General features: G+C 42.2%; 1 protein-coding gene and 1 pseudogene across 3 annotated transcripts; one reads left to right on the top strand and one right to left on the bottom strand.

Annotated features, from left to right (window-relative positions):
- Positions 1 to 2,717: 2,717 nt before the first annotated feature.
- Positions 2,718 to 11,870, bottom strand: LOC149464721 (aminopeptidase RNPEPL1-like; annotated as a pseudogene). The gene is made up of 6 exons (XR_016312303.1): positions 11,717 to 11,870; positions 11,139 to 11,251; positions 7,787 to 7,895; positions 7,479 to 7,707; positions 5,844 to 5,986; positions 2,718 to 3,603 (listed from the first exon to the last, which is right to left on the bottom strand). The product of XR_016312303.1 is annotated as an aminopeptidase RNPEPL1-like (transcript).
- Positions 11,871 to 35,205: 23,335 nt separating this feature from the next.
- Positions 35,206 to 95,982, top strand: GXYLT1 (glucoside xylosyltransferase 1). Of its 2 annotated transcripts, XM_089673994.1 has the most exons (8): positions 35,206 to 35,463; positions 53,173 to 53,265; positions 59,822 to 59,996; positions 65,725 to 65,850; positions 68,026 to 68,277; positions 77,844 to 77,967; positions 79,787 to 79,956; positions 90,839 to 95,982. In XM_089673994.1, the coding sequence occupies exons 1-8, from the start codon at positions 35,306 to 35,308 to the stop codon at positions 90,998 to 91,000; spliced, it is 1,260 nt and encodes a 419-aa protein (XP_089530120.1). In that variant the 5' UTR covers positions 35,206 to 35,305; the 3' UTR covers positions 91,001 to 95,982. The 2 variants fall into 2 exon arrangements, with proteins under 2 accessions (XP_089530120.1, XP_089530121.1); XM_089673995.1 differs by lacking the exon at positions 53,173 to 53,265 and having other exon boundaries at positions 35,207 to 35,463.
- The last annotated feature ends 48,197 nt before the right edge of the window (positions 95,983 to 144,179 follow it).

The following is a 144,179-nucleotide window of genomic DNA, read 5'->3' as shown; positions in this document are numbered from 1 at the left end:
CTCTTCTTCCCTTGCCCTTTCTATCCCAATATGTAGTACCTGTTATTTCTTTGACCTCATGCTTTGCAAAGAACTGGACATTCTACTGGCTGTCTGGTGCATATATGTAGATGGAACCATAGTAATCTGCATCAACAACATGTATGTAGATTGTAGTATTTTGAAGACAGACTATAACTTTACAGTCAATTGACCTCTCTATTATACCTTTTCTTTGTTTATATGTATGTATTAATATTTTGTTAATGTGTGCATTAACATGCATTATTATTGTCCTATCCTTTTGTCAAAATTAAATAAAGGACTATTTAAAAAAAGGAAAAAAGATGCTGCGACCGCTAATGACTTGAAATTCAGGCTGCCCAAGCTTTAGTTCACATGCTTGGAAGAAATTTTTTTATAAATTATAGATACACTTTAAACACTAGGTAAACAACAAATAAAACAGCTTCTTTTTGGACTAAGGCTCCATTCACACTTGTGCAACTTCAAAATCGTGTGATTTTCATAGCGATTTTACAGTGCGACTTGGGCTTTGACCAAGGATGATTGTTTGTGCTTTACAAAGTCGCACACAATGTATAACATTCAGGTACGACTTTCATGCGACTTTGGAGGGTTTACATTGAAGTCTATGACTCAAGTCGCATGAAAGACTGTTCAATTGGTTATAATGAAGACAGACGTTCCATTTAGCAGTCAGTCTGAGAAAGGGCATAGTAAGACCTACATTAACTATCTTCAAAACCAAGCAAAAAAATGTTTAATGTGCATGGAAGGATCGCCGCTCTCCCGATCGGCCCAAGTAAACAGAAGATGAAAGAGGGCCTCAGCCTGCGTCTCTCCCAAAACCACAAACAAGAGATACCTGTCCCAAAACCACGTCCCATGGCAAATTTCACTCCACCCATGGGCTTAGTCATAGGGCCTATGACTAACCCCTTATTGGCCAGGGTGCAGTATGTCAGAGAGCGTGATTTTGGTGGAGACACACAGGCCGAGGCCACCTTTCATCTTGTGTTTACACAAGCTAATAGGGAGAGCAGTGATCCTTCCATTCACATTAATAAGCCCTCTGGAGCGGTACATGGACACCCCAGCATCCCATTTCTAAGTGGATCCAGGGAAGCGGTCCTCTTTGCTTGAGCAGCACCACAATGTTTATCAGATATAAGAAAGCACACCATGATGTTTCCCCATCAAGGGTTGAGTCCATGTCATCCTACACTCACTAGATGTCATCATTCAACTTTGAAGGCTGAGGAAAAACTGGCGAAAAAGAATTACAGCTGGGGAGAGCACCACAGAGGAGGTGAGTATTGCAGCCAACCAAGTAAGACTACAGAATTGTCCACTGCTTTGTAGGACCAGTGAGAAACAGAAAAAATATGGAGAGCACAAAGAACAGTATACAGAACTGTTAATATGCAATACTTATTTAATGCACACAAAAACATACCAACGAAAAAAAAACAGATAAAAGCATGGTACGCTATTCTGCCTTAAATCACTCTTTAGTCTCCATTTTATTTTGCAAAACAAAAAAGATGAAGCAAAAATGGCCTTACGTAGACAGGTTTAGAGATATGTGGGAGTGCCACCTTTTAGTACTGGCTGGGAGACGAGCCTGTATGGTGAAATACTGTACAAAAGGAAACAAATATGTGCACTGGAATTACACACTGCCCTTAGTTGTTTCCAGTTTCCTGGCTGCCATGTTCATTTTCCTGCTTTACCACTTACTGGATCACTGACCTGGAATAAGCATGTAGGCTGGGAGTCCTGACTACACCAGTTTCATACTAGCTTTGTGAAAGTGGATAGCTGTAGGATAGTTGGATCTCAGCAGGCAGAACTAACTATAGGTAACTAGTAGGTTGGGAGTACCAGTGCACTTTTCCCTCATGAAAGGCTGTCTTTTAATGTTACCTCTTAAAAATGTAGACAAGCATACAAATTATGGAAATGTAAGCATTGTTTAATTTTCGCAGTTTGAATGTGATCTACAAATAACAATTAAAAGAAAAACGTTTTCTTTGTCTCTCCTTGACAAACAATGCTTACAGCAATACAAAAGAGTATTAAAATGGATAATTAGTATATCAAAGGGCAATTATTTGCTGGTATATGACAGTAAAAAGAGCCATAGGGGTGGGGGAATAAATTATAAATGGAATATTGCCTCTGACCAATCGTCTTAACATCACAGGAAAAAAAAAAAAAAAAAAAAAAAAAAGGAGCGGAGAGTCAACTGGCCAAATATGAAGAAATAAACATGCATTGCTGGTAAGCCTTTTTGTCAGGGACCAAAACAGAACCAAATGCCTTGTTGATAACAACAGTATGGGCTGCTACTAATAGAGATGAAATGAGCGGGTAAATTAAAGTGCAGCTAGAAAAAGAATCTGCCCTAGTCAATTTAAGGTAAGGGTTTAACTTGCCATCACACTAAAACAATTTAAAATGGTTAATCTGCACCACTAGCAATCAAAATGAAATTGGGTAAAATAAAGACAGTACTCCAAATGTTTAAGCAGAGTTTTAAAATCCAAAAGTGCTGGAGAGTTAGAGCAAGCTTAGAAATAACATTTTTGATTAAGCAGAAATAATTATCCCTCTGCCCATTTAACAATCATAATCAAGATAAACCAAAATATGTGCCTTGCCACGACAAGCAGCAAAATATTAAATCCATAATGAAAACATTAATGAAAAAATTAATGGGGAACATACTTTTTTTTGCAGTGCCCTTCATGCTTTTTTTTTTTCCTTCACTTAGTCTCAAACTCATCCTGGACCTACCAGCCTCTACCTTAACTTCTACTAAGTGTCAAGCCCACATACGTTGTAAACATTTGAGACATAGCCCAAAATGTGTGTTTTGAAGCGGCTTGGTCCATGTCTTTCAGTAAAATTAACATGGGCATACCACTCCAATTATCCGTTAACACTCAAGAGCTCATTTAAACAATTTTAAATAATAAAAAAAAAAATCTTTTTCTTCAGGGAGATTTTAGAGTAACAAATATCTTCACTAAGAAGGTGTCTATACATACTGCAAATGAGATATAAAATGCATAGATGTGTTTAAATCAACTTTAGCAGACCCACAGCAGGCTCTTTACTCCACACAAAATGTATGCACCATTGGCACCTAACTGCCATCTGAAGGCTAGTTATAAAAAAGTTCAGTCCTTGGGGCTTCATTGCTCTCCACAAAATATAAGTGGGTTGGATAGCATAATCCATCCCAGTGCAAATTTCCACAACACTCCTAACTCTTCTGCTGGGTCTGGGCAAGGCACAGCCAGCTGGAATTAGGAGTTACTTAGCAGATGCATCATTGCTGGGTAAGCTCCGTTAGGCTGTCACATTCACATCCCTGAGAGAGGAAGAGCCTTGTGTATAGAGTTCAGTAGACAGCACAGGCAAGGCAGAGTCCGGCTGCACCACAGAACCTCCCTGAGCCAGGATCTGCTGGATGGTTTTACGTAGATTTGGATGTAATCGTCCATGAGTCTGACAGAAGATTTCCAGGGCACATGATTTCAGTGGTCCAGCGCTAAGATCTTCATAAAGTGGGATAGTGTACATCCTAGGTGTCTAAAATAAAACAGAAGATAAAAAGGGGCATATATTAGAAGTATAACAACTCGTACTGTTATAAATAGCATGTACTATTAACCACTTCCCGTCCAGCCGCTGTTTATAAACAGTAGGATGGTGGCAGTCCAGGGGCGGGTTGCCGTTCATAAACGGCACCCGCATTTTCAAGCTGTGTGCGCTCCCTGGGAGCGTGCAGCACCGCGATCCGGTGCCCGCTGTGTCCTCCGGACACAATGAAACACCGATCGTCGGACGGGACCTCTGTGCGAGGTCCCGATCATGTGATCACTGATTGGCTATTCAGTGATCACATGCAGAGTAGTAAGCAAGATGTCACTTCTGACATCATTGCTTACTATGTGTGAAATCTGTGAATGATCACAGAGGTCACAAGGTACAAGGCTATTCACAACAGTCTTGTACCATGTGACAAGCTGTGACCAATCACAGCTCACACAGCATTTCTCAATGGCTGCAAGAATGCAACCAGAGAGAAGGGGAAATGATTGGTTTTACATCCTTTATGGGTATAAAAGCAATCAGCGTAAAAAAAAAAATCATCACCCCCCACAAGTAGTACTGCAAGGGTGACAGCATGAAAAAAAAAAAAAAACATAAATAATAATATAAAAAAATTAAATAAAAATGTAAAAAATGTTTTTTTAAATTATAATTTTTGGTTATAAACTAATTTGGGTTATTTTTTTTTACTAAAAAGATAACTTTAAATTTTGGCCAAGATTTATGATGAAATATTATTTATTTGCAAAATTTTATAAGAAAAACACTTTTTTCAAAATTTTTGGACCTTTTCATTTATATAAAAAAAAATAAAAATCCCAGTGGTGAATAAATACCACCAAAATAAAGCTTTATCTGTATCAAAAAAATGCTAAAAAATTCATATGGGTACAGTGTTGCATGACTGCGCAATTGTCAAAGTGTGATACCACTGAAAGCTGAAAATTGGCCTGGACAGGAAGGGGGTGAAAGTGTCCGGATTGGAAGTAGTTAACAAAAACAAAAATAAATAACTGCATATAAAAGAATAAACAAAAAGAAAACAAAACAAAACACATTCTTAAGCGACTATGCACCATGCCAGTTTAATATATGGAACCTACTATGCCATAGACTGGCCAACCACTAGTAGATCAGTTATAAAACAGCCCAGTCTCTAGTATAAGCTTTTAACAAACCCTGGTATATATTTCTATTTATTCAGTTATACTACTTTATAAAAAAACACTTGGAGGTATAAAAATGCAGGAACCTAAAGAATCAGATATGTTTTAAAAGTGCACTTAATCTTTAAAAGAGAAGTGCGGGAATCAATAAAAAGCCTGGACTGGCTAAGTGACATCAGCCGTTAGCAGACTAGCCTACTGTTGGCTGAATATGGGTCACAGAACTGCACAACTAAGTGCGCTCCGGTGACCCACAAGAGAAGTAGGGCCGAAAGAGCTTTGGTCCTACCTCTCCTTTAAAAGCAAAGCCCACTCAAAACTGTTGAGAACTAGCTAAACTTCATAGACCTAAAGTTCATAGAGTACATTTGATTTTTTTTTACTTTGGGACCACTGTTGAATTCTTAGAAGATTATGAGCTTCGGCAAAGTAAAAACCACTGAAAACTGAATTAGGATTTTAAGACCAACACATAAAGCTGAACTCTGGGTTCCTGTAAACGTTTACTTGGCAGTGGGCACCTGTCCCACACTACAATGATTAAATTCTTGTTTTGTCAGAAGGCTTACCTCATTCATCGCACTTCTGGCAGCCAGCACTCTTCAGCCCTATGATGTGAGCAGGATATGGGTGGGCTTCGGCATCATGTACAATGCAGGACCACTTGGTTCCTGCGTTGTATGTGATGACTTGGAGAGGCTGTAACCACAGAAGTGGCAAAGGGAAGTGCGTCTGGTACCTGTCATACTGGGGGATAGCGAGAGGAAGTGGGGAAAAATGTATGTGCTGTATATCTACTTTTTCCAATCCCCCTAAACTAAAGGAGAATTTCACCATTGCATTGTGGAAGGGGGGGCGCTGGTTCCAATGCAAGCTTCCATTTTTATAGTAACTTGGAATTCAGTTTTAATTCTTAGCTCAAAAAGGTATGAACTTCTTTAAAATGATCCCTTGTAGCTTTTGAGTGTTCTTTGTTGATATAAGCTAAGTGCACGCAGAAGACAAACAGGTTTCAAGTCGCAATAAATACTTTATAAATATTTCAATTACTTGGCAGAGTAGGAAATGGCGCACTCGGGGCAAGTCTGACTGGAAGTTGTTTCGCACCACAATCTGTAACCAGCGGATTCGGATTTCTGTGTTCATAGTAGCCAGATCAGAAGAATAGCACAGGGACAGCTGAAGCATCACCTCTAAGTAAAAGAAAAAAAAAAGAAGGCTCAGATACAACATGCCTGGTCTACCAGTGTCTTTACTCAAATCTAGCTGCCTGCATTATTTCTACAAGAAAGCCAACTGTCTACTGAGGAAATGTAAACAAACGTGTGGATTCTATTGCTGCCTCGAGTTTGTCAACCACTTGCCCTCCAGATAATTTACCCCCCTTCCTGATCAGGCCATTTTTTGCGTTGCGACGCTGTGTTACTTTGACTGACAATTGCGCGGTCATGCAACACTGCACCCATATTAAATTTACATCCGTTTTTTCCCAAGAATTGATCTTTCTTTCTGTGGTATTTGATCACCTGTGTGGTTTTTATTTTTTTGCGCTATAAAAAAAAAAAAAACCGACAATTTTGAGAAAAAAAACAATATTTTTGACTTTTTGCTATTAAATATGTCCAGTAAAAAAAACATCTAATTTCGTCATAAATTCAGGCCAAAATGTATTCTGCTACATGACTTTGCTAAAAAAAAAATCTCAATACGTGTAAATGAATTGGTTTACATGAAAGTTATAGCGTTTTCAAATGGCGGTATATATAATGTAATTTTTTTTTTTTTTACCAGTAATGGCAGCAATCAGCGACCTAGAGCGGGACTGCGGCAGGCATTGACACTGGGGGGAACTGACTTGGTGTCACTGACATCCCCAGTGACACCAATACAGTAATCAGTACTAAAAGAAAAGCACCGACACTGTACTAATGGCACTGGGCAGGAAGGGGTTAACATGAGGGGCGATCAAAGGGCTAACTGTGTACTGTTTCACTATGTGCTGTGTCCGTGCGCTTCACTGTAAGCACACTACTTTAGATGGTTGTGCTGTGCACAGCCATCCAAAGCAGTGTGCTGGAGCTGACAGGGAGGAGAACTGTTTTGTTTACAAACAGTTCTCCTGTCGGAGATGCTCAGCAATCACCGACAAGTAATCACCGGCCAGGACCTGGTGATTGACAGCCGTGGCCACGAAATGGCACGCGCTCTCTATCCGGAAATGCAAAATCATGTATATATACACACATGTGATTTTGCACACCCGTGCCACCTTGTAGCAGTATTTCTGCTATAGGGTGGTCGGGAAGTGGTTATTACCATGTTTTTGTTGAGCTGAAGTAATAGTAACAGAGTTGGCAGTAAAAAGTTCTTATTTTCGACCAGAAACTGACTGGTTGCTATGGACAACTGCTCTGTATATATTATTGGCAAGCCTACAATTTTACAAACAGAGGTTAATTATCAAGACAGATGTTATTTTTAACTCACCATTCTCTACTATTGTTCATAATTTTTTTTTATTTTTTAAGACAATGTTAACTTCAGGTAAACTGCAATTTTTAAACATGGTGATACTAGGATTCTTGTACTGATAACCATTAAGAAAGACAACCATGTGAGAATAGCAGCATATGTATAGCTACAATAAACTTCAAAGCTACTAATAGTAATATAGCTTGCAGTCACCTGGTCGCAGTGGAGATTGATCTAACAGCTTGTCCAAAAAGAGTACAGTCTGGAAAGTTTGCCAATCTGCGATATTGACAAAGGTGGCAGCAGCTTCAATATCCAAAAGGTTCAGCCATCCACAGCGGATTCAATGCTTCCACTGAAGAAGTGAACACAGATCCCTGAGAAAGATCTGGCTGGGTCAGGGGAGGTCCTGGAGCATTAAGCCAGCGATCAAAATCTAGACCTGACATTGGTGAAAACATAATGAGGACACATTTTATATACGAGAAGAAGTATATGTTTTACCTATTACCTTATCTTACCTTCACTATATGATGGACTCTCACCCCTTAAATGAGGGAAAAAGCTGAGATAGGACTCCAGCAGATCATTCGCTACAACACTGTGGAACTTAAACCTCTCAATATAATCCTGAAAGGCAAAGAGTGGAAATTATTTCCTAGGAAACACAAAAATTAAAGTCAATTATAAAAACACAAATATATTTTAGAGTGCAACTAGCAAAAGTTTGTTAAAAGGGCATAATGAAAATAACTAAAATAATGTAAAAACAAAGGATTTCAGTAGATATTATATGGCAATGGGAAAACATGGACTTTGGAAATGGACCCCAGCAACATGTAAAGTTTGTCTCTAAGGGTTGTTATTAGTTATACTAAACCTCAATCTTAGAAAAAACTGCAACCTTTTAAACTGTACATAGAAGTCTGTTGGAATTAGTACAGTATCTTCATGATATTCACCTCCAATTATGATGCATGCACAATGTTTGCATGTAAGTTAATTATCCAAAGTTGTAAAGGGAATCTATGCCTAGAATATGCACACTAAAATACTTATGTATTCCAAACAAGCTGTAAAAGCACTTTAAAAAAAGCACTTATTCACCTCTGTGGGCACGGAGGATAAAATCATCTTTAACCAATTGCCCTCCTAAGGATTTTCCCCCTTTCCTGACCAGGCCTTTTTATGCTATTCGGCAGTGCACTATTTCAACTGGTAATTGCACAGTCATGCAATGCTTTACCCACACAAAATTTACGTCCTTTTTTTCCCCACACAAATAGAGCTTTTTTCAGTGGTATTTGATCATCTGTGTGCTTTTTATTTTTTGCGCAATTAACAAAAAAAGACCGAAAATTTTGAAAAAAAATATTTCTTACTTTCGACTATAAAAAAAAAAATATATAGTAAACTCATAAATAGTCATAAATTTAGGCCAAAATGTATTCTGCTACATGTTTTTGGTAAAAAAAATCCCAATAAGTGGATATTGATTGCTTTGTGTGAAAGTTATAGTGTCTACAAACTATGGTATACATACTGCAATTTACACCATTTTTTGCAACACAGCGCTGCACTAGTTCAACTGACAACTGCGCGGTCATGCAATGCTGTACATAAATAAAATTTATGTCCATTATTTCACACAAATAGAGCTTTCTTTTGGTGGTATTTGATCACTTGTGTGCTTTTTATTTTTTGCGCTATAAAACGGAAAAAAAATTTTTTTGAAAAATAATATTTCCTCATTTGTCATGAAAAAAATATCTAAAAAACGCAAATTTCATCATAAATTTAGGACAAAATGTATTCTGCTACATGTTTTTGGTAAAAAAAAAATCCCAATAAGTGTATATTGATTTCTTTGTGTGAAAGTTATAGCGTCTACAAAACTATGGTATAGATACTGGAATTTACACAGCTTTTACTTTCTGACTGCCACATTTCTTGAGGTGCTAAAATACCAGGACAGTACAAACACCCCCAAATGACCCCTTTTCGGAAATTAGACACCCTAAGCTATCTGCTGAGAGGCATATTGAGTTCATGGAAGATTTATTGTTTTTCCACACGTTTTTGGAAAATGACAAAAAATTTTATTTTTTTTTTACACACAAAGTTGTCACTTAAATGATATATTGTTCACACAAGCCATGGGTATATGTGGAATTACACGACAAAATAAATTCTGCTACTTCTACCGAGTATGGGGATACCACATGTGCGAGACTTTTTGGGAGCCTAGCCACATACAGGAGCCTGAAATCCAATGACCACTTTGCAAGCCTGAAGGCGCATAACTTCCGTATTTCACTTCCTCACTACCTATCACCATTTCGAAGGCCCTGAAATGCCAGGATAGCACCTAACCCCCCCAAATGACCCCTTTTTGGAAAGTAGACACCCAAAGGAATTTAAAAAGAGGCATGGTGAATATTTTGCAGATCTATTTTTTTCTCACAAGGTTTTGAAATTTAGAAAAAGAAAAAATGTTTTTGTTTTCTTTCTTCCTTTTCCAAAAGCTTGTGGCAACAAACGAGATCTGCAAAATACTCACCATGCTTCTTATCAAATTCCTTGGGGCGTCTACTTTCCAGAAAGGGGTCATTTGGGGGGGTGATGGTGCTATTCTGGCATTTCAGGGACTCCGAAACTGTGATAGGTAGTCAGGAAGTGTAATAAGGAAAGAAGGCCCTTTAAAAGCCTGAAGGTGCTTATTGGATTTTGGGGTCCTGTACTTGGCTAGACTGCCAAAAAGTCTCTCACATGTGGTGTCCCCATACTTGGGAGAAGTAGCAGAATGTATTTTGGGGAGTAATTCCACATATACCCATGGCATGTGTGAGCAATAAATCATGTGAGTCACAATTTTGTGCAAGAAAAAAATAATTTTTTGGGGGATCATTTTCCAAAAACTTGTGGTAAAAAAATAAATTCTTCTATTGACTCAACATGCCTCTCAGCAAAATGTTTGGGGTGGGGGCATTTTATGCCCAGCATTAGAAGTTTATGCCTCACATCACTCACTCTAACCCCATGATGACCAAGCCTTTTCTGACACTTTTTGTTCACATGAAAAAAATTAGTATTTTTTGCTAGGAAATTACTTTGAACCCCCAAACATTTACTCTAGTGAATAAAATGGTGGGTACTGCAATGTTTTATAAACAAATTTAAATGATAGTGCCGTGCTCCTAATTACCAATAAAACATTATATAACAAATTTCATATCTCCCAAGAAAAATATATAAAACAATACAAATATAAATAATCTCTATACGTGTAATTAATAGTGATAAACGTCCATTGTGATAATGTGATACACAACCCATAAAAAAGTGATAATAAAAAAGTCTCTCTAGTGATGAAAGTAACAAATCCAAAGTGAGAAATCACAATTCCCGGTGACTTCTTATTGTATTCTCAATATGCGCTCACCTCATTTAAAGCCTACTGAAAGGCTCAACCAGCTTTTGTTCACCAAATGGAACTATAAATCATATATTGCACCATAGCAGTAGTGGTGAGTATCTACCAATTGCTGTTCCAACGTGGCTCTCCTCTCCACGTTGAAACACATTCACAAATAAAACTTCAAATTTCTTGCCACTTCTGGGTTCTGACATCACACAGTGGGAGGAACAAGATCCTCCCCTACAGCCACCTGTAATGGCTTTTATAGCTGCTATGATTACATTTACAAGGAAGGGAAATCGCTGGCTGAAGAAAATGATAACTCGATAATTGCTGCAGCTGCAGTAATAACCAAAGACTTCACCATTCCAATCCAAGTAGTTAATATGGCGCAGGCCACACCTGACAATTAAAATGGCACAGGGAGCTTTGTTGATTTCCCAGTTTATCCTTACCCTGAGGAAGGCATCAAAATTGTCCTGGTCCCCGCATAACTGGGACAAATAGTGCACAAAGCAAAAGCCCTTCTCATAGGTGAATAAGTTCATGAGGTTACTAGGGTTTACACCTAAAGACAACAAAAAAGAAATGGGACAGGATATTATTTTTAGCTATTTGTAAATATGAAAATAAAATTGTTAATGTCAACCTGAAAAAAGTTAACTTTAATTCTCAGGCCCCAATAAGAGGCTATACTTGCATTCCCTTCCATTGCTTCCTTATTTTTCCAGGAAAGTAAACTGACATACCTGGTATTTCCGGGCGTATGACTCACTCTTTTTCCCAAATGACAGTGCTGATCAGGCACTTAGAATGTCATATGGGGGTGGAGATCCCTAAGCCCTGTGCTCATCGCTCCTGATGTGAGGTGAACTTAGTGACAGGGGAGCAGAGTAGGTTAATATAAGCAGCTGTGGGGGCTGGCATTCGTTACCCAGTTGTAAACACGTTCACCTCAATTCTGCATTAAAGCGTATATCAAAAAACACTTTAGTTGGCTAAAAATTTACAAAAGTTCTTACAGACTTTTTACCTGGATCCAGTTTGGCCTGCAATCGGCTGAATGGTGTATCCTGACCAAGGATTCGGATCTGTCTGTGCAAAGCTTCAAGTCGAAAAGTTGTCTCTAGACACGTGAAAGCAGCACCTGTCAAAACACAGAACATGGAGTTACATAGGAAAGAAGAAAAAAAAAAAAAAAAAAAAAAAAAACACACCACATACACATTAGGATGAAACATGCAGCTTGATTAAAATTGTCCTGTCAGACCTATCAATATACATTAACGCAGAATCCATGAAATACATGGATTTTCAGAGATTACTAAAAATCTTACGTTTTTAATTTCTAAACTCTAATGAAGGGAGACTGTAGAGGACAAATGAAAGTAATTATTTATGTTCAAAATAGTGATTCTGTAAGATAACCAATTTTTAAAGTGTTCTGTTTAAATTTAAAAGTGACTGTTCTAGTTCCAGAGTGGCTGCTACATGCAAGAGTTTAGATGGTACATTTGCTGCTATTAAGGCCACAAAGAGCTGTAAGGTAAGCTTTCAAACAGGTATTTGAAAAAGGGTCAAGATATGTGATTTTAGCACTTACTATTTCTTGGAGTTCATTAGCCTCCTTAGAGGTCTGATTATGTCAGTATTTCTGTGCTCAAAGCTGTACATTTTTTTGCATGGAAATATGTATTTTTTTTTTTTATTGTAGGCCAGTAATTTTTTAGGAATAACTCACTGAAATCTCTCCGTACAAGATTCTAGTAAACATCCCGGGTATGATAAAATTTGAAACACGAAATCATAATTTAATAAATAATCATAAAAAATAATATAATAATACATTTAATTCAATAATATAATCAAACCAAAAACACTGAAATTTGAAATATAGCACCAAGTTCCCTCATTACTGAGTAAAGTCGCAAAATCGATTTCAGTGTCTGATGAATTTCCCCATGAATCATTATCACTCAATTCTGCAAGTGGTTCTAATTTACTATCGCTATTTTCTAGCTGGTCTAAAACCGCTTTTGACCTAAAAGGGATGCTTTTTGGACGCCATGGACATTTCTCAGTTTCAAGGCAGAAAGAACGGTAAAAATGCAGGCAGGGCACAGGACAAAGCAGTAGGGACAAAATGTATGTGAAATGCTTTGATACAGTGATTTTAGTGTATTTGGTGAATGTCACTTTTTCACATTTTTAAATTGCCCGCCAGTTCCGTCCCCGTCGCAGGGAACGGAACTCAGAAGACGGATCGGCATCGGCCGGAGGACATTGCCAAGGACACTGCAGGAGAGACATCGTGGGAGCGAAGGACAAGGTAAGTGAAGAAGAGATCACGGAGCAGCGCTGCAGGGTATTCCCGAGTGTAGCTCGGGGTTACCACTTGTGGTGCTGAAACTTTACCCCGAGCTACACTCAGGAATACCTCCAGGGAGGTTATAGGACACAGGCATTCAGAGACCGACGGGGTTATACTGCTGCCTACCGGAGAATTTGGACGCTGTCAAACAAAAATTGTGGCCAGCCCAATATACCCCCTCCTACTCCCACATGCCTCATTTTTGTGGAAAAACAGTATCTAAAAGCATGAACATAGAAACAGGGGATGAACCTGTGTCCTGAATGGACCTCCAAAAAAAAATCAATTTTTACGGTAAGCCTAAAAATCCCCAAATTACTTCTAGTTCATTGAGGAACACAAGAATTCAGAAACTGTCAAAGTCACACTGCTGCCTACTGGAAAATTTGGACACTGGCAAACAAAACTTGTGGCCAACCCAGTAGAACCCTCCTACCCCCAACATGCCTCAATTTTATGGAAAAGCAGTACTAAGAGCATGAATACAGCCAAAGAGAATGGACCTGTGACCTGCAATGAACTTTAAGAAATTGGTTTTACATTAAAGTGGTTGTAAACCTCAGTCATGAAGTCTGAACAAGGCACATATATATTATGTAGTGTTTACTTGTCATTCTCCAAAGCTCTATGTGAAGTTTCTCTCTGATGCTTCTTCCTGTTATCAGCATGTCTACTCAGAACACAGCTCTGCAAGTTTCTTTGCAGGTAAACAAGTAAAATGCCTTAGATTGTACGCCCCTTGAGGGTTAAGGACTGATGTGAATGTATAATATATATATGTAAAGCACTGCGTAAATTGACGGCGCTATATAAGTACCTGAAATAAATAAATAACATTTTGCAGTAGAATTGGTTTCATCTCTGTGTCTCATCTGAGGCTACTCACTTCACTGTGTATATGTAAGAGTTTACAACCACTTTTAGAAAATAAATAAATCACAAAAAAAACACAGGAATTTATAGACTGCTGGCAAGTTTAAAAACAAAAAAAACAAAAGAAATGGGGACAGCTCACAGCTCAAAGAGCTGCCTGAAGAACCTCACATCTGAAGCTGGCATCAGATTACCGCAGCTCTGACATCCACCGATAAAACCTTGTAAATGTATGAACCAAAGACATTGTAGTGGCCTTACAAACTTGAGCAACTGACGCCTGGTGGCGGATAGCCCAAGATGCCCCCACACTCCTGGTAGAGTGTACTTGAGCAACTGACGCCTGGTGGCGGATAGCCCAAGATGCCCCCACACTCCTGGTAGAGTGTACTCTCACCCTCATAGGCTTGAAAGAGTAACTGGCAGATCCAATGAGAAATAGCTGGTCTGGATACTGCCTGCCCTTCCTGGGCCCTTCTGGCAGTGCAAACCAGGATTCCAGAGTATGCAACAATCTTTTCCCTGCCACCAGTGGACTAGGAAAAAAATAAAGGCAAGACACTGTCCTCATTCAAGTGAAAACTAGAAACCACTCTAGGCAAGAAAGATGAATGAGGATGCAAGATCACCTTATCGTGATGCAAGACCAAGAACGGCTCCTTACATGAAAGAGCCTCCAGGCTTTGACACTCTCTTGCAAGAGTGCTAGTAACCAAAGAAGCCACCTTCCGAGTCAAAGGACTAAAAGTCTCTGGAACTGGTTCAAAAGGTGGCTTCTGCAAGGACAGCCAAGACCATGTTCAAGCGGGACCGTCCACGTTACATTCTACACGAAGTATGAATCAAGGAGTGAGAAACAATTTTCTCTGGGAAAAAATGGATAGAGCCGAAATCTGACATTTAAAAAAAGGTACTGAGGACCAATTTCATTTCTCCTCTGGATTGGAAAAAAGGAACAAAAACCTTTAAATCAAACATTTCCACGGGTGCGGCATATAAGATTTCCAGGTCCTGTAATGGAAGCTACAACAAAAACCACCAAAAAGGATATAGCAGCTGTCAATGGCAGTATTTATTCTGGATGTAAAAAGTATATGTTGGAACCATACAAAACAATGCATATGCCCAACCCAGACCACCCCCTCCACCCTTCCCCCCCTCACCTCCAACTGATCCCCCCTACCCAACACCCATCACCCCCAGCTAGATACCCACCCGACTCTAGGGCACCCAGAGCCACCACCACCCACTCCTCCTTGTCTTCCCCTGGTCCCCCTATCCTAGAAATGCTTTCTAGTAGCAGTGCCAAAACTGAAGGATGGTAAGAGTCTATGTTAGTATGAATACTCGGCTCAAGTCCGCAATAGAACAACATAGTCCCAATACAAGTAATGCCGGGTGTAACACCACTTGGGGGAGGAAAGAGCGGAGGGACAACTACAATTCCCCACTTGAGGTGGACTAATTAGCTCATGGTGTGCCCAGCCACTCAATGCCGCTACTCCCTCCAGACTGCAGTAGTTACTCAGACACCATCTGGGCTACCCCAGGGTCGACAGGTCAAGCCCACCAGAGTTGCACAGTATAAAGGTAGCTGAATGACCCATACACAGCCTGTATGACGCAGGTGGGTTCTTCTAATTACAACACAATAGTATATATGGAACAGGCTCTCAGGGAGACCTCTCAGGATAGGAGGATGTGATCCCTCCCGCCTACGTGTTTTGCCCCTCCGACTGGCCAGGGCTTCTTCAGGGCGTAGGCCTCCATGTCCAGTCTGGATAGTATGTGCTGTTTCCACACATCCATGCATGGACACTGTGAACTGCGGCCACAGAGCTAAGGATGATATCCCATAATAATGGAATCTTCTACTCCAACAGCCAGTCCATCCTCCACAGTTACTTCCTTTTGTACCACTAGCCCCTCCCTCCTAGATTGTAAGCTCCAAGGAGCAGGGCCCTCCTTTCCCTTTTGTATTGAACTGTATTGTCTCCCGTTATATTGTAAAGCACTGAGCAAACTGTTGGCGCTATATAAATCCTGTGTAATAATAATAATATGTTGGCTTACGCGTGGTGAGACCGGTCCACATATACTGTTATGCACTGCTACAGAGGGACTCTTTGTGGGACACTGCCCAGCATTTCTAGGATAGGGGGGCAAGGGGAATACAGGGGGGAGTGGGTGGGGGTGGCTCTGGGTGCCCTAAAGTGGGATGGAGGTCTAGCCGGGAGAATGGGGGAGAGGTTGTTTGGGTTGGGCATATGCATGGATATGATTGTTTTGTATGGTTCCACCATATACTTTTTACGTCCAGAATAAATACGGACGTTGATAGCCAATGGGGTGCTATATCCTTTTTGGTGGTTTTTTTGTTGTAGTGCATTGTTCTTGGATGCATCTCCACGATGCAGGGTAAGGCACTGGCAGATATACCATTTCCAGGACAAGGCTTTGCCGTGGGTTTTTATATATACAGTAATGGAAGCTCCCTGAAGCCAGCTTCCTGGCACCTTTTGCTCTGGTGCAGAGAAAACAAGACCCAAGACCCCCCCGATCCTTCCATGCCTGGGATCAATAGCCAAGCCTTCAATCCTAGCGACCATTAAGCAGGATACATTATTGGACCCAAAACAATAGGTCTGGGTGGACAGGAAGTGTCAAAGGAGCATCCCCTGCGAGATACACTTATGTTGGTGTACCAAGCTCTCCCAGTATTAGCCGCTAATGACTGCGGGGAAAAAAAAAAAAAAGAATTTTCTATACCTGCAACATGTACTGCCGATAAAGACAGCACATGCTATTCTGCCCCAGAAAGAATGTGGTTCACCTTTTCCTGAGCTGCACGACTCCTGGTGCTGCCCTGGTGGTTAATATACACCACTGTTTATTAAAATTTTACAAACAGTAATAAAAACATATTTACAGAAAAAAAAAAAAAAAAAAAAAAAATAAATATATATATATATATATATATATATATATATATATATATACACACACACACACACACACACACACACACACACACACACACACACACACACACACACACACACACACACACACACACACACACACACAATAGTGTGTTGAAAAAAGTGACTAAAGCTCAAAATCCTTCTAATAGCTTTTATTTCCATACACACAAATGCATTGGGAACACTACACATTCTATTCCAAATCAAAACATGAAGAAAAATAGATCAAATTTGTGTTGTTCTTCTAAAACAATTGAAGAAAAGTGTATATTGGACTGTTCAAAAAAATAGCAGTGTTTGTATTCATCTTTACAAACTCAAACATTCACTATATAAACTGAAAAATTTTGAAGATTTTGCTTTCCTCTGAATCACTTAATATTTAGTTGTATAAGCACTGTTTCTGAGAACTGCTGTACATCTGTGTTGCATGGAGTCAACCAACTTCTGGCACCTGTGAACAGGTATTCCAGCCCAGGATGATTGGACTACATTCCACAGTTCTTCTCTATTTCTTGGTTTTGCCTCAGAAACTGCATTTTTGATGTCACCCCACAAGTTTTCTATTGGATTAAGATCCGGGGATTGGGCTGGCCACTCCATAACGTCAATCTTGTTGGTCTGCAACCAAGATGTTGCACGTTTACTGGTGTGTTTGGGGTCGTTGTCTTGTTGGAACACCCATTTCAAGGACATTTCCTCTTCAGCATAAGGCAGCATGACCTCTTCAGCATAAGGCAGCATGACCTCTTCAAGTATTCTGATGTATTCACACTAACCCATGATCCCTGGTATGCGATAAATAGGCCCAACACCGTAGTACGAGAAACATCCCCATATCATGATGCTTGCGCAACCATGCCTCACTGTCTTCACAGTGTACTGTGGCTTGAATTCAGTGTTTGGGGGTCATCTGACAAACTGTCTCCGGCCACTAGACCCAAAAAGAACAATCTTACTTTCATCAGTCCACAAAATGTTGCGCCATTTCTCTTTAGGCCAGTCAATGTGCTCTTTGGCAAATTGTAACCTCTTCAGCACATGTCTTTTTTTCAACAATGGGACTTTGCGGGGGCTTTTTGCAGATAGCTTGGCTTCACATAGGCGTCTTCTAATTGTAACAGTACTCACAGGTAACTTTAGACCTTCTTTGATCTTCCTGGAGCTGATTGTTGGCTGAGTCCTTGCCATTTTGGCTATTCTTCTATCCATTCGAATGGTAGTTTTTCGCTTTCTTCCACATCTTTCAGGTTTTGGTTGCCATTTTAAAGCATTTGCGATCATTTTAGCTGAGCAGCCTATCATTTTCTGCACTTCTTTATATGTTTTCCCCTCTCCAATCAACTTTTTAATCAAGGTACGCTGTTCTTCCGAACAATGTCTGGAACGACCCATTTTCCTCAGAATTTCAGAGAGAATCGCACTGTAAACAGCATGTACAACATTTGCTGCCTTCCTTCAATAAGGGCAATAATTGCCACCTGTTTTTCAAAGAATGAATGACCTCACTAATAGAACTCCACACTGCTATGATTTTGAACATGCCCCTTTCAATTAGTGATTCAATTACAAAGAATCAGCAGCATGCATGTCATGACTGTTGGGTCTGTTGGATTTCTATTACTCTACTACACCTGCTAGTAAATTATTTGCCATGTAGAAATATTTCTACCAAAAACAGTGATTGATCAGGTTAGCAATGTCTGACTGCTATTATTTTGAACACAACTGTATGTATTTTGTAGTGCACTGTATTCAATTCTTGTGCAATTCTAAAGCCTGCTACCACACACTGGCAGTAACGAATGGGCAACTCAATGCAATAAAGCGCGAGTAAATCCATTTAATCTCATTAAAGTGGTAGTGAACTTTTTTTTTTTTTTAACTTTTACCTACAGGTAAGCTTATAAGCCTTACCTGTAGATAAAATGATATGTCCTAAACGTGCACTGTTTAGAAGATATCCTTTTTTAAAGCCGACGCATGCGCTCTGAACGGCATACCTATACCAATCCTTCGGAGTACTGTGCCGTAGCCCAGGACTCCCACGCGCATGAGTGACATCATCATGGCCCGGCCTATCAGACAGAACCTGAAAAGGAAGACCAGGTGAAGACAGAAGCCTCTGCAGCAGTGACAGTGCCCCACCGGAGGGCTTAGTTTTAAGATAATCTTTACATAATGTGATAGTATGCAGTGCATACTAGCATATTATGACATTAACCTGCAGGGATCACTTTTCTCCTGCGGTTTACTAACACTTTAAAATGTGCAAATTCTTTTGCAGGCAGTCAAAGACAGCATGGATCTACTTACCCTTACTAGCACCATCTTTTGAAGTTGGAAGACGGATATCTTTGGCATTTTAAAAAATCTCTTGCAATTCCTCTGAAGTTGTGCTATAGGGGATGTTCTTAACAAACAGAGTTCGTGCATCTCTCTCCGAGATTAAAAGCGAGTCTTATGAAGTTACACACATTTCATTTAAGTATTAAAAATATTTTCATTAAAATTAAAAATTTTCTTCAGATAACCCATCTGGAAAAATATGCAGCTCCAGGACCACCACCTTGGAGTTCTGCTAGATTCAGTTTAGACCAGCCCCACTTTGACAATTCATCGATTTTCACTGCAGACTAGAATGCAGGTATAGCTCTAGAAAACTACTGAAATGCAACGTTTATTTAAACTCACAGAACAAACCTTTTGTGAAGGGCTAACTGAACACATCAGGCCTACATTTCTACGACTTTGGAACATGCACCACGATGAAGCTACTATTATCTTCCTCTAGTACTGCAAACTTTACCTATGAGGAAACTGAAGCTATTGTTGAAACAAGGATGCAAATATGGGCTTGACTGAACCCCAACCTTCCTTATCTGCTCACTTTATTAAAACTGGTGAGTAAGTATTAAAAACAGTGTGTCAGCATAACAACCAGGCTGCCAACATCTTTTTGGTCCCCCCAATAACAGCATCACTATAAAGGGAACAAAAAGAGTGAGCAGTAATTGACTTTAATTTACAGAGAGTTTCACAATCCATGCCTTAAAGTCAATTAGAATCCAAAAGATACACAGGACCTATTCTTGCTTGCTATTAGGCTAGATGTGTACATTTAATATATAATCATATTATGAAAATGTAAAAACTAGCCAACGGATCAATTTAAAAACAAAAGTACTATATGGGAGGACAAACAGATCCTACCTTGTATGTTCTCTGCATTTTTTGTTTTCTCTGCAGGAGTGTTGGCTTTCTCTACTTTCATCGCAAAACAAAGAACCTTCTTTCCATTTAATTTCAGGGCTTTTTCCACTTCCTCCGCAGTAGCAAACTCCACATAGCCAAACCTCCTGCAGTAGAGATGGAAAAGTGAAGGAGCTGCAGCACAGCAAACAAACAAGAGATCCCTGTGTTCAAATCCCAACAGCTAGTGCATGCATTTATCTATCAGGTGCTAAAGGGGTATAACCACATATTAACACTAGAAATTCTGAGGATCCTCTGCACACTGGTATATATCCTTTCAAGCAGACTAAGCAATAAATAGGGATATTTAGTTCACACATATTGCAATACATGCTTAAACTGGCCAACTGTGTCAAAGTAATCCCTCTATGGCCAGTCCTACTCTGCTCTGCCTACGCAAATGCTACTGTGGACACAATGCTAGCATAGGGGAAAAGACACAATGGGGAGAGCTATAAGGTTCAGGTCTGGCTACAGACCCACAATACAACAAGCAAGATATACCTGTGCTGAAATCCCAATAGCTAGTACATGCATTTATCCATCAGGTGCTAAAGGTGTGTAATTAATATTAATATGTGGTTACACATCCCTTTTAGCACCTGATGGATAAATGCATGTACTAGCTATTGGGATTTAAGCACAGGTATATATATTTTTGGAAAGGGCCAGGGACTTTTTTTTAACACAAAGTTGAGTTTTCGGTTCCATAGTCTTCAATGGAGACAATGCAGAAAAGCATGTAGTGCATTTTGTTTAATGCATTTTTTTGTTTTAATCTGCCTAGCAACTAGAAAAAAACCGTATGTACAAAAACACACCGCAAAAAGCACTGCAGAAATGCAAACTGCATAGGTGTGAACCTAGCCCTAGACCCAGCAGAAGCATGCAGTTGCAGAGCAAGTGAAGGAGCTGCAGCACAGGGTGCCTATTCAGCACGTTATCTTAAGAAATACTTACTTGGTGGCTCCAATCTGAACATCCTGCACTGGCAAGTTCTTCTTAGAAAAAAAAACTCCCTCAGAGCATTTTTAAGTTCATCAATCTTTTGCAGAATTCAGATTTGCAACAAATACTGACAAATCTAACAAAAGGAGTAAAAAAAAGAAAAAAACCACAGTTATTTACCTGTTAACTGTATTTCCAGGAATCTTCTAGGACAGCTCACTTGAGAGATAGGCTCCTCCCAGGAAACACCCGCTCCACCTTTTTCCTCTATAAGTAGCCTCTCTCCCAGGGGACTCTCAATATAGGAATATGACCGAAGGCCTAGGAGAAGCAAAAAAAATGGTAGTAGGGCAATATCACGAGTTCATACATGACGGAACCCTAGTACATAATCACACAGTAATCGGGAGGACGTTACGCTGTCCTAGAAGATTCCTGGAAATACAGTTAACAGGTAAATAACTGCGTTTTCCCGAGTCATCTTCTAGGACAGCTCACTTGAGAGGAGTTGAATAGAAATACGTGCTCTAGGGTGGGCCCTTCATTTGTAGGACCTTCCTGCCGAACGCCTGGTCCTTGCTGCCAATTATGTCTAATCTGTAGTGCCTAGCGAAGGTGGCGAAGCTGGACTATGTTGCGGCTTCGCAGATCTGTCCAGGGGAGGCCCCCGCCTTTTCCGCCCAGGAGGCTGCGGTGGCCCTGGTCGAATGCGCCTTTAGGCCGGCCGGTGGTGACAAACGCAGTTCTATAACCTTCAGAAATGGCCTCTCTTATCCATCTTGCGATGGTGCCTTTGGAGGCACTGTCCCCCATCTTTGGACCATCAATTCTGCTGTAGTCTCCCTCCTCCGTGCCTCCTGAGTTGCCCTCCAGGGATGGTATTATTTCCTGTGACCTATGAAAATGTGACGCAACCTTAGGTAGAAACGCCGGATCTGTGCGGAGGATGATTCTATCCAGCAGGATAGTGCAGTATGGTTCTATTACCGACAGAGCTTGCAAATTCGCTGACTCTGCGGGCGGACATTATTGCTACAAAGGAGGATGGTTTTAAGAGTCAAAAAGTCTTAAGGAGTATACCTCCAAAGGCTCGAAAGGTTCTTGCTGAAAACTCTTCAGGACAGTGCCATGTAGGGTGCTTCGGCGTGGACAGGACTCGGCGCCTAGAGATAGCTCTCAGGAACCTGATTACTAATGGGTCTGCCACCAATCTCAATTCCAGAAAGTTTGACATGGCCGCTACCTGCACCTTAAGGGTATTTGCAGCCAGGTCCTTATCCATCCTGGCTTGGAGGAATTCCAGTACTATATGTAAGATGGGAGCCCCTGGCAACCCATTCCTATTCTTCCAGGAGGAGAACTTCTTCCAAATTTTATCATATAAGGTGTTTGTCGATTTTTCCCCTCCGTCTAAGATGGTGGCGACCACCTTTTCTGACAGGCCTTTCCTGGGTAGCCTGTCCCACTCAGAAGCCACGCTGCTAGGGAGAGTTTTTCTGGGTGAGGGTGTAGCACCTCCCCTTGTCTCAGTAAATCGTGTGAGGGCGGTATCATCCATGGGTCTGTTAAGCTTAGTTCCTTCAGCCGGGAAAACCATGAGCTTTTGGGCCAAAATGGTACAATCAGGATGACTTTGGCTTGGGATGACTGAATCTTCTGTATCACTTTTGGCAACAGTCTGAACGGAGGAAAACCATAGAAGAGGTCTCCTTCCCAATGCTGGGCTAATGCATCTGTCCCTGCACTCCTGGGGTCCTTCTGCAGGCAGAAGTACCTCTCCAGTTTCCTATCTTGGCTGTTGGCGAAGAGATCCATGGAGGGAGTGCCCCATCTGGCGCAGATTTGATTGAATGCTGTACGGCTGAGGCACCACTCTGTTAGGGTGACCTCTCTCCGGCTCAGTTGGTCCGCCAACTGATTGAGATCTCCTTTCAGATACACTACTGTGATGGACTCTAGGTTTGTCTCTGCCCAGCTCAGGAGGGTTTCTGCCAGATCCATCAGTCTTGGGGACCTTGTGCCCCCTTGCCTGTTTTAAGTACGCAACAGCCGTTGTGTTGTCGGATAAGATCTGAACTTCCTTTCCCTCTATCTTTCCCTGGAAAGCCACAAAAGCTTTGAAGATTGCCAACAATTCCTTGTAGTTTGATGATCTGCCCGTGATTTCCGCGTCCCACTTGCCCTGGGCCAGGCGGTCTTCCATGTGGGCACCCCACCCTGACATACTCGCAGCTGTGGTGATTCTCACCGGGCTGACTTGCTGCCATTTTCTCCCAGCCTCTAAGGTGTGGATGTTCCCCCACCACCTTAGCGAATCCCTCACCTTGCGTGTGAGGCTGATCCTGGAATCTAAGGCTGCTTGGCTGCCATCCCAGTGGGAAAGGACATGGTTCTGCGGTATTCTGGAGTGAAACTGTGCCCATTGCACTCCGGGTATGGCTGCTGTCATGCGCCCAACTAACCTCATCACGGCTCTGACCGTGCAGGTCGCCATCCCCCGGAAGGTCTTCGTATCTTGCTGCAGTTTGAGAGCTTTTTCCGCTGTTAGGTATAAGCAGGTATTCGTGGAATCCAGGGCATACCCCAGATATGTGATCCTTCTGCAAGGTACTGGCTGGGATTTTCCCCTGTTGATTAACCATCCCAAGTTCTCTAGGAAGGATATTGTGCGCTGTACGTGGGATCTCAGGCTCCTTTCTGTATCTGCAAATAAAAATAGGTCATCCAAATAAGGGATGATGTTTATCCCCTCCAATCTTAGAACTTGTAGCGGTTCCGCTAGGATCTTGGTGAATATCCTTGGAGCCGATGACAGACCAGAGGGGAGTGCGTTGAACTGAAAATAGAATTGTTCTTCCTGCGCCTTCCAGTGCAAACCTGAGAAACTTCCTTGATTCCTCCCTTATCGGGGCGTGCAGATATGCGTCCTTCAAATCTATCGAAGCCATAAATACGCCTGGTGGCCGGAGTTCTTTCCCCGTGTGTATGGTCTCCATGCAAAACTTTTTGGGTTTCACGAACTCGTTCACCTTTTCCAGGTTGAGTATCATCCTGCAGGTTCCCGGCGCCTTCCTTCTTAGGAAGAAATGGGAGTAGAAACCACTTCCCCTCTCTTCCTCCTCCAGCTGGCAAATTACATTCTGCCTGCGCATCCCATCCAGGAGGTCTATTAATATGTCCGTTTTTCCCCTGTCCCTTGGCAGGGGTGTTGCGAAGAACCTTTGGGGGGGGGGGGTCTTGAGAACTCTATTCTGTAGCTGTTCGGATTGCATCTAATATAAGTGTTCTGGGTGATTTTCAGCCATTGTGTGTGGAAGTGTCCCAGCCTTCCTCCCACTTGGCTCCTCCAGTCACTTGGGCTGGTTTGATGAGGAAGCCTTCCATTCCCCTTGACTCATTCCTGCCTCTCCTTGATCCCCAGCCTGTGCGCTGCCCCTGAAACCTAGTCTCCGTCGTATACCGCCTGTTGGGCCAAAACCCCTTCCGCCCTGTAGGCATGCTTGGAACTGGAAAGCCTTTCCTTCTATCGGCCGACCTTTCCAGGACTGAATTTAGTTCTGGCCCGAAGAGGAGTTTTCCCTCAAAGGGCAGACCGCAGAGTTTGGATTTAGAGGCAGGATCCCCCTGTCAAGATTTTAACCAGATAGCTCTTCTGGCAGAATTTATAAGCGCAGTTGACTCAGCTGTAAATCTAATAGTTTCCGCCGATGCGTCTGCAATGAAAGCCATCATTTTCCCTAAGACTGGCAGCAACGTCCGGATCTCTTCTGCCGAGGTGCCTTGTTCTAGATGAGAGTGGAGCTGCCCCAACCATACATCCAAGGTTCTGGAGACACAAGTCGTCGCTACTGCAGGCTTGAAGTTCACCACGGATGCCTCCCACGCTCTCTTCGGGAATGTGTCTGCTCTCCGATCCATTGGATCTTTCAGGGGGCCGCCGTCCTCAAAGGATAGGTCCGTTGCTTTTGAGATTCTAGAAAGAGGAGCATCTAGCTTTGGGCAAGTTTCCCACAGTGAAGCCTCTTCTTCCTTGAATGGAAATCTCCTCTTGAGGTTTTTGGGAAAGGAAAGCCTCCTTTTCGGGCTCTTCCCATTCCCTTCTGATAGTGGGCCATAAAGTAGAATGCACTGGGAATGTGCGGCCGCTCCCTTTTTTTTTTTTTGTCGTAGATCTGCATACAGCTGGTCGTGGAGAGAGAGAGAGAACCAGTTGTTCCTCCTCCAGATCCAGAGTGTCGTAGATCACTTTCAGAAGGCCCTCCGTGTCCTCTCCTTCACCTTCCTCCGAGTCTGAAGTGCTGGATAGCTCGGTCTCTCTAACTGTGGCGGCGGCCTGGTCCCTGCTTCCTCTTTTTTCCCCTGCTGGGCAATGCCTGAAGTGCCTGGTTGGGGCTCGTCCTGGGCGGGACCCGGACACCTCTTTTATTAGCTTGTCGATGCACTCTTGGCAGAGCTGCTTCCGCCAGGTGCTTGCCAGCTTCTTTCTTCCTATCCTCCACCTGTGGGCCCCCTGGGGATGAGAAACATAAGGTGTCCATCCGCTGTGCAGCCCCCTCGGGGCCCCTACGTGCACCCCCTAGCACCCAGAAAGCCCCTAGGGTAGTGTAGGGAAGAAGGGCAGAGGGGGGATGAGAGGGCAGAGGGGGGATGAGAGGGCAGGGGGGATCGAGGCCCTTACCTTGCTGCAGGCCTCCCCCGGCCCTGACAGATTTACCTCCATCCTCACCGCGAACTCCCCCTTGGTGCGGCTGCTTTTCAGGGTTAGCGGGCTCCGCCCTCTCCTTTCCAAATGGTCAGTCCGCCCCTGGTCCAGAGTCACCCTATCACACCCTCTTCTGTAATGAAACAAGGATGTGAAGGCTTCTGGGAGATAGCCTACAGGAACTGAATGCTGAGAGACAATCTATAGGAAGTGATGGAAAATGAAAATCATTTAAAAATTTTAAATAAACTGAAAAGATAATAAACCTTCTGTGGATAAGGTACATAAGAGAAGAGTACGTTAGGATGGGTGGGCTAGAAAGGGCATTGAAATACACTTCTATTTATTATGAAAAGTGTAATTCTGCCCAAAAAGGTGAACTTATCCTTTAAAGTCGTTCTTAGGCTACATTCACACTTGAGCAATTTGTAGCTCGAAGCTCCAAAAATGCCCAAACATGAACAAGCCCCATAGGAAACAATTGATTTTTTAAGTTTGAGCATTTTTGGAGCTTCGAGTTTGAAGCTACAAATCGCTCAAGTGTGAATGCAGCCTAAAAGACAAAGGTTTTTTGCCTTCATGCATGAAAGTAAAAACCTTCTGCATACAGCTCCCCCCCTGAGCTTGATCTCGGTCTAGTGCTGTGTCTGAGAGCAGCAGCTCTCCCAGCTTTCTCCCTCCTCATTGGCTCAAAGACAGCAACTGGAGCCATTGGCTCCAACTGCTGTTAATCACAGTCAGTGAGCAGGGGCAGGGATGAGCCACACTCTCTGTGTTTATGGACACACAGAGCCAGCTTGAGAGTGAGCTCACTAAAGTGCCCCCAAAGAAGGTGATCGGAAGCGGAAGTTGTCCTCCCCCCCTCCCTCCCTCCCTGTAGTCTTCTGGGACATGTGACAGGTCCCAGAATACTACAGGACCATTCATGAAGCGCAGCGCTACTCGCGCATGTGCAGTGGACACCCAGCTGTGAAGCCACAAGCTGTCACAGCCGGGTGCCCACACTAAGGATGCCGGCGCCAAGGAGAGAAGACGGCCTGTGCAACCAGCCGTGGTGAGGACACCACTGGACCAAGGGACAGGTAAGTGTCTGTATTTTAAAAGTCAGCAGCTACAGTTTTTGTAGCTGCTGACTTATATTTTTTTTTTATTCAACTAGAACTCCGCTTTAAGAAAAAAAAATAAAAAATCACTCCATGCCTGTAGCTACTGTTTTTAGGCTCTGTGTGCATGAGGCCTAAATTCATGCCTATGCCTATAGTGTAGGCTGGTGCCATGACCGCTGCCCTAAGTTATCTGTTTCAGGTTGGCTCCTTTCTTTTGCAGCATCCTATGGAATCACCCTTGCATGCAGTTACAGTGGAGTTCCACTCAAAAGTGGAAGCTCCACTTATTTGCCTCCCCCCCTTCACTGCCATATTTGGCACCTTTTTTGCTGGGGGAAGGGGGTGCGGATACCTGTTTGACAGGTACCCACTCCCACTTCCGTCTCACTTCACTGCGGCAAAGTGAGCCAGAAGTTCAGCCCCCTCCTCCCTCCCACAGTCTCCTGGGAACTTTTATAGACTGCTGGACCAATTAGGAGGTGCAGAGTGACCTGCGCATGTGCATTGGACACCAGGCTGTGAAGCTGAAGCTGCAAGCTGTCACAGCCTGGTGCTCACAGTTGAGTTGCTAGCGCCATGGAGGGGAGAAGGGACCGCGCAGGTGAGAACATCGTTGGACTGAGGAACAGGTAAGTGTGTGTTTGTTAAAAGTCAGCAGCTACAGTTTTTGTAGCTGCTGACCTTTAATAAACACTAAAATGGCTGGAACTCCACTTTAATAGAGTTGTGATCCCATACAGTGTGCATCAATAGAAACGCGCAACCCGTAGTCTAGGATGGTAAGACACTCCCCTTCTCCTAGCTAACACACTGGCCGAGACTGCATTGTCCACCATTACATCCTATGAAGAATGCAAGTTCAGGCAAGCAGCACTGAGAGAGCAGGAGCCAGTAGCATTGAAAGTCATAAACTACGTGCTGGGGTAAGAATTATAACAGTTTACTAGGGATTGTTTATATAATTGTGCTCAGTGTGCTGAACTAAAAAATGCAGGGGGTCTAATATTACTTTATTATTGAGGTAGAACCTTGTAGAATGCACCTGGAAGTGTACGATGCTAAAGATTCAGGTGACGAGTGTAAACGGAATTCTCAAGGGGCAGTATTGCTATGACTCATTTACTTGCCTCTTTAAGGGTACAAACAGCAACTAGTACACTTGCTGCCAGCAAGATCCTGCATAAAAAGCGCTCTGTGCACTTGTATTGTTTGAGCAACGCTTAACCACTTGTTAGGTTGTGTAACCGTACGTCGCCGCCTGGCTTCTGGGTTTTGGATGCGTGTGTGTGTGCGTGTTCCTTGCTGACCCATGTTATGATTGGACACAGCATAAGCTTTTCAGCAGGCTTCAAATTAAATAATTGGGTGATCAGCTGGGTGCAATCACAGCACAGAGTTCTGTATTTACAAACACACAGAACTCTATGTAAACAGAAGAGCAATGTGGCCGTTTCTTCTCCCTGAAAAGCAGGAAGAAAAAACAGCCAGATCTGTGAGTAAAAGCAGCACATGTTACATTTGTTAGGCACACAGTTAACCCCTTGATTGCTCCTAGATGTTAACCCTTTCCCAGCAAGTGTGATTAGTACAGTATTATCAGTGTCAGTCAGTTAGTGTGGCCCCCAACCAGTGTCTGTTAGTGCCAGATTGACCGCCACACTATCACAGTCCCATTTTAAGTCACTGATAAATTCCATTATATATATTATAGTTTGTAGAAGCTAAAACTTTCACACAAACCAATTAACATACACTTATTGTGGGATTTTGTTTTAACCACAGACATGTAGCAGAATACATTTTAGCCTAAATTTATGAAGAAACTTGATTTTATTGGATAACCCTCTAGCAAAACATACCAAATTGAGAATGTGCAGAGTGACTCCACAGATATGTCATATCAGGAGATAAGTGGGGACACTGGAAGAAGGGGAGGATCAGAGAAGACAGGATCGAATAGCGTTTTTACACAATGCAGAAGATTAACCCCTTAGGTTCCACAGTGAGTATAACAAGCATGCTTGTAGGAGGAGTTTTCATTCTGCCTCGATTGTCCTATGAGGCTGCATAACCCCTGACCCTTGGTCTGGACAGTGCTGATTGGCCCAGTGCTGATCCAATAAAAAAAAACAAAAAAAAAAAAAACTTTCTAGCAATACACAAACTGAGCATGTGCAGCTTGCCCCAAGGCTTTGTTGTATCAGGAGATGGATTGGGGACAGTAGAAGAGGGGGAGGATCAGAGAAGACTACATCAAACATCCTTTTTAAACAGTGTGGAGGATTAACCACTTAGGTTCCACAGTGAGTAGAACAAGCATGCTTTACTGCATATAGAGACTGATTTCACTGTTTAGGGTTTAGTAACACTTTAAGATATCAACATAATACAGATATTGTTTTTTTAAGGACAAATAAGGCTGTCTTTTCATGAATATTGTCAAGCAACAATGATATTTTTTCACAAACCTTAGACAAATGTACTTTCTATTTTTGAGCAGTAAAAAAATAATTAGTGGTAATGCACATAGTTTACTCTGTAATTTGTTCTGTTTAAAATGACACCTAAATTATGATTCTGGTACAAAGCATTGAAAAGTTATTTACAAATTAAAAAAATTCATTGTAAAAATTTTAACAAAGGCAACAAAAACAAAAAAAACTGTTTTAATTATTATTAGTTTATAAAATAGAAATGAACAAAAAAATGGTCAGGAAAATAATAATTAACCACCTCCTGCCCGCCATATAGTAATATGACGGGCGCAAGGTGGCTCTCTCGTTCTGGGAGGACGTCATATGACGTCCTCCCATTCTCACTGCGCATGCGCGGGTCAGGTAGTGCGCAGCGCGGCAATCGGCGGTGCGCTGTGTCCCTCGGGCACAGCGGATCACCGATCACGGAAAGAGCCGAAGATGTCGGCTCGGTCATGTGATCAGCTGTGTTCAATCACAGCTGATCACATGTAAACAGGGAAATGCCGGTTATCGGCATTTCTCTCCTCTCGAGCTGTCACGCTGACAGCTCGAGAGGAGAGCCGGTAATCGGCTTGCCGCGGAGTGGACGTGTACACTGATCATCAGGGCACTGATGATCAGTGTGCCCTGATGATCAATGTAGCCCCAGCAGTGCCTCCTGTCAGTGTCCATCAGTGCCTTATGTCAGTGCTCAGCAGTGCCACATATCAGCGCCTACCAGTGCACATCAATGCCACATATCAGTGCCCATCTGAACTGCCTTTCAGTGTCACTCATCAGTGCCAGACAGTGCCACCTATCAATGCCAATCAGTGCCACCTATCAGTGCTGCCAATCAGTGCCACCTATCAGTGCCAGTCAGTGCCGCCTATCAGTGCCAGTCAGTGCTGCCTATCAGTGCCATGTATCAGTGCTGCCTTTCAGTGCCGATCAGTGATGCCTGTCAATGCCCATCAGTGCCACCTACCAGTGCCTACTCATCAGTGCCCATCAGTGCCACCTATCAGTGTCCATCAGTGCAGCCTCATTAGCGCACATCAGTGAAGGAGAAAAATCACTTATTTACAAAATTTTATAACAAAAACTAAGAAAAAAAATTTTTTTTTCAAAATTTACAGTGGTTTTTGGTTTAAGAAAAAATAAAAAACCCTGAGGTGATTAAATACCACCAAAATAAAGCTCTATCTGTCACAAAAAAATGATACAAATGTCATATAGGTACAGTGTTGCATGACCGCGCAATTGTCATTCAAAGTGCGACAGCGCTGAAAGCTGGAAATTGGCCTGGGCAGGAAGGGGGTATAAGTGCCCTGTAGGCTAGTGGTTAAATGGAGAAGGAGAATAAAGAGGTAATTAGGGCTGATTAGCGTAAATTAAACAGAGGAACATTTAATTAAAAAAAAAAAACAACAGCAAAACTTTTTTAACTTGCCAGGTTGCTTTTAATGCAGATCAAGTTCATCCCTCTGATCTGTAGATGAATAATCAGAAAGATACAAAATTAAAAAAATGTTTCTTTTTATCTTTCTGTGGCTGAGCAAGTTTAGTGATAAACATATCAGACTGCTTTTTTTTTTTTTATACAGCTCTAATTGCCAGGACCTATTTTTGTTTACACTTCAGCGGTCAGCAGGGGAACCCCACTGACAAGTGAATGAGTCATTGGTTGTCAAGCATGCCGCAGCCTCACTCCTTAAAAACTGATAATTGTCAGCTTTTTTGTTTTTGATGGCTTTTTTTCCTCTTTACATTTCAGCTGTCAGTGTGGGGTGCGCTTCTCCACCTTCCATTTGAAGATGCCCCACAGATGCTCAATAGGGTTTAGGTCTGGAGACATGCTTGGCCAGTCCATCACCTAAACCCTCAGCTTCTTTAGCAAGGCAGTGGTAGTCTTGGAGGTGTGTTTGTGGTCATTATCATGTTGGAATACTGCCCTGTGGCCCAGTCTCCGAAGGGAGGGGATCATGCTCTGCTTCAGTATGTCACAGTACATGTTGGCATTTATGGTTCCCTCAATGAACTGTAGCTTCCCAGTGGTGGCAGCACTCATGCAGCCCCAGACCATGACACTCCCACCACACCATGCTTGACTGTAGGCAAGACACACTTGTCTTTGTACTCCTCACCTGGTTGCCTCCACACACGCATGACACCATCTGAACCAAATCAGTTTATCTTGGTCTCATCAGACCACAGGACATGGTTCCAGTAATCCATGTCCTTAGTCTGCTTGTCTTCAGCAAACTGTTTGTGGACTTTCTTGTGCATCATCTTTAGAAGAAGCTTCCTTCTGGGATGACAGCCATACAGACCAATTGATGTAGTGTGCGGCTTATGGTCTGAGCACTGACAGGCTGACCCCCCACCCCTTCAACTTCCAGTGACCAGTATGAGAGAGTGAGAACAATAACACCAAAGTTAATGCACCTGCTCCCCATTCACACCTGAGACCTTGAAACACTAATGAGTCACATGACACCGGAGTGGGAAAATGGCTAATTAGGCCCAATTTTTCACTTAGGGATGTACTCACTTTTGTTGCCAGCAGGTTAGACATTAATGGCTGTGTGCTGAATTATTTTGAGGGGACAGCAAATTTACACTGTTATACAAGCTGTACACTCACTACTTTACATTGTAGCAAAGTGTCATTTCTTTAGTGTTGTCACATGAAAAGATAGAATAAAATATTTACAAAAATGTGAGGGTTGTATTCACTTCTGTGAGATACTGTAAACCTGACTGACTAGATATTGAGCAGCCTTTATTCACAGTATCCCTTTCAATAGCAAAAAACTTCACTCTCTTACCTGGGTCTACAATTGATTCCCAGTATCTCCTCCTTGTCTAAGGCAAACTACCGGCCCTGTTTAGAAAATTATTGGAGGGTGTGGTCAGATGCAAGCTTGTCATGGATGGGGAGGCTCGCCTCAGTCAAGATGCATTTTACCCAGACTGTTCTATTATTCTAGAACACTACCCATTCTGATCCCAGTGACAATAATTCAGCAGTTCCAAGCAACATTTTTCTGCTACATCTGGGGCACTAAAGGCAATAGACTGGCCCAGGCCACAATGTATTGTCCAAAAGATGCAGGTGGTTTGGGGGTCCTGGATTTTAGAAAATATTACGTGGCTGCCAAACTTTCGCAGTTAACGTCATCATCTGGGATATAGGCCTGACTGGGTGTCCATTGAGGCCCAAGCTTGCACTCCACTTCCCATGGATCTGGTGTTATGGCTCCCATCACACCATCGCAAAGCAATTCTATGCCCTACTCTCTCCCACTCCCTCAGTTTGTGGGACTTTAATTACAAATGATGGCCTTTGCATTCCCCACACATGCCAGTGGCCCCCCTCCTAATAACACTTTCTTCCCACCAGGACTGCACTCCACTCATTTTAGCTGGTGGATCAATAAGGGGCTCTATAGAATAGGGGACTTCCTTGACCATAAAGGGATTCACCCTTCCTCATACTTTTTGCACAGCCTGGAGATGCCTCACACGGAGAACTTTGATCTCCAGCAAATTATAATTTTTTTCATACTCTACAGAAAAACAGTCCTGATTTGACTATACGCACTATGTTTAAAAATAGAAGTATACAAGGAACTCAATTGCGGGGATGTATCTTATTTCTATACAAACTCTTTACCAGCCCGTCAACCAAACTTTCTTATCTCATGGGAGAGGGATCTAGATATGTTTTTAGAGGAGGACGAATGGCGGTTCTGGAACTCTCTGGTTCCCAAAGGTATATTAAATGTTGCTCTCACAGAACCAGGGTACAATGTATATGCGAGGTGGTACCTGGTTCCAAACCGCTTCTCCCGAATGTTTCTGGGAACATCAGTCTCATGCTTCAGAGGCTGTGGCCAGACAGGCACGGTTTTACATACTGTATATGTGGACCTGCCCCAAAGTCTGCTGACATTGGATGAGAATACACTCCATTATATTTTCAGTCACCATAACCAAAGATGCTAGCATTGCTTTATTAAATAAGCCGGTTGAAAATGTCCCCAGGCATACACAAAACTTAATGTATTTTATGTTTTTGCCAGCAAAAATTGCCATTGCTACAGCTTGGAAAAGTCCTATCTTTGACATAGCATTGATGAAGCAGATGTTCACTTAGATTATGCTTAATGGAATAATTTGGAGTGTGCTGCAGGACAAACAAACCTTATTCGACAAAATATGGACCCCAATACAGGTCCTGGATGGATGGGACTGACGTATGGATTGGGGCATGCTGGACTCTTGGATGGACTGGTTTTCTTCTTCTCTCCTTATTCTGATTTAATTCTATTCTCTTCCCTTCCTTTTTTTTTCCCCTTTTCTGTTGGTCCCACGCTCTTACCCTTCTTCCTTCCGCCCTTTTCTTCTTACATCCCCCCCCCCCTTTTTATTTTTAAGGTTTCCCTTTTTTTTTTTAATCCTTTTAAGGCTTTTGTCCATGGTTGTCTTGATCAATCCAGGGAGCTCAATGCTCAGAGAATTGCTGTTCCCTGGCCCCGTATCTAGATACTTATTGTTAATTGCTTATCATATCACTGCATCGCAGTGTCATTTTATTTCCCTATTCTAATGCTTAGCACTGATGGTGCTGTGGCCTCCATGGTTTTTATGATTTTGTCTGCCCCACTGGGACTTAGGTGAACCTGCGGCTGCTTTGGGGTTAGAGGGATTGGCCTGACCACTCGCTCTGTTTTGCTTATTGTCACCTCACTGTGACCATATTTCAGTTGCTGATTTGACATGTCATTTGGAATAACCTTTATTGTATACCTCCAGAGTTTTGATCCATGATACATTTCTTTAGCTATCTCCAGGTTTATCCTCTAGTCGAGGGGAGGGCGTGTACCCAGCCATATCTTTGTTTAACGGTATCACTTAGCCCTGGATCACACTGTGTGGGCTGGTTGCGGGTATCGCACACGTTCCCACAGCCACCTGCAGCTGGATCGCAATACTCTTACGAGATGCATGGGGCTGCCATTCATTCCAAACAGCATCCCACGCATCTCAGCCCACAGCGCATTTGTGGGTGTGGGAACGTCAACGCGTTTCACTTAAGTACAAGCGTAGCTTCGTCAGGACCACATACTGTAACTGCTTTTAATATAAGGACACTTACCTGGCCAGCGGTCCAGCGCTGTCTTCACCTGGACCAGTTCTTTACTAGCCTCCGTGTTCCTGGAGCTGGTATAGCAAGTGAGGGAAACCAGAAGTGAAACCACCAGCCGATTTCCTTCTGTGGAAGCCGTGCTGTGCCTTGTGAATGGTCCTGTAGTCTTCTGGAATCGGTGAAGTGTTGCAGAAGACTGGAGGGGGGCTGAATTTCTGGCTCAGTTCACCGATGAACTGAGACGAAAGTGGGTGCGGGTGCCTCTCAAAACCAGGTACCCACTCCCCACAAAAAAAGGTGCCAGATGTGGAAGTGGAGGGTGCAAACAAGCGGAGATTCCCTTTTTGGTGGAGCTCCGCTTTAATGAGAGACATAGCATGAATGGGCAGCATTACAAACCCTGTCTCTTAACAAACTTTTCTCAAATTTTCACTTTGAAGAAGCGATCACTGGGAGGAATTCTCAGATGTGCAGCATTAATGGAGGCCATCTGGCCATGTACATGGAATTGCATGGCTGGAAACCAGCACAGAAGCTTCTGTAGAGGATCGCCAGAGGGCAGCCGAGAGACGACGCAGTGCACGATGACATCATAGACCAAACACTCCAGCACACACCCCGCTCCCTTTCATTCTCTCCCGTGTTGTATATGCTCCTCCCATTCTCTCTGTCTCCGCCAGCCCCGGAAGTAGTGTACGCTGGGAGCTCCCGGAAGGAAGCGGCTCGGCTGCAGGCTGAGGCCGGGGAGCAGCCTGGACGGAAGGAATGTGTGATGAGGCGCCCGGTGTCCCGGCTGGTATGGCTCTGCTTGGTGTGTGGGTTGTGCTCTCTCCTCTACGCCCTCACACAGAGGGGGAGCGGAGACACCGAGGTGCGGCAGCCGCTCATCTCACCTCCCCGCTGGCGGCCGGAGCACTCCCAGAGAGCCAGGTACATAGACCCATGTATCCCAGTCGTCTGCCTGTGGTGTGCGCTCAGTCCTCAGGGGACAGCTCTGGTGGCCTTCTGTTCTATGGAGGCGAGGTGCAGATTGGAGTCATTGAGTGCTGTGTGTGAGTGGAGGGAGAGGACTGGGTGTATGGGAAGGGGGATGGAGGGCCCCAGGGTACTGGGAGCAGAGATCATTGGAGGAACTTCATTAAGCAGACTCAGGTACTTCAGCAGCTGACTTAAATACATTGTAAAGGTTTATTGTAAAATAACAAACGTCATACTTACCTGCTGTGTGTAGCGGTTTTGCTCAGAGCAGCCTCCTCTTCTCCGCAGGCTCTCCTGGTCCCTCCCTCCCTGTTGGGATCCCCCACAGCAAGCAGTTTGCTATGGGGGGCACCTGTGTCCATTCACACCTGGAGCCGCGGATTGGCCTTGCCCCCTCTCTCCTTATTGGCTGACTAGCTGTGATTGACAGCAGGGGGATTCAATGGCTCCCACTTGCTATCTCGGGCCAAAGAGGCAGAGGCCTGGAACAGATGGATCTTAATGGGGATCAGGTAAGTATTGAGGGGGTGGAGGGTACTGCTGCACACCAAAAGTTTTTTTTTTTTTTTTTAGAATGCATGCAGGTGAAAAAACTTGAGCCTTTACAGCCGCTTTAAAGCACATACTAGTCTATGGAGTCCAGTGCTGGCCTCTCAGAACCCAAAGGCTGTGCTGCATCTGTTCCTACATCAACATTGGGTGTTCGCTATCACTTCCTGGTCACTCGATTACCCCCCCCAGCTGCGCATGCACTCCCCATCTGACGTCCTGAAGTCTCCTGGGATGTTTCAATTGCACATGTATTACAGGGAAGGGGAGAGAGGATCAGGATTATACCAAGTAGTGTTCCTGAGTGAAGGTCTGCATTAAAGCAGAACTAAAGGGGTTAATACTTTTCCAATGGTCCTGCACTGGCATCTTTTCCTGTGTGCTGATCTTCAGACAGCTTTATTACCTTGTGCAGGAGGCAGGCATTCTGTCATACACAGACTGGTCCAGTGCATGCACAGCTCAGTTTATAGTGCTGGAGAAGACAGCAGGGACGTAGGGCATGTCATCTACAGAAGACATTACATGTTTTTTTCTGTTCCGGCCACTTGATCACTGTAATAGCCTCTGATTGACTAGTACAGTAATCAGTCACTGTGCAAACCATCCCTCCTTTTTACTTTCTCTTCTGAATGGAGAGAAGGATACATTGGGGTCAATTCGCTAAAGGATTCCGCATGTGATATGAAGGTCACGTGACATTTTTTTAAGGAATATATCCTTAATCTGGGGAAGCCCATTCGTACCCCTGAGGATGTGCTGTAGCACAAAACGCGTTGGGTGGAGCCTTCATTGCTGACGTCACGCCACCGCCTCCTAGGCAGGGTACCATTTTGGTACCTGTTTTATACCTTACTCCACGTGGATCGTTTTCTATATACAGTGGGGATCAAAAGTTTGGGCACCCCAGCTAAAAATTTGTATTAATGTGCATAAAGAAGCCAAGAAAGATGGAAAAATCTCCAAAAGGCATCAAATTACAGATTAGACATTCTTATAATATGTCAACAAAAGTTAGATTTTATTTCCATCATTTACACTTTCAAAATAACAGAAAACAAAAAAATGGCATCTACAAAAGTTTGGGCACCCTGCAGAGTTAATATCTTGTACTGCCCCCTTTGGCAAGTATCACAGCTTGTAAACGCATTTTGTAGCCAGCCAAGAGTCTTTCAATTCTTGTTTGAGGTATCTTTGCCCATTCTTCCTTACAAAAGTCTTCCAGTTCTTTGAGATTTCTGGGCTGTCTGTCACGCACTGCTCTTTTAAGGTCTATCCATAGATTTTCAATTATGTTGAGGTCAGGAGATTGTGATGGCCATGGCAAAACCTTCAGTTTACGCCTCTTGATGTAATCCCCCGTGGATTTCGAGGTGTGTTTAGGATCATTATCCATTTGTAGAAGCCATCCTCTCTTTAACTTCAGCTTTTTCACAGATGGCATCAAGTTACCATCCAAAATTTGCTGAAATTTTATTGAATCCATTTTTCCTTCTACTCGTGAGATGTTCCCTGTGCCACTGGCTGCAACACAACCCCAAAGCATGATTGATCCAACCCCATGCTTAACAGTTGGACAGAGGTTCTTTTCATTAAATTCTGTGCCCCTTCTTCTCCAAACATACCTTTGCTCATTCCGGCCAAAAAGTTCAATTTTAACCTCATCGGTCCACAGAACTTGTTTCCAAAATGCATCAGGCTTGTCTATATGTTCATTTGCAAAGTTCAAACGATGATTTTTGTGGTGAGGACGTAGAAGAGGTTTTCTTCTGATGACTCTTCCATGAAGACCATATTTGTACAAGTATCTCTTTATAGTGGAATAGTGTACCACAACTCCAGTGTCTGCCAGATCTTTCTGGAGGGATTGTGCAGTCAAACGTGGGTTTTGAATTGTTTTTCTCACAATCCTGCAAGCTGTTCTGTCTGATTTTTCTTGGTCTTCCAGATCTTGCTTTAACTTCCACTGTTCCTGATGACTGCCATTTCTTAATTACATTCCGAACAGAGGATATTGACACCTGAAAACGCTTTGCTATCTTCTTATAGCCTTCTCCAGCTTTGTGAGCGTCAGCTATTTTCAGTTTCAGTTTTCTAGACAACTGCTTAGAAGAACCCATGGTGCTGATTGTTGGGGCAAGGTCAGATGAGTCTGGGCATTTAAAACCTTTGAGATTGACATCACCTGGTCTTCCCAGACGATGATTGAGAACAATCCATGACACTGGCAGGTCTCAGCTTTGCAAAGGGGGCAGTGCATGCTATAAATTCTGCAGGGTGCTCAAACTTTTGTAGATGCCATTTTTTTGTTTTCTGTTATTTTGAAAGTGTAAATGATGGAAATAAAATCTAACTTTTGTTGACATATTATAGGAATGTCTAATCTGTAATTTGATGCCTTTTGGAGATTTTTCCATCATTCTTGGCTTCTTTATGCACATTAATACAAATTTTTAGCTGGGGTGCCCAAACTTTCGATCCCCACTGTATGTATATCGACATCTAAGCAATAAATACTACACTTTATTAGTTTCTCTGACTCCTGTGGTTGAGCTATCTTCCCCAGATTAAGGATATTCGCACCACCGGTACTTAGAGGATGCTGGATGATTAACTCCTATGCTGCTTCTCTGCTCCTGTACCCAGATGTGACCGATTGTAACCAATGCTTGTATACATCAAAGTTCTAGTGAGTGCACATCCATTAGAAGTGGTGGATTACTTTCAAAGATATATGCACATCTGCACTTTGGTCACATGGATATATCATGTCTTAATCTGAGGACTATTTCTGCTCACGTATTTTCCCGTTGAAATCGAATGATTTATATAGACATCTATTTACTTAATTTACGCACATATTGCACTGAATAGCACTTTGAATATTTCACACAGATTTATTATGAATTACTAATAAAATATATATATATATATATATATATATAGCACTGCACTTTATATATTTTTATGCTTTTATTGGGATCGTTGCCTATGCCCTGTAGTGCTAGCAGCTACCTTAACCATACGATTCTTTGTACATGCGCTCGCTTATTTACTTTCTGATAAAATATTTAATGTGTTCAGCTGGGCATGGTTAGTGGGCATGGAAGAGGAGGAAGGGAAGTGGGCTATCATTTACCATGGTGTACTCTAGTCACATGGGCTGCTCAGATGTGATGGGGGGGGGGGGGGGGGGGAATGCTCAGCATCGAAACTCACTGAAAACTGAACATGTGCAGAGCTGCTGACACTGCTCTTCAAAATCCCAAACTGCATTGGGGACATGGACAGAAAGGGGTGATAGAGAGCAGCAGGATCAACCAGGTTTTTAACAGAATACAGAACACTAATCCCATAATGACTGAGGCTGGTTGTACAATAGACAATTTTCTTGTACAATTTTCCTTTGAATTTACCAAAAAAAAAAAAGGACAAACCTAAGCGCTTTCAATTTGTATGCAGTTAGGCAAGCTCTTGCACAACATGGTTGAAGGTAAATCTAAAGGATATTGAACAAGAACATTGTATAATGTATGGCCTGCTTGAGTATGAACAGCATGTAATACAGCATTTATTGATAGATTTCAGTTATGTGGGTTTAGTGACACTTTAAATCAATTCTCTAAAGCAGAGTTTTTCAACCTTTTTTCAGTCAAGGCACAGTTTAAAATTCTGCACAGTCTCGAGGCACTCCATTCTAAAACATAAAGCACTAAATGAATAGTTTTACATATTGCAGCAGCATCCATACACATAGGACACCTAACATTAGAGGTGATTTATTCTTACAAAGCAATATACCTTTGCACACTGGTACTGACTAGTGTTCCAGGGCTTCCATCACTCAGCTAACATGGAGATGGAAAGGGGAGAGGCAAATGAGTGCTGTGTGGGCACTCAATGTCCTCCATATCAACCAATGACATCATTGATTAAGATGCCAACAGCTGGCCACCACAGTGCCTGAGGCTGTAATGGTGCACAATGAAAACCTGGGGCTTTGTGTAACAAAAAAGCAGGCTTGATCCACCCGCTGGCTTGTAATTTTTGGGCAATTAGGGGCAATATTTTAGGCACTTTGCCAAGGCACCCCTGAGGAACCCAGAATGCACCCAGGGTGCCTAGGCACCCTGGTTGAAAAAGGCTGCACTAAAGAACACACACATTTGCTATTTGTCACCTGCCAGTAGACATTTGGTATTTTAGCAATGTACAAAATAACAATGAGGGGAACTCTGCACTGACTGGTAAGTTAAAAGTATACAATGTATCAGTGTGGAATGTTCTGCCGCCAGCTCAGGAATGAAAATAAATTGTAACAATTCATAAGAGGGAAGTGGTTCATGAATGAAACAACACTAGAATGTTTTCAGTTTTATATTTCTGTGTACATTTATTTACAAAACAATCATCCTCTGGTGCAGTGTTAGTATGTATAAAGAAAAAAACACAAAAAATAACACTAAATTTGATAAATATTGAAAAAATAAAACTAATGCATTTGGTAAATAACAAATGTTTTTTATTGAATTGATTACTTTTGAGAGAAATACCGCATGAGTTATTTTAACTCAAAAATTTATCTCAAAGGCTAGGTTCACAATAGCCCACGCTGTGGTTGGGGGTGCAGGAATCACTCAGTACCCGAAACCGAATTGTGCTGCTCTTGCGAGATGCATGGGGCTGTGCCATTCATTCTGCCATTCATGCATCTTGGCCCACAGTGTGATCGTGGGTGTGGGAACTGCAGAGAAACCACATGGTCAAAAAGACCATATGGTTTCCCTGCAGCTGCATTTTTAAAAAGGTGTATGCACCTTTTGTGTGCAGGATATGTGGCACAGCAGCCCATTCAAATGAATGGTCTGTTGTGCCTGAGCAAACGCAGGCTGCACAGCCCACGCTAGTGTGTACCAGGCGTTAGTGAATTGACTCTATTGTAACATTCTCTCCTTGCAGAGAGAGAGAGAGATGTAAACAAGTGTGTTAAATTTAAAAAGAAAAGCTAAATTTTTAAATTCTTTCCAGTATGTTTTAGGTAGGATAAAAAAAGCAAAATGCACTATTGTTTCTGGGCCCTATGATGGGTGCATACAACAAATACACACATGTGGTATTGCTGCTATCGTCAGGAGCAGGAGAAGTTTTTTATTTTTTTTTTTAAGTTCTTTGATTATAAGCTATGGTAGTAGCAAGAAATATATACAGCTTTATTTCTTTTGAAAATTATTTATTTTTTTTTACTATTTTGGACCAGTCTTTCTTTGATAATGAAAAAAAAATCTGGCGATATCGATTACCATTTACCACCAAATGAAAGCCCAATATGGCCTTAAAGAAACAAGGTGTAATTCACCTGATACACACAGTAGTTGTGATATGTACAGTTTTACTAACATGTCAAGGTTACAGAATTGTGTCCAGGTGTTAGTTGTATTACCCTCAGTCCCCCCATAGGGTTAAGGGTTGGTAAACTGCAATATATAAAATTTGTTTTTAGGTTTAGTACTGCTTTAAAGCAAAATTTTTTTGAATCATGAAAAATAAAAGCACCATTAAAATGTTGTAAAAATAATGTAGGCCATAGTTTTTGTGGATAGTTTTGAGCTTTCATATGTCTTTGTTATATACTAGATGTCATTTGCGGTATAAGTCAGATGAATATCTGGCCCTTTACTACCCAGTATTTTTTTGCTGCCCCCCCCCCCCACAATAACACTCTAGAGTCTAGAAGATACCACACCTATGAATTTAGCATGCAGAGAGTAGGTGGTGTTTGCTTACGCAGCGTTCTTGGTGTTGCCTTAAGACTTCTGACATTCAAATTGCAGGGGTCTGTGGGCAGTACCAGTGACATCATTCTCTTCTACACAGAAGTAGAGGAAGGGAAGCTTGAAATTATTTATAAATTATGAAAACCATTATATGCAATCCAGTCAAAGGTTGCGGTGAAAAAATATTAGGAAAATTGTAAAATCAAAGTAAAGATCTGCTTTAAATAACACTTGCAGGTCTTGATGCACCCCAGTTTGATTGGACATTGAAAGGAGAAGTAGCAGACAGCTGATCTTTCTCACTCTGCTCCCGCATCCAATTAGCATTTTCAACTCATGCAGCACTACTGATTGGCTCCATGTAATGCTTCTCCCTCTTCCAGCCTAAGCTGTGTTGTACAGGGACTGCAAGAGGTTCCTGCAAGATCCATGTGTGCTTCATAGCCTGCACTGCAAATGCTCAATCCCTTGCTTTTTTCCCCCCATTCATTCCTATGATAGAGATCATTTGTTACATGTTTGAGAAATAGTCTCTTGATAGAAATTAATGGTATTTTCATGTGACGTGCAGAAGAAGAAAGAGACCAGCTGGAGAGTTTGCAGCTAATGCTGTGCTTTCCATAAAAATCTGGAAGGAGCCTGAACATATTGGTATGAAACTTTGGGGTAGAGGATCAATTTAAATTTTAGATTTTAAATAAAGGTACGTTTATTAAGTTTAAAGTTCTCAGTGGACTACAAGTGCAGTGACATCAATGATCCCTGTGAAAGGATGGACATGTCTGTGTGGATGGAACCACACACAGTTGTGCAGAATTCAAAATCAACAGAATGAAGCACCCTGTGATTCAAGTAAATGTGGCGAATATGGTGTAACATGAAACGTGGTCAGAAAGGTGAAAATTTCTTTTAAAAAAATCACCAGGGGTTAAAAGAAAAACAGGACAAAAATAACAAAACACTTGTAGGGTAATGGCATCAACAGTAAAGGAAACTAGCCAAAATAATTTTTATAGGATGCAGTTAGGGCTGATTCAAACGTGTGGTGCGGTTTGAAGCTCAAGTTTCACAGCTAACTGATACAGTAGTTGTTCAGGTCAGGTTTACATCAGGTTCAGGAAAGGTTCTGATCAGAATTTTATCATGTTTACACGTCTGCGCTTTAGAAATGGTTCCCATAGAAGTCAATAGCCTGTAATTCGCAGCTGATCCAGACCTTACTTCTCAGAAATCGTACATGGCTTGTTTTCAATCCGCGCTGCCAGTGCACCGGACATATGTGAACAGGCACCATAGGAAGCAATGTTATTTCACATGTCACGCGGATTGCATGCAGTTCAAACATCCAATCCGCACAGGCACTTAAAGTATATGTAAACCCTCACCTTGTAAAATAACCCATTCAGTGTAAAATGGAAACCAAAGAAAAACATTTTTGTGTGTACATAAAAAACATAAGTGATCACATACCCTCTTTGTTCATAAGTGATCACATACCCTCTGTTCTCAGCTGCATAAAGAGCTCAGAGAGCTAGAGGAGGAGAGGCACCAGCACACTAATCTTCCCAGTGAATGGCTGTGCAGGGGGATTGGCATGTCAGGACAAGTCTGATCATTGGAAGTGAGCCGGCTGAGTTCCTAACATAGCTAGAGAACTGACCACACTCTGCTGTCCTGCCTAGTGTGGTCAGTTTTTAATAGGAAAGCAGAGGCACTGGCAGGAACAACATAGATGTCACAGAAAGGAAGCAATACAAATAGAACAAGATACTTTTTCATAAAAGTACATGGTACAACAGACATATCAGACATATCAGGAATATGAAATGTTGGGTTTACATACTCTTTAAGACGTTTGAGGTGATGCTATCAGATTTTTTTTTTTTTTTGCGTAGGAAATAGGGGGCCATTGCAGTGAGTGCATTGCTATAAACCTCCCATAGTTGGGAAGATTATTTAGATTTTAAGTGTAAAAATTTGCTGGGTATTTTTGACAGAAGAGATCCTATCGGTCTTCTCTGCTATAAATGTATCCTCCTGCCTGTCAACCGTCATGTTCACTGAGCTACGCATGCGCAGCTCAATGAACGTTTAAGGCCGTAACCACTGATCCCTGTGCACATGCGCTAGAGTGATGTCATCACGGCCCGACCTATGAAATGGCCGAAGGCAGGGAACCCAGAAAGAAGACCAGGCAAAGATGGAAGTGCCTGTTGCCCGCCAGATCGATCCCATTGCATTGCTGGAGGGCACTGTTTGTCAGGTAAGTCTGCTATAATGTACTAATATGCCATGCATACTAGCACATTATGGCATAACTCACCTGGGGGCCCCTAAAAATAAAATTAGTAGAGTTTACTACTGCTTTAAGATTCCACACTTAGCAGAAACTCCCTGATATGGCAGTATTATTTCACATGTATTTGCAAATGTATGCAACAAAATCCTCTGTTATTAACCTGAGTACTTGAAACTGTTTTAATTTTTTTTCCTTTTGCTGAAACCCTCCATTGTATCCCTCCCTGTTCCAAACTGAGTTGTCCTCTACCTACAATTGGCAATCATGGTAGCTAACATTCAAAATGTGACTGTAAAATCAAACTCTGAATAAAAAACTTCTTGTAAAAGAGGATAGTAAATCCCTCTTCGGCTGCCTACACAGCTAATAAAAAGAAATCGCTACCTGAAGACTCTTCAGAAACCGACATTTTTGAGTGTCCTATTCCTGGTCTCCCCCCACACTCAGTAGTTTCTCCTGCTGACTCCTACATCATTAATGATATAGCAGCTGGCAGGAAGAAGCGCAGTAGCAACCAGGAGTTTGAGACTTTATATAGTTTATGGATAGATCACTTTATCATTGAAATTTTCCTGTTATTGTGCATTGAATTGTTTTGCAGCACACATTAATGCACAAAAAATTCAAATGTGACCCATGATGCTGTACAGTAGTTTGCTTTAGTGTGGGTCATTGCCTCTTTGTAACGGTGTGCTATGTTGCCAAATAAAATGTAATTACAGTAGATGGGGGTTTTAAACCTTTCAGCTTCTCCATTCCTGGAGGAAGTTGTGCCGAGCAGTCTTCTCCATCCACTAAAGCATATCGCATGCTGTATTTAGGTGATCCCTGGGCTCCAGTTTTAGTAAATCTCCCCCAATGGCTATTCTCTAGCAAATCAAAACAGACATGTCCAAAGATATAGCAATGAACACACCAAATAGCACAGCAAATGACTTTAAAGTGCAACTTTAAAGAGCCGGTTCACACATATGCAAATTGAATGTGTTTTGATTCGCATGATACGTGAAAGAACATTGATTTCTATTTCAGTGCAAATTGAAAGAGTCCTGTCAGTTTTCTGAGCCATATGGTCTGGCTCAGGTGTGAATTCAGGCACATTGACTTCTACGGGAATGCTTCTGAATCGCACATGTCCATTTTTTTTGTTTATTTTTTAATTATATCTTTTAAGTTTTTCCATTACAAAAATCAATCTTATACAATTCACATATACACAAATTCCTGCCAATGATTATTTCCTGCCAATGTTCTTGTGTTTTTAGGACAATCCCAGCCTATATGTGTCATTACTCCCTTTTTTCCACAACCTCTCCAACATAAAGGTGAAACATCTACTTGTTTATGTACCACACTCGGTGTAATGTACCATCTCGCTAAACATTTATAATTCTTTTTAACAGTGCTCATATTCATTACCCCATGTGTTAATTTAAAAATGTTATTCTTTTGTTGCTCATTCAATTCTGTTCCCAGCTCCTTTTCCCATCTCTCTGCGAACACGGGAGGATCCGTTCTCTCTAAGTCAATAAGGATCTTATATATCTTAGAAGTAGCATGTTTTTGTGCTGTATTAACAATCAACAATTTTTCAAAAGGATGCAGATCCTCCAGCGTCCTCAGTGGTTGTGGAAGCATTGAAACAAAATAATCTAGTTGATAGTATCGCCACTTGTCTAATGTTACAAATAAATCTTTTTTCGTCTTTAAATCTAGAAAAGTGCACACTTTCCCCTTTTCCATTATATCCTTCAAACGTGCATTTTTATCTTCAATCCATTTCCCTGAATATTATCCTTCCATGGAGGAAAACAGTCCGTACCCTCCAGCGGAATTAATATGGAATTATATTTCCATCCCTTTTGCTTGTGTATAGTGTCCCACACTCTCTAAAATTTCCTTGTCAAAATACTAGTATTCACATCCAATATACGACAATTATGTGGTATCCAAATAATCTCCAATTGTGCTTTATCCATAGTCTCCTCTATATTTACCCAGCATTTCCCTTGTGAATTATATGTCCAGTCTACAATTCGTGATAATATCACCGATAAATATCTCCTAAAATTAGGCAGGTTCAATCCCCCGTTCTTTTTTTGCCCTACACAATACCTCATATTTAATTCTTGGTTTCTGGGTTCCAGCCTGCCACACCAACATCCGTATATGCTGCTACCATCAGTCACACTGAGCTGGCGGCCATCTTTATTATTCTGAACTTCACAAGATTTTTTACATGCATGCATGTCAGCTCCTTGAGACTATGGACATATATTTGCCTTACCATCAGCTATTGTATTAATACTTCGGAATAAATACTACTACACTATATGAGCCTTTTTTGTTCTGGTGGCTTGATCTGAGCCTCACAAGGTGGATTCCTTTGGGATGTCACATACCTTTTGATGACCAGTTATAACTTCAGTTGTGAGCTGTTTCCATCCCCTAAAAGGGTCCAGTAAGATGTCTGGAAAATATCCATGGACGGTATGAGTGTCGTTTAATACTACATCTGCATCGAGTTCCAGTTGGTCACCAGTATCTATATACTACATGCGTATATTTAATATAAGTCCGGTGAGTGCAAGCACACCCTATACTATCTGTCGCGGAAGTCACGAGCCCCTGATTATTTGATGGAAGCTTAATAGGATTGATTGCAAATCTGCTATCTGAATCACTGACGCATGTCATTTGTATTTATGTGATATACAGTGATTTCACAATATTTTTTGCCCTTCTAAGGCAATTCCACAGTCGCATATCCGCGCATCAGTTCTTTCTTTTTTTCTGCCTGTAATTGAGATCAGTATTCCTCTAATGTATGCTTTGTGGGCCTCCCATTACTGTGGCTACCGAAACCTCCTCAGTCTCATTAAACTCTAAAAATTGCTCTATTTCCTGTCTTAATCTTTTCTCTTTTTCAGCATCTTGTATTCAACATTGCTTTCTGTTATGCCTGTTCACATATGTCTGGTGTAGATTCAGTGCGAATTGAAAGATTCCTGTCAGTTTTCTGGTCCGGCTCAGGTGTGAATTCAGGCCCACTGACTTCTATGGGAACACTTCTGAATCGCACATGTCATTCATTTGTGAACAGAATAAAAGCCTGACTTGATCCTAATCTAAACCTGTTCTGAAACCCTGAACAACTACTTTGCCAATTGGCTGTGAATACAGAGCTTCAATTCGCACTGCACATGTGTTAAGCTGCACTCAAGGCAATATTTTTTTTTTCATTCTAGCATAAGGGATAGCATAAGGGAGGGTTAGAAACCCCATCAGTTGTTTTTGCCATCTGTTTCCCATTGGGGAGATTTCCCCACTATTAGTGTTCCGAAGTCAACCCAAAATGTGGGATTTTCTTTCTTTCTCTTTCAATAAGGAAAAACAGCAGAATGTTAGAGGGTCAATCTCTCTGACGGGGCCACAGACAGCAATAAAAACTGACAGGTGTTCTAATTCCTCTCCACTGTATTCATTCCAGTGGATATGACGTTATGCAATAAAATACTGATTGGTTTGATGAGATAAATTACCACCTCTATGCAGACGACACACAAATTTACCTCTCCACCCCCCCACCTCACCCCCTCGCTCTCTGCCCACCTCCTGAACGACATATCAGACTGGATGTCGCTCCATTTCCTCAAATTGAACCTGTCCAAAACCGAGCTCCTGGTCTTCCCCCCCCCAGCCCGCGCCCCCCCCCATCCTCTCCATCACTACTAGCAACGTCACCATCACTCCCACCCCGCATGCCAAAGTCCTGGGTGTCACCCTGGATTCGAACCTCTCCTTCCAACCTCACGTCCAATCACTATCAAAGTCATGCAGACTCCACCTCCGCAACATCTCCAAGATACACACATTCCTCACCCCAGACACTACTAAACAACTCGTACACTCCCTCATCATCTCACGCCTGGACTACTGCAACTCCCTTCTCACTGGCCTACCCAAACAAACGCTATCCCCACTCCAGTCGATCCTGAACTCAGCGGCGAGACTCATCCACCTCACCAACCGCTCCACATCTGCCACCCCCCTCTGCCAATCCCTTCACTGGCTCCCGATTGCCCAGCGCATCAAATTCAAATTGCTAACTGACCTACAAAGCCATTCACAACGCCGCCCCAAACTACCTAACCGACCTGATACCCAAATACCACCCTACCCGTGCCCTTCGCTCTTCACTGGACCTCCTACTCTCTAGCTCCCTGGTCTCCTCCTCCCACGCTCGATTGCAGGACTTCTCCAGGACTTCCCCCATCCTCAGGAACTCCCTACCCCAATCCATCAGACTGTCACCTACCCTCCTCACCTTCAGGCGCACCCTGAAAACCCATCTCTTCAGGGAAGCCTACCCCACCCTCAGCTAACTGATCTCCTACCACTCCATCCCCCACAGCCATTTCCTCCTGTACCACTTCCCCTCCCTCCTAGATTGTAAGCTCGAAAGAGCAGGACCCTCGAACCCCTTGTGTATTGTTACTGTCTTGTCTCTTGTTCTTTCCCCCTGCTATTGTACAGCGCTGAGCAAACCCTGTGGCGCTATATAAATACTGTATAATATAATTAATAATAAATACCGCATATTTTGATAAACTAACACATGCCTTATTTTATAAGTATTTTTTAGTGAATTGCAAAAAAATGTTTTGAAAAACGCTAAGAGGTATTTTACCACAAATCTTAAAGTGGTAGGTACTGCTTAGTGAATGGAGCCCGGTGTCTCCCATGTAAGAGTGATTGGCGCAAGCCTCTGGGGAATAATACTCCACTAGGCACCACACATGCAATACACAGATTGTATACAGCTCAAATTTCCAGACCCTGCTTTTATTACATGTGAGTGCATTTCATAGTTGCTATTTTTTTTGTCATTTTAGCAGAGTATTTTGAAATTGCGGTCACAATCGATGCGATTCTGCCCAAGATTCAAAACGCCCTAGTATGAATGGAGCCTCACTTTTGTTTGTTTAGGCAGCAAGTAACTGGAAAACGTATATATTACTGGACTCCCCTACCACCAATGATATTATTATCTTTGTTTGCTTGAGATCGTCTATATTTGTTTATCTTTTTGCAAATTCTTTATTTGATCTTTTGTAATATTGACCTAGATGTATATTTTTTCTTTTGCAATTGGTTGCAGATTTCCACTGGAGTTGATTTTATTGACATGAGGATTTTTGTGGACTTTTCTCATTGAGCGCCATTTTAGCAGTTTCTGATCTAAGATCTGCATCTTTTCTGAATTAAATACAAAAATATAGACAAACTGAATCTACCTACAAATGTCTACTCTTAGGCTTTGTTTTTACACTGAAATAGTAGTCGCCTACCTACTTGCAATATACAGTAGTTTAATCCTTTTGCTGCCATGCCGTGCACTCCACTTTTAAACTCAGATGGCCACACCATTTTTGCAATTTTTCCATTGTTTTTTTTTTTTTTTTTTTTTCCTTTACAGCTTTGAGTTTTTCAGACACCCCATGCATTTTCTTAAAGCATATAACCACTAGAATAAAGAGAAGGTGCTACTGATTTTTTTTTTTTTTTCTTTTTGTCCCACAATAATTGCACAATATTTTCACTAAACTAAAATTTGTATTAGTGAACACAAACCCAACAAAACTTAAAAACTTTCTACTAGATCTAAATGCTAAAACTGCTGTGAGTTAAGTTTCCCTACCGCCCTATAGCAGAACTGCTACAGGGCAGCAGGGCTGCGCAAAATCACGCATATATACGTGATTTTGTATTTCCAGGTAGGCCATTGGCGGCTTCAACTATCAATCACCAAGTCCCGGCTGTTGATTCTGCGCCGGCACCCGGCGATCACCAAGTACCATTAACGGGGGAGAGGTCTGTTTGTAAATAATACAGATCTCTCCCCTGTCAGCTCCAGCACGCTGCTTTGTATTGCTCTGCATAGCAAAGCAATACAAAGCAGCGTGCTTACACAGTAAAGCACAGCACACCGTAAAACACGCACAGCACACAGTTAACTCTTTGATCGCCCCAGATGTTAACATCTTCCTGCCCAATGTTTGTGCTTTTAATTAGCACTGATCACTGTATTCGTGTCACTGGGGATGTCCGTGACATTTAGTCATTTTCCCCTCAGTGTCAGAGTGCCCGCTACAGTCCTGCTATAAGATCGTGCCATTACTAGTATAAAAAAAATAAATTTCCAGTATATATACTGCCATGTATAGATGCTATAACTTTCATGTAAACCAATAAATTTACACGTATTGGGATTTTTTTTTAGCAAAAACGTAGCAGAATAAATTTTGGCCTAAATATATGACTAAAGTTGATTTTTAAAATTTTTTGTACTGGATATGTTTTATACAGTTGCAAGAAAAAGTATGTGAACCCTTTGGGATTACGTGGAGTTTTGCATGAATTGGGCATAAAATGGGCTCTGAACGTCATCTAAGTCACAACAATAGAAGAACATAGTCTGCTGAACATAATACTACACAAACATTAGATGTTGCCATGGTTTAATTGCACATAACATGTAAACATTCACAGTGCAGGGAGGAAAAAGTATGTGAACCTTTGGACTTAATAACTGGTTGACCCTCCTTTGGCAGCAATAACCTCAACCAAACGTTTCCTGTAGTTGCAGATCAGACCTGCACAATGATCTGGAGTAATTTTGGACCACTCCTCTTCACAAAACTGTTTCAGCGTAGCAATATTCTTGGGATGTCTGGTTTGAATCGCTCTCTTAAGGTCATGCCACAGCATTTCAGTCGGGTTGAGGTCAGGACTCTGACTGGGCCACTCCAGAAGGCGTATTCTGTGCTGCTGCAGCCATTGTTTGTTTGAATTACTTGTATGCTTTGGGTCATTGTCCTGTTGCATCACCCATCCTCTGCGGAGCTTCAGTTGGTGGGCAGATGGTCGTATGTTTTCCTGCAAAATGTCTTGATAAACTCTGGAATTCATTTTGCCATCAATGACAACAATCCGTCCAGGCCCTGAGGCAGCAAAGCAGCCCCAAACCATGATGCTCCCTCTGCCATGTTTTACAGTGGGGATGAGGTTTTGATGTTGGTGTGCTGTCTTTTTTTTCTCCACACATAGTGTTGTGTGTTCTTCCCAAACAACTCGATCTTGGTTTCATCTGTCCACAGTATATTTTGCCAGTAGTGCTGTGGAACATCCAGGTGCTCTTTTGCAAACTTCAAACGTGCTGCAATATTCTTTTTGGACAGCAATGGCTTCCTCCGTGGTGTCCTCCCATGTACTCCATTCTTGTTTAATGTTTTCCTTATTGTAGATGTGTCAACAAAAATGTTAGCATGTGCCAGAGATTTCTGTAGGTCTTTAGCTGACACTCTGGGATTCTTCTTTACCTCATGCAGAATTCTGCGCTGTGCTCTTGCAGTCATTTTTACAGGACGACCAAGCCTAGGGAGAGTAGCAACAGTCCTAAACTTTCTCCATTTGTAGACAGTCTGTCTTACCGTGGACACATGAACATCAAGGCTTTTGGAGATACTTTTGTAACCCTTTCCAGCTTCATGCAAGTCAACAATTCTTGATCGTAGGTCTTCTGAGAGCTCTTTTCTGCGAGGCATGGTTCACATCAGATAGTGCTTCTTGAAACCAGTAAACCCAAAACAGGTGTGTGTTTTTTAAGGGCAGGACAGCTGTCAGCAACACATCCAATATCATCACACTGATTGGAGTCAAGGTTGGCTCACTCCTGGCTCCAATTAGCTCTGGGAGAAGTCATTAAGCTAGGGCCTCACATACTTTTTCCTCCCTGCACTGTGAATGTTTACATGTTATGTGCAATTAAACCATGGCAACATGTAATGTTTGTGTAGTATTATGTTCAGCAGACTGTGTTCTTCTATTGTTGTGACTTAGATGACGTTCAGAGCACATTTTATGCCCAATTCATGCAAAACGCCACGTAATCCCAAGCGGTTCATACTTTTTCTTGCAACTGTAGCAAAAAGTCAAAAATATATATATTTTTTTTTTCAAAATTGTCGGTTTATTTTTTATTTATTGCAAAAAAAATAAAAAATGCACGGGCTTTCAAATATCACCAAAAGAAAGCTCCAATTGTGGAAAAAAAAGAGATAAATTCCATTTGGGTGCAGCGTTGCATGACTGCGCAATTGTCAGTTACAGTAACTCAGCGCCGTATCGCAAAAAATGGCCTGGTCAGGACGAGGGGTAAATCCTCTGGAGGGTAAGTGGTTAATCAATAAAGATAATAAATTTTAATTTGTTCTGTTTTGCGAAACGTGAAAATTGAAGGTTTGCAAAGCTGTAAAACAATCTTGAGGTTGGCTTTCTTTTGTTCGGCGGAGTCTGCTAAAAATTCTGCTTTAGGTTCACTGAAGTGACCATGCTCTTACAGCAAAGTGACCATGCATACTGACCTGGCCAACTGGAAATGGTTCTGTTCTACCGTATGCCCTATGTCACTGTCAGTGAAAAGGGTAATTGTGACCTGACATCCCTGTACATGCAGGGGTGTTTGCATCACGTTGCAGTGCACCACAGGAAAAGGTATACTTCCTTCCTGGCAAGTAGTACTGCCGCTAAATGCGACCCATCCAATTGTGGGGTGGGATTCCCATTCAAAGTCCATGCTCGGCGTTCAGACACTCCTGTAGAACTCTCTGAAATGGGACCCTCCGTGAATTGGTTTTTCAGAAACTGCCGCAAGTGAAAACGAGCTTTTACAGTGCATGTTTACCTTGGCCTCATCTTCTATCCACGTATGCTCCCCCTTCCCAAATTTGTGGAGGGAAAGACCAACTTGACTTTTACACAAGTCCAAATTTGCTTATGATGTCAGCTACCTCTTTCTCTAAATCTGACAGATTTTTATTTGCATCACATTCACAGGCAAATCACACAGGTTTACTTTAAAGAGGGGGACTAGTTTTCACTCTTTGTTGCTTGGTGGGATTTACATCCATTTTTTTTTTTCAGTCTAAAATCACTACATACTAATAGCTGGAAAACTTTTGTGTTTCATTCTGTCAGGTGTAAGAATTTCTCTGTTTCTTTCTGGAATCCCTATTGGATGCTACCCACTGGTGTGTGTGGAAAGGACTGCTTTTGGGAAGCTGCTTTTAGGTAGGACTTGTTTTATGGAATGGTTTTGTTACATATCGAAAAACTAGCTATTAAATGACTTTATTTTAAAAAGAGCAAATCTTCAAAGGAATTTATAGTTGTGGTAAATATGGAATTTTTAGTAGAATTAAAAGTTGTACATTTTTTTTTTTTTCTTAAGGTGCTTAGTCTTAATCTAGCTAAAACTTTCCTTCTTGAGTTATAATCCATTTTCAGTACCATGTACCTACACACCTAATTAGAGAAGAGTAATTGTTTTACAGGTGTAATATTATGGTGACTTGCTAGCGACCATCCAGTCTTTCATTATCCCCTACAATGCCAGAGATGGAATACCATTGAACTCTGTATGCCCCTTTTTGTAGACCTAGATTAAAGATATTCATGCCTTAAGTCAAATTATTAGTGTCTACTCTTGTTCCGTGTATCCAGTGGTCATTGCCTTGGCTTTTGTGGTGCAACATGAAAGTCAGGCCTGTATTCTCTGCCTACCAACTAGTTTGTAAGCCAACAGATCTAGATTTCCAGATTTTCTGCTTGTGTGTAGGCTGTTGGTTGTAAGGAAAGCCTAATAAAATAATTTGAAATGTGTGCTACTCTACATTTTGAAGTGACTTGACTCTACAGTACTATGTGGTATAGTGAGTGCTACATGATAAATTTGTGTGTTAGTCTTAGGCTACTGTAAAATAAATACGATTGGCATATCGTGTTGAAATCTGCATGTGTGGCAATTTTTAATGTAAGCTGGCAAATGAGGATGGTGGTGCTGTTAAGAGTCAGATGTTGTCAGATCCATGCTTGTGCACACATGAAGGATGTTGTCTACAAGCTCCACTCCTTTTTGTTGGGGGAAGTATACTGTATGTTTTTATATTTACAACTACTTTTTAACTATTGAGACAAAAGATGTTTCTTGAACTATAGCGACTAATCTAACTCCTCTCAAAATCACTTTATTACAATTCCCCCCTCTAGGTCATTTTATTAACCACTTCAGGACCACCCCATAGCAGATATACTGCTACAGGGCAGGCCTCCTATGCAAAATCACCTATATAATCGTGATTATGCACTTCTGCCTAGGGGGTGCGCATGTACACCATGATTACTCACAGCAGAAACTGATCAACGGGTGCGTGCAACTCCATTCTGACAGGGGGAAGGGATTGATCTTGTGTCCCTGCACTTCCCTTAGTGAAAACAGCACAATCCGTACACAAAACACATTGCTAGGCACATGGCTAATCCTTTGATCACCCTAGATCAGGGGTGTCCAAACTTTTTTCAAAGAGGGCCAGATTGGATGAAGTGAACATGGTGGAGGGCCGAACATTTTTCCGAACATTCTTTGAACCATTAGAATTAAATGCAAATAAATTATTTTATGCCAAGTTAATTGCAAACGACATACTTTTTATTTCATAACATTAAGATCAACTGACAGCTGAGTTTTCACAATGTATTGAAAATAAATTTTTAAAAAACTTACCTGCACTAATGTGAAGGGTGAAAAAGGTAGCTGGAGCTGAAGTCTCTGCTCGGCAGCCGGGAGGGGAAGAGAAACACACTTCACGCTGGAAGCCCGGCCCTGACGTCACCGCCCTTTGTCGCTCCCAGCACGGCGCAGTCACGCATGCGCACTGCTCTCAAGCAGAAGACTGTCTGCCAGAGAAGGGAGGGCCGTGCGACAGCCGCATTTACACAGACCAGGGAGAACGCGCCGCAGTCAGGCATGCGCACTGCCCTGTGCTCTCAAGCAGAAGACTGTCTGCCATAGAAGGGAGGGCCGTGGGAGGGCCACATTACACAGAGCAGGGAGGGCTGTTGGAGGGCCGTATTAAACCGACCCCCGGGCCGTAAATGGCCCGCGGGCTGGACTTTGGACATGCCTGCCCTAGATGCTGTACCTCCCCATCCTCCAGCCACCCCACACTGTTACTACTGTACCCCCTAAAATCAATGCTAGCCCACAGCAGTACCCCTCTACCCTACACTGGTACTGCTGAACCCAACCAGCCACATTCACTCCTGGGTATCAAGTCACCCAGTACTTGTACTACTGTGTACACACACACACACCCCATCCCCAAATGGCTTGGGATTTGGATTTTACTGCCCCTACCCCTATCCCGGCACCATAGGACGGCTGGTGTAGGTGAGATTGGGTGGTGTATTGAGCGAGGAAGTTGTCGCTGGACTGGAGATGGGGCTGTCCACTATCAAAAGTGGCAGGATTTGAAGACCCTGGCTTCCCCACGAGCACTCATCCATGGCCACCCGGGCTCCCTCTCTAGCAGTTGCTTTCATGCTGACAGTGCTGGTTGCTCGGGAGGCCTCCGCTCCAAGGATTCTCAGGACCGAGGGAGATCTCTCTGTGACAGGAGGGCTGGGAGATGAGCCTGCATTGTCCTCTGGGGAGTCGGCTCTTAGGGATGCACCAGTGTGTGGGAAGTTCATTGTGTGCATCGGAAAGCTCTGCACACCAGGAGGCATGGAGGTGATTCCGGGTGGTCCCAAGACAGAGCTCTGCTCCATGGGGCAGGAGAGCGGGGCCAGCCAAGGATAAGGGAATGAGACTGCAAAGCAAGTTGGGAGGACAGGGAGCCCTGCGTGGCTGAGGGTCCTAAAGCAGTTGCCTGTATGCTGCCACTGGCCCTGCTGGCGAGCACATCAGTGTGGGAAGGGAGCACAGGCCCCACTCAGGAATCCTCCGCCAGGCCTTGTACCGGGCACAGCCAGCCAGTGAAAGCTAGGCTGAACTAGTCCAAGCTGCGAGTAGAGTGCAGGTGGCGGCCACTAGTTCGGGGAGTACAGAGACCTGTCAGTGAACGGAATGACAAATACCCAGGCGCCAGGACACAATTTCTGGTCGCCGTGGCAACCTGGTGCCTGGAATTTGCCTGAAATTTGTCAAGCTCTGTAATGATAGATCCAAATTCTGAGACCGCATGATTCCTACACACTTGCATGGGAGACACATCACATTTTGCCCAGTGGACAAATAAGAGGACATTAGTGCAAAGGAAGAGTCCAAGGAGGAGACATCAGGGGCAGGGAGACTGGAAATGATATCACTGTAGAGCAAATTTGAAGGTAAGTGGGACAGACGTGCCTTTTTATCAATTATTTAAAGTCCATTGGAAACCCATTTAAAAGGAAACAAATGCAGCACTACTTGCCTTCTCCTTGTTGCTGCCCCTCTTCCAGGTTAAATGAGTTGCAGCCTGGCTCAGGAGTTGGCACACAGACAATCATGGCTCTGCCACTGTATTCCTGTGGACTCCAGATGGTAAAGCCATCAGCTAGACTGCCATACTTGAGTGATTATGTGATGTGTCTGCACTGCTGAACTCAACTTACATGATACTGTTGTGTAGAGAACTGGGAGGAGGTCTGATGAAGTACTGTGTAGCACATTACTGCTGTGTACATAAGGCAGCTTACTGGAAAAGTATGACCCTCGTATACAGTGGTCACAAAGTGCTGTTTTGGTGTAATTTCATCTTTTTCACTGAAGGAATGTAGCTTAAAGTGTTACTGAACCCAGGACCCTGCATTCACTATATCCGGTCTCCCACAGTGCACAGAACATGGAAATGCAGTTATTTTATTTCAGCAGTTAGAGCAGTCTTGTGACTTCTATCAGTGTCCAGCCGAGCACTGGTTAAAGCTTGTAGGAAGAGTTTTCATTCTCCCCTGTGAGGCTGCAGGACCCCAGACCCTCTGTCTGGATAGTGCTGATTTGGCCCTGTGCTGATCACATGGACTCTCCCAAGAAATAAAAACCTCTCTAGCAATACATACCAAACTGAGCATGTGCAGAGTGACTCCACAGATATGTCTTATCAGGAGATAAGATGGGGACACTGGAAGAAGGGGAAGATCAGAGAAGACAGGATCAAACAGCTTTTTTAAACAATGCAGAGGTTAATCCACAGTGGTTCCTCAGCGAGTATAACAAGCATGCTTTACTGCATATACAGACTGATTTTACTGTCGTGGGTTTAGTAACACTTTAAATGCCTTCTCACTCCTCACATCAGCAGAAAACCATGAAATCAGTATACACAGGACATCCTTGTTTCACATAAGGATCATAATTCCATGCGAGGGAATTATTTTATTTAAATAAAAGTATTGCACTTACATAGGTTAAAATCTGCAGCGCTGCAAGATTAGTAATACTGTACCTGTTACCTTGCTTTATTTCTTTGCATGGCATTCTGATCATATGTGGAGCTAGGATGTCCTCTGTATATAATTTCATGGCTCTTTGCTGATGTGAGGAGTGTGGAGAGGTTTAAGCTATATTTCATCAATGAAAAAAAAAATTAAACCATTAAAGCCTTTTTGACTACTCCATACAGGAGGGTCATATCTCTGGTCTCTGTCTACAGAATACATTTTAACTGGCACCAGATGGCTTGTTTACATGTTCTGTGTTCACCAGCAATTCTTTTCAGGCTGTGTGAATGTTATGCAATGTTTAGCTTTATTATTGAATTTCACATTACACATTATTTGTGTTTTGTTAGCACATTATCACATTTGTGTCATTGTGCTCTAAATTTTGTCATGCTTATTACCTAATTTTGGGATTACAGAATCTTCAGTTTTGCATTTTGGATCAAAAGTTGTTTTTTTTTTTTTTTTCCTTCAGTTGCTTTAAGATTGAGCGCCACACTTTTGTGTTTACAGTGTATTTATCTTCTATCAGGATATTGTGTTGGCAGCTTTGCTTTAGTTTCATGATCTAAGCACAGACTACATTTACAAAAAAGAACCAGGAAGAGACTTCCGGCTCCCAATGAAATAGAAAACAAAAGACAGTAGTGTGGGATGGGATCTACTGCAGGTGAGAAGAGGGCAATTAATTTACTGCTGCATTAACAAGCACCAACAGTGAGGGACACATGGGGAAATTTTCTTGGGGCAGTGCAAGGTTTGCTTTCAGGAAAGTTATGTTTTTACAAACCCCTCTGTTAGTGTCTAGTAATCCATTCCAGTAGGACTGTTTACATAACTTAAAATTAGCCTTGGAATGTGGGACCACTTTGAAAAACTTCTCTTGCTATGAAATGATCAAATATGATCTGGGTTAACCACTACTGCTGCATATAGTCAACATTCCTAAAACTTTGATCCATCGGATTCATGGACTGTTCTTTGGAAGGGGCCAGGATGAGCAGCAAAACAAAATTGCTTTTTATGAAGGCTGAGCAAGGAAAAATGGGGGAAGGAGGGTGCCAGAACCCACCTCCTGGAGGAAGAGCTACTCGCTGATTTTCTGATTTTTAAAAAAAAATTCTGAGGGGGATTTAACCCAACATAATCCATTCAAGTGGAGTTAATTTTGGTTGGCCTTTTTTGTAAGCTACAATGTAATGCTTGACATCTCTGTTCTTTTAATACTTCTTTACCACTGCTATTCCTAAGGTAAAAATCATGTTTTGGTTTGTAATAAAAAAAAAATTGAAATAAATGCTAATAATATCGTCAGCGCATATTTATAAGGTCAGAGGTCAACTTGACCCTTTATATTCATCATTAGAAAATCGGTGATCAGTAGAGACATAGTAATGACAGCATTTAACCATTTTTTTTACTTATTTGATTTCATAGGTAGATAATGTCCTTTTTTTTGTAACTTCTGGGTGTTGATGCCTAGTCTTCCAACCATATAGACTAAAGTCACTAGGTGTTGTCTCTACAGGTCATGAGCCACTGCTTATAATTATCTATGTAGCTCCAAGGAGAAGGGCCCTCCTAACCCTCTTGTATTGAACTGTATCGTTGCTGTATTGTCTCCTGTTATATTGTAAAGTGCTGAGCAAACTGTTGGCACTATATAAATCCTGTATAATAATAATAATAATGGGCAGCACAGTGGCTAAATGGTTAGCACTTCCGCATGGCAGTACTAGGGTAGTTGGTTGGAATCCCAACCACGGCACCACCTGCCTGGAGTTTGCATGTTCTCCCTGTGCCTGCGTGGGTTTCCTCCAGGTACTCCAGTTTCCTCCCACCTCCAAAGACTTGCTGGTAGGTGAATTGGATCCTGTCTAAATTTGCCTTAGTATGTGTATGTATGAATGTGAGTTAGGGACCTTAGATTGTACACTCCTTGAGGGTTAGGGACTGATGTGAATGTACAATATATATGTAAAGCGCTGCGTAAATTGACGGCATTTTATATAAGTACCTGAAATAAATAAATAAGCCATTCTCAACCAGGTTATCTCCAGATATTGCTAGGGGTCCATGAGCTGTGGTTGATTTGACCGTTTGATGGTGCCTGCATAGTTCCAGGGCCAACACCACTTGGCATAGCTTGTTGTTTGACACTAGTAATCTTTATAGTGGTTTGTAAGAGGGACATTTTCCCCACTGACAATGAATTGGCAAGAATATCGGTTCATCAGGACCTGAAAATGATTTCAAGGGTTTCTTGAAAAAGTTGAAAGGTTGAGAAAAGTTGGTCTGTTCTGTTAAAAGCTTTTTTTTTCCACTCTGTTTGCATTATAACTTGGTATTTGTTGTGCTTGTCTTCCAGATACAATGTTCCTGTAAAACAAGGCCTGGACACTATGCACCTAGCTGTTGTGGCTTGTGGTGGTAGACTGGAAGAGACGATTACAATGCTGAAATCTGCACTTCTTTTTAGTAGAAAACCTCTTCAGTTTCACATCTTTGCTGAGGATCAGTTGCACAGTGACTTTACCACAATTGTAAGTGATCATCCCTAATGGAAAATCTGAGTATATATTGATCAATGTAGCAATGCAGTGCATAACAGGAGCAGTGCTACTTTCGTGGAGACATATTTTCTGTAAGAAATTAATTCATTACTTCTACCCCCATGCTCAAAAGTAGCAGTGCACCCATATCTATCATAATAGCTGTCAAAAATGACAAATCTGGCTGTCAAGGACTGTGGCAAGAAGGGTCACAAGTCACAATTATGATGATTCTTTTAAGTAGTAGTGATAAGTTAGAACCTTCATCAGCCTTTCGTTGCTGTATATGTCCTTATTTTGTCAATGTTTTTTATTTTTCACTCATTGTTTATATTATCGGCATCTCATTTCCTGTTTAATTATTAACCATAGACATTAACTTCAAGAACGTACAGCTATGTTAAAGGATAAGTTCACCTTTGGAACATGTTACACCCATATTTAGGGTGGAACATGTTCAACCTCCTGCAAACAGGAGTTTACTGAATGTCTGAAGGATCCAGTCATTGAACCCATGATCTGCTGATCGCGGTTGCAATGCCTTACAGAGTGCAGATTATAAAAAATTAAATATGCACATTTTTTTTTTTTTTTTTACCTTCAAAGAGATGTGCATTTATTATTATTTTCTTTTGTAAAAGGTGAACTTATCCTTTAATTTGGGTCTGTCTAAATTTGCCCTAGTATGTAGCATGTGAAGTTGTAAGTTTCTTGAGCACAGGGACTGATTTGATGGACTGTATGTAAAGTGCAGCATAAATGATCAGAAGTGAGGGAAAGTCATTCCACCTCCCATCTATTCCCCTCAATGGGGGACACAGGCAACTATAAAACTCCAATAAATAATAGATTAAGAGGTTTAGAACATCACATTTATTTCTCTGTGTCCCTATGAGGGAGACTCTCCTTCAGCTACTGGAAAGAACAAGAAAAGAAAGCTCTGCTAAGAGGACACTTATGGCATTTAAAATTTGACATTCTAAATAATTCTAAATAATCCCCACTCTAGATAAAATGTTTCTCTGGCTGGATGTGGACTTGTAAAGTAATTACAATTAACTTATACTGTGAAAGGTGTTTTTATGTTAAATTTCAACACCGTCCTGAATAGTAGTGTAGCACTACCCTATGGGGGCCACTAATGGATGTCTGTCCCCGGTAGTTGCCCTGTCAACCCCTTTGAGACACTAGGCTCAGACATTTTTAATGCAAACACCAATAATTTGACGCCTGAGGAAAGTGACACAGTTTAAGATTCTCAAAGTACTCTGCTGTAGTCAATAGATAGACATGTGGAGGAGTGAACAGTTTATACATAGAATAACCTACAACACATTTGGTAATAAGAGACTAACTTGGCATCAATAACACCATAAAAGAGTTGGCGTTAAGCTAAAAAATAAATGTTGCTATGTGGCTTCAACACCTACAGGTATAATGTATAGGTGCACTCAAACTGTAGTGTCGCAACTGGCAAAGGGGGAGAGACTTAGAAGCAGATCAGCTCCCTCCGAACCACTGAAACACTAGGAAATGTTCCTATAATGTACCCTTGCTCAAATACAGCCTTGCTAAGGTAAATGTCTTGGTTATTTGGTCATGTTACATGAACAGTCCAAGTTCCAGATTTTAAACTGGAAAGATATCTTCGCTAGCTCAGTAGGGCCCAAAGTGATGGTGACTAGTTCTGCAATGTTTAGACAGCGGAGATAGTTGTAATGGTGGTTCATTTATGGTTGTTAAGATAAGGTGTCTGCACACAATGTCCCTAGTTGGTGGTGTGACAGAACAAGTGTATGGGCATCTGCCCGTTCACCAGTCCCAGACTGAAGGCATCATCTGCAAGAAAAGGATAGTAATTCTTATGTAAAGTGTGCTACATATATACCCGTGCATAATTGAAAATGTTATACAAATAATGCCCACCACTAATTCCATTATATACTCTTACCCTCATAGGGTAAAAATGTGTATTTCACTCTCTTTACTATGAATGACATCCAAATATACTTGTGACCATGCTCCATCCACCACCAGTGTCCAAAAACAAATCAGTGTTTTCGATCCCTTCCCTTTAGGCATGGACCTTACCCTGCTTGTCTTGTAAATTGCCTTTCCGTAATCAATAGTCAACATGCTCAGAAATCCATTATCTCCTCCCTGATTCTTCATATACTCTGTGATCATAGAAAATATAACCATACACACCTGTAGTGCAGCAGTATTTGAAAGATCAATTTAATGGTAAAAATTGCGCTTACATGAATCTGAAGTGCAAACAGCCTATTCCAACCTATTCCACAATGGCCGCCATGGTACTTCCAGTTGCGTCTAACATCACGTCCGTCTGACGCATTTCGTCATTCAATCGATTTGCTCATAGGCAGTGGGCGTCGGACGCCACCAAACTCGACTTTATACAGAGATCCCGCCCTTATCCTGCAGCCATAATCTCCGTCGTACTTGTTGGATAAACAATCTAAATGTGGTGATATCCTCATATCCCAAGACACTGTGCTATTTTACTCTGTACACCAATATAACTAAAAGCGGTACTGATATTACAAGGAAAAATTACCAAACATCAAACGGATCATTACAGACATGGTCATATGAAAGATCATCTGCCCCCTGGTGTTAACAAAGCAGATCTAATTAACATAAATATTATCCCGGAAATACGGACCCTATATATGAATAAAACATGTATCAATATCTATATCATCCCTAAAAAGTTGTTATAATATGCAAGAAATAATAATGCAAAAGAAAAATGTATTTAAAAAATGTATATAAATATAAAAATGGGTAGGTATGATTGGTATGTGCCAATCAATATCTGCCCACACATGGCCCAATTGCAGCCTCAAAAATGGTACCCTAAAAATTGGAAATAAAACCATTTAGATCCTATTCTGTATTCAATCCCTTAGGGTACATACTGTCCACCTCATAAATCCAAAAAGTCTTTCAGAAATCTCCCTTGTGCAGTTATTACCTATCCAATGTACTCCAACTTTATGAATGCCACAAAACTTCAACAATGAGGGATCACAACCATGTGCGTCTCTGAAGTGTTTAGACAGGCTATGCTCCTTCTTCCCTTTCTTTGATATTAGTGACATGTCCCCTTATTTGTAACTTCCTTGTGGTGCGCCCAACATATTGGAATCCACAAGGGCATTCCAGCAGGTAGGTAACAAAATTGGAGTGGCATGAGATATATTTCTTTATAGTATATGCCTTGTGTCACGTTTGACAAGAAGGTTTCAATTTTTTTAATACTAACGTTAGTGATCTTATATTTGATATGGTACGTTTACTACAACGGAAGAAACCTTGCAAATCAAACATGGTACTTTTTGACTGATCTAGGAGGAGAAACAACATTTCTTACTAAGTAGATTGGAGGATTTTCTGTATGCAAATCTGGGTTTTCTAGGGACTAGAGGTCCCAAGATCTTATCCTTTCTAATAATGGGCCAATGTTTGCCAATAATTCGTTCGACTTCCTTTTTGTCAATTAAAAAAGTCTGAAATGAATGCAAACTCAAAACCTGTGTTTGACTGTTTTTAATTTCTTCATCCCCCTGACATAGTTCTGACTTCATATCTAATTTTTTCTGGTTTAATGGGATCATAGCCTTCATCTATAAATCTCTTCTTAATGATTTTCGATTGTGCAATATAATCTTTTAACTTTGAGAAATTCCTCAAGATTCTAACAAACACTATTTATTCCCAATGTATATTGATGCAAAATGCCAAGTTTACACTCACTTTTAAGCAGCAGTATACAGGCACTCACACCACATGCTATGGGTGTACTCTGCATGAAATTGGGTATACCAAGATGGCGTCCGCCAGAACTACGTCACCGCGCATCTACGTGTTACATCACGCTCCACACGTGACTTCCTCAGGATTCCTTGGCGTTTTGCATCAATATACATTGTTAATAAATAGTGTTACACTATGGAGGATTTTTTTTATTCTTTCATGGCTGCAATGTGATACATATGAGTAAGTTGGCTGTATTGCGGTACCTACCTGTGGAAGGGGAATCTTTGCTGTATGTGAGTCACCATTGATGGAAAGTGTCTCTGGAGATCGTATGGTGTAGAGCTATTACCCGTGAAGGATCCAGGTGTGATCCGAAAGGCGTATTGGCCCATTGGGTTACGTTAAGGAGGTGAGGGGGCATTTTTGCCACTTATGGATATATATCAGCTTGTTTGCACATGCACCGTATCACCTGCATGTCCTGGAGTATTGAAGCACCTCTTGCAAATTTTGCACTTTATTGGACGTTTTTTATAAAATATGTCATTCACTATTTTTGTATTTTTATAAAGTTTTTTTCCACATGTCCATTTGTTGAGAATTGTACAGTTTTTATGTGCTTATTGTTTTTTGGGGTTCAAGCACTTGTCACTTTGTTATAGGATTATCCCGCATTTGGGATTCACTGTGTATGACACTGGGCGTATGTTTATAATCCCCTTTTCTGGGATTGAGTTTTTTTTCTCTTTTTATATACACTATATAATTGGGTCCAATTTAGGACCAAGTTGGCGGATTCACAAACATTCACAATTTCTGTGGCACATGTTGTCATGCTCTAGATCCCTGCAGGATCTAATCACCATTTTATTTATCGTTTATATGATTATATATTCATATGTTAATGTCACTTATTTTGGAGCTACACCATTTTTTGAAGTATCTTGTGTTTATGCACATATAGGTATAGGATTGGCTGTTAGCAGCTTCTGAAAGTTTATAGGTCCATATAAAGCGCAGGGGGATTATTGCTTTAATGGTCACAAGTATATTTGGATTTCATTCACAGTAAAGAGAGTGAATTGCACATTTTCACCCTATGAGGGTAATAGTATTTAGTGGAATTAGTGGTGGACACTATTTGTATAACATTTTTAATTGTCCACGGGTATAAATGTAACACACTTTACATAAGAATTACTACATTATATTAGTTTTTTTGCTTTGGAGATGGGAATCCGCTGATTGGAAGATCAAAGGAGAGTTTGATCTAGTGAGAAGATAGGATTGGTCAACGATAGTTGTGCGCTGTTTGCATACAAGACTTTTTTACCCAGGGGGGTTTTGGACTGTCAGCTGCACATTGTTTTCTGGCACTTATTGGTGTTCCAAAGAATAGGGATAGTCGATCTAGACTCCACGGGTGCACCTGAAGGGAAGCACAGCGCGTGGTTGGTGTGCCGCATTGGCAGTTCAGCGGTCAGTGTGAGACTTGTGAGCGACTTTTGAGATGAAGAAAGGCCTTGGCTATCTTGGCACTCTCAGGCAGAGGTGGTGTGAGCTCTCTCCTCTGAAGATAGGTCTTTACCTGGCTGATCGCATTGAATTGACATCCCTGAAGTGCAGGACAGTGCTCTGTGTGGAATCTCAGAGTCAAGGGAGCAGGCCCGCCAATTTAAGTTGAATATATAGTCTCTTCCATGAGTCCATTAATCGTCCCCGGGTTATTCCTCACTCATGATGGCATCGCCGCCACCTGGCTAGAGTATTTTACTGGAATATACATTTCCATCTATAATTCTTATTTTTTTTTATAAACTCATATTGGGTTTCTGAGTCACTGTACTTTGCACATCATAATTGCTATCTGCACCTATATGTTAAGTTAGCCTGAAAATGTTTGCTTAAATTGAAAATGCTTCCTTTTGTCTTTTAGCTAAACAGCTGGGGGAATGCAAAGAAATTTAAATATACTTTGTACCCCATATCTTTTCCACCGGAAAATGCAGCAGAATGGAGAAAACTCTTCAAGCCCTGTGCATCACAAAGACTGTTCCTGCCGGTAATCTCCAGTTAATTTCTGCATTCAAATATAAGTTAAAATGTATCTGAAGCCACAAAATTTTCCCTGAAAGACATAGCAGAAAGTGTGGGGAAATCCTCACTTAGACAGTTATCAACAGAACAGGTTTTCCCATTGGAGGATTTTCCTCACCTCCTGTTCAGTTTCAACTATAAAATATTAGCGACTTGATAATAGTCACAAAGACAAAGGGAGGTTGAATATATTCTGTGGAACACAGATAGCAATATGAACCTGGCAGAAGGTTTACCCTCTCCCCACTCATCAAAGAATGATTAAAAAAAAAAAAAGATTCGGGATATAGATGTACAAATACAGTATAGAAGTAGCTGCCTTTATGGAGATTGTTTCTGAAAAACTGGATAGATGATTGTGCAGTCCTAAAGCAACGGAACTGAGTTAATGTAATGAAGAGAATTCTAAGGAAAGTGATGTTTGAGTTCTAAAATGCAAACAGTGGCTGACTAGCTGTCTCCAAGTGTGGCAGCGATTTGCTATAAAAGTAATACATTGTCAGCTCTGCATTGGGAAGATCTACAACCCTGAATAGTGTGGATGGTATCAGTACAGTATCAGTGATAAGCAAAGATACCATTCAGTATTCATTTTTTAACATTGACAGCTTGATGTAGGTAGCCATAACTCAGAATGTTCATTAGTGTATCAAAGTGTTTTAATGATTTTGTGAACCGTTAAAGAAAAAAGAAAAAACAATCACAATCAAAATGTATACAAGCCAGTCTGAATTTTTAAGGTTATTTGGTGAGCTGTAACATGAGATTTGCCCTGATTTAATAGAGTTCCTCCTTAGCTGACCATACACTATATGATCTGATTGTATAATTTCCTTTTAGGTGTACCATCTAGTACTATGTAATACCAGGCCCTGCCTTCTTTGATAGAAAATGTATAGATTGTTTAGGTTTGTCCTAAAGGAGATTTTACAGAGAGATTGTATAGTGTATGGCCAGCTTTAGTTACATGTGAATACACGGTCACTGGTAGTGAGAGTAGCAGTTGTTGCCTATAAACTGTTCAAGATTCTACAAATAGTTTACAACAGTGGAAGAATGTTTTTCGAAAGGTAATCTTTCCTCAATTTTCAGACATACTGAATTAACAAATACTTAGCTGACTTCTTAAGAGGCTTGGTGTTTTTTTGTTTTGCCTAGAAAGTGATAACAGACAAATTTTGAGACTTTTTTTCAATAAAACAAAGTAGTATATTACTTTAAAAATTATGTAATGGGAAACTCTTTAACATTTTAAAATGAGGAAAGAGAGGTAGACTTTATGGGATAAGTTTAGTAAAAAATAAAAAAATGCACATTTTTTTTGCAGGTAAAAAAATGTGCATTTATTATTTTTGTGTGTAGGAGCCTGTAAAGCATTGCACCAGCAATCAGATGGTGCCATACAGGTCTCCTGCAGATCTGTCAGTATATCTGCTTGCCCGTATCGGATTTATGAGCAAGCCGATATACTGACAGGAATCAATGAAATACCACAGCGCTCCACAATGCCATGATAGTTCATTGAGGACTACAAGCTGTCAGCTGCTAAGCACAGAGGACTGTGAATGAGTGACGCAGCTGGGCGGAGCCCCACACGGTTATGTTTTTTGTTTTTTTTTTAATTGTGACAGGTAGTGGGGAGAAGATCCCCTGCTAGCTGTTAATGTGGGGAGCTGGGGCCTGTCTGATCATAACATATTACTCCCTGAATATGGGTGTAACATGTTACGTAAGGTGAACTTATCCTTTAATTTTTCACTGTTCTTTTTGTCTTTTTTTGAGACAAAAAGGAAGTGGAAATCCAAATTGTCAGCAGAGGGTGAGGGTTAATCACCGAATTAGGAACAATGTGACAACAGTCTAAGATGGAAATTGCCCTGATTTTGAGGACGTGTCCTCTTTATTTCCTGTTGTGTCTCCAGGAGAGCAAATGAAGGACACAGTAAAAAACAAAAAACTTGATACTTCGCCTATATTTGCTAATATAGTATTTACCTTTTTAAAGCATTATTATACAGACTAGTGTAAAAGTTGTCTCCTTTTTTTTTTTTTTTTTTTTTTTTTTTTGTAGTTTTACTTGGATAGCTCTTAGCTGTGATTTTAAAACATTTTGGTTAACACTGCTGCTTTTGCTTTGCAGTTAATACTAAAGGATGTGGATTCGTTATTGTATGTCGACACGGACATACTATTCTTGCGTCCTATGGATGATATTTGGTCTTTCTTGAAGGAGTTCAATTCTACTCAAATTGCTGCTATGGCCCCTGAACATGAAGAGCCCCGCATAGGATGGTATAACCGCTTTGCTCGGCATCCATATTACGGAAAGACTGGCATTAACTCTGGAGTTATGTTAATGAACATGACTCGTATTCGAATGAAACACTTTAAGGCAAGTATAGGTGTTGTTTCTGAGATTTCTCCTGAACTGAAATAAGTATCCCTGGTCACTGTCTCATTAAGTTTCCTTATTGTTACTGGAACTTGCTGAAAAGGTAACTTGTATAGAAAACTGAAGATTGATTTGAAGCCCAGGAATTGTAAATAGGAAGAGTATTTGTTGGGTGTATAGGACGTTGTATATGCATCTTGTTCAGTGTAAAAATCTAAAATTGTTGCGCTGTGTAACTTGGTGCTCCCGATCTATACTTCCTTAACCACTTACCTACTGGGCACTTTGCCAATTTTCAGCAGTCAGCTCTGTCTCACATTGAAATGACAACTGCGCAGTCATGCAACACTGTACCTAAACTAAATTTATATCATTTTTTTGAGACCGATATAGCTTTCTTTTGGTGGTATTTAATCACCACTGGGTGTATTTTTTGGCACTGATATACTGCACTGATGGATATTGACAGGAATCAGTGATATGTGGCACTGATGGTCTGACGGGCACTGATATGTGGCACTGATGGGCATTGACGGCCCTCACTGGTATGGGGCATTGGTGGGCACTGATATGGGGGCATTGGTGGGCACTGATTGGCGGCAGTGGTGGAACTCAGTGCCCTGATTATCAGTGTAGATGTCCCCTCTGAGGAATACCGCTTACCGGCTCTCCTCATGCCCTGTCACCGTGAGGAGAGGACAGGCATTAGTTAGCATTTCCTGTTTACATGTGATCAGCTGTGATTGGACACAGCTGATCACATGGTAGCGCCTTCATCATTGGCTCTTTACAGTGATTGGCGATCTGTTGTGTCCGTGGGACACAGCGCACCACTGATCGCCGCACACCCCTGGGAGTGCACATGCACAGCTAGAGCGAGAGGACGTCATATGACTCCCTCTCAGAACAAGAGAGCTCCCACCTGTCGGTCATTCCCTCATATGGTGGGCGGGAGGTGGTTAAAGTAATCTTAAATTAATCCATTCAAACGTTCATAAATATACTAATCAGCTCATCCCCCACAGTTATTATCTTCTGTATCACTTGACCCTCCCCTTTTAGAGTATAAGCTCTAATGAGCAGGGCCCTCTGATTCCTCCTGTATTCAATAGTATTGTAAGTGTACTGTTTTCCCTCACATTGTAAAGCGCTGCGCAAACTGTTGGCGCTATATAAATCCTGTATAATAAAAATTAGTCCATAAAGTAAAAAATTATACCATCAATTATCTGTTAAACCAAGTGTCCATAATATCCTAGATAAGACCCAGTGCATTGTGAATCCACTACCTGCACACACAGCCTCTTATCGAATTGTCAGACCCCAAATTATAGGTGTTTTAACATAGATTTTCACCCAGATCATCCGACAGAGAAATGCATGCAGCACTAATATCTCCTCCTGGTCTTTGTATGACTCTGCATGAAAGAGATATCTCCAATAGTGAAGTACCATCAAAAGTTTATTCCTACAAGGCAAGAAACTACTTACAATACATCTTCAAAACAAGCGCATGTAGTGTATAACGCCGCTGGTACTGCCTCCAGCAAAGCATGGGTGACGTTAGCACAAACTCCATCCCACCCTGAAGTATGTTGTGTCTCAACAGATGTTGTCAAGGGGATCAGTTCTGTGCAGCACAACTAATAATTTGAATATTCATCAGAACCCAGGACAGTAAGAATGGCATTTGCACACAATTTGTCCTGTTTACAGTTTTTGTCACTTGCAAAACTGCCATTTACTTGCAGTCATTCGAGTGGTAGCATTTACCAACCGAAAATAACGTTTGGCAAGGTTTTGGGCATGTAGCTACTTTTCTGGATGCAGACGGATTCCTGTCAGTACTGAACAACCACATAGACTTGTTGGGGGATGTATCTCTTTTCCTTCCACTGAGGTGAAACCTGTGTAGTATTTTTCTTCATGCACCTATTGAAGAGACAAGTTTTTAAGTGTATGTAAGCCAAAACTTTTTTTTTTTTTTTCCTCCTTTTTAGTTTAGTATGGAATTTGCCAAACTATTGCGGTTTATTTGCTGCCTGCGTACCCTCTGGGGAAGTTCTTCATCATTCGTCCTGGTGATCACAATATCTACTAAAGAAAGCGATTTGAAATCCAAAAATGTTAGTTGTCACAGGGTACAGAAGGCGGAAATCTTCCTGTGAGGACACCTGATCTGCAGGTTACTGTCAACGAGATTTACCCTCACTTTGGAGAGTTTTCTTCTCATTTGCTGTTGTGTCTTTAGGACTGGAAGTGAAAGGAAACCTCCCAACGGGGCAAAGAAAAGAAAAAAAAATTAGACAGGGTTCTTACACCTTACATTTGTTAAAGCAGAACTCCGGGCAAAATTTTAATTTTGACATGCAGTGAAGCTGTGCTGCTTGTTTTGTGCAGGGGTGCAAGTAAAAGCTATACTTACCTGATCCTCCACAAAAACCAGGTTCCCATGTCCAGCATTGGACTGTTCCCGTCGTTCTCATGTACAGAGCCAGTCTATGTGCATGATGAAATCAAGAACAGTCCATTCGCAAGACCCCTAGGGTGTGCAGGAGCAGCAGGGACTGATCTTTCGCACTACTGCATGGGAAAATATAAAAAAAATTGACCTACCAGTAATTTGAGATTGCTCAATGAAATTTGAGTGTACACCATAAAATAATTTGATGGTCACACTACAAAGTCTTCTGGCTACTTTATTATTAGGAAGTTGCATTCTATCTCTTGAGCTCCTGCTAATATGCTTTACCCATTGTTGGGCCTAGTCATAGAATTGAGAAACGCAATGTACAAATATGTTTCAGTTGATGTGGACATGCATAATACTCTGTTAGCATCTGTATTGGGGAGGTGGAACTGATTTGAGACCTACAGTGGAGCATTGTGGGATGTATTAGTAGTACTCATCACAACAGGTCATTTAAAAGCATCTAGAGTGAAAAGTATGCATGACATGACTATTAGTCAGTTGACTGACTTGTGACTGGCAGGTGCTAGATATCCATGAAACTAGGTCAAACAACAAAATAGTTTTTGAAGCAGTAGACCAATGTTTACAATGGGCTGCCGTTTATTTAACCACTTGACATCTGAAAGGTTTTACCCCCTTCGTGATCAGGGCATTTTTTGCTGTTCAGCACTGTGCTACTTTAACTGGCAATTGCTCGGTCATGCAACATTGTACCCAGATGAAATTTACATAAATTTTTTTTTCACACAAACAGTGCTTTCTTTTGGTGTTATTTACTCACCAAGGGGTTTTTTTTTTTGCTATATAAATAAAAGTAAATGTTGAAAACACGTTTTCCTTAGTTTGTAAGCCAAAATATATTTTACTACACTTCTTTGGTAAAAAAAACAATAACCCAAATCAGTGTATATTCTTTAGTCTGTGTGAAAGTTAGTCTGCACACTATGGTATACAGCGGGTAAAATAAGTATTGAACACGTCACCGTTTTTCTCAGTAAATGTATTTTTAAAGGTGCTATTGACATGAAATGTTCACCACATGTCAGTAACAACCCATAAAATCCATACATACAAAGAAACTAAAACAAATATGTTCAGAACTTGTCGTGTAATAAAATGGAATGACACAGGAAAAAAGTATTGAACACACGAACTGAAATGTATTTAATACTTTGTACAAAATCCTTTGTTGGTAATGACAGCTTCAAGACACCTCCTGTATGGAGAAACTAGTCGCATGCATTGCTCAGGTGTGATTTTGGCCCAACCTTCCACACAAACAGACTTCAATTCTTGAGGATTCCGTGGGCTTCATATATGATCTCTGATCTTTAGTTCTTTCCATAGATTTTTTTATTGTATTCAAGTCAGGTGATTAGCTGGGCCATTCTAGAAGCTTTATTTTCTTTCTTTGAAACCAGTTGAGTTTCCTTGGTTTTGTGTTTGGGACCATTGTCTTTCTGAAATGTCCACCCTTGTTTCATCTTCATCATTCTGGTAGATGGCAGCAGACTTTTATCAAGAATGTCTTGGTATATTTTTCCATTCATCCTTCCTTCAATGACATGAAGTTTTCCAGTACCGTGTGCTGAAAAACAGCCCCACCCCATGATGTTCCCACCTCCAAACTTCATTGTTGGTATGGTGTTTTTGGGGTGATGTGCAATGCCATTTGACCTTCAAACATGGTGTGTATGATGGCATCCAAAGAGTTCAATTTTGGTCTCATCTGGCCAGACTGTATTCTTTCAGTATTTCACAGGCTTGTCTAAATGTTGTGCAGCAAAGTTTAAATGAGTTTCAGCATGCTTTTTCTTCAGCAGTGGAGTCTTATGTGATGAGCGTGCATACAGACAATGGAGGCTGAGTGCATTACTTATTGTTTTCTTTAAAACAATTGTACCTGCTAATTCCAGGTCTTTCTGAAGCTCTCCACAAGTGATCCCTGGCTCTTGGACAACTCTTCTGGTAATTCTTTTTACTCCTCTGTCAGAAATTTTGCTAGGAGCACCTGGTCGTGTCTGGTTTATGGTGAAATGATGCTCTTTCCACTTCTGGATTATGGCCCTAACAGTGCTCACTGGAACATTCGGAAGTTTAGAAATCCTTCTGTAACCAATGCCATCAGTATGTTTTGCAAAAATAAGGTTGCGAAGGTCTTGAGAGAGCTCTATGCTTTTACCCATCATGAGATTTTTCTTGTGTGACACCTTGGTAATAAGACAATTTGCACTGACAAGGGGCAGGATTGCTTTCTTAATTACTGATAGATTTCAGCTGGTGTCTTGGCTTTCCATGCCTCTTTTTTTGCACCTCCCTTTCTTCATGTATTCAATACTTTTTCCCTGTGTCATTCCATGTTATTACACATAACTGAACTTTTTTGTTTTGGTTTCTTTGCATGTATGGATTGCATGGGTTGTTACCGACATGTGGTGAAAATTTCATGTTAATAGCACCTTTTAAAAATATATTTACCAAGAAAAAGGTGACGTGTTCAATACTTACCGTATTTTTCGCTCCATAAGACGCACTTTTTTCCCCAAAAAAAAGGGGGGAAAATGTCAGTGCGTCTTATGGAGCGAATATGGAGCGGCCGGTCCGGTATTTCCACTGCCGCCGTGTCAGAATACCGGGCCGGCAGCTCAGCTCTACAGCGGGACCTTATAGAGATGAGTGCTGACCTTTGGGGAGGGAGGGGGAGCGGGTACCTGAATTTGACAGGTACCCGCTCCCACTTCCGTGGAGTTGTCCTTTCATCTTACCCGTTCCTCTATCCAGCGGCGCGGTCTTCCCGGCTTCTGTAGTGTGGGCATGACAGCCGGTTGCCAAGTGCGCATGCGCAAGAAGCGGTGCTTTTTGTGAATGGTAAGGCGGCACCTGGGACACATGACAGATCCCAGAAGCCGCCGGACCAATCACAAAGCGCAAGTGCTTCTCGCTCATGCGCACTGGGCACCCGGCTGTCATGCCGAGAGCCATTACAGAAGCCGGGAAGACAGCGCGCGACTGGATAGAGGAACAGGTAAGATGAAAGGACAACTCCGCGGAAGTGGGAGCAGGTACCTGTCAAATTCAGGTACCCGCTCCCCCCCTCCCCAAAGGTCAGCAGCCATCCCCTGTACTATCCACAGTCTCTGGTCATCCCTCTACTGTCCGCAGTCTCTGGTCATCCCTGTACTGTGTCCGCAGTCTCTGGTCATCTCCTGTACTGTGTCTGCAGTCTCTGGTCATCTCTGTGCTGTCTGCAGTCTCTGGTCATCTCCTGTACTGTGTCCGCAGTCTCTGGTCATCCCTGTGCTGTCCGCAGTCTCTGGTCATCCCTGTACTGTGTCCGCAGTCTCTGGTCATCTCCTGTACTGTGTCTGCAGTCTCTGGTCATCTCTGTGCTGTCTGCAGTCTCTGGTCATCTCCTGTACTGTGTCCGCAGTCTCTGGTCATCCCTGTGCTGTCCGCAGTCTCTGGTCATCCCTGTGCTGTCCGCAGTCTCTGGTCATCCCTGTGCTGTCCGCAGTCTCTGGTCATCCCTGTGCTGTCCGCAGTCTCTGGTCATCCCTGTGCTGTCCGCAGTCTCTGGTCATCCCTGTGCTGTCCGCAGTCTCTGGTCATCCCTGTGCTGTCCGCAGTCTCTGGTCATCTCCTGTACTGTGTCCGCAGTCTCTGGTCATCTCCTGTACTGTGTCCGCAGTCTCTGGTCATCTCCTGTACTGTGTCCGCAGTCTCTGGTCATCTCCTGTACTGTGTCCGCAGTCTCTGGTCATCTCCTGTACTGTGTCCGCAGTCTCTGGTCATCTCCTGTACTGTGTCCGCAGTCTCTGGTCATCTCCTGTACTGTGTCCGCAGTCTCTGGTCATCTCCTGTACTGTGTCCGCAGTCTCTGGTCATCTCCTGTACTGTGTCCGCAGTCTCTGGTCATCTCCTGTACTGTGTCCGCAGTCTCTGGTCATCTCCTGTACTGTGTCCGCAGTCTCTGGTCATCTCCTGTACTGTGTCCGCAGTCTCTGGTCATCTCCTGTACTGTGTCCGCAGTCTCTGGTCATCTCCTGTACTGTGTCCGCAGTCTCTGGTCATCTCCTGTACTGTGTCCGCAGTCTCTGGTCATCTCCTGTACTGTGTCCGCAGTCTCTGGTCATCTCCTGTACTGTGTCCGCAGTCTCTGGTCATCTCCTGTACTGTGTCCGCAGTCTCTGGTCATCTCCTGTACTGTGTCCGCAGTCTCTGGTCATCTCCTGTACTGTGTCCGCAGTCTCTGGTCATCTCCTGTACTGTGTCCGCAGTCTCTGGTCATCTCCTGTACTGTGTCCGCAGTCTCTGGTCATCTCCTGTACTGTGTCCGCAGTCTCTGGTCATCTCCTGTACTGTGTCCGCAGTCTCTGGTCATCTCCTGTACTGTGTCCGCAGTCTCTGGTCATCTCCTGTACTGTTCTCTCCTGTACTCATCTCTTTTCTTAATGCCCTAAAATACCAGGATGGTACAAATACTCCCCAAATGACCCATTTTTGGAAAGTAGTCTAAGGTATTTAGTAAGAGGCATAGCGAGTTTTTTTTTATTTTTTTATTTTTTTTTGTCACAATTTTTTGGAAAATGAAGAAGTTACATGAAACTTTTTTTTTTTTTTCTTTTCATACTGTCACCAGTGCAATATAGCATTGTCTTTTGAAAATAATTTTATTATAGTATAGATAGGAGCAGAGAATCAGTCAAAAACGGATTCATTGACCAACAGGAATAAGACATACAAGGTGTTCAATGAATATTACAGACTATGTACTGATGGAGAGGTGCCGTATAGCATTGTCATATGACTGGCGTGTCAGTGATCAGGGATATTGACTATAGACAGTCAATAAAAGAAAAAAAGCTACAACTTTTATAAAATTTAAATTTTTTTTTTTTTACATACTTTCATCAGAGCAGTTCACCACAGTGACACTGTACTACTCTGGGGGGGTTTAGGGATGGTTTTTTTTTTTTTTTTTTACACGCTTGCTTACAACAGGGATGATCACCATTATAAGCTGTAGTTTTACCTGTCATGAATTAATCAAATTCATTACATTTTGCAAACTGTTGTGATCACATGGACCAGAGTGCTGTGATTGTCCCAGGTACCATGTGATGACTTGTGGCCAATCAGAGATCACAACAGTAAGCAAAATGTAATGAAAGCCATTTTGTGACAGTTTGCTTACAAGTTATCATGTGATTGGACATGGTATCCCGGCTGCTACAGAAAGAATGGTCAGCCGCACACCGGAGAATAGATGAATAAGTTAAACAAGTCCTGTATTCATGTCCTGGTGTTTTGTGTGTCCTATGGAATAATAAATACACACTATATTCATCTATCCTCCGGTGTGCGGCTGACCCTTCTTTCTGTTGCATCGTGTTGGTGGGGAACCAGAGCCTGCACCTGTCGTGGATTGATCTGGATTGTTTGCCTGAGCGGTATACCTTTTGTTCCTTGGATTCATCCCGGTTGCTCACAGCAGTCAGGGATCACACCGCTGCACGCCCAAGGGTGTGCACATGTGCTCAGCAAAGTACCTGGACATCGCTAAACCTGAAGCTGTCACCTGCTAGCAGTAAATCTACTGCTAGGGGGCAGCAAGTGGTTTAAAAAAAATTGGTTGCATGCTAGTGTGCTTGAACATTTCTCTGTTCTTGCCACAGTTCACTTTTCTCAGTGGTTCTGCAGATGTTCAGTAATCCAGATGATCCTTGCACTTTATTGTATTTTCTGGCATAAGCAAAATGTATAAAGAGCAATTCTATGAATTTCAGTATAATCGTTTCACACCAATGCGTGATGTTACATTTGAAAGAAGTCTCACATGCTGTGCTTTGCATTTAGCTGCCGTTTTCCTTTTCATTCAGCAAAATTCCTTTATAAATGCAGCACATCTAAAACACACCAGTTTAGGTGTTCTATTGAGAATACACTTTCAGTTTTGTTAAAAGCACTTATTTTTTATTCACCTTGCTGATGAAAGAACTGTAACTAAATATTTAACTGTGTAGTTAATGGGAATGACCAGAAGGTGGTGCTGTGAGAACATATCATGATTCATGTCCTTGCAACCATTATGAACACTGCATGTTTAGTGTTAAGTTGGTAGATAGAGGTCTAATATGCTTGATGAGCATTGTATCATTACATTAGCTGGAAGTGAACACATTGCTTCGTACATATATATAGTCCAACCCTTTCATTTAACTTCCTTAACTTATTTTAGTGGTACCTTTGATTGCTTGGGCACACATTGTGCTTGTAGCCTAATATACTTTTACTTAGCAGTATAAATATGCAGATGTCTGTCAGTGTCATTAAAATTAAAACATTCAACTTGACATGGCAATGAGGTGAGGAATTTTTCCTGACATTCTGTGGTCACAGAAACGCACATTGTGATATGGGTTTTGCTGATCAGTGACGCAGCTCCAGTGTTTTAAGGAGATGCTACGGGTTTAGACTTAACCTCTTTAGGAAACTGTGATGTGCTTCGCTATATGTTTTAAAGGGTAAGTCCACCTTTTGCAAAATATAATAAATGCACCCACATTTACAGAAAAAGTACATTTATTATTTTTTTGCATATGAGCCTGAAAAGCATTGCAACCACGATCATGAGATCTTGGTTGCAATGCACAGGCTCCTGCAGACTTTTCCTGCAGCTGTATGTATGTACAAAGGTGCTGACTTTGGTTACTGAGCTAGAGGAAGAATCAATGGACTACAAGTGCAATAATCACCGCACTTGTGTTTCATTGATAAATACAAGACCAAGAAGAATTGTACTTTATTCATTCGCAGATCCCTGTGAATGAATGGACTGTGTGGAGATCCCTGTGAATGAATGGACTGTGTGGACTGAGCCACACTAAATTCAAAAAGTTAAAGGAACTGTCAAGGATTAGGACCCTGCAAATCTGGGGGTGAGTGCTTGCTGCCTTGTTACATGTTGCATCCTAAATATGGGTGGAAAAGGTGAACTTAGCCTTTAATATATTGATATTTAATAAATATAGACAACTTCTTAATAAAAAAAACATATTTATATGAATATGCCTCTTTTAATTTTCATTTGCAGAATGACATGACAACAGTTCGTCTGCACTGGGGAGAAATCCTTATGCCATTGCTGAAAAAGTACAAGTTAAATATCACTTGGGGAGATCAGGATCTACTTAATATTATCTTCTCTCACAACCCAGGTACTTGCTTTTAGATATTTATATTTTTCTCTGAAATTCCATTTTTACATTTGTAGTTCCTGGCTAAAACTAAAGCCTGTTACTTTCTAGTTCTTTTTGTTCTGTTTTGAGAAGTGTTGTGCTACTGGTATCATACACATATTTGAAGTTTTGTTTATTTCAGCATAGATCTGGCATTAGGATTTGATTAACAAAAAAAAAAAATGAAAACAAATTCGGTCATATTTTAAATTTTTTTGGCCATTTTTTTTTTAAAATGAATAATTTGAATCCAGTCATATTTGACCAAATTGATATTTTTTTTTTTAAACGGTCATTTGCTGTGATGGGATCTGCAATGAATCTAAATGTATTCATATTGTGTATGGCTGAAACTGAATGTCAGACCTGCCAGCATCACATATTCAACTTTATTCACTACCCTGCTACTACAGCATTCTGCCAAAAACAAAAATACTTAGTACTTCAGATGTGGGGACACGGTAACTTCCCCTACTCTTTTTTTTCCTTGTGAGGTGATTGGTAGCTCAGGTATTCCATGCTGTATCATGGCGATAGGGAAAGAATGTTCAGCCCCATGTGAGCTCTAAGTCATGATTCTTTGCTGCCCACCAGTAGAGTAGAAAAGCCAGTTTTTACATTAGAGAGATCAAACGTAGAACACATTCTATGATAGCTGTTTGAGCTCAAAGTGATATTAAAGGCTCGTGTTTAAAAAAACAAAAAGCAAATATGTCATACTTGCCTGAAGCTGGAGCAAATTGGATCATGCTTTATTGGGTCTTTTTGCCTTCCTCTGGGCGAACTGTGGGTATTGGATAGTGTATATGGGGTGTTTCTATTTGTGGTTTTATTGCTTGTTTTTTTTTCCTCTATCGGTTGAAATGGACGGACTTGTGTCTTTTTTCAGCCAGATTAACTATGTAACCTGCTCTGGCTAGTGCTGCAGGTCCCCCCCCCCCCACCGAGGCCCACCTTGTGTGAGAGCAGCTCAGACCTGCTCATTCATCACTGGCCATGATTGAGAGCAGTGGGAGCCAATGGCTTCTGCTGCTGTCTCAATGAGGAGAGAGAGAGACCTGAGAAAGCTATGGCTCCTGTGCACATCATTGGGTCAAGGTCAGGCTCAGGTACGTATTAGGAGAGGCTGTGAGGGGAACAGCACAAATAGGGTTTTTTTACCTTCATGCGTAGAATGCATGAAGATTAAAAAAACCTTCAACCCTTAGAACTACTTTAATCCAACAGGCCAAGCTCTTGATTCTGTTGGTGGTAGGTATAAGGTTTGTTTCAAACGTATGTGTTTTTCAGTGTTTTTGTATTTGCTATGAAACTTCACTAAAATAAGGTGCCTATTGTACACTTCAATACTTCAATAAGCAGCACATCTAATATATGCAGTATTGTACACTTCAATACTGCATACATTAGATGTGCTGCGTATACAGTATATCCTATAGAAATTAGACATTTCCACCTGGGATGAACCTGTGTAAAGCTGAATTAGCACTGGGGGCTTTTCTCTTTCTTTCTTCTGTCCAAACTACATTATAATGAAATAAAATAAAGTGCAAAATTAAAAAGGTACATCTTATGGTTTTTGTTTTTTTTTATCTCTGTACATTATCTTTTATGGTAGCAATGGTTTATTCCTTGTTAGCAAATACTAACTATGACTTTAATTTTTTCATCTGCTTATTACTTTGTTGTGCCGTTGCTTAATGAAGCATTGCATCCATGTGTCTCATTCTCTAATGATCAGCTTGTTCAGTAGCTTAGCGCCAATTCTGCTTTCAGCTTGTTTTTGTTTTTAATTCAGAAAGCCTTTACATCTTCCCGTGTCAGTGGAATTATCGTCCTGATCACTGCATCTATGGAAGTAATTGTAAAGAAGCTGAAGATGGTATTTTTATTTTACATGGGAACAGAGGAGTGTACCATGACGATAAACAGCCAGCCTTTAGAGCGGTGTATGAAGCACTACGTAATGTAAGACACAATATCTGATCTTGTTTGACTTGCACTAAACAAGCTTTTTATTTCTGTATAAAAAATATACACGTGCATAGTATAGCAGCAGATAATGATACATGACAAATTGACAGTCTTCTTTTCAAAACTTCTAGGGATTCTGATCAGTGAAACATCTTTTTTAAAGGACAAATTCAACTATTATGCAAAAAAAACAAACCCTCTCACCCCCAAAATATACTATACTATGCTTCTTGGTTACTTACTCAATTTCCCTGATAGCAGCAGCCTCCTATTTTGTCAACATCGTGGACCGTAAAAATATAGTGGCAGGCTCCGCCTGCCTCTACATGCTAACAACTTAGACATAAATGGAACAGTAACGTATTGCGGGAGTAAAGTCCTATTTAAGTTAATGGACAATTGGCGGACAGTTGCAAACAGCCCAGCACTCGATTTTCACTGGCTGGGATATGGACAGGTTGAGAGGCCAAAACCATCATCAAAGGAGAGAGGGTAAATGGGGTCAGCTCAGTGTTTTTAGGAGGCTAGGGAAGGGGTCTGTTGTGTGTCTTTTTTTTTTTTTTTTTTTTTTTTTTACATTCACATAGCAGTTCATCTGTGGCAAGGGGCAGCCACTGACAAGGATCAGTAGACTCTTGTCGGTGGTTGTAAACACTGCTTGCACACACTGTGTGAACAGCTGCAACTGTCAGATTTTTTTTACAAACCTGTGGCTGGCACTGCCGCTGTTCGCATATAACCACTTTCTGCTGACCCTGTACACTGCCAGTGTGCATCCTGGGTTGGCGTTTCTGCAGAGTTTTGGCCACGCACAAAATGAGCACCACTAATCAGCAAGCCTGTATGTGGCCATAGCACAGAGTGTTGCTGCGTCCAGGGAGGTGGACTCTGCTCTGAAAGCATCAAACTTATCACAGATAGTGGATTTATGTGAATGTAGCCCAAGGTTACCTGCACACAAATGTAATAGGGCATAAAATATGTCTAGTGTATAACAAAAAAAACAACAAACCAAACAAGTCTTCCGACAGCTGGAGATGGTGCCTACAGCCGGCCATAAAAGTGACTGTACACCCTGTACTCTTTTAAAAACCGATTCTTGTTTTCTTGAGCATTTACCCACCCATATGTGTACAACTTATTTTACTGAACACGTTTCTGAAATTATGTTATATGCCTATGCAGAGGTAAGCGCCAATGTAAAAAAGCATTGGTGTTGACACAAATACAGGGGCCTATTGTCATTCACTTCTTTGGCTGGCTGTACACACAAATTGTGGTTCCCTAGCTACGACAAAACAATATCTCTTTACGCTAGGCATATTTCTTCGCCTAATTTCATCCATGTAAGGCCTTCAAGTGAATCCATGAATACAGAAATACGAGCTTACCATTACTGATTTTGTTTTTTTGGCTTCACCACATAGTGACTCGCTGACCTCAAACAATAATGCAAAATGAATGTTTACAGACTTCAGAGTTGTACTGCATGTTTGAAAACAAGGTCTCAGCAGTGGCCACTACCATATTTCCTCACAAGTTCACTTAAAGAGAACCAGTCACAGTTGTGTTTAAGCCTGTTTAGATTACTCTATAAAGTAAATACTCACAACAGTAAAATCAGTCTGTATATGCTGTAAACTATGCTTGTTATACTCTCTGTGGAATTTAAGAGGTTAATCCTCTGCATTGTGTAAAAAGGCCATTTGATCCCAACTTCTGTGTTCCTCTTGTTCAAATGTCCACGTCTTATCTCCTGATAAGGCAGACTGAACTGTAGCCATTCTGTACATGCTTAGTTTAGTGTATATTGCTGGAGAGGTTTTTTTTTTCTTTTTTGGCAGAGTGCATGCGATCAGCACAGGGCCAATCAGCTCTGTTCAGACAGAGGTCAGGGGTTTTGCATCCTCCTAGAGCAGAATGAAAACTCCTACAAGCTTTGACCAGTAGTCTACTGAACACTGATAGAAGTCACAAGACTGTTCTAACTGCTGATGAGAAAAGATATTTAGCAGTTTATATTTACTAAAATAATTTCACTTCCATGTTCTGTGTACTGTAGGAGACCAGATATAGTGAGTGCAGGGTCCTGGGTTTAGTAACACTTTAAATAGTAAAGAATACTTCTGCAGGCTTGCTTATGAAAGATTTGTTCCCTCTTTTTTTCAGCTTTATTAGTTTGAGTTAGAGGTGAAAGGTTTCCTGAGATATTACAGTTGTTGTCCTATACATTCTCTGAATTATTTCTGACAAGTTTGCCAGCTCTTACAATAATGGCATATGCACATTTATTTTGAAGGCATAATTAATCCAAAAGATAATTTAGCTTTTTTAGCTGCAGGCACATCACTTAGGTTCAATAAAGTATGCCCCACATCTGTCAGCTATAAGAGCAAAATTATTTGTCTGTTCTGTGATACTATTATGTACAGTGCAGTGTCCATTTGCAACACCTTAACACACACTATTTTCATTACCTTATGTCAGTTTCTCAAGAAAAAAAAAAAAGACTGACAATTTTGAGAAAACAAAAATTATTTTTTACTTTTTGCTATTAAACATGTCCAGTAAAAAAAATTTAATCAATTTTCGTCATAAATTTAAACCAAAATATATTCTGCAACATGCCTTTGATGCAATTTGCATATGGTGGTATATATACACTGGGATTTATTTTTTTTATTACTAGTAACTAGTAATCAGCGACTTATAGCGAGACTGCGGCGGACATTCTGACACTGACATCACCAGTGACACCAATACAGTGATCAGTGCTAAAAAAAAAAAGCACTTCACACTGTACTAATGACACTGGACAGGAAGGGGTTAACATGAGGGCGATCAAATGGTTAACTGTGGGCTGGGTGTGTTTTACTATGGGGCAGTGTCTGTGTGCTTTACGGTAAGCACACTGCTTTGGATGGCTGTGCTGTGAACAGCCATCCAAGACAGAGTGCCAGAGCTGAGCGGGAGGAGAACTGTTAGTAAACATAAGTTACAGTTCTCCTCCCCATTAAAGATCCTCGGTAATCAACGGCCAGGACCCGGTGATTGACTGCCGCGAATGGCGGCACGGGTGAGGCGCGCCCCCTACCGGGAAATGCAAAAACACACACAGATACACGATTTTGAGCACCCGTGCCGCCCTGTAGCAGTATTTCTGCTATAGGGCTATTGGGAAGCGGTTAAAAGTATTTTCATTCTCAAGAAATTCCAGTCTAAAAAGCAGTGCTGTGCTGCTAGCTTAGAAAAGTAGTTTTGATCACACAGAGTGTAGGGTTCAGAGGTGTAAGGGTCAAGAGTAAGGCCTTTATATGCGGGCATACGTAAGTGTACACCAGTGCAAGGGCTATTTTTGCCTATCTGGGGATGCACAGGTGTTTTTGTGCATCCCTGTGCAGGCAGTCCCATTCATGTCAACTGTGTCAGTGCAACCCCTACTCCTAATTTGACATTTGTATGGGGGTGTTTCTCAAACTCACACTGTTTACTTTTGGGGACTCACACAGATGTCAAATTGGGAGCAGCGGCTGTGTCCATGCAATCGCTGCATCCCTATTGACATGAATGGGACTATCTGCACGGGGATGCATGGAAGACTTGTGTATCCCTGTGCAAAAAAAATAAAACCATGTCCCTTGTTCAGGTGTATGCTTAAGATCCTGGTTGCACTGGGTGCGACTTGGCATGCGATTTGCAAATGGCATGCCAAGTTGCAGCCTATTGTCTGCAATTACAGTGGTCATATTGGTGTGGTTCCAACTTGGTCGGAGTCGCACCGATTTCTAAAGAAGTATTTCAGTCGACACAAACAGAGCTACGTTTGGGAAGCAGCAGTATAGGAATTAGGAATTAAGCTGTAATTGCTTAGTAAGTCTGACTCGTAGCTTGTGTGGGAACAGTGGGCACACCAACCTTGTGCATTACTTTTTTGTTATAGCTTTATTCGTCTTAATAAAACAGATGTATACTCGTAAACATCAGTAATCATTCATATTCAAGTCCACAATGTACTTAAACCAACCTGGTCACTTAGACAATTTCTGAACGCAAGAAGACCCTCCAAAAGGCTGACACGTTTCGAGGGTAGATCCCCTCTTCCGCAGGGCTCTGAGGAAGAGATCTCTCTTTAAACCGTGTTTTGCCAGTGCACTTCTCTTGAGCACGAGATTGGTCGTTTTTTTTTTTTTTTGTATCACTGTGCGTGTTGAATCTCTAAAGTGAACCACTTATATGGCGCACAGAAATTTAACATCTGCACCAACTTGATCAAGGAAATTCTTACATTGCAGTTGACCCACAGATGCCGTCTCCTTGGGATTACGTGTATCTGTTTCCATCTGTGTCCATTCCTCAACTAGATGTGTATAAGCGCCAACTCCTATGTACTAAGACTCTCTAGGGAAACTGTCTTTGTCATTTCATGTAGGTTTGCAGTTTGGGAATATCGTCATAGCATAGCCTGGTTATTTGCCAACTTTCCCAGAGGTTATTACATCAAATATATGCATGGTTTCAGCCAAGCAGATCTAATTTCTTTCTTTCAGGCTACAAATAAGCCTTCTAATAAACAATTTATTACTTGTAAACCCACGGAAGAGCTGTAAAATGTGTTGGCACTCATTGTAATATAAGAGACTGACTTGTATATAACCTTCAAAAATCAATACTATATTTTACTGGCTGTCATGTGGAAGTAAAAATGAAAGAGAGGACTTTTGGGGATGTGAGATTGCTCTGCACTCACTCAGATTGATCCCATAAAATCTTTTTTTCCCAATTGTTCTTTTGTATATAGATCTGTCCTTCTCATGTCATTCTTCAAGCTAGACAGTTTGATACCATTTGCAGAGAACTCTTTGATGTATAATATATATGTTTTTTATATATATATATATATATATATATATATATATTATGCAGACCCACTTCACTTTTTTCAATTTTATGTTGCAGCCTGATACTACAGTTTTTTGTTTTTGTTTTCTTTTTTCCCCCAGTAATCTGCATTCAGTACCCTATAATAACAAAGTGAAAGCAGAATTTTAGAAATGTTTGCAAATGTATCAAAAAACTGAAATATCACATTGGCATAAGTATTCAGACCCTTTGCAACAACACTTAAAATTTAGCTCAGGTGCCTCCTATTTCTTTTGAGCGTATCTGAGATGTTTCTACACCTTGATTGGATTTACCACCAACTTTGGTAAATTGCAATCACTGGACATGATTTGGAAAGGCGCACCCACCACTCTATAAAAGGCCTCACAGCTGACAATGTATATTGTATCAGAGCAAACACCATGGGGACAAAGGAACTGCCTGTAGAGGTGAGACAAGATTATTCCAAGGCACAAATATGAGGAAGGCTACAAAAATGTTGGTGCACTGAAGGTTCCCAAGAGCACAGTGGCCTCCATAATTCTGAAATGTAAGTAGTTTTGCACAACCAAGACACTTCCCAGAGCTGGTTGCTCTGCCAAACTGAGCAATCGTTGGGGGGAAGGACCTTCGTAAGAGAGGTGGCGAAGAACCCAATGGTCACTCTGCCTGAGCTCTAGAAATCCTGTGTGCAGATGGGACAAAGTTCAAGAAGGACAACCATCACTACAGTCCTTCACCGTTCTGGGCTTCTATAGCAGATTGGCTAGATTGAAGCCTCTACTCCGTGTAAAACGCATGAAAGCCCGTTTTGGAGTTTCCAAATAAAGCACCTGAAGAACTCTGAATGTGAGGAACAAGATTCTCTGGTCTGATGAATTTGAGATTGAACTGTTTGGCTTCAATTCTAAATGCTATGTCTGGAGGAAACCAGCCATGGCTTATCACCTGCCCAATACCATCCCAACAGCGAAACATGGTGGTGGCAGCATCATGCTGTGGGGGTGTTTTACAGCAGCAGGGACTGGGAGACTGGTCCTGGTTGAGAGAAAGCTGAATAAAGCAAAGGACAGAAATATCCTCAATGAAAACCTGTTCCACAGCGCTCAGAACCTCAGACTAGGATGATGGTTCACTTTCCAACATGACAATGATCCTAAGCACCCAGCCAAGACAACACAGGAGTGGCCAGAGCCCTGACTTGAACCCTATTGAACATCTCTTGAGAGACTTGAAAATGGTTGTCCACCAATGGTCCCCATCCAACCTGACTGAACTTGAGAGGATTTTCATAAAATGGCAGAAAATCCCCTAATCCAGGTGTGTAAACCTTGTCAAGGATGCAATTGCTGCCATAGTTGCTTCAATAAAGTACTGGGTCTGAATACTTGCATACATGTGATATTTCAGTTCTTTAGAATAAATTCAGACATTTCTAAAATTCTGTTTTCATATTGTCCCTTATGGGGTACTGAACGTAAATTAATGAAAAAAAAAATTTAAACTGTAGTATCGGGATGGGATATAACAAAATTTTAAAAAAGTGAAGGGGGGTCTGAATACTTTATGAATGCTATATCTATCTGTGTGTGTGTGTGTAATATATGTATACAGTGCCTTGAAAAAGTATTCATACCCCTTGAAATTTTCCACATTTCGTCATGTTGCAACCAAAAACGTAAATGTATTTTATTGGGATTTTGTGTGATAGACCAACACAGAGACACATAATTGTGAGGTGGAAGGAAAATGATAAATGGTTTTCAAAATTTTTTACAATTATCTGAAAAGTGTGGGGTGCATTTGTATTCAGCCCTCTTTACTCTGATACCACAAACTAAAAACTAGTGGAATCAATTGCCTTCAGAAGTCACCTAAATAGTAAATAGAGACCATCTGTGTGTAATTTAATCTCCGTATAATTACAGATGTTCTGTGAAGCCCTCAGAGGTTTGTTAGAGAACATTAGTGAACAAACTGCATCATGAAGGCCAAGGAACACACCAGGCAGGTCAGGGATAAAGTTGTGGGGAAGTTTAAAGAAGGGTTAGGTTATAAAAGGAATATCCCAAGCTTTGAACAACTTACGAAGCACTGTTCAATCTACCATCTGAAAATGGAAAGAGTATGGCACAACTGCAGACCTTCCAAGATATGGCTGTGCACCTAAACTGACAGGCTGGGCAAAAAAGAGCATTAATCAGAGAAGCAGTCAAGAGGCCCATGGTAACCCGGGAGGAGCTGCAGAGAGCCGCAGCTCAGATGGGAGAATCTGACCACAGGACAACTATTAGTCATGCACTCCATAAATCTGGCCTTTATGGAAGAGTGGCAAGAAGAAGAAGAAGCCATTGTTGAAAGAAAGCCATAAAAAGTCCCATTTGCAGTTTGCTGTGTCTTCACCCACATGGCTTCTCACTAACGTGGAAGTAGGTACTCTGGTCAGATGAGACCAAAATTTTACTTTTTGGCTAAAAAGCAAAATGTTATGTGTGGCGCGAAAACTAACACTGCACATCATCCTAAACTCACTATCCCCATCGGGGATGCTCTTCTTCAGCAGGGACAGGGAAGCTGGTCAGAGTTGATAGGAAGATGGATGGAGTCAAATGTAGGGCAATCCTAGAAGACCTGTTAGTCTGCAGAAGACTTGAAACTGGGGCGGAGGTTCACCTTCCAGCAGGACAATCTACAATGGATCTGTTTAGATAAAAGCATATTCATGTGTTAGAATGGTCCAGTCAAAGTCCAGACCTAAATCCAATTGAGAATCTGTGGCAAGACTTAAAAATTGCTGTTCACAGACACTCTCCAATCTGACAGAACTTGAGCTATTTTGCAAAGAAGAATGGACAAAATTTCACTATAGATTTGCAAAGCTGGTAGAGACATACCCAAAAAGACTTGCAGCTGTAATTGTAGTAAAAGGTGGTTCTACAAAGTATTGACTCGGGGGCTGAATACAAATGCACACCACACTTTTCACATATTTATTTGTAAACATTTTTGAAAATCATAATCCACTTCACGATTATGTACCACTTTGTGTATGTCTATTACATGAGGTGTATTAAAATATATTTACGTTTTTGGTTGTAACATGACAAAATGTGGAAAATTTCAAGGGGTATTTATACTTTTTCAAGGCACTGTACATACAGCTGGTAAAGTAAGTATTGAACACGTCACCATTTTTCTCAGTAAATATATTTCTAAAGGCACTATTGACATTAAACCACGTCTGTAATAACTCATGGGATCCATACATACAAAGCCAAAACAAATACGTTCATAAATTAAGTGGTGTAATAAAACCGAATGACAGGGAAAAAAAATTTAACACATGAAGAAAAGGGAAGTACAAAAAGGCATGGAAGGCCAAGACACCAGCTGAAATCTATCAGTAATTAGAAAGCAATCCTGCCCTTTGTCAGTGCAAATTAATATCAGCTGGATCCGTACCAACTGGTGACCTATTAAAAGGTATCTCATTACCAAGGTGTCACACAAGAAACCTCTCATGGGTAAAAGCAAAGGGCTCTCTCAAGACCTGTATATAGGGGTTAGACAAGCATGGGACTGAGATTGAGCTCTGCAGTCACTTTGCAGCAGTTGTTTTCTTATTCCGGGTCACAATCCTGCGCAGTGTTCTTTTTGTCTTTCAGTCAGTTGACCATGTCGACCATGCTTATGTTTATCAGATGACGTTTTCTCATAAACTGTATACGTAATATATTCATAATCTTTGATACTTTACCTCGCGACACAGCAAATATATTGGCAACTTCAGCCAGATGCACCAGCTAAGCGGGCACACACAGCCCTCTTTTGAAGCTCAGTACACACACACACGAAAAAAAGTTTTTTCTTTTTTTTTCTTTAAACCTTGGTCAGCATACAATAACACACTGGTGGATTAATTTACTAAAGGCAAATAAACTGTGCACTTTGCAAGGGAATTTTCTCTTCGCTTGGTGAATAAGGTGACGCTTTGCTGACTTTCAACCAATCATGTGCAAGCAAAAATCCAATGTTTTTTCCTTGCACTTCAATTTTCACCACATTCACTAAGCCAAGGGGAAGTATACTTGCAAAATGAACAACCTTTTTGCCTGTAGTAAATCAACCACAATCACACGACATATAGGTCTTCCAAATGTATCGCATATAAAGCAAAGCAAGTAGAATTGCTTTTACTCTTAAAAAAAAAAATAAAAAAAAATAGGAGAATAAATGAAAATAATTTATACTTCATGGGTCGAGTGAATACCCTTAGATGAATACATGAACAGTACCTGTGATTGTGTTCATGCCTTTGGGTAAGTTCAGTCATTACCATGCGCATAAAAGAGTAGCCTTTCTTAAGCTTTTTACCACAAAGGACCCCTATTTAGGTCTCAGAGAACGCATGCTAAAATTCATAGGGGGTCAGTGGGAAGAATGTTCCTTACATTGCTGGTCAGTGGAAAGAATGTATGTCTTATTCCATTTTGATTGTACAAGAATACAAAAACTATGTTTCAATAAAAATTACATTATTTGAAAAAAAATAAAAAAGTTTCCCTTTGCACTGACACCTAGGAAAAAATCTAATGAAACACAGGTTTACCCCTTCACTGGCAGTGACATGTACCACATGTGGCAATGAAAGCGTTAAAAGAACAAAGAAAAAAAAAACTTAGTGACAGTAGCAGCCATGAGCTTGTTTTATACTTACTTAGCATGCACTGGGCTGTGATATAAGTGACTTAGTGCCAGGAAACAGCTGATCATGGATGCATGAAATTGTAAGACTTGACATATTTGATATCTTAATAACCTCCCTGGCGGTATTCCCGAGTGTAGCTCGGGGTAAAGTTTCAGCACCACAAGTGGTAACCCCGAGCTACACTCTGGAATACCTTGCAGCGTTGCCCTGGGATCCCTTCTGCACTTACCTTGTAGTGCACTCCCACGATGTCCCCCCTGCAGTGTCCCCGGCAATGTCCTCTGGCCGATGCCGGCATCTTTCTTCTGGGTTCTGTTCCCTGCGACATCAGGACGTACGGGGGACGGAACTGGCGGGAAATTTAAAAATGTCAAAAAGTGACATTCACTAAATACACTAAAATCACATAGTATAACATTACTGTATCAAACCATTTTACTTACATTTTGTCCTGTGCCCTGCCTGCATTTTTACTGTTCTTTCTGCCTGGAAACTGAGAAATGTCCATGGCGTCCAAAAAGCGTCCCTTTAGATTAAAATTGGTTTTAGACCAGCTAGAAAACAGCGATAGTAAATTAGAACCACTTGCAGAATTGAGAGATAATGATTTGTGGGGAAATTCGTCATCGGACACTGAAAACGATTTTGCGACTTTGCTCAGTGATGTGCGAACTTGGCGCGCTATTTCAAATTTCAGTGTTTTTGGTTTGATTATATCATTGAATTAAATTTATTATTATATTACTTATTAAGTTATAATTTATGATTTCGTGTTTCAAATTTTAACATACCCGGGATGTTTACTAGACTCTTGTTCGAACAGATTTCAGTGCGTTATTCCTACAGGCCTACAAAAAAACCCGACATATTTCCATGCAAAAAAATTTACCGCTTTGAGCACAGAAATACTGACATAATCAGACCGCTAGGAAGGTTAACTCCGCACGTAATAAACAGCTGTGCAAATTTTGCAACTACCACCATGTTATTCTACAGAACCTCAGCTTTCAGAAAATAATGTTTTGAGGGTTTTAAGTAATTTTCAGGACAAAAATGCAGAAAAAACAAATGGTACAGCAGCAAATGGGTTAGGACTATCCTTTTTGTCAAGAGGTTGTTCCCCAGTCCTCTCGACTAATACTGCATCCCATAAGAGAACCCAATATACTCAAGGTAGTCATATCTCTATAGCAGTGTTACAGAATGCTATTGGGTTATGCAAATATGATCCTATGTTCTGTTTTCACGATTGTAATCCTTTTTTTTTTCCTTTTTCTCTCCCCATAGTATTCCTTTGGAGATGACCTCATCCGCTCTTTATTATATCCCTTAGAACTGGAATTGCAGAAAACTGTGCACACATACTGTGGCAAGATATACAAACTGTTCACCAGACAGCTGACAAATAGCATTGACGACTTTTATGCACAGAGATCAAATGCAAGGTGATGCTTTTGGCAGAGCTCTATTATGTGTGGACTAAATGGAATTGCACAAAGAACAGAACGGCAGCAATCATATGCTTCTGTTCAGAGGAAGCACTACATGCTGTGTACACTGTTACTGGAAACCATTGTGTCAGGCCATCAAAATGAACAAAAGCTTTCAACATATCCTTGTGTGTTTTCATAATATAGTACAGATAGCGGGATATGTTGTACATTTAAGTGTAAATAATTTTTACTATTTCCTGTAGCTTGTATTCAAGCCAAATAAAAGGTATTGATGGTGTTCGTGGGAAAGGAAAAAATATTAGAAAATTCTACTTGTATCAGAACTGCAACTGTTTAACACCATATTTCATTGCTGTACAGCAATGCTATGTGAATTTTTCTACTATTACATGGTTAGCCAGACCTATCCACAGGGACCGCTGATAACGCTTGTGTTCCATCTCTTCTCAGGATCAGAAGGGTGTTTTTACGATTGAAGGTTTTATACACTAAACAGGTTTCTGTGTCTCTGCTATGTGTAGCATGGGATTGCACAGAAGGCAGGATTACATATATAGAGAGGCTTTAATGGGCTCTGAAGGAAGAATATAGAACATATAACAATGTCCTTTAAAGGATTCTGTGTATACTGCACATGTGCAGTCATAACTGTCTTTAATAAAGCCTCATTTCCTTTTTGACCAAATCTATGGGGACACGGAAAATGCCTACAGACACATTTTGCTACCTGCTAATCTGGAAAATAGATTTTAATGGTGTTGGGGGCATTGTTTGGAAAAAATGCCATACTAGGAATGTGGGGAGAGACAGCTTGTGTGTCACTATATGAGAAAGAAGCTTAAAACCCGACTCCCAGGCACATTGATCATTTTCATTTTGTAAAACCTAAAAGTGGTTGTAAACCTCTGACATGAAAAATGAAGTATATCCTTCTATATGAGGTACTTGCCTCAATCCCAAGCACTTAGTGTGATTTCTGTCTTCTGCTTGTCTTCTCTATCTGCATGAGTCATTTCTGACCGCTAATACAACCTCCAAGAGGGAGAAATGGAGAGCTCTAGTACAGTCTCAGCTGTGCATGTATTACCTATGAATTTGTGTGGAGTGTGGTGTGTCAATTCCCTCTGCTCAACTCTATTTGCAGTCCTCTCCGTGCTCTATGCTGTGCATTGTGTGACCACAGGTCCCCACCCCCCAGCCTGCTAGAACTCACTGATGCTTTAAAATGTGTGCTTTAGGAGGCTGTACAGAAGATATGTCTGCAGATAAACAGGTACAACTTATGCAGGAGGATTTGTTTCATCTGTGCAACACCAAGGCTAGTCATTTCATTTGGTGTGTGTGAGGGTTTACAACCACTATATATTTTTTTTTTTTTACAGCTCCCCCTTTAACAAACAAGCATTTTCTTACTTGAATACTCCTGTCTAAGCTACACTGAGGACCAATGGTAGTCGCGTTTCCAGCCCTCAGCTATACCGGAACAGTTTCTAATACTAAAAACTGGTCCAGTGTTGTACTTCCACCTCCTCTGTTTAACCATTCACAAACCAAAACCATGTGATGATGCTGCGTATTCAGCTAAGAAAACACTTCTTTAATAAAAGGGAGTTGCATAAAATATTGATTAGTATATGGGGGGGGGAGAAGGCTGGCATGAGATACAGGTGCTGTTACTTTTCATTTTCAATGCAGGTTAAACCAGTAAAAACTACATTTAATGTTTTATGTTATTTAAACATTAAATGTAGTTTTTAACTGTTTAACCTGAATTGAGGCATTGTTGGCACAATTTAGTATTCTGGTAATGAAAAGTAACAGGACCTGTTTTCAGTATGCCAGCCCCCCCATATCACCCCAAATACAGATGGCATGATTATTCATTTGTTTATATAACTGATGTGAAAGCAGATTTATGGGCACTGGCAAGCAGTTACAAGTGTCATTGCCTAAAGCATTGCTGCAAATATAGTGTTTAGTATGTGGCGCTTCATGATTAGGGACTGAATTAGGTACTCATAAATAACTAAACAATAGTAAATCCTTTGTGCAAGATTTCTACATTTATCTGGCAAATAATTTGTTTGTATGAATCCTAAAGGATAAGTGTTGTCTACATAATATAAACGTACATACTCCCCTGTATGGCTGTAGCTGTCCTCTGCTGGCTCTTAAACCAAGAACTGAGTGATCATATGACCACTGATCATTCAGTTCTCTCTCTCCGCTCTCTGCTCCTCCTGTGTTTACTGGAGTGTTGGGCTGGGAATTCGGTGGAAGCGGCCGGCTTAAGCTCTAGGCAGCACTCTGAGAGGCTGAGCCAGTTGCCAGTCTGGCATCTGGGTGGATTCCGACATTGTCTGGATCTTTCCAGATCCTGGAGTGGTTCTGTGAAATCAGCCAACAGTACGCTTTATCCCACTGTATGCTGATTCTGGGTAACAGGAGAGCACAAGTAAGTGCACAGATCCAGAGGAGAAGTATGGCCACACAAACTTTGGCCATACATCTTTTAACTAGAGTTACCACTGCTAAATATTTATTTATTTTCTTTATTGAATGCTTTATTTTACCGTTTCCTTTTAAATTTTCTGTTTCTGATAAGATACGTTTTTTATTTTAATAATACAGTGCAGTGACTGCAAAGTATAGTAACATACAGCAATTAGACCTCTGTTTAAATGTGGTAAACATTATGGGTGATATAGATTTCATTTCTGTGGGTTACTACGCTTTGTACTGCATTATTGTACTATTCATGTCTTGGTATGCTCACCATATGACATTAAACCCTATTATTCTGATAAGCATTGGTTACCTGAAATGTTTCTCATAACAGGTTTGTTAAAGCAAGAAAATCTAGGCACGTTGGCCTGCTTGGATTCACTCTGTGCATAGTGGCAGGTGGAGAGGGCCAATGCAGATGAGGATTTTAAGGCTAAGATTTTCCTTTGAAGGATGTCCGATGTGCAGGGAATGTATTTTTGTTTTACCCTCTTCAAATTATATATGGCAAATTTACATCAAGCCCAGTGTCTATAATAATTGCTGTATTGTAAGTGTGGCAAATGTTACTAACACCTGTATTTTCTTTGGAAGGGTGTATTACTGAAGTCCAAGATTTCTTATAATGCCCTTGCTGGCTCTTGCCTGTATTCAAAATCCACTGACATACTGTTCCATCTTCACGCTAGGTTTGGTGTTCACAGCTCTAAGTTTCAAATTAGAACTAGCTAGAAAGGGTTCACCTTTTTCCTGGAAAAGCTTAGATTTTTTTTTTCTCTTTCCTTTACATTTTCTGTTTTTCCATCCTTCAAAACAGCTTTTTTTAATGCATGCTATATTGGAGGCTTTTACCATTCATTGTAATTAAAAATTGCAAATCTTTTTTTTAACATAGTCTGCTAGACTGCACACGACGCATATAATTTCAGATTTTAGCTCAGTTTTATTTTTTTTGTAAATAGGCAACAAAACTTTATAACTTGAGATTTTTCCTTCACCATGATAGTATTCATTACTGTCAAAATGTCATAAAATTTCAGTATTCATGTACAAGTTGCCTGAGGTTTAAAGGTTTAAATTCTTTTGGCTGTACTTTCCCTTTGGATTACAGGAGTACAGTTCGTTCTACACTTCTGTAGCCCTTTTTCAGCTGACAGCTGTCTGAAGACCGCTCTCGACTGACATTACTCAGCCAGTCCAGGCTGGGGAAAGATCCTGACTTTAAAGTCTGGATCCACCTCAGAGTCTGAAGTGGCACCTGGCTCAGCCTCTCAGCGATTTGCTGAGTGCCTGAGCCAGCCACTCCCTCCCCCTCCACAGCTCAGCGCTCCAGTGAGTGTAGGGGGGCAGAGCAGACAGCGGTGACTGACAGTCACCACTCTTTGCTCAGAGCAGCTGTGATAACTCCTCTGTGATCAGCAGTCATGTGATCACTGAGTTCTCACACTAATCCGGCGGAGGACAGAGGCAGCATCTGACCAATGCTGCATCCACCTAGGTAAGTATGATTTGGGGGAAAAAAAAATGAATCCCATACTTCTCTTTTAAGGTTTGTATGGGGAGATTAGGTGAAGGGATAAGTATAAGTGTTGGGTCAGCAAGTGCCTATTACTTTTTTTGGGTGTGGTGCATTCATTATACATGCCCTGAGAGCTTATGCCAATATCAGCCCCCTATACGCTGTTAGAGTAACACTATATTTTGCTTTCCTCACTTTTTTATGCAAAAGTGCAATTTCTAGCTTGGCACAATTCTTTTATTTTTTATTGTAATCAAATTACCAGAAAACAAATAAATCTATCAATGGTTACTTCTTTCCCACACAAATAGAATGGTAAAGTATTGGAGTTTTGTTTTATTCTCTTGGGACCACAAATTTTGCACTCATTTTAAAGATATAATCTGATTTTAAGCTTCAGTGATGAGCTGTATTGCTGTACTGGCATGTCCGTATAGGGGCCAAGCACACAGTGTATTAGTACACAGAGAATTTTAATATTTTATTATAACAATAATGTGCAGCCCACAGATCTTTACACATCTAACAAATATGCTCTGTCCTGGCTGTTTTTCTTAAAAAATGCGATATCAAAGGTTTTGTTTTTTGTGACATTTTAACTGTGCGGAAAGCTGTTCGTGTTGTCTTGTGACATTTTGTGCCTTTTATGTTACATATTTTCATGTTTACTGTATATATGTTTTGACAATCATTGTTGATTAACTTTTTGGGAAGAACTGTGAATACAGAAGTCTTTTCTATGAAATATATTTGTTTTTTTCACATTGTAGCTATGTTGTATGAAAAAGTAGTTTCCAGTCTGTTTTACATAACATGGCATTTCTCATATCTTCCTTTCTACTGGCTCATGCTAAAACTGTTCAGCTCTTGAATTCTTTCCTGGGTCTTCTGGAATGGAAATATATTTTCAATTGTTTTTATCAAATGTTCATTAAAAACAAATTATTATCTCATGTGGTGTGTTTTTTTTTTTTTTTTATACAGCGTATCTAAACTCAAAAACAAATATATCTATATATCTATATCTATTATATACAGTTGTGTTCAAAATAATAGCAGTCAGACATCACTAACCTGATCAATCACTTTTTTGATAGAAATGATATTTCTACATGGCAAATAATTTACTAGCAGGTGTAGTAGAGTAATAGAAATCCAACAGACCCAACAGTCATGACATGCATGCTGCTGATTCTTTGTAATTGAATCACTAATTGAAAGGGGCATGTTCAAAATAATAGCAGTGTGGAGTTCTATTAGTGAGGTCATTCATTCTTTGAAAAACAGGTGGCAATTATTGCCCTTATTTAAGGAAGGAAGGCAGCAAATGTTGGAAAATGGGTTGTTCCAGACATTGTTCAGAAGAACAGCGTACCTTGATTTAAAGGTTGATTGGAGAGGGGAAAACATATAAAGAAATGCAGAAAATGATAGGCTGCTCAGCTAAAATGATCGCAAATGCTTTAAAATGGCAACCAAAACCTGAAAGACGTGGAAGAAAGCGAAAAACTACCATTCGAATGGATAGAAGAAAAGCCAAAAACGGCAAGGACTCAGCCAACAATCAGCTCCAGGAAGATCAAAGAAGGTCTAAAATTACCTGTGAGTACTGATACAATTAGAAGACGCCTATGTGAAGCCAAGCTATCTGCAAGAAGCTCCCGCAAAGTCCCACTGTTGAAAAAAGACATTGCTGAAGAGGTTACAATTTACCAAAGAGCACATTGACTGGCCTAAAGAGAAATGGTGCAACATTTTGTGGACTGATGAAAGATTGTTCTTTTTGGGTCTAGTGGCCGGAGACAGTTTGTCAGACGACCTCCAAACACTGAATTCAAGCCACAGTGCACTGTGAAGTCAATGAAGCATGGTTGCGCAAGCATCATGATATGGGGATGTTTCTCATACTACGGTGTTGGGCCTATTTATCGCATACCAGGGATGATGGATCAGTTTGAATACATCAGAATACTTGAAGAGGTTATGCTGAAGAGGAAATGACCTTGAAATGGGTGTTCCAACAAGACAACGACCCCAAACACACCAGTAAACGTGCAACATCTTGGTTCCAGACCAACAAGATTGACGTTATGGAGTGGCCAGCCCGATCCCCGGATCTTAATCCAATAGAAACTTGTGGGGTGACATCAAAAATGCAGTTTCTGAGGCAAAACCAAGAAATAGACAAGAACTGTGGTATGTAGTCCAAATATCCTGGGCTGGAATACCTGTTCACAGGTGCCAGAAGTTGGTTGACTCCATGCAACACAGATGTACAGCAGTTCTCAGAAACAGTGATTATACAGCTAAATATTAAGTAATTCAATGGAAAGCAAAATCTTCAAACATTTTTCAGTTTATATAGTGAATGTTTGAGTTTGTAAAGAAGAATACAAACACTGCTATTTTTTTGAACAGTCTAATATTCACTTTTCTTCAATTTTTTTTAGAGGAACAACACAAATTTGATATATTTTTCTTCATGTTTTGATTTGGAATAGAATGTGTAGTGTTCCCAATGCATTTGTGTGTATGGAAATAAAAGCTATTAGAAGGATTTTGAGCTTTATTCACTTTTTTCAACACACTGCTATTATTTTGAACACAACTGTATATATAATGTATCTGTATAGGAGCACTATATCCACCCTTGAACAGCAGCAGTATCAATCTATGCAGAGAGTAATGACGGATTAACAAATTAAAGCCTAAATCCATCTAACACTTTTTAAGCCAATACAGAAATATTTTTTTCATTTTGGAATATAGTTTTTAACTGTATTTGTAGATGCTGACCTTTGTAAGCATCCCAGGTAGTGTCAAATTGTTGTTTCAACCCTCTAAATACCACTTTTTCTGGACAGCTTTGTTAAAGGAAAAATATCCAAACTACTGGCAGGATCAACAGGTAATTTAACAGAGGACTCAAAAAAGAAAAGGCCGTTGTGTTATTGCAGACTACTTGATATATATATTTTCTTAAATTTTGCCCATAGTTCCACTTTTTAAAAACACATTGGTAGAACTTTGTGACAGGTGAGAGATGCAACATACAGAACATTTGGTGCAATAGAGATTTGGTAAGTAGGAAAAGATAGCAAAACCTGAGTTTTACATTTGTAAAAATGTCATTCAATATTCTCATGTTACTCTTCTAGGCCGGTTACTGAAATACAGTATTTCACCTGGACTAACAGGTGTAGCACACAATGCTTATAATGGATCTGTTATGGATGGTCTTACTATGCCATAGATTGACACCATTCAAATGTAAACAGCAGCAAGATATGTGACCAGTGCCATGTGAGCTGCTGTGAGTACATAGCAATAATGGTTGGTAGCCAGGTTGCCTGTCATCATGAAAGAAAGTTGGGTTATGGAAGATTGTTGGTTAAATATACAAAAGTAAGCATTTTTTTCCCTTGAATTTAAGTGAATGGTATTTTTACAAGTCTGTTTGATCTTGTGATTGAATATTTGGAGATTACCCCTATACCAGATGAAAATTGTTAAGTGACACTAAATTCTACAAAGAAAAAATTCTGTTCAAGTATACTGTGTATCTTCTTACCTTAAAGTATCTTCTGTTGCTCTCAGCTTCCTCCAAATCTCCAAATTCCAGATTGTCTAGAAACTTGTCAAGGATGATTTTACCACCCTGCTTCACCTCCTCTGGCTGGGTGGGTGGCCCCTTCCTCCACACACACTACTCCGGACCTGCACTTCTCAGATTTCGTGACAATGTGGTATCAAGCCAGATCACTGCTGCTGTGCTGGGGAGCAGTGATTCCTCAGCTCCTGTCGTCTGCGCTCTCCCCTGATCTCTCCTGCTACTTTGGAGTGTCCTTCCCTGCTGCGGGGGTTCACAGCTTCCATCACCTTCACCTGCAGGTTCCGGTCTCCAGGTGTGGTGAGTGTGTCTTCTGGGGGGAAAGGTGGGGCTGCTCCCCATCTTCATCCCAAGTGCCATCCATGCTGAGGCTTGGTGGGAAGGTGGCAAAAAAGTGACTGAGACCCCAAAGGACAGAGGTCAGACTACCTTGGTTTCTTTGCAAGGGAGTATCTGAAATGGCAGCCCTGCCATGTTAAAAAAAACCCTTGTAATTTTGCATAACAATAGCGTGGTATTGAGGCCTAGCACTTCCTACCGAAGGTAGCCTTGGCTTTTCACCCTAACAAGCACATCATTCTTTGTCCCTCTGTGTGGCTCCAGTTCATCAGATCAAGATTTCCTCCATTGTCTGGATGTGGTTTGAGCTGTGAGAATCTCTCAGCCGCTGAATTCCTCAGAAAAACACGGACTCTCTAGTTGTCGTTCTTGATGGTTCCCATGAGCCACCTTTTTGTTCCACCTTTTTTTGATGGCTTATACAGACTATTATGCAAGTATATGGTCTTAAGGAGAGGGTTCTGCCCTTTTCTGTCAAGGAACACTCCACTAAATCTGTGGAAGCCTTTTGCTCAGGTTACTGTTTCTCAGAATTGCAAGGCTGCAACCTGGTTTTCTGTTAACAGAATTTTCAAGTTCTACCAGGAAAATGTGCAGGCCTCATTTGATGCCAGATTCAGGTGATTCTGTGAACTGCAGGTAGGCCCTAGTTTTGTTCTTTTTGATGGGACTGTTAGCATTTGTTATGTTGCCACCTCTCAGTCAAGTTCTGACAGTTGACTTCTTGTTTCTCTAAATGGACCAGAAAGAAAAATGAGTGTTGGAACTGCTTGGCTACTAAACTGAGGCAGGCTGGTAGTAGGAGGGGTTATCCTGCACTAGCCTATAGTTTGCCTGTTTTTTTTTTTTTTTTTGGGGGGGGGGGATTTGCCAGTAGTCAATTCTCCTGTAGAATGCAGCATAAACTGACTGTTTGGGTTAAGGTACACTAGCCATAAAAATGCTGCTTATACCAGTGTTTGCATTTTTTTCTCCTCTTCAGCCTGTTGAAGCAGCTCTGTGTTAGCCTATGTGTCCATGCACATTAGGGTGTTTACAGGCATATTTTCAGAGGAGTTTTTAGAGGCAAAAAAAAAAACCTTCAGAATAGCATTTGAGAGGAGCTTTTGGGCAGGAAAAATGCTTGACGCTCAAACGGGGGGTTTAAAGCATTCACGTTTTCAAATGTACAGTTGTGTTCAAAATAATAGCAGTGTGTTGAAAAAAGTGAATAAAGCTCAAAATCCTTCTAATTGCTTTTATTTCCATACACACAAATGCATTGGGAACACTACATATTCTATTCCAAATCAAAACATGAAGACAAATATATCAAATTTGTGTTTTGTTCCTCTAAAAAAAATTGAAGAAAAGTCAATATTAGACTGTTCAAAAAAATAGCAGTGTTTCTATTCTTCTTTACAAACTCAAACATTCACTATATAAACTGAAAAATGTTTGAAGATTTTGCTTTCCTTTGAATCACTTAATTAATATTTAGTTGTATAAGCACTGTTTCTGAGAACTGCTGTACATCTGTGTTGCATGGAGTCAACCAACTTCTGGCACCTGTGAACAGGTATCCCAGCCCAGGATGATTGGACTACATTCCACAGTTCTCCATTTCTTGGTTTTGCCTCAAAAACTGCATTTTTGATGTCACCCCACAAGTTTTCTATTGGATTAAGATCCGGGGATTAGGCTGGCCACTCCATAACGTCAATCTTGTTGGTCTGGAACCAAGATGTTGCACGTTTACTGGTGTGTTTGGGGTCGTTGTCTTGTTGGAACACCCATTTCAAGGGCATTTCCTCTTCAGCATAAGGCAGCATGACCTCTTCAAGTATTCTGATGTATTCAAACTGATCCATGATCCCTGGTATGCGATAAATAGGCCCAACACCGTAGTATGAGAAACATCCCCAGATCATGATGCTTGCGCAACCATGCTTCACTGTCTTCACAGTGTACTGTGGCTTGAATTCAGTGTTTGGGGGTCGTCTGACAACCTGTCTCCGATCACTAGACCCAAAAAGAACAATCTTACTTTCATCAGTCCACAAAATATTGCGCCATTTCTCTTTAGGCCAGTCAAAGTGCTCTTTGGCAAATTGTAACCTCTTCAGCACGTCTTTTTTTCAACAGTGGGACTTTACGGGGGCTTCTTGCAGATAGCTTGGCTTCACATAGGCGTCTTCTAATTGTAACAGTCCTCACAGGGAACTTTAGACCTTCTTTGATCTTCCTGGAAGTGATTGTTGGCTGAGTCCTTGCCGTTTTTGGCTTTTCTTATATCCATTCGAATGGTAGTTTTTCACTTTCTTTCCACGTCTTTTAGGTTTTGGTTGCCATTTTAAAGCATTTGTGATCATTTTAGCTGAGCAGCCTATCATTTTCTGCACTTTTTATATGTTTTCCCCTCTCCAATCAACTTTTTAATCAAGTTACGCTGTTTTTCTGAACAATGTCTGGAATGATCCATTTTCCTCAGAATTTCAGAGAGAAATGCACTGTAACCAGCATGTACAACATTTGCTGCCTTCCTTCCCTAAATAAGGGCAATAATTGCCACCTGTTTTTCAAAGAATGAATGACCTCACTAATAGAACTCCACACTGCTATGATTTTGAACATGCCCCTTTCAATTAATGATTCAGTTACACAGAATCAGCAGCATGCATGTCATGACTGTTGGGTCTGTTGGATTTCTATTACTCTACTACACCTGCTAGTAAATTATTTGCCATGTAGAAATATCATTTCTACCAAAAACAGTGATTGATCAGGTTAGTGATGTCTGACTGTTATTATTTTGAACACAACTGTACATAGAAAAATGAGCAGAGGGGAATGTTTTGGAAAAAATGTTTATGAAAATAAATGCCCATAAACTATCATATAATATGGGATGTTTTTATGCTGTTCTTTTCTGTCAGAGGTTCTGGCACTTTTAATAACTTGCTGTGTCCCTCAGTGGACTCTAAGAAAAGAATTTTATGGTGAGTTAAAATGTCAAAAATAACCGTTTACCTATAAATACACTACATCGGGGTATCAAACTCATCTTCATTGCGGCCCACATCAGCATTATGGTTTCTCTCAATGGGCCGGATGTATCTATAAGACTATATAAATTTATCTGCTCTTTATCATTAAGTGTTCTTGCATGGCAAAACTACCTACTGTTATCTCACATATACTTATTATAGCCAAATTTACCACCCTAACTTCTCCCACAGTTTTTACACTACACAGACAGTAATATACCGAAACGTGCAGATTGTTCCTGATTGGTGTGCTATGACTTTGTGGAACATTTCACCGAATGGTTCACAAAATATTGCCGTTTTTGTGGTGAAATTGGTCCTATAGGAATGAATGGTGCAATATTCAAAACTAGAGTGGGAGCTGACAAAAGCTAGAGTGTGAGATGAAAAATCAGGACATGATTTCTAAACTGCCATCACGCCCTCATTTTCAAGCCCACCTACACATATCTTCTATCAAAACGTTCAGCTATCCCTGTTGCCACGAAAAATGTCCACGGCTAAGCCATAGTCCTGATAGTTTTCACAATATGACAATTTGTTTGCAACTCACGCCGCCCATTGACATTCATTGAAACTCCACTCTAGCCACTTGAAATTTAAAGGGCAATTTCTAAACTGTGACTGTGTTTTCATTTTTAATATTTCAGAGACATACTATGCAACAAAATATAGGTCTGGGTCTTGTGATTCTCACAATATAAAGCTCTTCACTGTAGGATTTATAGTTTTAAAACTACAACTGTTTGAAGATGGCAACCGCCAGTGAAGTGAGCAAGTTGGAGCAGTTTGTTTTTAACCGCTCCTCTGCCCTTGCTGTAGAGTGAGTTGCCATAGGAACCCAGCTGTGTGAGCAGGCAGCAGAGTGAGAAGCCACTCCGCCCACTCCAGTTGTTGACTACTGGTGGAGGCAAGAACACGTCACACAATTTCCCCAGAAATTGTAGATTTTCTAGTATTCAATAATTCTCTGCATTGATTATTACTGCTTTTAGTAAAAACTATTTTAAACTGAAGGGCAGATGAAGACTGTTACGGACTCCACTCACCCTCCTGTAGCAGATGATGCAAGTCTGTAAAGGAGGGTTGCACACTGTTGGTGTCATTCACAAGAAACTTCATAGGAGACTGCTCACACAGACCATGTTTGTCTTTATAGGAGACTGACCCCACAGACCCTTGGGCCCTGATTCACTATTGGGCGTGGGCGCATATTTATGGGCTTAAGCCCAATTTTCATGGGCGTCCGTCATTTTTTACCCTGCAACCTAATTCACTATTGAGCAGAGCCCATAAGCAGATGCCCAATCTAATTCACAAAAAGACACACGCCCGAAATCAGACTCACAAAACAGACTTGCTAAGAAGCAAGTCTAAAACCATGAAAAATCACTGTAGAGACATGTTCACTTAGAAATTTGCTTTGCCAAATATCAGGACTTCACTTTAAACAATATCTGCTATTTCCAAAAAAATTAAGAATGTGTTAAAAATCGTTTTTTTCAAGGAAATCGACACAGTAAAAATCTAGACGCCCGTGCAGTGTCTTTTTGGCAGATACAACTGAGCATGTTCAGAACACATTTTAGACCTCTGCCATGGGCGTTTGCTTTTTAGCCACTGACTAATAGTGAATCTTACTGTGGATTCCTCTGACAGCCGGCACTCGCTCGCGTCTATTGTGTTTAATAAACAGCACTCGGCATATCTTCATGTATTCTAATTAGATTTCCTTAGTTCTAGTGATTCTATTTTTGTTTCTTATCCTTTATAATTATTTCTGTAATGATTTTACTTATTTCAAAGGTCTAGATAATATTTATTTTGACAGCTGAATGTAAAAATAAAGGTCCACAATAAAAAACAAAAAAACAGCGTGGGTCCCCCCTCTCATCCTTACCAAGCCCTTCAGGTCTGGTATGGATATTAAGGGGGAACTCCACGCTGAAATTTTAAAAAAAAACAGCGTGGGTCCCCCTCAATATCCATACCAGACCCTTATCCGAGCATGCAGCCCGGCAGGTCAGGAAAGGGGGGGGGACGAGAGAGCGCCCCCCCCCTCCTGAACCATACCAGGCCACATGCCCTCAACATGGGGGGGTGCTTTGAGGCAGGGGGGGCTCCCCCCCCAAAGCACCTTGTCCCTATGTTGATGAGGACAAGGGCCTCTTCCCCACAACCCTGGCCGGTGGTTGTGGGGGTCTGCGGGCGGGGGGCTTATCAGAATCTGGAAGCCCCCTTTAACAAGGGGGCCCCCAGATCCCGCCCCCCCCCCTACGTGAACGAGTCTGCGGTACATGGTCCCGCAGACTCCTTCACAAAAAAAAAAAGTGTGGTGTAAAAAAAACACAGTACAGGGTCTTTGAGAAGTCCTTTATTAAAACAATGTCCCCCGAAGTAGATCCAACGTCAATCGCGGCGGCGGCAGGGACCCGAAAAAAGAAAAAAAAAAAAAAGGTTCCGCTCCAGTCCCAGGCTTCCAGCCTTGTGAAGAAGAGGCTAGCTGACCGTTCTTATATAGGTATGGGGCGGGGCCAGCCGGGGACATCATCCGAGTGACCCGCCCCATGTCACATGCTTGCTGTTCCCGGCTGGCCCCGCCCCATAGCTATATAAGAAATGTCAGACTGTCTCCTGCATTCAGCTAGTTAGCCTCAGTGGAGAGACAGGGTGACATTTCTCAAATAGGTAAGGGGCGGGGATGATGTGCCCGGCTGGCCCCGCCCCATACCTATATAAGAACTGTCAGCTAGCCTCTTCTTCACAAGGCTGGAAGCCTCCGAAGGGAGCGGAACCTTTTTTTTTTTTTTTTCTTTTTTCGGGTCCCTGCCGCCGCCGTGATTGACGTTGGATCTACTTCGGGGGACATTGTTTTAATAAAGGACTTGTCAAAGACCCTGTACTGTGTTTTTTTTACACCACATTTAGTTTTTTTGTGAATAAGTCTGCGGGACCATGTACCGCAGACTTGTTCACGTAGGGGGGGGCCGGGATCTGGGGGCCCCCTTGTTAAAGGGGGCTTCCAGATTCTGATAAGCCCCCCACCCGCAGACCCCCACAACCACCGGCCAGGGTTGTGGGGAAGAGGCCCTTGTCCTCATCAACATGGGGACAAGGTGCTTTGGGGGGGAGCCCCCCCTGCCCCAAAGCACCCCCCCATGTTGAGGGCATGTGGCCTGGTATGGTTCAGGAGGGGGGGGCGCTCGCTCATCCCCCCCCTTTCCTGACCTGCCGGGCTGCATGCTCGGATAAGGGTCTGGTATGGATATTGAGGGGGACCCACGCTGGTTTTTTTTTTTAATTTCAGTGTGGAGTTCCCCCTTAATATCCATACCAGACCTGAAGGGCTTGGTAAGGATGAGAGGGGGGGACCCACGCTGTTTTTTTTATTATTTATTTAATTCACGGAAATAATTTGAAATTCAGCTGTCAGTGGGAAACCCCGATGACAGCTGAAACATTCCTTCTGTCCCTGCAGAGAGCTCCGCTATTATATTTGACATTAAAAAGTATAGAGACTGCAACATTGTATCTATTTGTATCCATTCCGGATATAGATGTTTTTATTCGGATACAAATAGATACAATGTTGCAACCTTTATACTTTTTAATGTCAAATATAATAGCGCAGCTCTCTGCAGGGACAGAAGTAATTACTTTGCTATTATATTTGCAGGCCGTAGACGGGGCGAAAATCGAACAATTTTTTTACCATTGGTGGTAACGTCGGCCCATTGAACAACCGATTTTTTTTTTTTAAAACGGTCAGTTTTCGCCCCATCTATGGCCTGCATTTTTCTTTTTCTTATTCTTTTTTTTTTATTCTTTTTCTTGCAGGTCATGGCTCATGTGCAGATTTTTTATCTGTTAAAAGATCAGCCAATTTGCCGATCATTGCAGCTAAAATCGGCCGATCTGCAAAATCTGCCAATTTTTATCCAAATTTACCAATTAAAAAAAGTTGCAAAATCCCCAAAAATGGCTGACCAATTAACCCACTAACGGGCCGAAAATCAGCCGATTTTTTTTGCGGACGATTTTAGACCCATGTAAAGCAGGCCATAGATGGGTCTAAAATCGGCCGATTTTTCTGCCGAAAAAAAAATCGAACGATTTTCGGGCCGTTAGTGGGTTAATTGGTCAGCTGTTTTTCGGGATTTTGGCACATTTTTTTTATCAGTAAATTTGGAACAAAAAATTTTCAACTTTACTGGTAAACAAAATATGCTAAAATCCCAAAAAATGGCCGACCAATTATCCCAATAACGGAAGAGGCCCTTGTCCCCATTAACATGGGGACAAGGTGCTTTGGGGGGGAGCCCCCCTTCCCCAAAGCACCCCCCCATGTTGAGGGCATGTGGCCTGGTATAGTTCAGGAGGGGGGGGGCGCTCGCTCGTCCCCCCCCCCTTTCCTGACCTGCCGGGCTGCATGCTCGGATAAGGGTCTGGTATGGATTTTGGGGGGATCCCCAAGCTGGTTTTTTTTTATTTCAGCGTGGAGTTCCCCCTTAATATCCATACCAGATCCGAAGGGCTTGGTACGGATGTGAGGGGGGACCCCACGCTTTTTTTTTTTGTACATTCAGCTGTCAGTGGGGAACCCCGCTGACAGTTGAAACATTAACACATGGCTGTCGCTCCTACAATCCCGCATGAGTTATGTTATCAACTCATGCAGCATTTTAGTAGCGAAAACCAATGCAGCGCTCATGTTTCAGCTGTCGGCGGAGTTCCCCACTGACAGTTGATGTAAAAGTATTGCAGGGAATTATAAACAATTTGTAAAAAACCCGGCGTGGGGTCCCCCCTCTCATCCATAATAAGCCCTTCGGGTCTCGTATGGATGTTAAGGGGTAACTCCACGCTGAAATTAAATAAAAAACAGCATGGGGTACCCCCCAAAATCCATAACAGATACTTATCTGAGCATGCAGCCCAGCAGGTCAGGAAAGGGGGGGGGGGACAAGCGAGCGCCTCCCCCCCCTCCTGAACCATACCAGGCCACATGCCCATACCAAATTATTCAAACATTTGTAAACAGACCAATTAACTGAAATGGTTTGGCATTTGTACCCCAAATATGACGTTCCCTGAGGCATTGGTAAACCGAGGTACGCCTGTATTAGTATTGCAATCCTTTGTATTGGGATACATAGAACCAACATACATCTGAATTGGCAACATAGCACAACATTTGTGTCACATTGGAGATATCTGGTAGTTATACTGACCTTGCCCAGGGACCTAAGATTGATTCACAGCACAGAAATACAGGCTGGATTAGCAATGTAGCTCCGTGGATTAGTGGTTAGCACTACTGCCTCACAACTCTCGGGTTGTTGGTTTGAATCCCAACCCCGGTGAGGAAGGAGCATGATCTCCGTGTGTGGCTGTCTTCAAATAGATGTTCTGGCAACATCTTTGCTTTCTGTCTAAATGATCCCTAAAATGTGAATTAGAATGAGGCCTTGTCTGTTGAAACACCTTCAAAGCTGCACCTTATGTGAATGTCATACAATGGGATAAGAGCCTGGAGCACTAATAGATTTGATAATGATGGTTTACACTCCATCCACTCTTGTGAAGGATTTGGCAAGCAAAGAGCTGACAGAGAGAGGCAAAGTCTGCAAAGTCGCACCCTATTGTATGCTATTAGAGCGACCACATGGGTGTGTTTCAAACATTGATTTCTATAGTACATATAGTATATGTATGTAGTATATAGTAGTACATGTACTACTTTAGTGGCAATTTGCATAGAGATCTGTGTCAGATGTCTTGAAAATTGCATTGAAATGGTCAATTTTACTGTAAGTCGCAGGATTTGTAAATCAGCTTTGCCCAGAGTGTAATGTTTGGTGAAGTTTGATTTCTGGAGTGTTTTGCCAATTGATGGGAAATTCACCATACTAGTCAAATCGATTTGTCATTTTCAGTATTGCATACAAGATGTGGTCATGTGACTGTCTTAACTCATGCGAGAATCTGGAGGGAATTGTGACCATATATATATATAGTGCAGCGCTGAAATATGATAAAATGGTATATATAAAGAGTCTTTCTCATGACAATAAAATCAAATGTGTGCAGGTCTTCTCCTCATTAGGTGACTGGAAAATAGCAAGATTGCGCACTCACCGACCGCACATTTAAAATGCGCCTGTGTATGATATAATCCAAAAGACCAGCCAGGTATACAGCTCCAAAGACCACACGGATCCTCCCTCTTCCACACTCTCATCCGCCTTGGGTGTAGCAATATCTCCAGATCCAAAGGTAGATAGACAGGGATCCCCCTTTTTGGTTCCAGACACCCCAAGAATGGAAGATGTATATCTGCACTCTCCAACAGGAGAGTCAAAGAAAAAGGGGAACGCCAATAGTGTGGTACTATCAAACTTTATTGGAGCAATAATGCCTGGGTCATATGCACATACATATCCATACACCATAAGCCAATAACGGACAGGTAGGTATGAGAAGGAAATTTGTACTAACCCGGCAATGGCATAAAAACAAAGACCACTAGACCTCCTCTTGGTCTCAGTGGTCTGGAAGTCACACTTGCTACTTGGCTCCTCCTGAGGCCTTTCGTGCAAGAAGCACTTCTTCAGAGGATGGACGCCACTAGTGGCGTCCATCCTCTGAAGAAGTGCTTCTTGCACGAAAGGCCTCAGGAGGAGCCAAGTAGCAAGTGTGACTTCCAGACCACTGAGACCAAGAGGAGGTCTAGACCCTTTTTCTTTGACTCTCCTGTTGGAGAGTGCAGATATACATCTTCCATTCTTGGGGTGTCTGGAACCAAAAAGGGGGATCCCTGTCTATCTACCTTTGGATCTGGAGATATTGCTACACCCAAGGCGGATGAGAGTGTGGAAGAGGGAGGATCCGTGTGGTCTTTGGAGCTGTATACCTGGCTGGTCTTTTGGATTATATCATACACAGGCGCATTTTAAATGTGCGGTCGGTGAGTGCGCAATCTTGCTATTTTCCAGTCACCTAATGAGGAGAAGACCTGCACACATTTGATTTTATTGTCATGAGAAAGACTCTTTATATATACCATTTTATCATATTTCAGCGCTGCACTATATATATATAATGTCTCTGTTATAAGGTTTAGTGATCCCTTGAAGTGTTCCAGCAGCTGGTTTTTCTGAGCGCTCGCTATATTCACTATTCAATTGTGACCATAGTAGCAATAAAGGTTCCAATTGGGGTTCCCTTTTACATCCCTGCTCAATGTTCTGTTGTATGCTGCACACGTACATTTCACTGTATATTTCTTTCTGATTTGTGGGGCCTGTATACCAAGGGTTAATGCAGGTAGGAAGCGGATTCATCAGGTGAAAACACTTTCACTGACCAAATTAAGGTCAGTGGTGGGTGAGGCTTCACTGGGTGTGGGGCCTTGTTTGGCACGCTCCAAATACAACCTAGCTTATATAAAGATGTGCAGTAGGGAGTAATTTGGCCTGTTACTAGGCCGGGTGGTTTGTGACTAAGTCCTTGCATGGTGTGGTTTGGGGGAAGAAGAGATTTTGTGCTGAATTGCCCCAGACACCACTCAGGCTGTGTTTGGAAGTGGGCTGGAAATATTTGCATATTTTTGGCCTTGTAAAGTGTGTTTGTGTGTTATTGCACAATGATTGTTTTTTCTCTTTGAATTGAAAGCCTCACACATGTCAATCGTTTTGTTTAAAATCTGCTCTTCTTTTAATTTTGCTTGCTTATTTAGACTCCAATGCATTTTTCTGACAAACCTGCTGACAAATGTATGTGTAGGGGGTATGTAGAGGTGGGAGGGGATTTGTAGAGGTGGGAGGGTTTTTTTTTTCACATGCTTTGTTTTCTTGATATTTTGATCTGAAGACTTTTTTTTGTGAATGGATCTTCATACTAAGTGTGTAAGTAAATCTTATGTGCATGAAAATGTTACTTGATTCATCTTCCCCTTTGTTTCCTGCTATAACCTGAGCACACACAGTTCACTAGAAGTATCTTTAGATTGTAAGCTCTTATGAGCAGGAGTGTTTTATTTTTGCCACGTGAATCCTATTTTTGTGACTCACCAAGATATTGACTGTACCTACTTGTTCCTGCTGACCAAATAAATGAAGATATATTTGATCAATAAATGTTTGACCAATGTTTTTGTGTTTATTTTATGTTCAATATATGAACAACCTTAATAGTTACTTTGTATACTTATATAATCTGCTCAAATGTAGCTTGTAAGAGCGTGAATATGCAAGTGTGTGCAAACTGGCTTTTTCAAAACCAAAAAAAAAAAAAAACCCACTTGCACCACGATATTGTTATGTACTAATGAATGTCACATTCACTGTGCAGCCAGCTACAGGTTTTCTACAATTCGATTTACAGTAATAAAATAGTCCACACTTTGTTGATTTTTGGCCTTTGGCAACAAATATTAGCCAAGGTTAAAAAAAACAAATCAATAAGAAACACACATTTGCGAAAGCTATCATAGCCGTGCATAGAAATGCGCGATTGCAAACAAATAAGCACCAAACAGGTGTCCGCATGGCGCATGAACGGCTATCCTGGAAGTCCGTCATCACGTGCGCACGCACCCGGAAGTGGTTGTGGGGAGTGTAAGTGAATGAGAAGTGGTTGGAGGTTTTGTGTTGGTTGAAAATTTTGATAACTTTATTGGCATTTGGACATGGCGAGAGCACAGTTCTCAACTGAGGAGATGATCCTTATATGTAAAGTAACTGTGGCCATTGCAAATATGTTTATAACATGTGAGGGACAAGTAATTGCAATTTTGTGGGTGGGACCTAGCAGAATCTCACTTGGTGCACATGCTACTTATCTGTACATTAGCTCCTGGGTATTGATGGGTCAATGATATTAACCACTTGCCTACTGGGTACTCCTACCCCCTTCCTGTCCTGGCCAATTTTCATCTTTCTGCACTGTTACCCTTTGAATGACAATTGTGCGGTCATGCCACATTGTACCCATCTTAAATTTTTATCAGTTTTTTCAGACAAATAGAGCTTTCTTTGGGTGGTATTGACTTGCTGCTGTGAGTTTTACTTTTTGCTCGATAAACCACAAAATAGCTCATAATGAATAAAAGTCTGTTTATATTATAACATTTGGTAAACTGGTAATTTAGCAACACTGATGTGCGTTGATGAGGCAGCACTGGGGGGTGGCACTGCTGGCCACAGGTGGGCGGAACTGTTGGGTGGCACTGGTGGGCACTGATCATCGGGGCCGACCCCTGCTTTGATAACTGCTGGTTCTCGGCAGTACTTTCCACACATTCTGACAGCGTGATGAAAGTGCAGCCAAGACCCGGCAAATGCATTTCCCGGTGATCAGCGTGTCATTGGACATGGCTGATCACATGGTAAAAAGCCGCTGTGATTGGCCTTTACCACATCACGTGATCAGCTGTGTCCTTAGGACACAGCAATCACGGAGAGCGCGTTCTGCCAGGATGTCATATGACACCCTCCCAGAGCTGCCTGGATGCAGTGTAGCGTTATTCGGCTATCTGCGGTCGCCAAATAGGTAACCAGCTAGGCCTTCATGGCTAATCTTTGAATATCTGGACATGTATACTGCGTATAATGCATTACATTCTACAATGTGTTGGTGTACATGGTATTACAGTGTGCAATGCGTTGCTGGATTCTGCGTGACAGTGGACAGCGTATCAGTGTGCAATGCATAGCTCCAGCCTGCATGACAGTGTACAGTGCATCACAGTCTACAATGTGTGGGTGTACACGGTATCACAGTGTGCAATGCGTTGCTCCATCCTGCATGACAGTGTACAGTGCATTACAGTCTACAATGTGTGGGTGTACACGGTATTACATTGTACAGTGTATTACAGTGTGCAATGCGTTGCTCCATCCTGCATGACAGTGTACAGTGCATTACAGTCTACAATGTGTGGGTGTACACGGTATCACAGTGTGCAATGCGTTGCTCCATCCTGCATGACAGAGTACAGTGCATTACAGTCTACAATGTGTGGGTGTACACGGTATTACTTTGTACAGAGTATTACAGTGTGCAATGCGTTGTACGCTGCAGTGTGCACTAAAGCATTTTACACTCATGCACTGTACACACTAACGCATTTGACATTTCTAGTGTGCAATGCGTTAGTGTGCAATGCCTTGGACAGTACAATGCATTTGCAGTATTGGTGTATGTTTATTAAGCACAGATAATTACTCTGATTTTAGTTACAAGGAGAAGTCTTCTCTGTCCCCCTGTTTATGAGGTGGAGGACAATTGTTTTCCGAAGAAGAGAGGAGACATTTTTTCAAGGAGATCTGTATAGATTTCCAGAGATATGTGTAGATGGTTGAGGGGCTGCATGTGATCTCCGGAGATAATTGGGATTAATGATCACCTGAGTTAAACCAGTGAATGAAAAGTGTAAAAAAACATGGATTGAAAATAATCTGCACTGACCACTGTGCTTTGTCAAGCCACATATTGGCACATTCTGGTGTCACACAGGTGCGATGTGAAATTTGCAGTGTTTTCTGTGCAAGCGCTGCACCGCATCACAACCGCAACCCCTTCATGCCACCTGCTGCGGCTTTCTAGGTGAAGTTACCAACACACCAATATTGGTACACAAAGCGTATTGCGATTTGCCAAATTGGATGGCATGCCTATTCACACCCATGTGCATACCCTGAAAAAGGGTCCTGCACATTTTTGGCCCGGATGCGGTGCAATTTGAGGTGTGCAAAATGTTTGTCTCTAATTGCAACGCACACAAATTGCATGTGATTTGCCCAGGAGTGCGGTGTTAGACCACAATGCATGTATGTGAAGCCAGAATAAAAGGATGTGGATTTTGTCTATTTTTACTTGCGCATGTTAACATTATGGAAGTGCATTTTTCTTCTGTTTAACATGCTATAGAAATGCAACATGCATTTGGATGTAGTGTTTTTGTATGTGCATTTTGGAAGTATTCTAAACACACATTGACCCTAGGGCCACACCATATCTTATGCAGGCCATAGATGAGTCGAAAATCGGCCGATTTTTCGGCCGAAAATAAAATCGGCCGATTTTCGGATCGTTAGTGGGCTATTTGTTCGGCCGTTTTTCGGTATTTTGGCAGATTTTTTTTTTCGGTAAAGTTGGAAAAAAACGGCTGAATTTGCCGATCGGCCGATTTTCGCGGCAATGATGGGCAAATCGGCCGATTTTTTTACTGATAAAAAATCTGCACATGAGCAGTGACTTGCAAGAGGAAGACAAAAAGAAGAAAAAGAGGATGATGATGATGAAGATGATGAAGAAGAGGATGAAGATGATGAAGAGGATGAAGAAGAAGAAGATGATGAAGAATAAGAAGATGAGGATGATGATGAAGAAGATGAGGATGATGAAGAAGAAGATGAGGATGATGAAGAAGAAGATGAGGATGATGAAGAAGAGGATGATGAGGATGATGAAGAAGAGGATGATGATGAAGAAGAGGATGATGATGCAGAGGATGATGATGATGAAGAAGATGATGAAGAAGAGGATGATGATGAAGAGGAAGAAGAGGATGATGATGAAGAGGATGATGATGATGAAGAGGATGATGATGAAGAAGAGGATGATGATGAAGAAGAGGAGGATGATGATGATGAAGATGATGATGATGATGATGATGAGGAAGAAGAGGATGATGATTATGATGAAGAAGAAGAGGATGATGATGATGAAGAAGAAGAGGATGATGATGAAGAAGAAGAAGAAGAAGAGGATGATGATGATGATGATGAAGAAGAAGAGGATGATGATGAAGAGGATGATGATGAAGAAGAAGAAGAGGATGATGATGATGAAGAAGAAGAAGAGGATGATGATGAAGAAGAAGAGGAAGAAGAAGGATGAAAAATGAGAGGAATTCCAGTATGGCAAAAAGTGTCCCTGCAGAGAGCTCCGCTATTTCTTTGACAGTTCCTTGACATTTACAGCGGTTGCAACATTGTATCTATTTGTTTCCGAATAAAAACATCTGTATCCGAAATGGATACAAATACATTGTTGCAACTGCTATAAATGTCAAAGAACTGTCAAAGAAATAGCGGAGCTCTCTGCAGGGACACTTTTTGCCGGCTGTAGACGGGATGAAAATCGGCCGATTTTTTTTTTTTTACCATTGCTGGTAACGTCGGCCGCTTGAACAACCGATTTTTCATTTTTTAAAAGAAAAATCGGCTGTTTTTCTCCCCGTCTATGGCCTGCATAAGCATTAGTGTGCCTGGGGGAGGGGGGGACCTTTGGCCTTTCCAAACACAGTAGATGCTCCAAGAATGTTTCCTTGAACTCTTGAAATGGTTAAAAAGGAAAGACACTCTAGATAGCCTGCACTGAGAATTGACTGTCATGATGACGTGTCAATGATTATTTGCTCTCATTTTTCAGGAGTGGTACTGCTTGCGGTTGAAGCTGGTAGAAATCCACCTTCACATCCTCCACTCACCTTCACTTGTGGCCAGTGGATATTTTGTGGCCGCAGGCAAGAACTGGCATCAAGGACCTGCATAATGACCCTGGCATGCCAGAGGTGGTTTGGAAGCAGCACAGCAATTTGACCATCCCTTTCCTCTATGTTGGTTTTAGGGTGCAGAATTGCTTCTCGTTCGTGAACGGACTGTCGCCGGATATCAGAGTCCCCATATTTTCAAGATATGTTTTAGCCATGTTGGCTTATTTTTATGTTATTTTCCAAGTGTGTCGCACCTAACCGCACAGTAGTGTGGTGCCATGCGTATTTGTGGCTGTGAATGGGGCTGTTTTTAATAGACGTGTAGGTGCAACAACGTTTTCATCATGGTACCTGCGCACATCTACAGAGGGCATTGCATTTCTTTGCTGTGCTGGAAAATGTGTGTTCTTGCATGCGTTTCTGCACCACCAATGGTGTAAACAAGTCCTAAGGGCTGGTTCACACTATAGAAACAGTCTAGATGTGTTCCTGATGGGTTTTTTTCATGCCCTTTTGGCATGCATGTTTAGTGTGTTCCAGTACATTTTGGATGCGTTTTGGACATGTTTACATTGCATTTTTGTATCCCTTCCACTTATTTTTTTCTATTTTCTTTGTATTCAATGTAGTTAGGGACATGTGCGTTTTAGTACATTCAAGGACGTTTCAATGTGTTCCAGTACAGTTCTGTGCAGAAACAATGCAGCGTGGTCAACTTTGTTTACAGCACCTGCAATGCATTGAAAATGCAAGCGCTGATGTGAACTATGACATTGACAACCATATAACCTTCTTTCTGTGCGTTTGTGATGCTGAAAAAGCAACTGAAACACATGTAGTGTGAACTGGCCCTAAAGGTTATTAGAGGTCAGGGAACAGGACTGACCAGGAATTGTGAATTCAATCAGACTAGTGGTGAGATACAATCAGCAATTGTATAATAATGTGAGATCTGAGCTGTAGCTGATAGAAAATGAGACACATTCACTTGATCAGTAAATAGATAGTTAAAGAGTGGGGCGGTGATCCATAGATTTGCATATGGGACAGGTGATGATGGGGTGGGGGAGGGGGTCAAGTTGTATAAGGAGACAGATTTAAAAGAGAAAAAAGTTACAATGAAATATACACGGCATGAAACTTGCACATGACCTAATTGGCAGAAGAACAGTACGCAAGTAACATTCATCCACTTTCTAGTCATTAGGCAAAATCATAATTGATTGATCAATATTCCTGCCACAACCCAGAAAATTGATCTCCATTTTTTTGGGATGTTGCCAAGACTGGGATTAGAACCCATGACCCAAGTGCTGTAAGTTCTGATCTCTAACCACTAAACCACTGTGGGAAACACAGTTTGAGTTATAATGTAGAATAGTTACATTGTTTAAAAATGATAAAGCGAGCGCTGGTCAAATGATATAGACTAGTAAAATGGTATTACACAAGATAAATATAACCACGAACAGTAGTGCATGAACTCGTGAAAGGTCATCCACCCCTGTGACAGTGTACTGCACTATTGAGCACCTTTCTGGCTCCTGTGGCTGAGCTAATTCCTCCCCAGGACCATTTGGGCACCCACCCTGATGGATGGATGGATGGAGCTGGATGACTAACCCATAGCTGCCAGCATACCGCTGCACCCCCAGATGTGCGATGTGTATAACCCATGCACATTAATACTTTTGTTCTGGTGAGTGTAGACCAGTCCCAAGGGTGGTTTACCTTTCACGAGTTGATGCACTACTGTCCGTCATGGAGAGACCACACGTGCCATTCATAGGCACTCTCTGAGTTGGTACTCTCACACGAAGGACATTCCATTATTCAGGAATGATTCTATGAACTTATTTTAGCACGATTTACCAGTTTACATCATTATTGCAATTCTTTGCACTTTTTGGTTTTTACATGCGTTCATTATTGATCACATGCATTTATAGCGCTGCACTTGTCTTTAACATAGAATAGTTATGTGATTAAAGAGAATGAAGATATATAACTATATTGGGAAATTAGAAGTATATAAATTATTTGAGATATAAGTGTGAAAATGTTTAACATTTGAAAATAGAATGTATGACATTCATTAGTAAATGCATTACTTTCCTGATCATTTTAGAGAAACAGCAAAAAAAAAAAATAGAAAATTCTAATACAGCTGTACTCTTTATTACATTCTAAAAATTCTCTTTTGCTATCAGAAAAACGCCAATGTTAATAAAGCCTGTGATTGTGCGCCATCTAGCGAATATATCCGGTATTGCACCTAAAAATGTGCCAGACAGGATACCACATTCACTAATGGCAAAGTAGACGCTCGTTAATGAGCTTGCTAGACGCTGGTCAGACGACTGATTGATTGACCGGAGTCTGCCTGAATGGTCAGTCTCTGCTAATACACTCACATCTTAGTGAATCAAGGCCTTGGTGTTCTGTCTAAGCTGTCTCCAATAACATTTCTTGTGTATGATACTAGTGGTGTGCTAACCTCCTTTTCAACTGGCATAGAATTGTAGTGGTCTCATAATAATTTTAAGCAGATTTCCAAACTACACTAACCCCCCCCCCCTTTACATCCGATGTCAAGAGCCCCTCACCAGCAGAAGTCAAGAGTACTCCACCCTCCCTTACATCACAGTGCACCCCCCCCCTTACTATGGGCTGCTGGGGGTGGAGCTGTGAAGCAGAAAATGCATGGACTGAAGGAGAACCAGATGAGGGCTGGAGTTTGCTGAATGCTGATACTAAGGAGAGAAGGGGATTTTGTGGCTGCTCGGAAAAGCACAGGATCTAGTGGAGGAGTTATTTCCTCTGTGATGCTGACTGCTGCGATTGGGGACAGAGAAGAGCCTTATCACGACTGCACAGAGAAGCACAGGATCTAGAGGAGGAGTTCTATTCTCTTCTGCTGACTGCTGAGACGAGGTTGGGGGTGCTGGAGGTGCAAGGGCCACATGAAATGGACTGAAGGGCTACGTGTTTGACACGTGTGCATTACATGTTTCACTTAAGCTCTGTCCTCTTCCGGCACTAAACATTGTCCTAACATTCAGCTGTAAATATCTAGAGCTACAGTGAAATTGACTGACTAAAAGGGTTTAATCTTGTTATGTAGAGAAGCAGAGGCCCTGTTTACAGCCTGGTCCAAGAGGCTCTATAGGGACACTAGCTAATTGAAGAATATATTCAGTGTATTTAATTTCAGGCCTAACTCCATGGCAGTTTCACTGGTGGGTAACCAAAGGGCTATTGCAAATAGGGGACTTCCTGAATGGTAGTGATCTTTACACCTGGGAATACTAGCAATCCAAATGGCACCTTCCTTCAAAGGAGTTGTTCTGATTCTACCAGATTGCATCCATCTTTAAGACTAAATGTAAACTCATTGCCTGCCTGATATCTCTTGAGAGAGCTTGAATCCTCCTGAAAAAATGGAATCTCTACAAGGGGCTGTATCATAAGTTACCATACATGCAGCATTGGGAGTGTGATCTCAATATTACGTAAGATTTATTGGACTGGCAGGATATAGGAAACAATCTAAAATTTGTATTAACATAACCTTAGTAGAATTAAATTACAAAACCTTACTTAGGTGGTATATGGTTCCTGTTAAGCTGACAATCACACCTGCATTCGTCTTCTAATTATTTCAGATGTTCTGGCCAAGCAGGAACTTTGTCCCATATATAATGGCAATGCCCCAAAGTAACTAGATCAAGTTGTTTAATTTTATTTGCTCAGTGAAGGGATTCCATGTCCCCAGATCACCTGAAACTGCCTTCTTTCAGCAGCTGAATAGTGAAATCCCTCAAAACACTAAAAGACTGACCTGTATGATTCTAGCAGAAAGACTAGCAATTGCCAAATGCTGGAACAAGCCTGTGGTGCAATTTAAGTATGTCAAACAGAAACTAAACTGGGTCATGGTCAATGACAAACTCACTTGCACTCAAAATAATCAGTCAAGTACGAAAAAAAGTGGGACCCTTGAAGTTATTATTTATCGGTTGACTAGTGAGGTTTTGGGAGCACCTATTACTGTTTTTTTTTCTCTTCTCCTTTCTTTCTTTTTAAATCCTTGTCCCTAATATGTAAAATGACAATATACACCAAGTCTAATACACTTTAACTAGTGGCCTAAATTAGTTGGTTACATACAAATTTTCTGTTTTCTGACAGTCTTTGTCAGGAATGGACTGGCCAGCAATGGTGGGACTCACCTGCCTTTTGATCTGCAGTACCAGGGCTGGCCAGCGGGTGCTCCCAGCAATCAGAGACTCAACCTTTCAGCCAGCTAACACCTGGAACTGATGATACTGGTGTATTTAAGGGATGGCCAGACTTGCAGACTCTGCCTTGGTGTTGTGTTTGTCCTGGGCCCTGTATCTGTCCTGCATCCTGTTTCTGTTCCTTTGCTGACCCTGCCTGATCTGAACCGCTGCTGACTTCTCCTGCTCTGATCCCGGCTCGCTCCTGACCATCCCTCTGCCTGACCCTCTGTACCACGCTGCTTGCTACCTGTTCTGATCCCTGGCTTGTGACCCTGACCATCCCTCTGCCTGACCCTCTGTACCACGCTGCTTGCTACCTGTTCTGATCCCGGCTCGTTCCTGACCATCCCTCTGCCTGACCCTCTGTACCACGCTGCTTGCTACCTGTTCTGATCCCTGGCTTGTGACCCTGACCATCCCTCTGCCTGACCCTCTGTACTACGCTGCTAGCTACCTGCTGAACCTGGCCTGTGACCCCGACCCATTTCCGCTTGCTCCCCCTGTACCTACCTGCCCTATTGATATTGACCCGGCCTGCCTGACGACGCTTGCTTGTATGTACTGTTATCTGTGGGTGGTTGGTTTGGTTTGTTTGCACTGTATTATGTTTTAGTATTGTACTGCGTTTATGTTTGTATGGTTAGTGTTAATAAATTATATTGTTTATCACATATCTGAAGTCTGCGTTTCCCTGCGTCAGTCACACACCTCTGGTCACACCCTGGAGCCCTGACATTACACCAAGGCCAATCCTGACCAGAAGTGGCTGCACAGGGAAGCCATCTTGGCTTGTTGCTGGGAAGGATGGATCTGGATGAGGTTGAGTATTTATCTCTGCTAGTGCTTGATGACAGAAAATATGCTTATCAGACTCTGAAGGAGTATCCCAGGGATGAACTGCTAGAATGTATACGGCTCGCTCATGTTCTAGTAGATCAGGGCACAGATTTCTCTATGGTGCAGCCATTGATTAAGGTTTGTGTTGAGTTGGTTTCATCTGGTTTCCCCGAATGCAGGGATGAATTTTTGCCACCATTTAGTGCAGACCAGGTAGAGTCCCTGGTGTGGTTATTAGAGGATGATGTGGGTTACTTTCTGGAACGTTATTCCACATGTTCACCACAGATACTAAGAGATTGTATAAACGCAGTGCAGTCTTTGGTCAGACAGGCTTTGTGTAAGCTCAGCTTTGTTCAACCCATACTGCAGACATGGACAGACTTGTTGCACCCAGCCTCAGTCAGCTTACAAAAACTCAGTCCTGCTTCTAATCTATTTCCTCAAAGCTCTACTCCTGTATTCCCAACAACTCCCCCAGTTACAGCCCAGTATACTTGGCTATCTACCGCATGTCAGTACCCTGTTCCCACTCGCTGCACCTATCCTGCCTTTAACCCTGTAAAAAAGCCCTCTGTAGCAACTGCTCCCTCTCCTGTTCCATCCTCCAGTTCTTCTCTGTCTCCAGCTGCTCCATTCGTTTGCAGACCTGCGTTTACTTGCAGTGCTCCAGTAGTTAAAACCAGAAAAAAGCGAAAATTCTTTCCAACCAATACCATCCTGCCAGTAACCAAACCGGTGAACCTGCCTTCCGTGGTTCAGCCTGAAGCCTCTACTCAGCCTGAAGCCTCTACTCAGCCTGAAGCCTCTACTCAGCCTGATGCCTGTACTCAGCCTGATGCCTGTACGCAGCCTGATGCCTCTCTTCTGCCTGAAGCCTCTACTCGGCCTGAAGCCTCTACTCGGCCTGATGCCTCTACTCGGCCTGAAGCCTCTACTCGGCCTGATGCCTCTACTCGGCCTGAAGCCTCTACTCGGCCTGAAGCCTCTACTCGGCCTGGAGCCTCTACTCGGCCTGGAGCCTCTACTCGGCCTGGAGCCTCTACTCGGCCTGAAGCCTCTGCTCGCCCTTAAGCCTCTGCTCGGCCTGAAGCCTCTGCTCGGCCTGAAGCCTCTACTCAGCCGGACGCCGGAATTCAGCCTGATGCCTCTACCCAGCATGATGAACTGATCCAGCCTGACGATCCTATTAGGCCAGTTGACTCGATGCCCGCTGTTGATCCAGATGATCCGGTACCTGATCCGGTGCCCGCTATCGTGCCAATTGACTCAGAGCCCGCTGTCGTACCTGGTGACCCGATGCCCGCTGTCGAGCCAGACGATCCAATGCCTGGTGACCCGGTGCCCACTGTCGTGCCTGTTGACTCGGAGCCCACTGCCTTGCCAGATGACGCGGTGCCCGCTGTCGAGCCAAATTACCTGATGCCTGGTGACCCAGTGCCCGCTGTCATACCTGGTGACCCGATGCCCGCTGTCGAGCCAGACAATCCGGTACCTGATGACCCGGTGCCCACTGTCGTGCCTGTTGACTCGGAGCCCACTGCCTTGCCAGATGAAGCGGTGCTCGCTGTCGAGCCAAATGACTTGATGCCTGGTGACCCGATGCCCGCTGTCCAGTCAGACGATCCAATGTCTGACCCAGTGCCCGCGGTCATACCAGTTGACTCGGAGCCCACTGCCTTGCCAGATGACGCGGTGCCCGCTGTCGAGCCAAATGACCTGATGCCTGGTGACCCGATGCCCGCTGTCCAGCCAGACGATCCAATGTCTGACCCAGTGCCAGCGGTCATGCCAGTTGACTCGGAGCCCACTGTCGTGCCTGGTGACTCGGTGCCCGCCGCTTCGCCTGGGGGCCCGAGACCTGTCCCTCCGCCTGGGGGTCCGGCGCCCGCCGCTCTGCCTGGGGGTCCGGCGCCCGCCGCTCTGCCTGGGGGTCCGGCGCCCGCCGCCCCGCCTGGGGGCCGGAGACCCGTCGCTCCGCCTGAGGGCCCGAGACCTGTCACTCCGCCTGGGGGTCCGCCTGAGGGCCCGAGACCTGTCGCTCCGCCTGAGGGCCCGAGACCTGTCGCTCCGCCTGGGGGTCCGGCGCCTGACGCTCCGCCTGGGGGCCCGAGACCTGTCGCTCCGCCTGAGGGCCCGAGACTTGTCGCTCCACCTGGGGGTCCGCCTGAGGGCCCGAGACCTGTCGCTCCGCCTGGGGGTCCGCCTGAGGGCCCGAGACCTGTCGCTCCGCCTGGGGGTCCGGCGCCCGCCGCTCCGCCTGAGGGCCCGAGACCTGTCGCTCCACCTGGGGGTCCGGCGCCCGCCGCTCCGCCTGAGGGCCCGAGACCTGTCGCTCCATCTGGGGGTCCGGCGCCCGCCGCCCCGCCTGGGGGCCCGAGGCCCGCCGCCCCGCCTGGGGGCCCGGCGCCCGCCGCCCCGCCTGGGGGCCCGGCGCCCGCCGCTCCGCCTGGGGGCCCGGCGCCTGCCGCTCCGCCTGGGGGATCGCCGCTCCGCCTGGGGGCCCACCGCTCCGCCTGGGGGCCCGGTGCCTGTCGCCCCGCCTGGGGGCCCGATGCCTGTCGCCCCGCCTGGGGGCCCGGCGCCCGCCGCCCCGCCTGGGGGCCCGGCGCCCGCCGCCCCGCCTGGGGGCCCGGCGCCCGCCGCCCCGCCTGGGGGCCCGGCGCCCGCCGCCCTGCCTGGGGGCCCGGCGCCTGCCGCTCCGCCTGGGGGATCGCCGCTCCGCCTGGGGGCCCACCGCTCCGCCTGGGGGCCCGGTGCCTGTCGCCCCGCCTGGGGGCCCGATGCCTGTCGCCCCGCCTGGGGGCCCGGTGCCTGTCGCCCCGCCCGGGGGCCCGGTGCCTGTCGCCCCGCCCGGGGGCCCGGTGCCTGTCGCCCCGCCCGGGGGCCCGCTGCCTGTCGCCCCGCCCGGGGGCCCGCTGCCTGACACCCCGCCCGGGGGCCCGGTGCCTGCTGCTCCGCCCGGGGGCCCGGTGCCTGCTGCTCCGCCCGGGGGCCCGGTGCTTGCTGCTCCGCCCGGGGGCCCGGTGCCTGCTGCTCCGCCCGGGGGCCCGGTGCCCGCTGCTCTGCCTGGTGGCCCGCTGCCTGCTGCTTCGCCTGGTAATCCGATGTGCCTCTGCCCGGAGTCCTGCCCGATGTGCCTCTGCCCGGAGTCCTGCCCGATGTGCCTCTGCCCGGAGTCCAGCCCGGTGTGCCTCTGCCCGGAGTCCAGCCCGGTGTGCCTCTGCCCGGAGTCCAGCCCGATGTGCCTCTGCCCGGAGTCCAGCCCGATGTGCCTCTGCCCGGAGTCCAGCCCGATGTGCCTCTGCCCGGAGTCCAGCCCGGTGTGCCGCTGCCCGGAGTCCTGCCCGGTGTGCCAGTCTTTGATATCCCGCCAGTTACCAGACCCGGGCGGTGGAACATTTTGCCCAGCTAGGACTGTTTGCCGCTCCTTGAGGGGGGGGGGGTACTGTCAGGAATGGACTGGCCAGCAATGGTGGGATTCACCTGCCTTTTGATCTGCAGTACCAGGGCTGGCCAGCGGGTGCTCCCAGCAATCAGAGACTCAACCTTTCAGCCAGCTAACACCTGGAACTGATGATACTGGTGTATTTAAGGGATGGCCAGACTTGCAGACTCTGCCTTGGTGTTGTGTTTGTCCTGGGCCCTGTATCTGTCCTGCATCCTGTTTCTGTTCCTTTGCTGACCCTGCCTGATCTGAACCGCTGCTGACTTCTCCTGCTCTGATCCCGGCTCGCTCCTGACCATCCCTCTGCCTGACCCTCTGTACCACGCTGCTTGCTACCTGTTCTGATCCCTGGCTTGTGACCCTGACCATCCCTCTGCCTGACCCTCTGTACCACGCTGCTTGCTACCTGTTCTGATCCCTGGCTTGTGACCCTGACCATCCCTCTGCCTGACCCTCTGTACCACGCTGCTTGCTACCTGTTCTGATCCCGGCTCGCTCCTGACCATCCCTCTGCCTGACCCTCTGTACCACGCTGCTTGCTACCTGTTCTGATCCCTGGCTTGTGACCCTGACCATCCCTCTGCCTGACCCTCTGTACCACGCTGCTTGCTACCTGTTCTGATCCCTGGCTTGTGACCCTGACCATCCCTCTGCCTGACCCTCTGTACTACGCTGCTAGCTACCTGCTGAACCTGGCCTGTGACCCCGACCCATTTCCGCTTGCTCCCCCTGTACCTACCTGCCCTATTGATATTGACCCGGCCTGCCTGACGACGCTTGCTTGTATGTACTGTTATCTGTGGGTGGTTGGTTTGGTTTGTTTGCACTGTATTATGTTTTAGTATTGCACTGCGTTTATGTTTGTATGGTTAGTGTTAATAAATTATATTGTTTATCACATATCTAAAGTCTGCGTTTCCCTGCGTCAGTCACACACCTCTGGTCACACCTGGGAGCCCTGACAGTCTTACTGGTGTAACTGAACAGATATTTGGAGCTTACATTCAAAAATACATGCATACAAATCTATTTGATTTGCTCATACACACATTCTGTGCCAATCTAGTATTGATGATCGCTGATAAGCTGTATGTCTACTCCTTATGGGAGACTCTGTTATACTTTTGAATAAAACAAAAAAAAAGATTGAGTGTTTATAAAGCTAAAACATTTATCTTTATTGTACATCACAGGACACAGCAGATTTACAGTATTATTCCCTAAAGTAACACCAAATCTTCTTTTTTTTTTATTTTTAATATATTTATACTTACCTGCTACGTGGTGTTCAGATGCAGTGCAGTTTCACTTTAAGCTCCTACAGTAACCACCACACTGTTCACATGATAAAGTGCCTTGTCATCTCACTGATATTGCTATCTTAGCACGAGCCCTATTCCTTTTGAGTCAGCAGGCTATTTGTCTCACAGATGGTGGAGAGGAAGGGACACAGAGGGGGAAAGGTCCCAGGCTCCTCTGTCAGGTCAGGAAGAACCTAGCCATAGTTGCCCTGGTACATTTTTTTCCCTCCTTCCTCCATTTCCCCTTCTCTTCTCCCCAACTTATTTATGGAAGAGGAAATTGGAGGGCGACACAGTAGCAGATGACTGCACCCATGAACAGGGTGAGGCATAATAATCCTCCTCTGAGGACTCTCGGGAACCCCTGGGTCAGAGTTTGTTTCAGACTCAGAAGGCCTTTGTGGAAGTGGTTTTTGTGGAGTCCTCGTCTCAGAAAGTTCCATCCCGGGATTGTGGCAGCAGCCACAAAAAGTAGTTTTCCCAACTTAAGGATGTTTTATATGTGGTGTAGACCGTGTGTTCACTCTACTGAAGAGGTTCACCCAGCAATACCCTATGATGGAGTAACTCACTAAGAAGTGGGGTATGCCCCTGGCAAAAGCAGTGGGCTATTATCTGAACAAAAACCTTACAAGCTGGTAGGCGACATGTTGGATTTTAAAGAAAAATGTCTGAAAATCTTGTTTTAACGGGTGCTTGCCTTGCAATCAGTGGTTAAAACTATCGGAGTTGCCAGAATCTTAAGACTGGAATAACACATCTGTCCAGGGGGTTAGATTCCGCTAGCCGTGAAGTTGGTTTGAGCGAGGGTTTGTCAGATTTCCCTCAGGATCTTTGTATGGCTATTGATGCCTTGAGGGATTCCATTCAGCAGATTTTGTACTTGGGACTTTTGTCTGCACACATGCAGGATTCTTTGGCAAAAATATTGGTCTGCAGAATTACCTTGCAAGAAGCTGTCAGATGTTTTCTGTTTCATGTTTATTTGGGCCAGGCTTGAATAGGTATATCCAGAGAATTTGGGACAGTAAGAGTTCTCTTTACCACTTGGGAAGCAGGGTAAGACCAAATCAAAGACTGATTGCTCTCTTTACTTCCTCTATTGTAAGGAACTCCTTTCACCACTCTCAGGCTTCGAATTCCAGGTCAAAACCTCAATCCCAGTCCTGGACTTCCAAAATTGATATCTAATGTGGATTTCCTCCTCTGCCCTTTGTTTCTATGAATACACAAAAAAGCTTGTTGTGTTTGTAGGTAATATTAGTCTTCTTTCTCAGACTGTGGAAGTTCCAGTTCCAAAGGTTGAAAAGTTATGTGGTTTCTATTCAAACAATTCTATGGTTCCAAAATTAAATAGCAATATTAGTCCCATATTAGATCTCAAATATTGCAATACTTTTCTTTTTAAGTGCAAAGTTTTGTATGGAATCGGTGAGTTCAATGGTTTCCTCTCTACGACCAGGGGACTCATGGCTTCGGTTTACGTAAAGGACACCTACCTACGCCCTCATTTTTCTACTTCAACAGGGGTGTAGCTTGCAGTGGAAGATTGTCATTTTCAGTTTACGGCCCTGCCAGTCAGCCTGATCATGGGCCCCCGACCCAGAAGGTGTCTATTCTGGGGTATATGGACAATTTTGCTTCTTGGAGCAGTCTGTTCTTCTTTTGTAGCACAGTGTATCTCTTATGGTACACACTCTCCAGAAGTCAGCGATGATTCCAGCTCAGTGCTTGGAATATCTGGGCGTGCTCCTAGGCATTGTCCAGGCAAAGACGATTCTCCCTCTGAGGAAGTGCCTGCTCTGAGAAGTCAGATGGCTTATCTCAGTTCCCTGAGTTAACCCTTGATTTGTCTCATGAAGGTTTTGGGAAAGATGGTGGCTTTGTTTGAAGTAGTTCCCTTTGCTCAACTTCATTCCAGACCTCTGCAGCAGAATGTTCTGATGGTAAGTGACAGGAGGATGCAGTGGACGCTCCAGTGTCCTTACATCCCAGCATTTCAAAGACTTTGGACTGGTGGCTGCCTCCCCAATGACTGGAGGGAGGGAAATTCTTTCTCCCCCTTTCTTGGAAGGTGCTGACAACAGTCACCAGCTTAAGAGATTGGGAGAGGAGTTTGGGTTGGATCACCTTTCAGTGCGGGGGTGGGGGGCTTTTTTTCTCTGCAGGAGAGAACGTTGCTAATCAATATTCTGGAATTATGGGCTATCTGCCTTGTTCCTCCTGCATTGGTCGGTACAGCTGCAGGGTCTCCCTGAAGGTTTAGTCAAACAGGGCTATGGCCATGGCATATATAAATTATCAAGGAGACACCAGGAGGCAAGTGGCTCAGGAGGAAGAATACTCATCCTGTCTTAAGCAGAACTTCTCTGCAAGAAACAAATTGAGCGGCTTCCCTTTGATGCCAAACATTTATTTGAACCATCCTTGGATGCCTTCAGCCAGAAAGTGACAGTGCAGAAAAGCACAGGTCAGACATCAGTGATACCCTTGGAATCCATGCAGAGTCCTCTATTTATGGGCAGCACAGTGGCTAAATGGTTAGCACTTCCGCCTGGCAGTACTAGGGGCGCTGGTTCGAATCCCAACCACGGCCCCACCTGCCTGGAATTTGCATGTCCTCCCCATGCCTGCGTGGGTTTCCTCTGGGTACTCCGGTTTCCTCCCACACTCCAAAGACATGCTGGTAGGTTAATTTGCTCCTGTCTAAATTGTCCCTAGTATGTGTATGTATGAATGTAAGTTAAGGACCTTAGATTGTACGCCCCTTGAGGGTTAGGGACTGATGTGAATGTACAATATATATGTAAAGCGCTGCGTAAATTGATGACGCTATATAAGTACCTGAAATAAATAAATAAAAATTTAAGCATCGAGCTGTAAGCAAAAGTCTACATCTCAGTTCTGTAATAAGAACTGGGTCCCCAAGTCCTCCAGTTCTGGAGGCAAATCCTTCTCACAGTGAAGAGGTACTCTCGTTAATGCAGTTGAAAGGATGTTTACTGGCTTTCACAACCACCTGGATTGAGTCACAGGTGACTGGATCTGCAGTATGGTATCCAGGGCCTACATTTTGGATTTTAACAGTTTTCCCTCTCCACTCTTTATGCACTTAAGGGTATCTTCGGATTCACTAAAAAGAGTGGTTTTCTTTGCTGCCCTGTAAGGACTATTATCACTCTTGTGCTGCAAGAGTAGAGGTCTATTGGGTTCTATTCCAACCTGCCCACATTTCCCAAGCTAAATGGAGACTTCAGTGCGTCAATGGTGTTCAGGTGTCAGTGGATAGCAAAGATGCCTACCTTCGCATTTTCTCATTTTCCAGTCTTGCCAGCGGTTTTAGTGATTTGCAGTGATCACCGTTATCAGTTGGTAGTGTTGCCTTTTAACCTGTGTATGGCCCCAAAAGTGTTTACCAAAGTTTTGACTCCAGATCTGGGGTTGTTGAGGACTCAGACTATCCCCACTCAACATCAACCAGAAAAGGATGTCAAATGTACAGCAGACAGTGCAAGTACTGGAGAGGTTTGTCTGGGTGCTCAAACTCCAGAAATCTGCCTTGGTTCTGACATAACACCTGGAGTACATAGACTTGGTACTTGACATGGCAGAGGCTACTTCTGCAGTCCAGGTGGCCTGGGGCCATTGGAAAGTCCCTCAATTCATACCTGCATGCTGGTGCTGGGGAAGATGGTAGCCACCTTTGATGTGGTCCCCTATGCCAAGTTTCACTCCAGAGCTTTGCAGCTCAATATCCTGTCATAATGGACAAGCATCAGAAGTCCATGGATCTACCAATGTATCTGACTCCCAAATCCAATTGCAATCTGGAATAGAGGATATTGACGCAGATTTTGCATACCGGAAAATTCTTCCTTCCAATGAATTGGAAATGTCTTAATGACAAATGCCAGTCTGCCGGCCTGTGGAGGTGTTCTCAGATGACCTCTCCGACGTCAGAGGAGCAGAAGTTGCCAGTCAACATCTTGGAACTTTGGTCAGTTTGACTGGTTCGGCTACATTGGTTTGTCTACTTTCAGGTTTTTCCCATCAGCGTGCAGTTGGACAATGCTACAGCTGAGATATACATAAGCCATCAAGAAGGAATAAGAAATCAAGCTTCTCAGGAAGATGCAGATCTGAACTTGCCAAGGACCAGATTTGCTATCGCAGGGTATGATTTTCCATCCTGCTTTACAGCCACTGGCCTTGCTGGCATTGCTTTTGAAGCCCAAGTCATGAGGGATAGGGGTGTTTCTGACTCTGTAGTCCTTACCCTCCTCCAGAAAGGTGTACCATCGTATATGGAATGCTTACTTTGACTGGTGTGAGGCTTGTAAGTTATACCTGACTGTATTCTGTGGGGCACATTTTGGCTTTTCTCCAGTCTGAGATGTCTTTGGCTTTAAGTACCATCAAGGGACAGATCTCAGCATTGACCTTTCATGTCTCATTCCTTGGTTAAAGCTTTTGTGCAGGGTCACAACAATTGTTCCACCTGTGCACCCCTCCCTCTTGTCCCCTTGAAGCCCTAACTTGGTCTTGATGGTTTTGCAGACTTTGAACCTTTCCAAATGAGATTCCCTTGTCACTTATTATGCACAAGGTTGCATTTTTAGTTGCTGTTCCCTTGGCTTGCATGGTCACAGAATTAGTTGCACTTACCCTTTCTCCTTCACCAAGTGGCGTTGAGGCTTCGGTCCTCTTTCTTACCTAAGGTGTTTTCTTTGTTTTACCTATATTAGGACAGTATGTTGCCATCTTTTTGTTCTAATCCTTAGCCTCCCAAGGAAAGTGTGATTCAATCTTTGGATGTTGTTTGACCTGTTTGAGTTTATTTAAAGGCGGCTTCTTCTTTTTGACAATTGGATCCGCTTTTTTTTTGCCTGCAGATCCTCACAGGGCTTTTTGATCCACTATCTGTAGGTGGATTCATCAGTTCATTTTTAAGGCCCATGGGAACAGCAGACCCTAAGAGCTTGGTATGAATGGGGGGGACCCCACAATGTTTTATAATTTTTTAAATTATTTTGAATGCCCTTTCTATGCAGCTGAGCTGCAATATGTAGGTGGGGTGTTGTGTGGGTGTGGCATTGGCTTGAGTGTAGGCAGAGACACGGGGGCCCTATTATCTCTTATTGCCCGGGGACACTATGCGTTGTCAGTCCGCCCCTGCAGGTAAGTCAAAATTTCTATTTTTTAAGCTATTAATCATAAAGTGGTTTTTATGTCGTCTTTTTTGCTGCTTATCAGTGGGCATCAAACACATTTTGATCGTACATAAATGGCTATACTGCATGTGACAGAATAAGGGTATATGTTCAAAGTAATACTTATACAGAAGAGCTACTGAACTGAAGATCATAGAAAACTCTTTAAGTAGGTTTCATATACGCCAGTATTGGCTTATACAATTATTTTATTGACTAATAATATACTGAGAATCAAGTTTTTCTATTTACAGCAACTCTATAGCGTTCACTCAATCCAAGAAGCATTAAAATGAAAGACTTTGCCAGGAACAATGATTCTCTAATTACAGGCTTTTTATTGGTTATGTGAACACCATCAGCTAACCATCACTGAAGCTAGGGCCTTTTTTTGTCTGTTGATCAAACATTCTGCAATCTTATTGTTCTAGACTGAGACAATACGGTATATCAGATTTTCTAGGCACTAAATACCATTTAAAATCAACCACCTATGAGCTTTATAATCACTTGTGTCCTTATCCTTACTAAATGATATGTTATGGTAATCATAAAATGCAACAGCTTGTTATAATCATTACACAGCAGTTTACACAGGTGTTTAGGCCTAATTAGCCAATGGGCTTGCTGATTGGCAGACGTCAATGCTAGCGCATCATTTGTTTTAAAATCTTATGATTTCTTTCCTCTGTAAAAACAGCTTTTCTCCTGACATTATTCTTATAGTAGTCATTTTCAACTTTAAGAATTATTATTTTTTTTTTTTTAATTAATATCTTATTAAATTTTACTTTTCATCTATTCCATCCTTAAAAAAAATTCAATTTCACTTATTCCACTATTTTCACCCCACATACAAAAATACAAAACTTCCCCACCCTATCCCAATCAGTACCTTCCCTCCCTTCCCCCCACCCTCCCCTCCACTCTGCATCATTCCCTTCTCTTTTGAAGTCCTAGGGTATTTAATCTATTCCTATTTCCTATACACTTTCAAATAGTTTATCCTTCTTAAACTCCTCCCACTTTTTTCCATTTCTCACAAAAACACTCCATTTTATCCTCATCCATATGGTATAATTCTTCCATTCTATATATCTGATCTACCTTTCTAATCCAATCCATTATTTTTGGTGCTTCCTGTTCCATCTAAAATTTAGGAATCTGACTTTTTGCTGCATTAATATAATGCAATAACCCATAATTTTTGTATTTTTCGACTGTTAACTCTGTTCTATGTAAGAGACATTTCCCTGGATCCCAGTTATTTCCTGTATCTGGATTATTTCTTCCCAATATTCTTGGATTTTATAACACTCCCACCAAATGTGACCTACCGTGCCCTGTTCCCCACATCCCCTCCAACATAAAGGTGATTTATCCTTATTTTGTTTGTGTACTAAATTTGGTGTCATATACCCACCTAGACATATATTTATAGTTCATCTCTACATCTATCATACTCACATTACAGTGTATTAACTTATAAATCTTTATTTGTTTATCTTCCTCTGTCCTTAACCACCTCCCGTCTGGCCGTTGTATATAAACGGCCGGACGGTGGCACTGTAGGGTCTGGTGGCCGTCTATAAACTCCCTGGGAGCGCGCAGCACCGCGATCCGGTGCCCGCTGTGTCCTCCGGACACAGTGAAACACCGATCGTCGGACGGGACCTCTGTACGAGGTCCCGATCATGTGATCACTGATTGGCCAATCAGTGATCACATGCAAAGTAGTAAGCAAGATGTCACTTCTGACATCATTGCTTACTACGTGTGAAATCTGTGAATGATCACAGAGGTCATATGGTACAAGGCTATTCACAAAAGCCTTGTACCATGTGACAAGCTGTGACCAATCACAGCTCACTCAGTACTTCTCAATGAGTGTAAGAATGCACACAGAGAGAAAGAGAAATGATTGCTTTTACATCCTATATGGGTGTAAAAGCAATCAGTGTAAAAAAAAAGAAAAAAATCATCACCCCCCACAAGTAGTACAGTGTCACCATGGTGACACTGTACTGCTAGGGTGACAGTATGTAAAAAAATAAATAAAAATAAAAAATAATATAAAAAAATAAAATAAAAATGTAAAAAAAAATGTTTAAAAATTATAATTTTTGCTTATAAACTAATTTGGATTTTTTTTTTTTTACTAAAAAGATAACGGAATAAATTTTGGCTAAGATTTATGATGAAATATTATTTATTTGCAAAATTGTATAAAAAAAACACTTTTTTTCAAAATTTTTGGACATTTCATATATATAGCAAAAAAAATACGAATCCCAGTGGTGAATAAATACCACCAAAATAAAGCTTTATCTGTCTCAAAAAAATGGTAAAAAATTCATTTGGGTACAGTGTTGCATGACCGCACAATTGTCATTCAAAGTGTGATAGCGCTAAAAGCTGAAAATTGCCCTGGTCAGGAAGGGGGTAAAAGTGTCCGGTCTGGAAGTGGTTAATCCTAATTCTCTTTCCCATCTCGCCATATATGTAGGGATCGTGTTTGTTATTAACTTAGTGAATATTTTATATATTTTTGAAGTTTCATGTTTCCCATCCCCCTGTGTGCTGAACAAAATTTCAAATGGATTCCACTTTTCTTTTTTCCTTAAGGGCCTAGGAAGTTTTTCTATGAAATGTTTCATTTGTAAATACCGCCACTCATCTACTTTAGTGAACAACTCCTTCTTCCTTTTCATTTCCACTAGTGGGCAAATTTCCTCACCTTTGATAAGGTCTTTTAACTGTGCATCTCCTTTTTTTTATCCATCTCCCTGCAACCTTTTCATTCCCCAGCAGGAAGAAATCTGTGTTTACAATAGGCATTAACATTGAGTTAAATTCCCATCCCATCTGTTTGTGCATTGTGTCCCAAACTCTCAAAACAATTCTTGTAAATACACTGGTGCTATCTTTCATTCCACGATATTGAGGTGGTAACCATATTATCTTACTCAAATTAGTTTTACTTAATGTGTTTTCTATATTTATCCAACTTTTCTCCTGTGCATTATGTGTCCAATCAAAAATTTGTGCTATCAATACAGAGTTATAATATCTCTTAAGATCAGGAACACCCAATCCCCCATTTTCTTTGTCTCTAGATAGAACTTCGTAACTTATTCTAGGTTTTTTTTTTTCTCCATATAAACTTAATTTTTATCATAATTTTTTTCATTATCCTAAAATACTGTCCTGGCAGCTTTATTGGGATCATCTTAAATTTATATAAAATATTTGGAACAATTACCATTTTAATTAGATTTATTCGTCCTATCCAAGATATACCACCTATCCCAAACTTTCTCATTTCGTCTTTAATTTAATAATGGAATATAATTTGCTTTATATAGGTTCCTTAGAGATATGGTTAAATTTATTAATAAGTAGTTTAGTTCTTTTTCTTTCCACAACAAAGGAAAATTATTTTTGTAATGCCTTTTTCTCTCTTGGAAGATTTACATTCAAGATTTCTGTTTTAGTTGGATTAATTTTTAGGTTAGACAGCTCCCCATATTCCTTCAATGTTTTCATTAAATTGGGTAATGTTATCCTTGGGTTACCTACATAAAAAAACAAATTGTCGGCATACGCCACTACTTTATGCTCTGTCTCTCCAGTCCAAATTCCCTGACTGGTCCCGTTATACATCTTAAAGCTCTCTGATAATTCTCCATTAACCTTTATTACCGCAGATGGTTGACTATACAATTTCCCTATCCATTCTCTCAATTTAGGGCCCATCCCCAGAGTTTTCAGTGTATCCAGCATATACCCCCAGTCTAATCTGTCAAACTCTTTCTCGGCGTCTACGAACAGTAACAAAACTGGGCGTTTTTATCTTTTACTTTTTTGTATAAGCAATAACGATCTTAGTCCGTTATCCCTACCCTCTCTCCCAGGGACAAACCCCACTTGGTCCATATGGATCCACTCTGGCATTAAATCCTTTAACCTATTTGCTAAAACTTTTGCATATAGTTTAGTGTCTATATTTAGTAAGGATATTGGTCTATAACTAGAACACTGTGTACTATCTTTCCCTTCTTTTGTTATTATTGTATTATGAGCTTGCAGGGATTCCTCTCTTATTTCCATTTCCCCTCCCAATGCATTCATATATACACTCAATTTAGGTATCAATTGATCTTTAAATTTCTTATAATATCTCACAGTATACCCACCCGGACTTGGACTTTTCCCATGCACATTGAATTTCTTCTTCTGATATTGGTCTCTCAAGGGATATTAACTGATCTTTTCCCAATTTCGGTAACCCCGCCTCTTTTAAATATATCTGTCTTTTTTTTCTTCTTTCTTCCTCTTCTCTTACGGACCGTTGAGGGTTGATATTATTTAATTTACTATAATAATCTTTAAACACTTTTGCAATATTTTTGGTAGAATATTTTAGTTCTCCTTTATTATCTCTTATTTTCTATATATAGTTCTTACCTTTCTTTTTTCTTTGAGCTCTCATTAAAACTTTTCCTGGTCTATCTCCCTACCGATATCTTTCACTAATCATCTTATTAAACACTCTCCTTTTTTCTTCCTCCATTAAATTATTTAATTCTTTTCGTTTTTCCATTATATTCTACTTGATCTGTTTTGTTATTTTCCTGTTCCTGTTCATGTACCTGTTCTAATTCAAATAGTTCTCTAAGAAGCATGTTGATTCTCTCATTCCTTTCCTTTTTCTTTTTCACCCCAATCTCTATTAAGATTCCTCTAATATAAGCCTTATGGGCTTCCCACACAGTCGCTACAGACACCTCTTCAGTCTCATTTCTTTCAAAATATTTCTCTTTCTCTTTTGATTGTTCTGTCTCCTGATCCTAAAGAAGTGTCTCATTTAATCTCCACGTGTTTATCTTTTTATGTTCTCCTCCCTATCTCAACCTCATTGTGACAGGTGCATGATCCGATAGTGTTATAACTTCTATTTTTGCTTTCACCAGAGACTCTATGGCAGTGGTTCTTAACCTTGTTGGAGGTACTGAACCCCACCAGTTTCATATGCGAATTCACCGAACCCTTCTTAATTGGAAAAATAAAATATGATTTTTAAAATTCAAAACATAGGTATATATTTATACATAGGTGCACAAAATGAACAAAACCGTTAAGAACAAAGAACAAAACCATTAAAACATGATTTTCACACAAAAACAAAAACATAATAATGAATATTTACTGCACGAATCATATGAGTCGGGTGTGTGTCTTCACCTCTGCCGAACCTGCGAGACTGACTCACTGAACCCCTGGGGTTCGATCGAACCCAGGTTAAGAACCACTGTTTTATAGTAATTCATCCCCCATATAGTAATTCATCTCCCATATAGTAATTCATCCCCCCTATAGTAATTCATCCCCCATATAGTAATTCATCCCCCATAGTAATTCATCCCCCCTATAGTAATTCATCCCCCATATAGTAATTCATCCCCCATAGTAATTCATCCCCCATATAGTAATTCATCCCCCATATAGTAATTCATCCCCCCTATAGTAATTCATCCCCCATATAGTAATTCATCCCCCATAGTAATTCATCCCCCATAGTAATTCATCCCCCATATAGTAATTCATCCCCCATATAGTAATTCATCCCCCATAGTAATTCATCCCCCATATAGTAATTCATTCCCCATAGTAATTCATCCCTCATAGTAATTCATCCCCCATATAGTAATTCATCCCCCATAGTAATTCATCCCCCATATAGTAATTCATCCCCCATAGTAATTCATCCCCCATATAGTAATTCATCCCCCATAGTAATACATCCCCCATATAGTAATTCATCCCTCATGGTAATTCATCCCCCATATAGTAATTCATCCCCCCTATAGTAATTCATCCCCCATATTAATTCATCCCTTATATAGTAGTAGTAAGTAAGTAGCAAGTAGTAAGCCAAGTCCCCCCTGTGTCAATTCACTTACCTTTGCTCCGCGCGTTCCTCTCGCCGTATTCCCGCGCCGTTCCGGTCTTCAGAGCGGACTGTGAGAGGAGCCTAGCTCCTCTCACGTTTGTCACGCTGCCCCGCCTACACACATCCTGACAGCCAATCACTGGCTATCAGGATGTGAGTGGCAGCGAGACTGGCCAATCATTGCATTTGAGCGCGCTGCCCTGGCTGTTTTTTTTTTTTGGATCACGCTGCAGAGTCCCTGCCGCCCGAGAGGAGGGAGGGGAGCGGGCGCCCGGCACACAAGAGCCGCATTAAAGCGTGTAAAGAGCCGCGGCTTGCCGACCACTGGGCTAAGCGATGTTGCGTGACCACCTGCAGCCAATGATGGACAAGCGGGGCATGTCATCACGAATCATATGAGTCGGGTGTGGGTCTTCACCTCCGCCGAACCCGCGAGACTGACTCACCAAACCCCTGGGGTTCGATCGAACCCAGGTTAAGGACCACTGCTCTATGGGGTTTATTTACTAAAGCTGGAGAGTCCAAAATCAGACTCCCTTCTGCATAGAAACCAATCAGCTTCCAGGTTTCATTGCCAAAGCTTCATTGAACAAGCTGAGGTTAGAAGCTGATTGGTTTCTATGCAGAAGGGAGTCTGATTTTGGACTCTCCAGCTTTAGTAAATAAACCCCTATGAGTCTATGATCTAGCAATATATAATCCAATCTTGAGTACATCTCATGTGCATGGGAATAAAATGTATAATCTCTGTTATTCAGATTTTTAATTCTCCAGCTATCCACCAACTGACAATCTTGTATTGTTTTCCTTAATACTTTCAAATATTTATTACCCTCTCCCAGCACATGTGACATCGTATCCATCTGCGGTTCCATGCAACAGTTAAGATCCCCTGCCACAATTAGTTTACCTTTTTTAAAATCTAATAGCTTCTTCAATATTTTCTTTAGATAGACCTCAGATTTTTTTTTAGGGCGGTATATATTTGTCAATGTACATTCTACCTCTTGCAATTTCCCCTTTAAGAATATAAATCTCCCCTCCAGATCCTCCATTTTGTCTTCTAAACTAAACCTTATATTTTTCGCAAACCCAATTGCTACACCTTTAGCACGCTTGGTTGGGGAGTCTGCATAGTACCATATTGGGTAGTGCTTAGAATATAATCTCACATTTGTTTCTTGTATTAGGTGGGTATCCTGTATAAACACTACTTCAATAAATCTTTTTTGTATTTCTCTAAGTATCTTGAATCTTTTTTCCGGGCTGTTTAACCTTTTAACATTATAAGTCATAAAATTAACCTCTTCCATTACTATATGTTTTTCCATTCTTTCATTCCCTAGGATTTTCCCTACTTCTTCTATCTCCTCTCTTTATGCCGAGTGTCACCCTTATCCCTCCCTCCTCCCTCACCTTTGACCTCTTACCCTCCCCCTCCCCCCCATTCCCCTTTCCCTCCCCTCCCATTACCCTCCCTATCCCTTAGGCTACCTTTTTGCCTACAAATTATTTGTGGTCCTAATCCCACTTTTGATTCAACTTTAAGGTGGTGCTCCGACCCTGTATGACTCCCCAGCCACCCATTCTCCTCCATGTCCTACCACTCTCTATATCCAATAAGTCTCCAACGACCTATCCGAGTGGAAGGAATGGAGGGAAATGGAAGGGGGCAAAGGGAGAGGAAAGAAGAAAGGGAAAAAAAAAAGACCTCCCACTCCCTCTCCTCCCCTCTACTCTCTATTCCTGCTTCTAACTAGCTGCCAATCCTATTTTTCAATAGCCCATATCTCTCCCTCCTCTTCTTCTCACCCAGGTATCTCTACTCTCTGCAGTTCAAGTCTCTCACAAAAGTCTCTCATATCTTCAGGAAATCTCAGTCTTGCTGTAACTCCATTTTTCCAACCGAATAAACATGCCGGGAAGCCCCATCTATATTGCATGTTTTGCTTCTTCATCTGCTCTAATAATAGTTTCAGAAGTCTCCTTCTTGTCAATGTCTCAGCTGCTTAATCTGAATATTTATTTCTCCATACTTAATTGCTGTTCTTCCTTTGATCTTCTTCCATATCTCTTCTTTATCCCCATAGTTATGGAATTGCACAATTATATCTCTCGATTTTTCTTTACTCCTCTCTTGTTGGAACTTTCCTATTCTATATACACAATCCAATTTAAGAGTCTCTGATGCAGATCTGTCCATTATGGTGTTCATCATTTTACATATTATCCCCATTAGATCTTCACCGTGAGAAATCTCTGGTATTCCTCATATCCTTAGATTACATCTCCTATCCCTATTTTCTTGATCCTCTATCTTATACAGCAGCTTTCTTTGTTCTTTTCTCATTTCTAACGTCCATTTTTCTAATTTCAAAATAGTTTGGGCATGTTTATTCACTTTTCCCTCCGTCTCTTCCACTCTAGATAGCATTTGCCCCAGATCTTTCTGTATTATCGCCATCTCTTGTTTTATTGATTTTTCAAGACTTTTAAACATTTCTGCTATTTCTTTTTTATTTGGCATTTGTAGTTCCTTTTCTTGTTCTCCCGCTTCCACTCTTTCATTTGTTCACTGCTTTTAGCCATTCCCAGGGATAGTCTAGGACTGTTTTCCATACTGATTTCCAGCTCACTTCTTTCACTTATTCCTTGTTGTCTTTCTGTCAAAATTCCCCTGTGAGGGTATATATTTATTGGTATATATATCAACTTTCATAATTATAATGAGCTTCAAGCGGAGTTCCACCCACCCTGTCAAAAAATAAAAGTCAGCAGCTACAAAAACTGTAGCTGCTGACTTTTAAAAAACAGCCACTTACCTGTCCCTCGGTCCCGCAGTGTCCCCCCCGCAGCCCATTTCACCGGCCGTCCTGTATTCCAGGAGGCCGGCATCTTCAGTGTGGGCACCCGGCTGTGATACCTTGCGGCTTCACAGCTGGGTACCCACTGCTCATGCGCTTCGTGAATGGTCCTGTAGTCTTCTGGGACCTGTCACATGTCCCAAAAGACTATAGGGAGGACACCTTCCCCTTCTAATGGCTGAGGCGATCGGACTGGAAGTGGGAGCGGGTACCTGTCAAATTTGGGTACCCGCACCCCCCACCGCCCACCAAAGGTGCCAATCCTTAATGGGGAGTGGGGGAGCAGTCCTTAAAGTGGAAATTCCCCTTTTGGGTGGAGCTCTGCTTTAACTTCTGGTTTCATTTACTAACACAATATTTAAACAGTATCCCAATTTAATACAATATAATTACCAGAATTGACAGTGCCACAGTCTAGTTTAAATATGTCTTCCATAATACTTGTAGGATTGCGATCTAGTGCTGCCATGTTTGTGTAGACTCAGGATGCTCTTACTCCAACTTTTGAGGTGACCACTATCCTATGCTGATAGACAGATACAAATACTTAAAGTATTAATAAGAGTGCTTTCTGGTGTGGTTTGACTGCATCATGAGAGTAGCGCAGCTTACCCGCATGTTTGGTATGGGTTAGCTGCGCTTTCTGGGTAGTTTGAAAGTGCTCTAAAGCCAAACCTTTTTTTTTTTGTGGATAGAGTAGAGAATAGTTAAAGGTAAACACCAGGCAGATATAAAAGACACACATTTTGAGGTGTCCATTACACCTAAAAACATGTCTGCACAGGCCCACAAATTAGCTGATCAGGAGTGGAGTTTTATATAGCTGCTGATGGTCATCAAAGTCAATGTCAGAATGGTTATAAAAGTTGGCTTAACAAATCCTGCCTAAATAGAAGTGGCATGTGTATTTTTACATGGTGTCATTTGTGTGTTTCATCCCGATCTGTGCAGTAATTCAATATGAGGCAACTCCTGCACATTGTTGCTGTGCAGAAGCTTTCTGTAATTAAGACTGGTCTTTTCTGCTCTCTCGTCATGTGCAAGATGACTGGTTTTGTATCCACCCCCCTAGCTTCCTGCAGACATCCTGTAGTAATAGAACCTGCTGGGTTCCACCCACAGCTCACTGCCCAGGATATCTGCAGCACATACTGTAGATGGTGTCATGACTCTTTTCATTCAATCATCAGTCACATAAAACAATACAACAAACATATATTCAGTGGCACAATCAGTTAAATAAAGATTTCAGTCATTTATCAATGGAAGATAATCACAGTAGACTGAGCAGATGACTGTATATGTCAGAGGATAGGTCCAGCAGGTGTCAGACGAAATCAGATGGTAGGTAATGTGAGGTCCACGGGTCCCAAGTTTTGTGAAATGTATGCATGGTGTCATTAAGTAAGATTAGCTGTCAGTTTCTCGTTAGTGTGCATGCACTGTATCTTATTCTTTACTGCCACTAAAGAAAGGAAGTCGGATAGCCAAACATTCGCTATAACTTGCTTGATAGCTGTACAAATATGTGTGTTAAGTTTAAGTTGGTATTTGGAAAGCCTATCTGGTTTCAAATTGAGCAAGGCTTCCCTAGGAAGTTCCCAAATATCAATATTGAATATTGTTTTCAACATATTGTAAACTTAGGTCTGTAGAGTATTGACAATTGGGCAAATCCACCATATGTCCAGGTACCCGGATCTGAACATCCACAAAAGCATGTCCCTGCGTGCCTCAGGGTATAACGTGCAGTTCGAGTTGGGACTATATATCAGTGATATAGTATTTTGTAATTAGTTTCAATTGCCAAAATGTTTTGGAACATGATTTAGTAGTGTTGTTTGTTTGTAGGGTATGGAATGATATCACTACTCTTTTAACATGGTAATATTTAGGTTTTCAAAGGCAAAAGATGGACACAAAATGGATTTCGATTATGTGTGGCTATTTAGGAATACATTTCAGTGAAAGTTTTTGTCCCTGGAATACAACTTTATGCTCTTGGATCTACACACTCATAAAAAAGCACCCTCAGACTGCTCAAAAAGTGTCTGTGGCCTGGTTTCAGCTGTCTTCTCACTTCCTCCAAAATCTATTGCTCCTTCACACACACAGCTGCCTGTGAAGCCAGTCCTGTAGGCAGAGGGGGATTGAGTAATGTCAGTTTTGGCATGGCACCATAGCATGGGTAAGGCCAGACACAGGACACAATGCAGGTAATGAAACAACAAAGCATATCCATCTATAATGTGTACTTGTCTTAATTAAGAGCACTATGTATCATTTCTGTCTGCTGCCTCATTCCTTTGCTATCTGCATGACTCACTTCTGACAAGTTTTCCTGATGCCAACAGGAAAATGGTGACAGGGGAGGTACCTCCAGCAAATTGAATCCATCCTTAGCTCTGCTCCTGTGAGCTGTGTGCCGGGGGATGTGCCTCTTTCCTCCAATCAGCTCTCAGAGGTCTCCTCAATGAGCTCAGTAGAGTGTAATTTCTGCTTTCTGACCCCTTTTTTCTGAACTCTCAGACAAGCTTTATAAATTTAGCACTTTGAGCAGATGTGCAGACGAAGAGGAGACTGCAGATAGGTGCAGTTTATATAGGAAGATTTGTTTCATCTTTGTGTATCACCTGAGGCCAGTCACATCACTGGGTATGTTTCAGGGTATATAGCTACTTTGAATCTGAACTCCAGCCTTACCTTTAGTCTTGCACATTTGTACAGGTTCCTCTCCTGTATTGAAATTAATTATTCTGATTTGACTGATTTTCCTCCCCAGCAGTACTGTCCTTGACTCATCACTTTCATTTCCTGGATTTTGTGCAAATGCAACCTGTCTAGAAATGCCCCCTCTTTCAGACTCAAATCCCCCATTTTAGTCTTTACATAACTCCTCCCAAGAACCAGATCACTGTTTGTGTAGCGCTATACCCTTAGGAGTTGCTGGTGAATTGAGTTCCTCTATAGTCCTGCACAGCCACTGCACATTTTCCATTCAGACTTGCTTCACGAGACAGAAAAACAGTCCTTGAGCTTTGTTTTAAAGTTTTATTGGGGGTGTCAGCCTCTCCTGGTGTACCACCCCAGACCCCAGATAAATCCTCTTCTTATCCAGCTGTCTGGAGGAATCCTTGAGCATGGGAAGTGAAAGCAGTCACTTAAATGTAACAGTCTCAGGTGTAGAGCTAGTCAGGTTCCCCACTTAAATGCTCTCTCCTCTTTCTGGCCCAGGGGGTATAGGTGTATTCACTGAGTCCTCCTCTGTTAAAGTTGGGTAGGTGGCTGCTACCAGGCCTATCAGCTGGGCCGCTCCTTCCCTGCCGTCAGGTGGTCCTCTCTCAGGGGGCCAGTTAAGTCCACAGCTTTCTTCCCTTCAAGGTCCCTCTGCCTGGAGGTGAGCCCCTTCCAGCCTGGGCTCCCTCCCAGGCTCCTACACTTCAGCCTCACTTCTCCATCTTCCACCCACACTCTCTCTTGCTGCGGAGCAAGCTACAGCACTTTTAAGGGTGTCCCAGCCCCTTGCCAAGCCTTCTGTTAGGGATTGGCTGAGGCCCCTCAAGAACAAAAGGTATACCGCTCAGGCAAACAATACAGATCAATCCACAACGGGTGCAGGCTCTGGCTCGCCACCACAAATGATGCAATAGGAAGAAGGGTCAGCCACACACCGTAGGATAGATGATTATAGTGTGTATTTATTGATCCATAGGACACACAAAACACCAGGACATGAATACAGGACTTGTTAACGTGTTTTACGCGATCTCATGCTTAATCATAACTAATGATTAAGCAGGAGATCATGTGAAACGTGTTAACAAGTCCTGTATTCATGTCCTGGTGTTTTGTATGTCCTATGGATCAATAAATACACACTATATTCCTCTATCCTCCAGTGTGCGGCTGACCCTTCTTCCTATTGAGGCCCCTCAAAAGTGCAACCAGTCACTCCTCAGATCCACTCACTGCCTCTAGAGCCTCCCTCCAAAGCTCCAGAGCAGGGGCTGGCCTGCAGAGCCTCTTAGCCCTGTTCATAATTTGACCCCAGTCTGGCTATTACACCTTGGCTCCTACTCAGCCCCTGTCTAACCATTGGAGTCTAGCTCCCCCTAGCTTCCTAGGAGGGCACTACACTTGTATCAGGGCTGAAGATTCTTGAGAATAGTGTTAAAGCTGGGTGCTGTGATATTTTCAAGAAACTATATACAGCTCCATGCCCGCCCCTCCCACCAGCCATGATTTACCTGGATTGCATAGTGACCTAGTGAAGATGGCAATGGGTCCAAAATAAGACGTAAGCAAATGAAAAATGTTTCATGTAAAACAAAGAAAAGCAAAATATTAGCAGATTATACTTCAGCTTTAAGGGAGCAATACTGGTTATACCATTGGAATTTGGAATTTTTTATATGTTTTCCACCTGCTTTTTAAAGCTCACTGTGCTTATATATATATATATATATAAACTTCAAAATAAATTTGGTGAGAGAGGGGGATAGAAGGGTATACATTTTTTACATTGTTCCTAGAGGGACTTTCAGCAGAAAACCACGTGGAGTTGTGGTCTTTATTTTAAACAACAAATTATGAATCACTCACTTGCACAGTGCTAGGGATCACAGGGGTTGCAATTGCGACCCTGCCCATGTTCCAGGGGACCCAGGCGGCCTCCTTGCCACATTAAGCTTTACCACAGACTGCGGGAGGCAGGACAGCTCTGGATGGAGGGCGAGGGCTGCCCGAGTTAACAGCAGTTGATTGGTTTTGAGGTTGCAGGGCCATCCTAGCAACCAATTACCAGCTTGCTGTTCCAGCCTTCATTCCAGACCTGCTGTGTCTCCAGTTCCCTGCACTGTCAGTGTTCCCCCTTTCAACACGGTCCTCAATGTTCCCCTTTACATCAGGGTCCGCACAGTTCCCCTTTACATCAGGGTCCGCACAGTTCCCCTTTACATCAGGGTCTGCAGAGTTCTCCTTGCACTGTAAGGGGGAACCCTGCAGACCCTCATGTACTGTAAAGAAGAAATATGATATATAGGGGGCTCTGGGAATGCTAGGAACTCTGATGTAAGGACAGGAAGGGGGCCCACTGCAGAACATGTGAAAGAATCCCGCTGCAGGACCACAATACAAGGCCCTATGATGGGGGAGTAAAGGGCCCCAAACTTGGGTCAGGGGGGCCTTTCTTGGTCTCTTGCATCTGGCTGTGAAGGTTCTAGTTACACTGATGGATTCTGTATCTGCATGGAGAGGGCATATGTATTCTCAGAATTGAATTTAAACAATGGCAGTCTCCAAGTTGATCTCAGAAAAAGTTTCCATTAATAGAAGGAGTTTGTCACCACTGAAAGGACCTTCTCAACTCAAACATTGAAAGTCTGAACCCATTAGAAGAAGGCACAGCAATGGAGCATACATGTAAAACCTTCACTGTAGAAAATGTTTTGGTGTACAGAGATAGTCTGACTATGTTTTCCTTTCTGATTTATATGTAAACTAACTTCAGCTGTGTGTGGATTGAGTTAGTTTCGGTTTTCCCAACATGAGGATCTGGCACAATCATCTTTAATGATATATGTACTCTGAATCCCCAGATAAGGATGGTAAATCTGAGCTTACAATCACACCCAGAAGATTGCAGCCCAGCATTTTTTCACTTTAAGATCTGTGCTTGTGAGCAAGGTCTTTTTTTTCAGTTAAAGGGATGGCACATTTCCTTCATTTTTTTTCTCGAGTCAGTCAGATGTTTTTCCAATATATCAATGAAGACAGTT

This window comes from Staurois parvus, unplaced genomic scaffold (genome assembly GCF_062004578.1).
Source record: "Staurois parvus isolate SC_StPar_1 unplaced genomic scaffold, SC_StPar_1.0 ptg000147l, whole genome shotgun sequence".
In the NCBI taxonomy this organism is placed as follows: Eukaryota; Metazoa; Chordata; class Amphibia; order Anura; family Ranidae; genus Staurois; species Staurois parvus.
The sequence above is the reverse complement of the archived record's forward strand: the minus strand, read 5'-3'. Positions and strand labels throughout refer to the sequence as shown.

Excerpts from the sequence above, each read along its gene's own strand:
- GXYLT1 (XM_089673994.1), top strand. The coding sequence starts at position 35,306 with ATGAGGCGCCCGGTGTCCCGGCTGGTATGGCTCTGCTTGGTGTGTGGG. Across the intron at positions 53,266-59,821 it reads TTTTGGGAAGCTGCTTTTAG|ATACAATGTTCCTGTAAAAC; the intron begins GTAGGACTTGTT and ends CTTGTCTTCCAG. Across the intron at positions 59,997-65,724 it reads ACAGTGACTTTACCACAATT|CTAAACAGCTGGGGGAATGC; the intron begins GTAAGTGATCAT and ends TTTGTCTTTTAG.